Genomic DNA, 116163 nt, shown 5'->3' with positions numbered 1-116163 from the left:
AGCTGGTACTTGTTAAAGTACCATACATTTACATTCTGTTTCCAATTTGCCCTTTCCACCCTCTTTAGCACACAGGATCCCTGAGCCCAGTCATTTTTGACTACTCACCAGACACTCCTTCTTAAAGAGGGTGGTCTGTAGATACTGAGGAACCTGCAGGCCACAGAGGTTTATACTACCCTTACAGCATGTTATTTCTGGAGGGTGCTTTTGAAAGAATTTCCATTTTTTTATTGTTATCATTATGGAATAATACATGGTGATTATTTATTCCTATTTCCTCCAAAGGAGAAAAGGAAAAATAGCTTATGATCTGGCTCTAATCAATACTATTTTGATCAACCATAATCCCACATAGTATATCTATCCTTTTAACTAGTTTTCTTTTTTCATTGACTGCACCATGAATGCATTTCATATTCTTGAAGTCTCAATTTAACTCTTCTTCTACTGAATATTTTTAATGTCTTTTATGTCTGGTTACATACTCTGAGGATACAAGACAATTTATTTAAATAAGTCTCCTTTACTGGATAAGTTTTCCTCCCAAATTTTCTTACTATCAGAATCAGACCTTAGGTCAAAACCATTTGTAAAAAAAAATTTTCCCAAATTTCTTAAAACTGAATCTAACCAGGCATTTAGCTTTTTTTAATTGATTTTTTAAAAATAAATGACAGCAGAATGCATTACAATTACAATTCTTGTTACACATATAGAGCACAACTTTTCATATCTCTGTTTGTATATAAAATATGTTCACACCAATTCATACATGCACTTTGGATAATGATGTCCATCACATTCCACCATCCTTGCTAACCCTCTGCCCACTTCCTTCGCCTCCCAAGGCATTTAGCTTTAACTGCTCATTCTCAGGAAGTGAAACTATCTGAAAAATACAAGGCATTTTAGAGAACAGCTCACCTAGTTTTTTCAACAAGTAAGTGGCACAGAAAAAAAATGAGGGAAGTCACTGTTCCCTATGAAAAGAAACATTTTTTTAAAAAATCCAAGTAAAATATATGAGTCTTGTTTGGGTTATTTATTTGAATTAAAGAGTTATAAAAAGATATCTGGGGTGGGGGCACAGAGAAATTCAAACAGGAACCAGTATTAAAGAATTATCATTACTTTTATTATGTGCAATGATGGTGATTATGTAAAAACGTGTCCTTACATTTTTGATATACGTACAGAAAAACTTAATAAATAAATGGTCTTTGTTGCTTTAAAAATACCTATTTTCTTTAAAATAATAAGAACATATTATCATAAAAGAAAAATAGTTGAATCAAATTTAGTAACCATTTTCTAGTTAAGTCTAAATTTAGATTGCGAGTTCTACAAAACTCTTGTCATTTTAATGGCCTCTATTTTACCTATGCTTCAAAAAAATTATTTAACTCTTTTATCAAAGAAAATATTCAATACAAATAAAGGTAGAAAAAATATTAAATGAACTCCCCTTGTTCCATTCCCTAGGCTCAACAAATATTAATTCATGGTCAGTGTTTCCTCTTCTATATCACCTCCCACTTTCCCACCTCCAAATTATCGAAAATAAATCCCACACCTGACACTCCATACACACATACTTTAGCATATATCTCTAAACAATAAGTTTTTTAAACATAATCAAAATACCATTATCCTACTTAAAATCATTCAACAGTAATTCCTTAGTACCCCTGAATAAGCAATAACTGTTTAAATTTCCCTAATTGTGTTTGATGGTCAATCTCTGGTGTCAGCTTGATGGGATTAAGGTTATACCTAGATAACTGGTAAGCACTATTTCTGGGAGTGTCTCTGAAGATGTTTCTGCAGGAGGTTGACAAATCAGTGGACCAAGTTGGGAAGGTCTGCCTTCAATGTGGGGGTGCACCTTCCAATCAAGTAGGCATCCAGACAAAGGCAGAGGAAAGGCAAATTGGCTTTCTGTCTCCTAGAGATGGGGCACCCTTCTTCTCCTAGCCTTGAACATCAGAACTGCAGGTTTTCCAGCAGCCTTCGGACTCTCTAGGATTTGCATCTGCAGCTCCATGGGTTCTTAAGGTTTTAGCCTCAGAGAATTGCTGCACCAGCCTCCCTGGTTCTGGTTCATTTAGACCTGGAGAGCCACATTGCAGGTTTCTCTGGTTCTCCAGCTTAAAATGACCAATGATGGGACTTCTCAGCCTCTATAATCATGTGGTCCACTTCTAATAAATTCTCAGCCATGTCTCTCTCTCTCTCTCTCCGTATCTCTATATCAAAATCAATCAATCAATCTATTATCTATTCCCTATTTGTTCTCTCTGGAGAGACTGAATACAGTTTTGTATTTTTGCTTAGATTTTTATAATTTGCCTGAATCAGGATCAAATAAAAAGAGTATATTCCAATATACTTTTAAATTTTTATTTTAATTTTTTGACAAATTTCTTATAATCATCATGTACATTGTGATGCTTTATATATTCAGTGTAAAATGATTGAATCAAGTTAATTAACATATTACCTTAAATACTTCTCATCTGTTCCTCTCATTTAACTGAGACCCTATGCCCTTGACCAGCATCTTCCTCTCTCCTCCATCCACAACCTCTGGTAACCACCTTTATGTGCTCTGCTCCTATGACTTCAGTTGCTTTCATTTTCATGTAGATGTGAGCCCATGTGGCATATGTCTTTCTACACCTGGCTGATTTCACCCATCCTCTAGGTTTACCCATCTTGTCACAGGCTACTTAAAACCAATAGTAACATTCCATTGTGTATATATGCCACATCATTCATCAGTTGATGGACCCTTAGATTGATACCATATCTTGGCTATTGGGAATAATACACAGATGAACAAGAGAGTGCAGATATTTATTTGAGATACTTATTTTAAGTACTTTGGATATGTACCCAGAAGTAGCATTGCAAGAGCATATGCTAATTATTCTATTTTTAGTTTTTGGAGGTATTTCCATAGAGTCTCCCATAATGGCTGTATTAATTCACATTTCTACCCACAGTGTACCAAGAATTCCCTTTCTCCACATCCTCACCAATACTTGTTATTTTCCTACTTTTTGATACTGGCCATTGTGATACTTATGAAATGATAGCTCACTGTAGCCTTCATTTGTATTTCCCTTATGATTAATGATGTTGAGGATTTTTTAATGCATCTGTTGACCTTCTGAATGTCTTCTTTGAGAAATGTCTGTTCAGTTTCATTCTTTTCCCATTTTTTAACCAGGATATACTTGCACATATTTTTCTTCCTGTCTATATGTCATATCTTCATTCTGTTAACTACTTCTTTTGCTATGGAGAAATTTTTTAGTTGGATGCAATCCCTTTGGTCTATTGTTGATTTTCAATCTGTGCTTTTGGGGTCAAATGCAAAAAATCATTGTAATGTAGTTTTCCTCATGATCTTGTAGTACTTCTGAGGTAGGATAGAAGAAATTAGGATAGATAGAAAAGAGACTAACAGCAAAGTGAAATCTCCACAACTATTCTCACCTTTACTCCCCAAGCCCATTTTCCTCCAGACAAAAATTCTTTTTTTTTGTTTTGTTTTGTTTTTGGTTCAGAGGATTGAACTCAGAGGCCTTAAACACTGAGCTACATCCCCAGCATCCCCCACACACCCTTCCCGGCTTTTTTTTGTTGTTGTTGTTGTATTTTATTCAGAGACAGGGTCTTACAGAGTCACTTAGGGCCTTGCAAAGTTGAGGCTGGTTTTGAACTCAAGATCCTCCTGCCTCAGCTTCCCAAGCTGCTGGGATGACAGGTGTGTGCCAGCTTCTGACATAAATTCTTAAAAAGCCTTCAGTGTTATCGTACTGAGAGTCTGGTTCATTAATGCCTACATGCGTTGCTAGTTCACATGATGTATTTCCATGAGACTCAGTAAGGCCAAGGGAAAGCACTGTTGGAGACTTATGATGTGGGCATCTTCCAAACATTATCTGTTGACCAAATGAAATCAACTTAGAGATCCTGAAAGAGCCAGACCACGGTGACCTGCCCTGTGCTCCAAGATGAAGAGAACTGAGCCCTCCAGGCAGTTGACACCCCCAACATACACATGCTTCTTATGTTCATTATTTACAAAGTTCCTTTAAAAAGAACCCAAGACTCCAAAACTGTGTCACTCTTCAGCACCCACACGCCTGCTGTGAGTGTGGATCAGGCTCTATCGCTCTCCTCCCTGAATAAATTTTCTTACCTTCCCTAATAAATCTTTGATTGTGCCTCTTTTGCCAGGTCCTGAAATTCTCTGGTAAGTCAAAAACCTGCCAGGGGTGATTGAGGCCCCTTTTTCCTTCTGGGGAACCTCCTCAGATCCCTGTCTGGTGACAGTTTTAACTTCAGGCCTTACATTTAAGTCTTTAATCCATTTTTATCTGATGTTTACAATAGGTTTTTTATGACGGTTAATCCATTGTTTCTCCGCCATCTTTTTTTTTTTTCTTTCTTTCAATTTTTGCTAAAAGATCAGGTTGGCATTACATAGTGGTTTCCACAGTCTGGATTTTGCTGATTTCATCCCCACAGGGCTATTTAACATGCTCCTCTTCTCCCGATATTTCCTATAAATTGATCCAAATCTTCAGGTTTGACCAGATTCAAATTTGGTGTTGGGTCTATTAGGGGATGTGAATTTCCATCAGAAGTCACATAACGCCTGCTCATCTCTCTTTTGTGGTACGAACCATAATGATCATTACCTACACCCTTTGAAATGTTTGAAATTTTTCATTAGGTAAAATCCAAAAATAAATTTAACATGTTTATTGACAGAAAATGCAAATGGGGTAAAAGGTAACCCTAATATTCACTGATAGGAAAATAACTGAGATGCATTCTTACATGAAAAGAACAAGTTTAGAAACAGATTAGTTCCATTTATGATTACAATCATGTGTCTGACAATACATACATAAGAATATGAGTGCATGGAACAAAATCTTTAGGCAAGTGGTAGGCAGGTGTTTGAACAGGAAAAGATTTTTAGTGTGAACATACTTTATATACAAACAGAGATCTGAAAAATTGTGTTTTATATGTGTAATAAGAATTGTGATGCATTCCACTGTCATGTATTTAAAAAATAAAAGCAATTTAAAAATAAATAAAAAGAAGATTTTTAAAAACTTCTCTATTTCTATATTGCTTGAATGTTTCATAAAGAGAATGTATTTATGTGTATTAGCTAAAATAGTAAGTAAATCATACTTTAAAAATAAGTACATCCCCTACTATCCCCCCTCCCCTCTCCTCCCATCTTCCCTCTCTACCTCATGGTAGCAGAATACAACACTCACTAATAAGCCATTATGTAAAAACGTGAGTGTGTAACCGATGTGATTCTGCAATTTGTATTTGGGGTAAAAATGGGAGTTCATAACCCAATTGAGTCAAATGTATGAAAGATGATATATCATGAGCTTTGTAATGTTTTGAACAACCAATAAAACAAATTTAAAAAAGATAAGTACATAACTACCACCTTAAAAATATTTTCATTCCTGAATATTTATGTTTACTTATGATTACTTTCCTTAAATGCCTGGAAAAAAATTACTATGTTGATTGGAATATGTAACTACATAAGGTCCAATACTTTTTTTGGAAATCACATCAGCTCATTCTTTCACTAGCAGCATAAGATGGTTTCCCCAATTCTTCTAGTCACTCTTTCTTGACTCAAAATATGTTAAAACCTTCAACTTTGAGCATGCCACCATGGAGTGGCCTCATTTCTTTTTTTTTAATTTTTTTTATTTTTTTATTGGCTGTTCACAACATTACAAAGCTCTTGACATATCATATTTCATACATTAGATTGAAGTGGGTTATGAACTCCCAATTTTACCCCAAATGCAGATTGCAGAATCACGTCGGTTACACATCCACAATTTTACATAATGCCCTATTAGTAATTGTTGTATTCTGCTACCTTTCCTATCCCCTACTATTCCCCCTCCCCTTCCCTCACATCTTCTCTCTCTACCCCATCTACTGTAATTCATTTCTCTCCTTGTTTATTTTCCCATTCCCCTCACAACCTCTTATATGTAATTTTGTATAGCAATGGGGGTCTCCCTTCATTTCCATGCAGTTTCCCTTTTCTCTCCCTTTCCCTCCCATCTCATGTCTCTGTTTAAAGTTAATCTTTTCTTCCTGCTCTTCCTCCCTGCTCTGTTCATAGTTGCTCTCATTATATCAAAGAAGACATTTGGTATTTGTTTTTTAGGGATTGGCTAGCTTCACTAAGCATAATCTGCTCTAGTGCCATCCATTTCCCTGCAAATTCCATGATTTTGTCATTTTTTAGTGCTGCGTAATACTCCATGGTGTACAAATGCCACATTTTTTTAATCCATTCATCCATTGAAGGGCATCTGGGTTGGTTCCACAGTCTAGCTATTGTGAATTGTGCTGCTATGAACATCCATGTAGCAGTGTCCCTGTAGCATGCTCATTTAAGGTCTTCAGGGAATAGTCTGAGAAGGGCAATAGCAGGGTCAAATGGTGGTTCCATTCCCAGCTTTCCCAGGAATCTCCATAATGCTTTCCAAATTGGCTGCACCAATTTGCAGTCCCACCAGCAATGTACAAGTGTACCCTTTTCTCCACATCCTCGCCAGCACTTGTTGTTGTTTGACTTCATAGTGGCTGCCAATCTTACTGGAGTGAGATGGTATCTTAGGGTGGTTTTGATTTGCATTTCTCTGACTGCTAGCAATGGTGAGCATTTTTTCATGTACTTGTTGATTGATTGTATATCCTCCTCTGAGAAGTGTCTGTTCAGGTCCTTGGCCCATTTGTTGATTGGGTTATTTGTTATCTTATTGTCTAATTTTTTGAGTTCTTTGTATACTCTGGATATTAGGGCTCTATCTGAAGTGTGAGGAGTAAAAATTTGTTCCCAGGATGTAGGCTCCCTATTTACCTCTCTTATTGTTTCTCTTGCTGAGAAAAAACTTTTTAGTTTAAGTAAGTCCCATTTGTTGATTCTTGTTATTAACTCTTGTGCTATGGGTGTCCTATTAAGGAATTTGGAGCCCGACCCCACAATATGTAGATCGGAGCCAACTTTTTCTTCTATCAGACGTAGAGTCTCTGATTTGATATCAAGCTCCTTGATACATTTTGAGTTAACTTTTGTGCATGGTGAGAGAAAGGGATTCAGTTTCATTTTGTTGCATATGGATTTCCAGTTTTCCCAACACCATTTGTTGAAGATGCTATCCTTCCTCCATTGCATGCTTTTAGCCCCTTTATCAAATATAAGATAGTTGTAACTTTGTGGATTAGTCTCTGTGTCCTCTATTCTATACCATTGGTCCACCCGCCTGTTTTGGTACCAGTACCATGCTGTTTTTGTCACTATTGCTCTGTAATATAGTTTGAAATCTGGTATCACTATACCACCTGATTCACACTTCCTGCTTAGAATTGCTTTTGCTATTCTGGGTCTTTTATTTTTCCATATGAATTTCATGATTGCTTTATCTATTTCTATAAGAAATGCCATTGGGATTTTGATTAGCATTGCATTAAACCTATAGAGAACTTTTGGTAATATCGCCATTTTGATAATGTTAGTTCTGCCTATCCATGAACAGGGTATATTTTTCCATCTTCTAAGATCTTCTACTTCTCTCTTTAGGGTTCTGTAGTTTTCATTGTATAAATCTTTCACCTCTTTTGTTAGGTTGATTCCCAAGTATTTTATTTTTTTTGAGGATATTGTGAATGGAGTGTTTTTCCTCATTTCCGTTTCAGAAGTTTTGTCGCTGATATACAGAAATGCCTTTGATTTATGCGTGTTGATTTTATATCCTGCCACTTTGCTGAATTCATTTATTACTTCTAGTAGTTTCTTTGTAGACCCTTTTGGGTCTTCTAGGTATAGAATCATGTCATCTGCAAATAGTGATAATTTAAGTTCTTCTTTTCCTATTTTTATGCCTTTAATTTCTTTTGTCTGTCTAATTGCTCTGGCTAGTATTTCAAGGACTAAATTAAATAGAAGTGGTGAGAGAGGGCATCCCTGTCTTGTTCCAGATTTTAGAGGGAATGCCTTCAACTTTTCTCCATTCAGAATGATGCTAGCCTGAGGCTTAGCATAGATAGCTTTTACAATGTCAAGGTAAGTTCCTGTTATCCCTAGTTTTTCTAATGTTTTGAACATAAAGGGATGCTGTACTTTGTCGAATGCTTTCTCTGCGTCTATCGAGATGATCATATGATTCTTATCTTTAAGTCTATTGATGTGGTGAATAACATTTATTGATTTCCGTATATTGAACCATCCTTGCATCCCAGGGATGAATCCTACTTGATCATGGTGCACAATTTTTTTGATGTGTTTTTGTATTCGATTCGCCAGAATTTTATTGAGGATTTTTGCATCTAGGTTCATTAGAGATATTGGTCTGTAGTTTTCTTTCTTTGAGGTGTCTTTGTCTGGTTTCGGAATCAGGGTGATGTAGGCCTCATAGAATGAATTTGGAAGAGCTCCCTCTTTTTCTATTTCCTGAAATAACTTGAAAAGTATTGGTATTAATTCTTCTTTAAAGGTTTTGTAGAACTCCGCTGTATACCCATCCGGTCCTGGGCTTTTCTTGGTTGGTAGTCTTTTGATTGTTTCTTCAATTTCATCCATTGATATTGGTCTGTTCAAATTGTGTATATCCTCCTGACTCAGTCTGGGCAAATCATATGACTTAAGAAATTTATCAATGTCTTCACTATCTGCTATTTTATTGGAATATAGGTTTTCTAAATAATTTCTAATTGTCTTCTGTATTTCTGTAGCATCTGTTGTGATATTGCCTTTTTCATCCCGTATGTTAGTAATTTGAGTTCTCTCTCTTCTTCTCTTCATTAGCATGGCTAAAGGTCTGTCGATCTTATTTATTTTTTCGAAGAACCAACTTTTAGTTTTGTTAATTTTTTCAATAGTTTCTTTTGTTTCAATTTCATTGATTTCCACTCTGATTTTAATTATTTCTTGCCTTCTGCTACATTTGCTGTTGTTTTGCTCTTCCTTTTCTAGGGCTTTGAGATGAAGTGTGAGCTCATTTATTTGTTGGTTTTTTCTTTTTTTTGAGGAATGACCTCTAGCCGATGAATTTCCCTCTTAAAACTGCTTTCATTGTGTCCCATAGATTCCGATATGTTGTGTCTGTATTTTCATTTATCTCTAAGAATTTTTTGATTTCCTCCTTTATGTCTTCTGTAACCCATTGATCATTCAGTAACATATTGTTCATTTTCCATGTGATGTAGGATTTTTCCTTCCTTCTTTTATCATTGATTTCCAGTTTCATTCCATTATGATCAGATAAAATGCATGGTATTATCTCCACCCCTTTATATTTACTGAGGGTTGCCCTATGGCATAATATATGGTCTATTTTTGAGAAGGATCCATGTGCTGCTGAGAAAAAAGTATATCCATTTGATGATGGTTGATATATTCTATATATGTCAGTTAAGTCTAGGTTATTGATTGTGATATTGAGTTCTATAGTTTCTTTATTCAACTTTTGTTTGGAGGATCTGTCCAATGGTGAGAGAGGTGTGTTGAAGTCACCCATAATTATTGTGTTGTGGTCTATTTGATTCTTGAACTTGAGGAGAATTTGTTTTATGAATGTCGCAGCACCATTGTTTGGTGCATAAATATTGATAATTGTTATGTCTTGTTGGTGAATGGTTCCTTTTAACAGTATATAATGTCCTTCCTTATCCCTTTTGATTAACTTAGTCTTGAAGTCGATTTTATTTGATATGAGGATGGCCACCCCTGCTTGCTTACAAGGACCGTGTGCGTGGTATATTTTTTCCCATCCTTTCACCTTCAGCCTGTGTATGTCTTTTCCAATCAGATGTGTCTCCTGGAGGCAGCATATTGTTGGATTTGATTTTTTAATCCATGATACCAGCCTATGTCGCTTTATTGGAGAGTTTAAGCCATTAACATTCAGAGTTACTATTGATATATGGTTTGTACTTCCAGCCATGTTTGATTACTTATCCTTTTTTAAAAAAATTTAGTTTGTTTCTCCATGAATATCTTTCCCCTAGCCCTCTGTCTTTACCGAGGCACTTCCCACTGATGGTTTTGGTTATTGTTTTTCATTTCTTCCTCGTGTAGTGTTTTGCTCAAAATGCTTTGCAATGCTGGTTTTCTGGCTGCAAATTCTTTTAACTTTTGTTTATCATGAAAGTTTTTTATTTCGTTGTCATACCTGAAGCTTAACTTTGCTGGATACAGAATTCTTGGTTGGCATCCATTGTCTTTCAGTGTTTGAAATACATTGTTCCATGACCTTGCTTTCAGCGTCTCTGATGAAAAATCCGTTGTTAACCTTATTGGTTTACTCCTGAATGTAATCTGCCTCCTTTCTCTTGTAGCTTTTAATATCTTCTCTTTGTTCTGTATATTGGATATCTTCATAACAACGTGTCTTGGCATTGGTCTACTGTGATTTTGTGTGCTCGGTGTCCTTTATGCATCTTCAAATTGAATATCTGTTTCCTATTTTATTTCTGGAAAGTTTTCTGTAATTATTTCATTCAGCAGGTTACTCATTCCCTTGGTTTGAATCTCTGTACCTTCTTCTATCCCGATGACTCGTACGTTTGGTTTTTTTATGTTATTCCATAACTCTTGGATGTTTTTCTCGTGATTTTTTTACCAGCCTTTCTGAGTTGGCTAGACTCTTTTCAAGATGATATATTTTGGCTTCATTATCTGACGTTCTGGCTTCTACTTGCTCCACTCTGTTAGTGATACTCTCAATTGAGTTTTTAATTTGGTTTGTCGTTTCCTTCATTTCTAGAATTATTGTTTGATTATTTTTTATAATCTCTATCTCCTGATAAAGATGCTTAACTTCTTCTTTTATCTGTTTATGTAATTCATTCTCAATGTGTTCTTTCGCTGCTTGAATTTGCTGTCTCGTATCCTCTTTAAAGTTCCATTCCATCTGTCTAAGGTGTTTCTTGAGTTCTTTATATGACCATTTTTCTGATGGCTCTAGGTCCTCCTGAATATTTAGGCTGTCCTGCATTGTTTGTACTCCTTTTCTTCCTTGCTTTTTTAAGATGCTCATGTTACTTCTTGTTCTGTTTGACTGCTGAGTTACTGTTTACTCCTATAAATTTATTTGATGCTTGGGAGGAAAGGTATTAGAAGGGAAGGGAAGAAGTCACTAAAGAGAATGAGAGTAAGCAGGTAGAATTCAAGGAAGGGGGAATAAGAAAATTGAAAAGAAATGAAAAGACAAAAGAAGAAAAAAAATAGGAAATAAAAAAAGAAAAGAAAATTTAAAAAAAATAATAATTAAAAAAATTAAAATTAAAATTAAAAGAAAAAATTTTAAAAAAATTGAAAAAAAAATTTAAAAAACAAGAAAAATGAAGATAAAAGAAAAAACCCAAATCAAAAAAAAGAGAAAAAAAAACTAATAAATGCAGTCTTAGAGTTTGATTAACTTCTCTTCCAGTAGGTGGCGCTGTGCCCACCAGGCCAAGTTTCTCCTGTCAATACGCGGGAACCAATCACTGTGCAGCAGCTCCTCCCAGACTGGGCGAGTCTCCAATCCTGAGTGCCTAGGGCCTCCTCTTTTGTCTAGTCACTTCCCACTTTTCCTCTAGCCAGGCCCCTCTCACGGGTGACGCTCACCACAATACTGGCTACAAGCCAGGTCTGCTGCTCCCGGGAGCCCTGTTTTCATGAACGACTGGGCACACTCTTCCAGTTTGCCATTCCCTCAGACCCTAAGTTTGTAGAGCTTGGGGCTGAGAATGCTCAGCGAATTTTACTTGCCCTCCGGTAGCCACACCCACGATAGCTGGTGCAAGAGACCTCAGTTGTTAGCACTGGTGGGAGCGGTAGCCGGAGTTCCGCACTGCGGGTCCCCCGCCACCTCTGATTTCCTCGGTCTGGCTATCGCGCTCACGGGAGAGCTGGGAGGGGCCCTTACGGGAGAGCTGGGAGGGGCCCTTAATGCTGCAGTCTTGGCTGGGCACAGAATCACGAGCCACCACACAGCTTTGTAGATTCAAACAGCAAATCTTTATTCCCGAACTCACACCGGCCTCCACACACGTTCTGGGGCAATCCCCGTTCTCCTGCCACCCAAATCACCTACTCCACGAGGCTTCCTTTCCCAAAAATCCTCTCTGAATCTCAGGAGAACTCAATGGGAGCTCAGGCAGCAGGAACGCCCTAATTCCAGCAGCAATAATCCTCAACATCGAACTTCCCTAAAATCCAAGGTCTTAAACTGGGAACGCCTTAAACTTGTCTTAAACCGGGAACGCCCTAAACCCAAGGATTGGGATACTTCCTCAAACTGCAGGATACACCCTAATCCTGGATCCACCCTCGTCCTTGGGCAGGGTCACCTAACATGTAATGTCAACAGCGAAATTAACATGGGGTACGCTGGCAAGGAAATTTCCTACTTGGTAATGGCCCTCAGCATCTCCCCCCTTCTGATTAATTAAACAACAAGCAATGTGGCTTAAGGACCGTGCCTGGTAGGTTGTCCAATTCAACATATGGTTCTTACCCGTCATGGGAAAACTGACCTTTAGGCGTCAGCCTCCTGTCTTAGGTTGAATCCACTGCAATCAGATCAACCCGTCACTGACTACCGGTCCAGCATTCAGCCAAGCTTGTGGAAAGGCCTATGCACCAGTGGGGGGGTGAGGTTTCTTGCCTCACCTCTGTTGGCCCCCAAATATCCTTGGTGCCAGTGGGGGGGTGAGGTTCTTGCCTCACCTCTGTTGGCCCCCAAATTTTAGACCATCACTAGTAGAAGGGAGGAGGATACAGAAATGCCACGACACCAAGCCAATTGACGGCTCCTTTGGAAAAATTGCGTCACTGGTGACACCATCAGCAAAGATATGCCAGCATTACCACAATTAACATGGGGTGCGCTGGCAAGGAAATTGCATCACTGGTGACACCATCAGCAAAGATATGCCAGCAGTACCACAATTCGCTGCATCAGATGATATTTCACAATGCATGCAACTGATATATAGTCCAGGCAAGTTCTGCAGGCAGTTCAAATCGGAGGAGTCTATCAATATGTCCATTTCCTCCCAAAGTAAATCGAGTCCTTGATTGAGCATTACTTGTTGAGTTAATTTCATTGATGCATCAGTTTATGCAGTTTACTGTGATGACTATCATAGAAGCTGTAGTTTGGTTTTATCTTAGTCTTCACCGGCACTGGGATGGAGATGGGAATTCTGGCAATGATGCTAAAGAGACATTATCCTGAACAGAATTATTAAATATAATGAAAAGGAAAGGTGAAAGTAAACTAACAGATCTGTTAACCTCCTTAAAAAACAATCCTTAACAGCTGTTTACCTAATTTAAATTAGTAAACAAAAGATCTGTTAACCACCATTAAAAACAATCATTAACAGCTGTTTACCTAATTAAAATTAAAGCATTTAAATCACGTGAATAAAAAAAAAATTTGGATCCATTATTTCATGAGCGCTCCTCAAATATGAAATATGGACATACACACATACAGACATACAACACAAAACAGAAATGTGCACACATAACATACAACACATAAGACAATAAAGGCCTTGTAGTTTTACCTAGGTGAAATCTCCATTGCAATGTTTAAAAACTCCACAGTCAAAAAATAAAACACAGTCAAAAAATAAAACTTATCAGAAAAACATTAACCTAGGTTTGTATGAGCTCAAAAATAAAATAGAACTTTACAATGTGGGAAAAATGCAATAATAAAATAGATATTGAAAAAAGCACCATGGTTAATCACTGTCGCAGATGTAAGAATAGCCAAGCTGGAGCTCTGGATATCAGCTGTTATGGATTTGAGTCAAATCATCTTCTTTTTCTGTAGAAATTGCTTTAGTTAATCTCTCTGGAATCCAAATCGGCTGCTGTTCTCCCTGCGGAAAAACACAGACGGAACCCCGATTCCAGACAATAACTGGATCAGGACCTTTCCATTGTCCTGTTAGAACATCTTTCCAAAGTACCTTAGGCTTATGTACATTTTTCGGATACATATGTCTTTCCGCAGCACTAAGTCCTGATGAATCCAAATTTAAAAAGTTTAGAGTAAAAAGGGTTATTTTATCTTTGGGGGGTATATACCCCTATAAGACCCTTTTAAATTTAAGTCATTCAAAAGCATTCTGCCTTAGTTTTTAGAATTACTTTAGTCCTATCAATTTTTTGATGTGGTTTTAAACCATAGTTGTCTTAGCCTCTTGCATTTTCTATCTGAAATACCTTTACTTGACATTTTCAAACATTTTCTATCTTATTTCTATCTTCTAGTTTTCTTCTAAGGTTTTTATATTTACCCTTAGTTGCTTTTTTTTCTCCTAGTTTTCTTTTGTTTCCTATTTTGTGGGTATAAAATTCTAGTCTTTCTACGTCTTTTTTATCTTCCTATCTTTTTTATCTTTCTACATCTCCTCTTTTTTACCTTTCTGTACTTCTGTTTTTAAAGTTTTCCTCTTCAAATTTTTAATCTTCTTTATCTAAATATCTTTTATCTTATTCCCATTTTCATGGGTTTTTTTTTTCCATCATGAAGGCATCTTAACCACCTTCAATTTAACCCTTTAAAGCCTTTTGCAACTTATTTAGACATTTTACAACTTTTTACTTTACCACACAAAGATTATCTCATCTCCCTCTTTATAGTTTAATAACTAAGTAATACTTTAATGAGTAAAGCAATCTTTTTTCCGCCATGAAGGTATCTCGACCACCTTCAATTTAACCTTTTAAAGCCTTCCAATTATCATCTATACTGTACTTTTCAATGTACTTTTTCACCACCTACAGCTTCACTCTTTTAAATGAGGCTTAGATTCTGTTTAAATCGCTTAAATGTTAGTTTACATGGCTGCCCTTCAACCAAAGGCCTTTTTTTTTCCTCCATTAAGAAGCTTTGTCTCAATCTGCCATGTACAAATACCTTTTTCTTCTTTCTTCCTTTCTCAAGCTTTTAAGTTAAGTCTAGTTTCCTCAAAATCTTTTTAAATGGCATTTTACAACTTTTTACTTTACCACACAGAGATTATCTCATCTAGAAACATTTATTTTTCCTTTAACCTTTTATATTAAAATATATTTCCACATCTTGAATCTTTTTATATCTCTTTTTTAACCATTAACCCTTTTTATAAATTCACATTCTGAAACAACCCTTATAAAATTTTTGAATTTAGACAAATTACTCCACTTTAATAAGATGAAATACTTTCATGTTTTTTAAGGTACTATAATATTGTAATTGAAACCCAACTGAAACTTCTTATACTCTTTGTATATAAATTACACATGATAGAATCTTAAGACTTAGTAACCTTGTTTCAGCAAAGACACAGACCAAAGCAATATTAAACTTTTTTCCATTTACCAATTTATGAAAACACACATAATGTTTAAATATATTACCTTATGGAACTTAATAAGTAAAGAGTACTTGATTTCATATTTGTGGTTGATATTTTAACACTTTAGCTTTGTAAATTAATCAGATGTCTGTAAAAACCAAGATCTTCGACAAGTATAGTAAACAGAACTAGGCATCTCTTTCTTGTTGAAGAAAAATCCTTCTACAGGATACCATGATGGTCCCATTGATAGACTTAATAACTCGTCTTTAAAAAGCCATGGGCTACATTTTTGTATTGTATCAACATATGTCCTAGCTGTTCTTGGTCTCACTGGGGTGCCTCCTTTCTCTAACAATTTCTCTTCCTCAGAGGCGAACAACTTCAAACCTCGAGTCAACCATTTTCCCCAGTTTGCCTGATAAAGTTCTAGGAACAGGCAACTTGAAATAAAAACAAAATAAATCAAAACAAGAACACATTGTTTTTTGATATGGTCACCCATTTTTTTTTTGCTCTCCTTCAGGAGCGAGCAAATTCACTTACCCCCAAGTTTCAGACGCTCCGCGTAGGGCCACCAAAAAGCTCTCTGAATCTCCCGAGAACTCAATGGGAGCTCAGGCAGCAGGAACGCCCTAATTCCAGCAGCAATAATCCTCAACATCGAACTTCCCTAAAATCCAAGGTCTTAAACTGGGAACGCCTTAAACTTGTCTTAAACCGGGAATGCCCTAAACCCAAGGATTGGGATACTTCCTCAAACTGCAGGATACACCCTAATCCTGGATCCACCCTCGTCCTTGGGCAGGGTCACCTAACATGCAATGTCAACAGCGAAATTAACATGGGGTACGCTGGCAAGGAAATTTCCTGTGTGGAGAGGGAAGGCTAGGGAATTACACACCTGTAGCCACAGGTTTCAATGAAGTTATCTCCTCCGCCACAGTCTGATGACGTCAGTTCTCTGCCATGGTGGTATCTCTTGCAAATGGCAACAGTTCATTTCCCTTTGCCGGGTGACCAATGCAATGGGTGGGTCCTTACTGTCTCTCCCAAGCCCTGTTTCAAACCTGTGGCCACTACCTATGAAGGCTCGGTTGGCATTTACCTCCGTAGGAACAGAAGGGCCGACCAGTTGCTTCAGCCGGATGGATTAGTGCTGAGTCACAGCTGTTTGTCTGCAGGAAGCAGGCGAAGGGGAGCTTGAATTCAGCCGATCCGGGCTCAGTGTGTGTTCTGAGAGGCCCAGACTGTTCGCCCCAGATCCATGTCAGCTCAGCATTGCCTAGTGATCCTGTGCAAACAGAATTTAGATTGTTTATGACTCCCTATGCCTGCACAGCTGAAGAGGTCAGAGACTTGATCTCTCCGCGCCCGCCTCCATGTTCGGAGTAGCCTCATTTCCACTAGGTCCTCTGTCTTACAGCCAAAAGTCTCAGTATGGCTGAGTGATATGTCAATCTTCTGCCTCACCCATCACCCCACAGAAGCAGGTAGTGTGTCCAGTGTCCAGCAGAAGTGGATGGAAATCAGAGTTCTAACATTTATATGGAAGGGGAAAAAATAGAAAGAACAGATAAAGTAATCTTAAGCAAAAAAAGAATAAAACTAGAAGTCTCACTATTTCTAGTCTCAAGACATATGACAGGGCTATAGTAATCAAGACTGCACAGTACTGGCCTAAAAAACTCACACAAAGACCAATGAAACAAAATAGAGATTCCAGAAATAATTCTATGCATCTACAGCCAAGTGATGGTCAGAACAGTGTCCAAAACCATACATTGGGGGCAGAGATTGCAGCTCAGTAGTAGAGTGCTTGCCTAGCACAAATGAGGCACTGGGTTTGATCCTGAGCACTACAAAGAAATTAATTAATTAATTAATTAATTAAAGATATTGTGTCCATTTACAAAAACATACATTGGAGAAAGGACAGCCTTTTCAGGAATGGTGCTAGGAAAACTGGATATGTATATACCAAAGATTAAAGCTTGATCCCTATTTCTTCCATGTTAATTAAAATAAATTTAAAATAGATGTAAGATCTGAAACTATGAAACCACTAGAAGAAAACATAGAGGAAACATCTCAAGATATTGGTATAGGCAATGGTTTTTAGGTAAGACCTTTAAAGGCACATACAACAAAAGACCTTTAAAGGCACATACAACAAAATGGGACTGAATAAAGCTAAGAAGTTTCTATGAAGCTAATAAAACAATCAACAGTAGAAAGAGACCACCTGCAGAATGGGAGGAACTCTTTGCAAGTTATTCATTTGACAAAGGATCAATATCCAGAAAATATAAGAAACTCACAAACCTAAAAACACAAACAAAATTAGAAAATTGGTCAATGATCTGAAAGACATTCTCAAAAGAAGAAACACAAATGACTAACAAGTATAAGAAAAAATGTTCAACATCTTTAGCCACCCGAAAAATGCAAGTCAAAACCATCATGACTCATCACATCACCTCAGTTAAAATGGCAATTATCAGAAAAGGAAAATATAATAATGGTGAGAGCAAAAAAAAAAAAAAAGGAAACACACACTGTTAGTAGGAATGTAAATTAGTATAGTCATTCATGGAGATTCCTTAAAAGGCTAAAAATAGATCAAGCATACAATCTTGCTAGCCCACTTCTGGGTATGTACCCAGAGGAAATGAAATCAGTATATCAAAGAGATATTTGTAGTCCTTTATTTATTTCAGCACTAAAAACGATAGACAATATAATCTACCTAGTTGTTTATATATATATATATATATATATATATATATATATATATACACACACACACACACACACAGATATATGTATTTGTTTATTATGTATGTGTATAGATATATGTATGCACATATATATTCATTCAGTGAAATATTATTTAACTATAAAAGTAAATGGAATTTTATATTTTCAGCAAACTTCATAGAAGCAGAGGACACTATGTTAAGTGACAGGAACCAGATACAGAAAGACAAATACTGCATTTTCTTTGTATATATGTGGAAGCTAAAAAAAAAAGTCAATCTAAAAGAACAATAGTAATTACCAGAGGCTGGGAAAGGTAGTGAGGAAATACAATAGGGGAAGGCTGGATCGTGGAAACCAGAACAGATAGAAGGATTACATTCCAGCGCTCTCCAGCCCAGTAGAGTAAAAATCGTTCACAAGAACCTACTGTATATTTTATAAAGAAATAGAAGAAGGGAGCTCAAAGGCTCCAAACATAAAGAAGTAATAAGGAAATGGAAATGCTAATTAGCCTGCTTTGATCAAATACACACTATATACATGTATTGAAATATCACACTGTACTCCTTAAATATGTACAACTCTGCATGTTAATTAAAAAGAAAATAAAGTAGGAGCAAGTAAATAGAAATTATAAACACATATCAAATGGAAATAGTGGAATTGAAAAATACAATAACTGAAATAAAAGCTTGATGAGTAGACTTCTACTAGAGTGATTTTAAGGGATAGACATTAACTTGAGGACAGAGTAATAGAACTGGCTCAACCTGAACATTAGGGAAAAAAACATACTGAGAAAAAAAAGAGTGTTTTGGCAACCCAAGGGACTAAAATGAAAGAGGAAACACTCGTTTTATTGGAGTTTCAGAAGGAGAAGAGAGAAAAGAGTGGGACTAAAATAATGGAAAGAAATAACAACTAGAATGTCAAATTAGGCAAAAGACTTAAATGTGCAGATTTAACAAGCTGTGGAGACCTCAAGATTTCATGTGAGGCCCATCATTGTGACACACACCTGTAACACAGCAGCTTGGTGGTGAGACAGGAGGATTGCAGGTTTGAAGCCAGCCTCAGCTACTTAGAGAGGCTGTAAGCAACTAGTGGACCCTGTCTCTAAATAAAAAGAGCTGGGGTTGTGGCTCAATGTGGTTAAGCCCCCTTGGGCTCAATCCCCATACCAATAAAATAAAATAAAATTGCTGTAGGAAACCAAAAGTTTATTTCACACCCATAAAAAGAAAGAAATCATGCATTATTTATAAGGGATATACCAATCAGAGTAAGAGCAAATTTCTCATCTGACACAAAAGAGGCCAAAGGAAATGGTACATATTTTCAAGTGGTAAAAGAACAATGAAAGAAAAATCTTATATCTAGCAAATACTTTTCAGGAATGACAGGGAAATAAAGACATTCTCAGAGGAAGGAAAACTAAGAAAATTTGTTGACAGCAGGCCTACCCCAAAAGGATGGCCAAAGGAAGTTCTCCTAACAAAAAAAGAAATGATAAAATAAAGAAAGGAGTCCTGGAACATTAAAAATGAAGAGAGAAGGTGGTAAGCAAAACTAAGGGGAAGTAAAGCAGGCTTCTATTCTCACGTTTTCTTTTTTTTCAAATTTAAAATATTTTAAATTGTTTTATTTTTATTTACATGTAATAATTGCACACATCACAATTGTTGAGGCTTAATGTAATATTTCAAATCATGCATGTGTCATGCACTGATCAAATCCAGCCTCCCTTTTTCTACTCTCCTCATTCCCCAGACTCTAGCCGTCACTCTTCTACACACAGGGCAACATTTTTAGCCTCCACATATGAGAGAGAACATACAGGACTTGTCTGTGTTGGGCTTATTTCACTTAACAAAATATCCTTCGCTTTGTCCACTTTCAGTAAATGACATACTCTTAATTTTTCTTAACAAATTTTATGGTTGAAGTAAATTACGGTAATGATAATGAGATTCTTAATGTAATAGAGGAAATATTTAAGATGATATATTATAAATGGGGGAAAGCAAAGGCAGGTTAGGTTTCCATACTTGACTCAAATTGATAAAATAACAATACCAGTAGACTGTGATAAATTACATATGTGTAAAACAGAGAAACTACCAGAAAAGCTATACAAAAATATAGACTTTGAAACATGAGAACAGAGAGATCAAACATATTTCTAAATAAATTCAAATAATTACAGGAAGGCAGGAAAAAATACAAACAAAAGAAAAAAACAGAAGAAACAGAAAGCAAAATAAAACTGCATACTTTAAATCATAATGTAGCAACAATTATATTAAATAGAAATGGTCTATATACATGACTTAAGAAACAGATTGTCAGAGTGAATTTTTTCAAAGAAGTTCCAACTTTGGCTATCTATACTTCAAATATAAAGATTAAATGCAGGTTAAAAATAAAAATTAAAAGGCAGTAAAACCTACCAAACACTAATCATAAATTTAAAAAAACATAACTTGGCCAGGTACTATGGTGCTTGCATGTAATCCCAGCCACTGGGGAAGCTGAAGCAGGAGGATCATGGGTTCAAAGCCAGCCTCAGCAAGTTAGCAAGGCCCTAAGAATATAGCAAGACCCTGTCTCTAAATAAAATATAAAAAGGACTGGGGATGTGGCTCAGGAGTTACCGCCCCAGGTTCAATCTCTGGTACTAACCGCCCCCCTTCAAGAAAAACCCCATGAATTGCTGTATTAATATTAGATAAAGTAGACTTCAGAGCAAAGAATAGTACCATAGATGGAAAAGGACACTGATATGAATAAAAGTGTTCAACCCACAAATACACATGGCAATTCTAAATTAGTATGATTCAAACAACACAGCTGTAAAATCTGTGAAGCAAAAACTGTCAAAAATGACAGAAATACAAAAAGAAACACAGTCATAGTTGGAGCCTTCAACATCCCTCTCTCAACCACTTAAATAGCTGGACAGGACAGTTCAGCAACACTACCAGCCAACAGGATCCACTTGACATTTGTAAAATGTGTTACAGCCGAACTCATATTCTCTTCTGTGACAACAGGATGTGTGCTAAGGTAGAGCACATCCTGGGCCATAAAACAGCCTCAAATAATCTTGAAGAGCTGAAATTACAGTGTTAGACCACAATGGGATCAGACTATGAATCAATAACGGAAGGATAATGGAAAACCCTCCAAACACTTGGAGTCTAAGTCCAGAATTTAACCCATCTATCAAAAAGAAAGCTTCAAGGAATTTTTAAAAATGAAATGATTTGAATGAAAATTGTTTCAATGAGACAAAGTGAGGTTTATTGAACTATGTGAATACAAAAGAGGAAAATTTTCAAATCAGTACTTTAGTCTCTTACCTAAAGAATATTTCTTTTAAATGAGCAAAAGAAACCAAAGAAAGCAAAAGAAACCTAAGACAAAAGAAGAAAGAACACAATAAAGATGAGAGCATAAATCAATAAAACTGATAACAGAAAAACAATCCGCGAATAATGAAACAAGGAAATGCTTCTTTGAAAATGACAAGAAAATGAACCAACTTGCAGCCAGCCAGACAGAAAAGTCATATATAACCAATATTACAAATGAGACAAGAATATCACTACGACCCCTGCAGACATCGAAAGAATAAGAACCACTTCACGAAGAAATTTGACAATTTAGATGAAATGATTCAATGCTTCAAAAAACGCAAACTATTACAATTTATCCAAAATGAAACAGATTATCTACCTCGCCCTTTAAACTGGATGCTGTAGCGCAGGCCTGTAATCCCAGCTGCTCAGGAGGTTGAGGCAGAAGGATGGCAAGTTCAAGACCAGCCCCAGCAACTTAGCAAGCCCTTGTCTCAAAATAAAAATGACTGGAGATGTGGCTCAGTGGCAAAGTGCCTCTGGGTTTAATCTCCAGTACCAAATAAAAAAAAGAAAAAGAAATAAATAAACAGCCCTGTAACTATTATATAGTAAATTAATAACTTTTAAATTTTTTTCCAAAAAAGAAATATCTAAGACTAGAGCGTTTCATTATAGAATTTTACCAGACATTTAAAGATCATCTAACACCAATTCTACATGAGCTCTTGCGGAAAATAAGAAAGGACACTTTCTTAATTTGTCTTTAAAGCTGATAGTACCTTGACACCAAACATAAAAAGAAAAAGAAGAACAAGAAAACAATATAAAAAAGAATACTACACACCAATATCCCTCACTAATATAGATATAAATATTGGAAGGTAGAATTGTTCTAGGAACATAAAACTGATTCAACATTTTATAATCAATCAGTCTAGTCCTGCACGGTAACCAAGAAAAAAACTGATAAAATTCAAAACCCATCCATGAGTAAAACTCTCAGAAAAATAAAAATAGAACTTCCTTAACTTGAGAAAGGACATATAGGAAAAAAATCTATAGCTAGCATCATACTGAAGAGAAATCATAAATATTTTCCCCAAAAACTGGGAAGAAGACAAGGATGTCTACTCTCACTACCCTTATTCAACGTAGAGCTACAAGTTCTACCCAAGTCAATAAGGCAAGAAAAGGAAATGAAAGGCATGTGGATCAAAAAGGAACAAGTAACTCTTCATATTTGCATGTAAAATAATTTTTTGTCTATATAGGAAACTCCCAAGTCTTTAAAAAAAAAATCCTAGAACTACAAAGTGCATTCAGAAACTATGCAAAATAAAAGATAAACATCAAAATAAAATGTAACCATTTCTATATGACCATGAAGGCACTGAAATTGAAAAATATCTATAATACCATTTAACATTATTTTAAAAAGAAATACTTAAATGTAAGTCTAACAAAACGTGTATAGGATCTGCATGCTGAAAACTACAAAATGCTGAGGAAAGTAACTTTAAAGATGATTTAAATAAATGGAGAGACATACTTTGTTCATGAATTGAAAGATTCAACACAGTGAAAATATCAGTTATCCATAAATTGATATGCTGATTTAATGTAATTTTCTTATTAAAATATCAGAAACAAAATTGCTCTAAAATTGTAGGGCGAGACACTGAAACTAGAAGAGCTGAAACAATTTTGGAAAAGTAGAATGAACTTGGAGGAATCATTCTACCCACTTTTAAAACATCTAGCTATGGGCCTCAAGTACCATTCAGTACTGACAGAGGGACAGACTTATCAGTCAAGTGAACTAAAAGAAGATCCCAGATACAGACCCACAAAAATATGCCCAAAAGATTTCAACAAATATACAAACACAATTCAATGAAGGAAAGATAACCTTTTCAAAAAACGGTGCTGGAACATTTGGATATCCATAATCAAAAAGAAAAAAAAAGTCAAATCTCACCCTTTAGACACATATTAAACTTCAGATGGATATGGATTTAAGTTGGTATATAACACAGAACTGTACGACTTTTCAGAAAAAAAAAGGAGAAAATCTGCATCTACTGATCAGCACACTAGTTCTCAAATTAGACATCCAAAGCATGAGCCATTAAAGAAAAATAAATTAAGCTATATTAAAATTAAATTGGGGCTGGTGTTGTGGCTTAATGGCAGAGCACTTGTTTAGCATGGGTGAGGCACTGGGTTCTATCATCAGCACCACCCAAAACCAAATAAATAAAAAATAAAGGTTAGTGTCTTTTAAAAAAAATTAAAATTTTTTTCTCTGTGAAAAACCCATTAAAAGGAAGAGATGATAAGCTACATACCGAGCTAAAAATAATTGGTAACCATATATTCAAGGACTAATACCTAGAAAATATAAAGAAGCCTCAAAACTTAACAGTAAAAATAAAACACAACTAGAAAATGGACCAAAAAAAAGCACCAGGAAGATATATGAATGGCAAACAAGCGCATGAAAAGATGTTTAACCTTGTTGATTAATAGGGAAATACAAATTAAAACCACAATAAGCCCAAAGGGTAGCTCATGCCTGAAATCCCAGGGACTCAGGAGGCTAAGGAAGAGAGGCTGAGGAACAAGGATCTCAAGTTCAAGGTCAGCCTTAGCAATTTCTGGAGGCCCTAAGCAACTCAGCAAGACCCTATCTCAAAATTAAAAAAAAATAAAAAATAAAAAAATAAAAATTAAAAGTGCTGGGGATGTGGCTAAGTGGTTAAGCACCTCTGGGTTCAATCACCTGGTACCAAAAAAAAAAAAAAAAAAAAAAAACACAATGAGGCAGTACTACATACATCAAATTGGCTGAAATTTGAAAAGTTAACACCGAATGCTGACAAACACCCAGAGACGTCAGCTCACCAGAATTGCTGGCATATGGGGAATGCCAATGCTAGAACCACTCGGGAAAATATTTTGGCAGTTTCTTGAAAATTGACACAGAGGTAGAACCAAAATCAATGGTTAAGTAACAAAGTAAGTTATAGATGAATATGCATCTCATTTTAAAAAACACAACACAAAATAAAATTTGTATTGTGGGGGTATTTATATTTGCGTTACTTAGAAAAAAGTTGTCGGAGTATGCACGGTAACTGTGCCTGGTGGTTACATCTCCCTTACAGAATGAGAAGGGAGACAGGAAACAGGGTCTCCAGCTCTGGGGTGTGGTTAGAGGCAGCCCCTACAACAGATCACTCTGGGGAGGCAGGTTCACCCTGTGCTGTTCTGAAAGGTAGCCACTAGCTTCCTGTGGCTGTTGAACACTTGAACTGGGCTAGCATAACTGAGGGTTTCAATTTTTAATCAATTCTTTTAACATAATATTTGAGAACCAGACACAGTGGCATGTGACTATAATAAAAACCAAGCCCAGCCTTGGATAATTTAGCAAGACTCTGTCTTAAAATATAAAGGACTAGGAGTATAGCCCCTGGGTTCAATCTCTAGTACCAAAAAATAACAATAACAATGGCAATAATAATCATCATTTTGAAAAGTTAGCTAGTGGCTAACTTAGTGAACTGCACAGCTCTAAAATCAAAATGAATGTATCCACATCCTGTTTCCTCCCCTTTCATATTGTTTAAACAACAGTACATTTCTGAAAGCTTCAATTTCTTCAGCTATCCACCTGGGATGGTATCAGTTTTCTACTGCTAAGATTTTTATGCAATTTGTTTAGAACTATACTTCAATATTGATAACATAATAAGTTCTCCTTTATGTAATGCTTTGTGTATTATTTGATTTTTTCACAGTAAACACATATTTCATGATTTTTGTAAAATGCATTTTTTGAAAACTAACCTTTACTAGCTTGGTAGAGACTTTCCTCCACAGATAGAAAAACATACTAACTTAAACCCCATTTTCCCTTCTACCTTCTTTACCCTCTCGTCAGGTAAGGCTGACGTTATTAAACAGGTAGTATAAAGTCTGAAAGGGCAGAGATTGAGTGTTTCTAAGAAGTCTGAGACTTCCCTGGCTTCAGCCTACATTTCCCAGTTAACTTCATTGACTCCCACTGAAAGCAAGCCCTGAGGCTCTGCTGGAAGATCCCCTGCCCACACCCCAGGTCACTTCTTTCCTTGAGCTACTTTCCTCTCCTTTCCCCCTTTGTTCGACCTTTTAGAACTTCTACAGCCCATGCCTTCATGGAGCTTAGAGTGGTGGGGGAGAAAGAAAATATAAGCTATCAAATTAATTTTTGTGATGAATAAATGAAACAAAGATGTATAGATATCAACATAGATTAAAGTTGGTGGGAAAAAAATTGATCAGAGAAGGTCTTTCTGAGAAAGTGACCGTGATGGTTGATTTTATGTATCAACTTGTCTGGGTGACAAAGTGCCCACAGAGCTGGTTAAACATCATCTCTGGGTGTATCTGTGAGGGTGTTTCCAGAGGAGCCTGGCATTGGATTAGTGAACCCAGGAAAGCAGATGACCCTACTGTGGAGAGCAGGGTGTGCTCTGCTCTGAGTCGCTCCATGATGTAGAGAACAGCAGTTTGCAGGTTGTATCTAAATCTGTGTTAGTCCATTTTGTTACACAGTAGTTTGCCACAAGCTACTCCATTTTGAGTTTAAGGGCTGAGGTAGAATGACTCCACACTTTGTTTATGCAGGTAAGCAAACACCATCTGCCTAGCATAACCTTAAAGCATAAACTGATAAATAAATTAATTGTGCTAATAAGAATGACCACCAGTGAACTTATTAGTCAGAAACACATGGATGTATATGAATATCAAACTAAATAACAGAAAACCAGAACCATAAGCTTAGAGATCACACCAGACCACCAAGTGATGCAACTTCCAGACTGGACACCCATAAAAAGACAGGTCAAGACCAGACACAGTGGCACCCTGACCACATCACCTGGTCTCTCATCATGAGCCTTGACCAGAAAAATTGCCACACAGATGAACCTTTGAGTCTCTGTCCTCCGTCTTTAGCAGAGTGTGGTTTCTCCTACCCATGATAAAACCATGCAAGTCCCACTCCAAGCTGACACTATGAGACTGCCATCCATCCAGACTTTGGCTCTGAACAAGTTCTTCAGCTGGTTCCAAATCTTATCTGACCACCTACAGTGACTATTTACATTTATGTCTGCTTTCTGCCTCTGCTTAGAGTTCAGCCTTCTAAATCCCTAGGACAACCTTACTGCTTTGCCTTTCTGATATATATTCCATGTTCTTTCCCACCTTAGTGTCTTTAAAATATATACACATATCACACGCATATATATTTCAGACTTGATTTGTGTGACTTGAGCATTACAGATATCAGAAATTAAGATTGGAATAAAAGACCTGTGACTACCCAGTTTATGACTACCAGGTGACCCACAATTACTCAGTGAACTATACCACTGATGAAAGTGGTATAGCCTGTGAATGTTTTGTTACTCAATAAACTCTGACATTGCAGAAAGACACAAATGCACTTGGTCCACGTTAATGACGCAGCTTGCGCCACAGTGTGGGTGGACCTCAGACAATCTGTGAAGGACTGAACAGAAAAGGGGCAGGTTGCATTAACTTGGTCTGACTACATGAACTAGGACATCAACCTTCTGCCCTCCTAGTTCTCAAGTCTTCAGACCCAGACTGCAATCTCTACCATCAGCCTACCAGTTCTCAGGCTGCACATTACCCCATTGGTTCTCCTAGGTCTTCATCTTGCAAAGCAGCATATTGAGTGATCCTCAGGCTCTACAGTTGTGTGAGTCAACACCTTTCACTAATCTCCTCTTGGATAGGTAGATAGACCAGGGAGAGAGAGAGAGAGAGAAAGAGAGAGAGAGAGAGAGAGAGAGAGAGAGAGAGAGAGAGAGAGAGAGATTACAAACAAATATCACTATCTACATATAGGTAGTTTTCTATTGGTTCTTTTTCTCAGGAGGACCCAGACTAAATATGGTAACATTTAAACTGAAAAAGGGAGGTGTTGGCTATGCAGTGAGCTAAAGTCAAGGTCTCCAGATGGAGAAGATAGGGTATAAAATTCAAAGACGTTAAGATGGGAAGGAACATGGAATTTCCTAGAAATATAAAGGCTGATGTGATGAGAAAATGAGTAGGCAAGAAGTGGTGTGTGTCAGGATGGAAGGACTACCAGAGGAGAGCCAGAGGAAGAAGTGGGAGTTAATGTCAAGGGCTAGAGTTTCACTGGGAGGCTCACCTGGAAAGACTACACCACTCATCTGCAGGGATGTTGGCAGAATTCAGCTCCCTGTGAGCTGTCAGATGAGGGCCTCAGCACTTTGCTGGCTGTCATAGTTCTTTGCTGTGTAGTTTTCTCCTATGATGGCTTACTTCATCAAAACCATACAAGGGAGAGTCAACAGAGAAGCTTCTAGCAAGACAGAGGGTGCATTTTCATTTGCTATGTTCTGTTGGTTAGAAACAAATCATGAGGCTGACTCACACTCATAAGAAGGGAGCTTCACAAGGATGTAAATGCCAGGAGTGTGGACCAGTGGTGCCACCAGAGAGTCTTCCCACTCCAAGTTCCAAAGAAGTAGGCTATCTTTAATCTACCACAGGGGTTAAATTAAAGACTAAAGGAGAAATTACAAGTATTTACATATTAAATAATATGTAATGAGAGCCAACAATGTGCCTCCCCCCCCCCCCGGGGCATTAAAGGAGGTTCAAGACAAATGGGGATAAATAAAACCCAGTGTCTGCCCCCAAAACAATCACAGGCCAACAGGAAAGAAAGACTGTTACAGAAATCACAGTTTGATAAATGCAAGAATGAAGACACAATCTACAGAAAGGCACGAGAGAACAACACAGAGAAGACTATCAGAAAAAGTTGAAACTTGAGCAAGGTATGGAAAGGTGAATGGGAAATGAGTTAAGCAAGGTAAGGTGTGGAACCAGGAAGTGAAAAGGAGCAAGAGTGAGAAACAGCATCAAGCATTGACAGGAAGATAAGCCATTGGCTTATTTGAAAGATAAGGTGGAGGAAACAGGGAGGACCGGACCGGGTGGGGTGGGGGGAGGGACATGACAGTGACCTGCAAGTAGGTATAATGGGGCCACATGAAGATCCATTGCTTCTTTAGGTAATAGGTGTGTGTGTGGGGGGGGGGGGGGTGTGTGCAGACGTCTAAGCAAGAGAGAAATGTGGCACATTCTGTACTTTAAGCATGTCTCTGCAGTGACTGTGTGGAGAATGAACAGGAGGGAAACAAGGGAAGAGTGGCCAAGGGGGGCCACTGCAGGAACCTATCCAAGTTAACCAAGGCCTGGACTGAGAGAACACCTGTGGGAAGAGAAGATGTGGATAGATTAAAGCTATCCAGGGTCATAATCAACAGGCTGTATGCATTGCTTATAAGGGATGATGACAGAGCTTTGCATGAGAATGAAGCAAAAGATGACAGTCCTAGAAGCATCTGTTTTTTTATTCAGAAGCTATTTGGACAAGTAAGGCTATAAGTTTCTAAATTCAAATCTAGAAACACAAGCCTCCAGCTCCCTGTGAAACATACAGGGGAAATTTCCCAGCCAGAATTTCATGACTTTGAATTTCATGTATTTGAAGCTCAAGAGAGAGATCTGACTGCTATAGAGGTTGGGAGATCTCCAGAGAATGGGGAGAAAATGTTAAGGAAGAACAGGAAGTAGATTGAGTTCTAGGGCACCTGGACATTTAAGGAGATCCAGCTACAGACTCTAAGAACAAATGCAGAATCAGAAAGAAAACCAAGAAAAGTGGGGCCACTCCTTGAAATAAAAGGGAAGAGAGATTTGTAAGAAGAATGGTTTTGCTGGTGGGGTAAAGTGCTATAAAGAGGTCAAGCATAACAAGGATTGAAAAATAGCCCCTGCACTTACACTGAACCTTCACTTAATGGCCTCATAGGATCATGGACTCTTATCAGCTACAGTAGTTCCCCCTTATCCACAGGTCCACTGTCCATGGTTTCAGTTACCTGAGGTCAACCACAGTCTGGAAATTTTAAATGAAATTCTCCAGGAATAAATAATTCATAAGTGTTGAGTTGCATGCTCTTCTGAGTAGCATGATGAAGTCTCTCACGGCCCAGTACATTCAGCCTGGAATGTGAGTCATCATTTTTGTCCAGCATACCCACTCTCTACACACTGCCGCTTTGCAGCTATCCGGGTTATTGAATTGACTATTTCAGAATTGCAGATCTTATATATAAATTCAGTACTATCCTTCATTTTAAGCATCCATTAGAGTTCTTATAATTTATCCTTTATGCCAGGCATGGTGGCACAGGCCTGTAATCTCATTGACTCATAATTCAGGTGAATTACAAGTTTGAATGCAGCCAGGCAATGTTGTGACACCCTTAGCAATTTACTGTGATTCTGTATTCAAATAAAAATAAACATCACTGTGGATGTATTTCAGTGGTAAAGTCATCCTGTGTTTAATCTCCATTTCAAAAAAAAAAAAAAAAGAAAAAGAAAAAAGAAAAAGAGTGAATCCAATGTTTAAATAGTGTGATAAGAAGGAACTTTCCCCAACTTGGTTTTTAAAATCTAAAACAAAAGCAAGAAAAGAAAAAAAAAACCTACATCTAATACTGTACTTAATGATGTGAAACTCAGTACTTTTTTTTTTTTACTAAGGAACAAGGAATAAATATCTACTTTCAACACTCTTTTTCAGCATCATATTGAAAGTCCTATAGAAAAGAGAAATAAGTCCAATAAGACAAGAGAAAGAAATAAAAGGTATAAAGATAAGGAAATAAAAAATAAAATGGTCTTTGTTCACATGTAACATGATTGTCTGCAGAAATTCCAAAGAATTTCTGGAAATGAATAGCTTAATAGTACAGTCCCTGCCTGGTATGCACAAGGCCCTAAGTTTAATCCCCAGAACTGAGAAAAAAAGAAAAGAAAAAAAGAGAAAGAAAGAAAATCCCAAAGAACTGAAGAAAAGCAAACAAAAAAACTCTACTACTAGAATTAATAAATAATTGTAGCAAAGTTGTAGGATATAAGATTAGTACCCAAATTCTATTACCTTCCTATGTGTCAGCAATGAAAAATTAGAATTGGATGTTAAAAACCATGCTATGTCCATTGGTACCAAAAGCATGAAATATTCTCATACAAGTCTAACAAAACATGTTCATGATCTATGTGAAGAAAACTTAAAAATGATTTTAAAATGAAAGAACTAAAAAAATGAAAAGATATTCCATGTTCATGGATAGCAAGATTCAACATTGCTAAGATGCCAGTTCTTCCCAAACTAATCTACAGATTCATTGCAATTCTAATCAAAACTCCAGCAATTTATTTTGTGAAAATCAGCAAACTGATTCTAAAATTATATGGAGAAGCAAAATATCTAGAGTAGCAAAAATAATATTAAGAGAAAACGGCAATGAGGATGAACATTACCTAACTTAGAGACTTTCCATAAAGCTACAGTAACCAAGATAGCATGTTACTGTTATGATCATAGACAAAGAGATATGTTTAACAGAAGAGAGATCTCAGAAATGGACCCATATATGCATAGTCAACTCATCTTTGAAAAAAACAGCAAAAGCAACACAATGGAGGAAAGGGAGTTTTAACAAATGCAGCTGAATCCACAGGACATCTACATATAAAAGAATAAACATAGACACATATCTTACACCCCTCATAAAAACTAACTCAAAACAAATCATTGCCTTAAGTATAAAGTGCCAAACTTCAAAACTCCTAGAAGATAAGAGATTATTGAGATAATCATGGGTTTGCTGATGACTGTTTAGATACAACACTGAAGACATAATCCATGAAAGAAAAAGAAATGACAATTTTGGGGAGGATTCATAAAAAATAAAAAACTTCTGCTCTGCAAAAGATGCTATCCAGAGAACAAGAAGGACTGGGACCTGAAACAGAACAAGATACATTCCATGCTTTTATAATTATGTCAAAATGGATTCTACTGTCATGTAAACTAAAAAGAACCAATGAGAGAGAGAGAGAGAGAGAGAGAGAGAGAGAGAGAGAGAGAGAGGATAAGAAGGTGCCCGAGCTCTGTGGTGCATGCCTGTAATCCCAGTGGCTCAGGAAGTGAGGCAGGATGATCCCAAGTTCAAGGCCAGCCTCAGCAACTTAATGAGCCCTAAGCAATTTAACAAGATCCTGTCTCAAAGTAAAAACAATAAAATAAAAGAGGCTGTGGATGTGACTCATCAGATGACAGATCAATCTGAATTCAATCCCAGTGCCAGGAAGGAAGGAAGGAAGGAGGGAGGGAAGAGGGAGGGAGGGAGGGAGGGAGGGAGGAAGGAAGGAAGGAAGGAAAGAAGGAAGGAAGGAAAAGTAGGAGGGATGGAGGGAAAAATACCTAGCACCATGGCACAAGTGCAAATGTAGAAATAGTGAAAAAGGGCTGGGGATGTGGTTTGGTGGTTGAATGCCCCTAGGTTCAATTCCTGGTACTAAAAACAAAAGATGGAGGGAGTATTGAGAGAGAACAAGAAAGTAATAAAGAGAGAGAGAACAAGAAAGCAAGTTACAGTTAGAGACTGGGAGAAAATATCTTCAATCAACACACCTGATAAAATATCCAAAGAACTCTTAAAACTCAGTAATAAGCTAATAGTCGATTTTAGAATGACCAAGAAATCTAAATAAATATCTAAATAAACTCCTCTACTAGAATCTATACAGATGGCAACAAAAGCATAGGAAAACATGATGAGCATCATATTCTGGGGAAATCAGCAAGGAGATACCATTGCATACCTATTAGAGTGGCTAAAATCCAACACCAACTGCTGGTGAGGACATGAAACAACAGGAACTCATATTCATTGCTGGTGGGAATGAAAAATGATTCGGGAACTTTGGAGGAGAATTTGGCAGTTTTATATGAAACTAAACATTTTCTTTCTCATTTGCCGCAGTCTGGCTGGGCACAAAATAACCGAGCCACCACAAAAGCCTTGTAGATTCAAACAGCAACTCTTTATTCCTGAACTCTCACCGGCACTCTACCCACACTACCTGGGAAATAATACACTCCCTCCACCGGGCTCTGCATACCAATTCTCTCAGAACCCCGCAAGAACTGGGCTGCAGCACTCATTGACAGCCATCACACTCCTTGATACTTACCCAGTTGGTTGAAAACTTAACATCTCACAAAAGCCTGCACGTGAATATTTATAGTAGCTTGATTCATCATTGCCAAACCTTGGAAGCCACCGAGATGTTCCTCCATAGGAGAATGAATAAACAGTGGCACACTCAGACCATGGAAAATCATTCAGCAATAAAAATAAATGAGTAATGAAGCAACAAAAAGAAACAGAGGAACTTTAAATGCATATGAAAATATCTTCAATCAACATAGCTGATAAAATATCCAAAGAACTCTTAAATTGATAAGTGAAAGAAGCTGATCTGGAAGGGCTATATAGTAGAGGATGCCTACTAAATGACTTCCTGGAGAAGGTGAAACTGTGGCAACAGATCAGGTATTTGTGGAGAGGGAGAGATGGCTTGGCAGAGCACAGGTGGTTTTTTGGGCAGTGAAACTACTCTGTGCAAAACTTGTGTTGGATACATGTCATGGCACATTTGTCCAAACCAATAGAACATACAACACCAAGAGTAAACTCTAATGTGAATATAGACTTTAATTGGCAATGATGTGTCAATGTTAGTTCATTAATTCTAACCAGTGTGCCACACTGATAGAAATACTGATGATGTGGAAGGATGTGTGTGTGTGTGTGTGTGTGTGTGTGTGTGTGTGTGTGTGTGTTGGATGGGGAGGGTAGTCATATGAGAACTCTGTACTTTCCGCTCAATTTTGCTGTAAACCTAAAACTGATATAAAAAAAAAGAAAAAAAAATCCAGAGTCTATTAAAAAAATGTGCGAATCAGTCATCATCAAAATATTTTTAGGCCCACGCAGGTGCAGGGACCACCAGATAGAGGAAGCTTCATCTCAGCAATCCACAGTATAAAACAGAGGTTACCTTCGAGCATTTCCTTCCAAGCCAACAGGGACTTTCTTCTTTGCTTATTCTTCTGGTTTGTGGGTGAAACATTGTGTTCTTAGAAGGTTCAAGGACAAGTCAGCAGAACAGCTGTGGATCAGCTTCCTGGGAAGCCTTGCTAACGCCTCGAAGCGTTTAGACTCTTATTCCCTGGCTGCCCGCGATATAATGCAGTTGCCATAGGACACATCTGAAGTCACCTGGCTCCGAGCCCTTGGGATTGTTCACCTGTCCTAGCCCACTGTTGGTATTTTCCTGGTTTTTTCTTTTCTTTTCTTTTCTTTACGTTCTTCCGGAACACTTGACATATAGAATATGAAAACACGCCGTCATCCTCCCTCTCCAAGTTCTCGAGGTCAGTGGTTCTCAGCCTGAGCTACACACAAAAATCAATTAAATTATAACACCTGCCCCTTCATCCTGAGATTCTAATTTTTTTTTCAGTACTGGATATTGAACCCAGAGGCACGCTACCACTTAGCTACATTCCCAGCCATTTTTAATATTTTGAAAGAGGGTCTTGCTAAGTTGCCAAGACAGGCCTCAAATTTGTGATCCTCCTGCCTCAGCCTCCTGAGTAATTTAGACCATAGGCATGGGCCGCTGCTCTTGACTCTGAGATTTTGGTTCAGCTCATCTGGGCATGGGTAGTTTTCCAACCTACCCAGGTAATTAATGTTCAGTCAAGGCTTCAAATTATGGGCCTTGAAGAGACCTTGAGGTTCACTAAGACTTCTGCACTCATATCAGTCAAATAAACTTATCAGACATTTGTAAAGATCCTCTTCTTGGCTTCTTCCCATCCCTAGCATACCCTAGAAGGTTCTAGGACACCTTCTTATTGTCAATTTATTCACTAGTTTTCATAGAAATATATGTAACACTAAGTATAAAAAGGGTGCTCAGAAAATATGGTCACCTCCCTCAGAATATAAAATGCATCATTAACCTAAACATCTCAAATATGAGGAACTATGTTACAGGGTCACCATTTATGAATTTCATTTATACAACACAAAGGTCCCGGATCAGACTCTATATATAACCTCTGTCCTGACTCAGGGCTGTGTCAGCCAGAAAAGATAGGGGTCTCTTTATCATTCATCCAAGGATACCACACAGGCCGGATGACCCTGTTCTTATGTCGAGGGATCCAGCAAGGCACTAACACCACACCTGACATTGTGGGAGTCTGACCCCAGGGAGCAGGAAAGGTGAGCTCAGGGTATGTGCTGATGGGCTTGTATAGAGCTGGGAGATTTACCCAATGGGGAGCAGTTGCAGGGTATAGTCAGATCTTGGCTTTTATATCAATGACATTGGTGGTATTGTAAAGGAAGATCTCAGAAGACTGGGGAAGGGCACAGTGGCCACCAAGACTCCAAGTAAGTATTGGAAAGGCCCTCAGTGTACTTGAGAGTCGCTGAGGGAATCTTAAAATTAAGATTCCTGGGAGCTCAGGAGTAGTAACAACAGTGGTCTCTTGGTCACCCAGGAGAGATCAGCCCTAGGACCTCAGGCAGATATCAAAATCCACAGATGATCAGATACCTTATATAAAGTACCATCCTATTTGTAAATCCTCTTGCATAATTTAAATCATCTCTAGATTACTTATAATACCTAATACAATGGAAATGCTCCTAAATAGTTGTTACACTATATTGTTCAAAGAACAATGGAATGAAAGTCTGTACATGTTCAGTACAGAAGGAATTTTTTTTCCAAACATTTTTGACCCACCATTGGTTTAATCTGAAGAGGCAGAGCCCACAGGAGTGGAGGGCCAACCTTATCTGAGTCTTTTTCCTGCAGCCTCACATATACTTTGCTCGTATACTACATCAAGGCTGCCAAGGCCACCTTATTTTTTAATCATTAACTGCCGTGGGCAAACCAAGGGCTCTGCATGTATATTTTCCTCACAAATATGATGTGATCAAAAGTCAAAAAAGGACATAATGTCTTGGGAGGACGTATATCCTACAACCTCCCCAAACTGTTCACAATCAAGTGACAAAAGAAGACATTGATCAGGGAGATTGAATGACAAACTGCCATTTCTTTCCTTCCAGGAAGCCCTATGAACCTAGACAAAGCATGAAACCTATGATAATCAGGATGTTAATGCTTCCCCTACAATTCTACAAGTGTTTTCCTATACTTAAGGGAATCTGAGTGAAGTCTTTTCTTTGGCCTCAAAAGTGTCATTATAATATCCATGCAGTCCAAAATATAATTTTTGCATTCATTTACTAAATTTTACTTCTGAAATACATAGCAATGAAGAATCATTTTATGTTCTTCTTTCAATATATGCTGTCACCAAGGCTGAATATTTTTGTTGAAATGAAAAATAATCGCTAAGAGCTTATCTCCTGTCATTTAAACAAACAAAACTTAGGTCCCACCTGTCTTACTAAATCAGAATCTGTTTTAACAAGCTCCCAGCTGATCTCATTTATTGCTCCTGGATCTCAGGTGTCCACATAACCTTTGTCATATTCACTTTATCCTCCACAATTATTCACTCAAATTCCTTTAGATTATTTAACTCTAAAATTTTAGTCATTCTAAACAGCAACCATTAAATCATGGGTTTGATGAATTTCTTAAAAATGTACAGTAAGGGCTGGGATTGTGGCTCAGTGGAAGAGTACTTGCCTAGAATGTGTGGGTACTGGGTTTCATTCTCAGCACTGCATATAAATAAATAAATACATTTTTAAAAATACACATTAAAATATGTAACTATTTCTGAAAATCCACTTATAGATCACCTAAGGTTCCTGCAACACTCCCCTGGCCCCCAAACTGACTACTGCCTCTCAAAGTTTCAAGGTTAGTAATCAAAACAGAGTACCTTAGAGAATGGGAGAAAAACTCTAACCACCAGGACTTCAGACAGAGCACAAATCTCCAGGATAGACAAAGAACTCAAAAAACTTAACACCAAAAAATAAAAATAATAACCCAATCAATAATAAATGGGCTAAGGAACTGAACAGACACTTCATGGAGGCAGAATAACAAATGGTCAAAAAATATATGAAAAAATGTTCAACATCTCTAGCAATTAGATAAATTCAAATCAAAACTACACTAAGATTTCATCTCACTCCAGTCAGAATGGCAATTATCAAGAATACAAGTACCAATAAATGTTGATGAGGATGTGGGGGAAAAGGTTCACTTACATTGCTGGTGGGACTGCAAATTAGTGCAACCACTCTGAAAAACAGTATAGAGATTCCTTAGAATACTTGGAATGAATCCACCATTTGATGGCGCAGTCTGGCTGGGCACAAATCACCGAGCCGCCACAAAGCACTTGTATGTTCAAACAGGAAACTTTATTGCCTGAACTCCAACAGCACTCCACGCACACACCCCCACCCTCCAACTCTCCCTAACGCCACCCACGCGGCCCCTCTAGGGCACACCACTCCACCGGAACTCCCTTCCCCGGAACTTCACCAACACGAACTCCCCAGGAAAACCCCGTGAGAACTCCAAAGTAGCAGGCGCCCCAAGGCGGACAGCAGGGGTCTATATACAATTGAATCAATCCAGCATCATCTTAAAAGCTCGCCTCTCAACCATTACTTCTAGAAAAATGCCAGGGGCCATTCCAACTTGGCTGTAGCTCTCAACAATTTGACCCAGTTATCTCACTCCTTGGTTTATACCCAAAGGACTTAAAATCAGCATACTACAGTGCTGTAGCCACATCAATGTTTATAGTAACACAATTCACAATGGCCAATCTATGAAACCAACCTAGGTGCCCTACAAATGGATTTTTTTTTAAATGTGGCATATACATACAACAGCATAGGACTCAGCCATAAAGAAAAATGAAATTATGGCATTTGCCAGTAAATAGATGGAACTGGACACTATCTTGCTAAGTGAAATAAGCCAATCCCCAAAACCAAAGGCAGAATGTTCTGATATACGGATGCTAACCCACAATCAGTGAGGGGAAGAACAGAAATTCATTGGATTCGACAAAAGGGAATGAACAGAAGGGAGGAGGGATGGGAACAGGAAAGACAGTAAAATGAATCGGACATAACCTTCCTATCCTAATATGTGAATACATGAGCAGTGTAACTCCATGTTATACACAACCAAAATAATGGGATCCTAATTGGAACAAGTCATACTTATTCTATGTATGTATAATACGTCAAAATATACTCTACTGTCATGTATATCTAGGAAGAACAATTTTTTTTTTAAAAAGTTGCAAGTTTGGGAAGTTTACTCAGCTGCTGCTAGGTCCAGTGCAATAAAGGACAAACTTTGCTAACCCTTCTTTTTCCAGGACCCCTTTTCTTAGGCCTAGGGCCATCATTCAGCCCTAAGGGAAGACTGTGGCTGCAAAATGTATCCTTCCCCTCTGCCCTTGTCCTACCTGCCCCCTCTTACACCCAAACCATGCTGGATTTTTTTTCTCAGAGGGCTAACCCTGAACTTAGAGTCACTGACTCTTCTTAGGGATAGCAGGTTTAACCTTCAATATGCTGAAGTGATTTGTTTTCCAAGATTCTGCTCAAACAGATGTGTTCATGGGCCCCAATTTCATCCAGCTTCACTTTCTCTCATTTTCTCTCTATTCTATGGCTTTGCTGCAGCCATTACTTGTATTTTGGTTCTTGGAACACGGCTTCCCCTCTCATATTACATAAGCTTCTTCCTGACCCAGGCCCTTTTCACTTGGTAGATTCCTTCCAGCAGATGTTCATGTGACTGTGCTGCCCACACCTTGTTTTGGTTTCACCTCAAATGTCACTTCTTTCCCCAAGGCAGCCTGATGGGGCTAACAGTGCATCGAGTACCCCAACCCCCCATCCCTACCAGATGCCTTCTGTCATGGCAGTTTCCATCTGGGCTGGTGTTGGCCCTCAGGAGACATTTCCAGTTGTCACAACCAGAAGGTGTGACTGGCATCTAAATGGGTAGCTAAGGGATGATGGTGAACATCTCAAAACATACAGGACACCCCTGCAACAAAGTTTTCTGACCCCAAATGCCATTAAGAAGCCAGTCTCTATCACAATTTTTTCTTTTGCCTTAGCACTAATGATTAATAGGAATGGTGGATTTTATGTTTCTTCCCTGATTGATCTCAACTTCATCAGAACTGGAATTCCAGAATGGTCTCTGTTATATCTCCAGAATAGCACCCGGTACCAAATTTTGACACTTTGGTCATGTCCCAGCAAGGTGAAGATTCCTAGCCCAACCTAAAAGATGAGTCTGAGAAAATGACAAGCCAGTTTTCAAAAACAGCAAACAAATCTTATTTATTAATGAATGCACATACAACCACGAGGAGTCCCCCGCTTTCATGTGTTCACAGAATCACCCCATCTTTACAGCTATCAGTGAATGAACGGTTATGCTATTTCTTAAAGATGTGCAAATGTTCCTAAGTTTGAATACACAGTCTTAATCATAGCCACATCCTCTTCCTTCAGGACAGATTATAGGTAATGGAACCTCAATTGTATCTTGAAGGATAAAAACAAAATTCAAGATGATCTATAAGGTTGATAATTTATTTACAGAAAAAAAGTCATAATAATGAAATTTCTCCCCTTTCTTCTTTGTTACCATCCTCCATCCCAGTTATTGACAATTTTTTCTGTAGTATAAGGTAATAATTAAACTATTCAACATTAACTATTTCAAAAAGAAACATTGTTTTTTAAAGAGATATCATAGAACAAGAGATTTATGAATATATTATAATTACCAAGCATGCATGCTAGCCCTGCTATTACTACAAAATCTTCTAGGAGAAAATTATGCATTCTTTAGTGTTTTTGCCTTTTCAAAGACTTCTCCCTCCCCCCTCCCTTTTTGCTACTGGGGATTGAACCTAGGGGCAGTTAACCCACTGAGCCATATTCCCAACCCTTTTTTATATTTTATTAGAAACAGGGTCTCACTGAGTTGCTTAAGTCCTCAATAAATTGCTGAGGCTAGCTTTGAACTCAAGGTCCTCCTGCCTCAGCCTCCCAAGATGCTGGGATTACAGGCATGCACAACCACACCCAGCTTCAAAGATTTCTTACAAGTAACATTACATTAGAATTACCACTAAACACCAAGTTAGGTATGGAGAAGATTATACCTAATAGGTGAAAAAGCTGAGCATAAAGAACAAGTTATCCTAATGTCATCTAGTGTCACTGATAAAAAGATTAGAAATCAAGTCTTATTCTTAATCTTGTGTACTGATGGGCTTCCACTCACTTCCCAAGTAATTTGTTTCACACAATTCTACTAGATACTGAGCTTGTGTGTTCAAACAAGTTTTGGAAATGCAAGATTAAACAGTACACTAGATTCCCAGATCTTTTAGCATGGATAATAAATCTCCAGGACAATGTGGAGACTAGAGCAGACATCATAAACTCAAAGCCCTACAGAAAACAGGCAAGAATCAAAAGTGAGTGAGCCAGAGAGCAGCACCCTGAGGGTAGAGCCCCAGCTAAGGGACCCCTGGACCACTTAAGCATGCAGCCCAGACTGGAGGCCCTGGGTTCCATCCCCAGAATGTGCAAACAAAGCAAAATAAACAAAACCAAAAGAGTACTGTCTACTTGACAAGCTTTCCCAATGATACTACAAATCTAGATTCTGATTTCAAAGCCACAAATTAATGCATGTTGCCTCAGATTCAAGAAAAAGAATCTGAGGCAAGAAAGAAAAGAAAACATTCTAGTTGGAACATAATACATTTTTAGACTTTACCAGGCTGACTCCATCTGGCAAACCCAGAATAGAATGTATACAGATCTCATTTGCCCACAGAACCCTCACTCAGAAGACCTCGTGATTTCCTAGAACTCTGCAGAACAGTGTGAAAATGTGGTCTTTGACAGCACGCTCCCAGACCACTACGGCATGAGTAGCTCTGAACCCCAGCCATGATTTCAGGCTCAAATTGAAATTGAAATTAATATACAACCCTATTAAGTGTTCATGTGGAATTTTTTTCTGACAATTCCAGCCCTTGCACATTTACATTTCTAAATAATCACATGAGTGACCGAAGACTGAAGATTCCTTACAATACACCTCTCTTTAACTCGTGGCAAAACCAAAGTGTCATGGAATTACCAGAAAAAGAAAAAAGGCCTTGGAATTAATTAGAGAAGAAAAAGACCCTACAACTTTCAGCTTTCTGAAATAACTTTAAATATAAAGGTGGTCTGGAAATCATTTAGAAATATAGAATTTTAGAAGACACTAATGATAATTTTAAGCATTATTAGACTTGCAATAGAGAAGGCAGACAGTTCTTTTTCCTACTCCCTCATTTTTCCCCTTCATTTCTGACCCTCCTCATTCTGAAAATTAGTTCAGAGAGCCTGTTGGTTGTCTACAAAAATGCCTAGCATCAGCTGGGAGCAGTGGCACAGGCCTATAATCCCAGTGACTGAGGAGGCTGAGGCAGGAGGATCACAAGTTCAAAGCCAGCCCCAACAACTGAGACAGGCCCTGAGCAATTCAGCAAGACCCTGTCTCAAAGTAAAAAAATAAAATAAAAATAGCTAGGGGTGTGGCTCAGTGACAAAGCACCCCAGGGTTCAATTCGAATACCAGAAATAAAGGAAGGAAGGAAGGGAGGGAGGAAGGGAGGGAGGGAGGAAGGAAGGAAGGAAGGAAGGAAGGAAAGAAGAGAGGGAGGGAGGGAAAAAATTTGCCTAGCACCATGGCACAAGTGCAAGTAGAAGTAGCATAAATGTACGGAACCCCAAGGTAAATGGTTTTCTTCCCCTGGAGTCTACTTGGTCCACACTTCCTACTGCAGGTCTTCGTGGCTAAAATATCCATCCTGATCCACAGATCAGTCCATTCACTCATCACATTTTCAGAGCCAGGAGAAAACATATATTCCTAAGGTAGTGAAATTACACCCATTTCTATGTCCCCATGGGGGAAATAAAAACCTGCAGTCCCTCATGAATCGAACTTAGGAAACATAAGAAAGGTAACGTTTGGAGTTACAATATAACAATAAGAGGTAATCATGAAAGGCTTCCAAAGGAAGTCTTCAGTTGAATTTTTTTTTGATTCTTAAAAACTGTTCCTCTTTTTTTTTCCTGACAGTTTTGGACAAATTTCCCTTCCTGTATCACTAATCAATTTTTTAATGGATACAAGAATGATGGGGAGGGGGTCTAAAGAAAATACAGAATTCTAAATTGTTCATGGGTGAAAGAATGTTCTACAATGCCTGGAAAAACTGAGCTAGTTTTAGTATAAAAATTAGAATGCTGTTAATGAGTTTGTACAGAGCTTTGAGCTAGAGAGTCACTCTATCTGATGTGGTTGACATGTTGGAATGCCAGGTGAAATGATGGAGAAAAGTGTTCCTGGAGTTTAAAAGGAGGCAGACATGGTGATATCCGGTCACTATCTTCTGCAGTCATGGACTTAAAACCCCAAGAGTGCCCCTGGGTCTTATTCCATGACATAAAGATTATCCTCAATGATGTACACGTTGTCTTCTGCTCGGGGTCGCGCATTTGCTTCACTTTGCAGGACTCCAATTTGAGGACCAGTCAATGAAGCCATGCTGCAGAAAGCATTGAAGAATAACATGAGTAAGGAAAAAGAAGATCACTTCTAAGGAAGGAGCAGCACTTGTATTTATGATCCAGCGAGATTGGATATTTGAGAATCTAAGAGCCCCGTTCACACAAACTATAAAACGAATTGTACCTTCTGGAAATGAGAAAGTGTTGCCCTGAAGATTAAGTTACAGGAGAGTATATAAACAACCTAAGAACTATTTAAAAAATATATATACTGGTGTCCTTCAGGGTATCATATAATAGAATACAATAATGGGAAAGGTAAAAAGACAGATATCTGACACACACGGAACTGAGATACTAAATAAAGATGCATAATTTTTTTAATGTGGCTAAGAACTGGTTGACTGGTGTGTTTACAACCGTGGATTGTGACCTTCTATAAAAGGTTATTTAACTGCTTAGTGATCTATACCCTGGAAGATATAGAAAAGTCTTGGATGTAATGGAATAGTACTGTTTTACTAATGTGTACCAGATCATGGTGTCAGAAAACCTTACTGTGATTGATGATCAAATTTCAAAATCAGGGGTTGATTGCTTTTTTTTTTATTGTTGGTCGTTCAAAACATTACATAGTTCTTAATATATCATATTTCAGTTTGATTCAAGTGGGTTATGAACTCCCATTTTTACCCCGTATACAGATTGCTGTATCACATCAGTTACACTTCCATTGATTTACATTCTAGTGTCTGATGTATTCTGCTGTCTATCCTATTCTCTACTATCCCCCCTCCCCTCCCCTCCCCTCCCCTCCCCTTTTCTCTCTCTACCCCCTCTACTGTAAATCATTACTTCCACTTGTATTATTCTTCTCTTACCCCTCATTTCCTCTTATATGTAATTTTGTAAAACCCTGAGGATCACCTTCCATTTCCATGCGATTTCCCTTCTCACTCCCTTTCCCTCCCACCTCTCATCCCTGTTTAATGTTAATCTTCTTCTCAAGCTCTTTGTCCCTACCCTGTCCTTGGTTACTCCCCTTATATCAAAGCAGTCATTTGGCATTTGTTTTTTAAGGATTGGCTAGCTTCACTTAGCATAATCTGCTCTAATGCCATCCATTTCCCTCCAAATTCTATGATTTTGTCATTTTTTAATGCAGAGTAATACTCCATTGTGTATAAATGCCACATTTTTTTATCCATTCATCTATTGAAGCGCATCTAGGTTGGTTCCACAATCTTGCTATCATGAATTGTGCTGCTGTAAACATCGATGTAGCAGTGTCCCTGTAGTATGCTCTTATTAAGTCTTTAGGGAATAGACCGAGAAGGGGAATAGCTGGGTCAAATGGTGGTTCCATTCCCAGCTTTCCAAGAAATCTCCATACCGCTTTCCAAATTGGCTGCACCAATTTGCAGTCTCACCAACAATGAACAAGTGTACCCTTTTCCCCGCATCCTTGACAGCACTTGTTGTTGTTGGACTTCATAGTGGCTGCCAATCTTACTGGAGTGAGATGGTATCTTAGGGTGGTTTTGATTTGCATTTCTCTGACTGCTAGCAATGGTGAGCATTTTTTCATGTACTTATTGATTGATTGTATGTCCTCCTCTGAGAAGTGTCTGTTCAGGTCCTTGGCCCATTTGTTGATTGGGTTATTTGTTATCTTATTGTCTAATTTTTTGAGTTCTTTGTATACTCTGGATATTAGGGCTCTATCTGAAGTGTGTGGAGTAAAGATTTGTTCCCAGGATGTAGGCTCCCTATTCACCTCTCTTATTGTTTCTTTTGCTGAGAAAAAACTTTTTAGTTTGAGTAAGTCCCATTTGTTGATTCTAGTTGTTAACTCTTGCGCTATGGGTGTCCTATTGAGGAATTTGGAGCCCGACCCCACAGTATGTAGATCATAGCCAACTTTTTCTTCTATCCTACGCCGTGTCTCTGATTTAATATCAAGCTCCTTGATCCATTTTGAGTTAACTTTTGTGCATGGCGAGAGGGTTGATTGCTTTTATCACGCCTATGCTCACACACACCAAGTGCACAAAAGGGCAGACAATGGAAAGGAAGGCTGTAATTTTTTGGAGAGAACTGCTGGTGTTCCGTGTGCCTGCCTTTCACATGAGTGCCAGGAGATGCTTTAGTATGACTACTTGGAGAGTCTACTCTAGTATACCTCCCGCTATGTGGGGTACCCACAGTGGATGGATGTTTGAGTCTCATAGAAATCAAGGAGGTACAAACCAGGGAAGAAACAGATTTAACACCCGTTAGGGATTTGATGTGGCTGGCATTTTGTAATCTGTATACAGTGACAGTTTCTACTACTGAAAATGTGGAACCTGAATCTTCATTCATCCCCAGATGAAGAACAAGCCCCCATTGATATATTTAAAGCAACATGAGAAGGCGCGGGGTATAGCTCAGTGGTAGAGGGCTCACCTAGCATGTGCAAGACCCTGGGTTTCATTCCCAACACTACAAAAAAATTAAATTTATTTTTAAAAAATGAGATAAAACCTCTCTATGGTCCTTAAAATGGCTTAGTTACAGATCTATGAAAACAGTTTAGGTGTCAATAAGCTCAAATGAGTCAGTGTGATTGAAACACCAAAAAGAAAATGTCATGAGAAATCTCACATTGAAATGTGTACTTTTTTATATTTTACATTTAAATAATGTTTTTTTCTTTATGATTTAATGCAAAAAGTGAACCTCTTTAAAAAAAGATAACTGTAGAATATTCTTAAGAATAGAAAACAAATAGCTAAAAGGATACAATGTTCCATGACTTTTCACCAATAAGAAGCATTTCCTTTTCCTTTTTTGAAGCAGTTGGTGAAAACTATTTATGAGCCTGGGTCCCTGAGATTGAGTCCTTTATGTACTGTGCAGTGTGACCTTGGATGTCCCTCCATATTTCTGAACCTGTTTTTCTAATCTGTAAAATGAGGCTAATAATACTGCCTACCTCATAGGTTTATGGCGGTGAAGGGCATGATTGAAATAATAAAAGCCAGCCTGTCCTGGGCAATTGCAATGTGCTGGACCCTGTCCAAGGCACGGTCTAGGGATTGCCATGTCATTAACTCAGACACGGGTGAGTCTGCGTAAGCCTCCGATGAAGGAGAACTAGGAATAATGGAGGGCAGCCCAAGAGGCATGGATACTGAGTCAAAGAATGTCCTTGCTCAGAGCCATGCTGAAGGGAATGAAGCAGGCTATTTGGCTTCACTGGGGGCAGGGGACTGCCCGCCACAGATGCACTAGAGGGGATCTAAGCTTTAACTGGGCAGCAGGGAGGACAGACAGAAAGAGCTTCACAAATAGAGTAAACTCCAGTGCCCTCAGGGGTAAAGGAGTGGAGCAGGCTGCATGTGGGGGGAGCTGTGGTCAGAGCCTTTGCCCATCCCGCCCCTTCAGCCAGGAATATCCTCCTCCAAATCATCTGCTCCCTTGGGCTCAATCAAAAGTTCATCTCCCTGCTCTGTTGTCCTTGGTGTTTGTCTGCAGGCATGAAAAGGGCCTTGTTTATTTATTTTTCTCTGTTTTGTTCATCAACTTGTAATATAATAGGTGCTCAATCAATGCTCAATAAAAGGTTGAATAAAGTGAAAGAGTGAATCAACACAACTCTTTCAATATACAGCTCTGTCAAGCAATTCATTTCTTTTCACCTAAGAGAGTAGGATTGAGGTGCCCCCTCTGTACAGGTCCTGCCACAACTGTACGGAAATACAGAAAGCCAAAAATGTCACTGCAAGGTATGGGTAACGACAGAGGTGCTCACTAAACTAGAATTTCAGGATCCAAGTTGTTGAATGGATAGTTTAGAAGAGTGGAGAGGAATTTCTCTTTATTTTTCACTCCAGTAAGGACATCAAAAGATATCTACCCCAAACCTTTCAAGCTTACCTTAGTGGCTGCATCTTCTTTCTGAAGAAGAAATACTCTAAATAGGGGAGGAAGATGGGTTGAACATATTAGTAAAAGAGTCCATGATATCTTCTTGCAATCAAGTCTATTGTTTTGTTGTGACTTGAGCCCTTCCCCCATGACTTCAGCAATTCCTTCCTGTGTCCCCACTCGAGTCTACAGGACCCAGGCACACTCTTTATTGCTCAGTGTCTCATTTTCAGTAATGTCTGGGATGTTCACCTACATATGCTGACTTGCTATAATGGAATTACTAAATTATCTTTCATTTTAAAAAATGAGCCAGGCATGATGGTGTACACCTGGCTCAGGAGACTGAGTCAGAGGGACCACAAGTTCCAGGCCAGCCTCAGAAACTTAATGAGGTCCTCAACAACTTAGCAAGACCCTCTATCAAAATAAAAAATGAAAAAGGCTGGGGATGTGGCTCAGTGCTTAAGCACCTCTGGGTTCAGTCCTCAGTACCAAAAAAAAAATTTTTTCTTTTAATTTAAAAACCTGAAAAAGCCTGTGACTTTTTTAATAAGCTACTAGAAAACAGGCATAAACCAGGTTTGTCCTAGGCTACCTAGGACATAAGATCCCATCTGAGAGGTCAACTCTTATCAGAGACTTTTATCAAATTTTATACTCCCCAGTAATCCATCTCCTTAAGAGAGATTAAGTAATTGTTTTTGTTAAAGAGGGGAATATATTTAAGGTATTTTACCTAATTTCCAAATAATCATTTTGACTAACCAAGTTCTAAATTATCAGGTAGAAATTTCCTTAAATTTAACAAGTATAATCAGTTTTCAGTTTTCTGCCCAGACCCATGGAGTAGATTGGTAATGAGTTCATGGATAATGTTGTACAAAATAGATGACTGAGATTCTTTCATGAGGGGCAGGTTACACTGAGAAACACAGCAGACACACACACACACACACACACACACACACACACACACCTCACAAAAGGGGCATGAAGCCCTGGGTGACTGCTTCTTGAAGACCTTTGTTCTAATCCTATTCTGCAAATAGTTCCCCCTCCATGCTTCATGTACTAAATAAGTATTCTGGTGTCATCAACAATATCACCCCACGGGGTCAAAAAAACAGATTTTGAAGGGAGGAGAGAGGACACTGTGTGTGTTACAATGGCCTGTCACCTCCAAATCTCAAAACTATGCAGCACATTCTTATTTCTGTTTTGTTTTTTTCTTTCTTTCTTTCTCTTTTTTAGTACTGGGGATTTAACCCAGGGATGCTTAACCACTTAGCAATATCCCCAGCCCTTTTTATTTACTTATTTTATTTTGAGATAGGGTCTCACTAAGTTGTGTCGGGCCTTGCTAGGTTGCTGAGGCTGGCCTCAAATTTTCAATCCTTCTGTTTCAGCCTCCATAGCCATTGGGATTACAGGCGTACACCACCACACCTGGCAACTCTTATTTCTTAGTATTTAATTTCTTTTATGGAGAACTGATATTGAATTTTTCTCTTCAGGGAACCAATAATTTAAAAACAAAGAACAAAGTTAAGAAACAATGATATGAAGCAAAACTTCCACTAAGTAAGCTCCATGAGATTTACAGAGATTTATGGCAAAAAAAAAAAAAAAAAGATCTTTTCTAAGTAAATAGTAACAGCCATGGACTTACCATATGCCAGAAATCATTCCCAGCACAACCCTTGAGGAAGAGGCACTACCACGTGTGTTTTACAGATGAGCATTTGGGGACTCAGGGAAGTCATGTGATTCCAATCACATGCCCCACGGAGTCACTTAAGTGCAGACAGTGTCTGTAGAACCCTTTCTCTAGTCATTGGGAACAACCTGGAAATGACTTACTTTTGATAATTATGACAATCAAAACAGCAAGCAACACCAAGGTGGAAATTGTGATTCCAACGTAGAGTCCGCCATTGGTCATCCCTGGGCTCTGTGCTGGGAAGACCTGCTAAGGAAACAGCAGCAGACTGAAAGAGTCTCCCTGAGAATGATGAATAGAAGGCAGTTGTTTGCATATGTTGCCACCCCCCATCCATTGGCACCAGAAACTACTTCTAGAAATTGAGAACAAGACCCAAGAATCTCAGTGAAATTCTGTGATGACCTGAAATTCAAAATGTGCTTTAGGACAACAGAAATCTTTGTCAACATTCAAACTGTTTGCTTAAAGCAGGTTTGTGTATAATGTATGCAAACTATGTATGTTTCAAAAGTCAATAGGCTATTTCCATAAATGCATGGTCCTATGATATAAGAAAGAAAATAAACAGTTTTGTTCATATGTAAGTTGACTTGATCTGATGTTATACAATGTGCTTGATTTTTTAATTTGATCTTTTACTGTAGTCTGTATTTTTTTAAATGTAATTCAAGAATCTATGTTATGATAAAGACTTGGAAAGTAGCCCTGCTCACAAACATGACCCTGAGTAACACTTTAGTAATCAGGTGGAATCGGGTAGGAATTGTGTTTAAATCTCCTAGTGCAGATCATAAGGGGATGTTAATCCTGAAAGAACCCTGAAACATGCCAGGTATCATATTAGGCATGATAGTTTATCTCTAATTCCAAGGAGAGTCCATTGGATAGTGAAAGTGAAGGATCAGAGAAACAGATCAAGTGTTTTCCCGTGTAAGAGGTTAACCTCTGAAGTAGAATCCCTACTCTTCTACTTAGTTTCTGTGGACAAGTTATTTAGTCTCTCTGAACCTCTATTTGCATATTTAATAGAGTTTATAGTAAGTTCACAGCTGTTACTATTTACTTATAAAAGATCTTTTTTGTCATAAATCTCTGTAAGTCTCATGGAGCTTACATTTTAGTGGAATTTTTGCTTTTTGCATATTTAATAGGGTTCTTGGGTAAGGTGCTATTAGGTATTTCTTGGTGAACCCTATAAAGGATATAGAGGAAAGTAACTGAGTCATCATGGCTTAGAAGAGACCTAGAAAATATATGGGAGGGAAAGAATATGCTGTTATAAGGAGGAAAAGGGATAGGCAGTTGGAGAATGGAGGTCAAGGAAGCAGGCTTTGCTTTCATTACATTTTTTGATTATATGACATAAATATTGCATGTTTGTTTTAGAATACTCAGCTAAGCATAAAAAAGAAAACTAAACTCAACCAATATCTAATATCGAGAAACAAGTACTATTACCAGTTTGCTTTATGGATTCTTTTCAAGTTTTGTCTCTCCAGGGTCTTTTCTGAACAGGAACAATTACTATATTACATATATAATTATATCTATATAAAAGTTATCTTACACAGCACAGGCACTGATCAGTCTGATGAACATAGATAGAATCTGTATGTTTTGGCTAGCTACCTATATCTTGACATGTTTATTCAAAGCACAAAAAAATTCACATTTTTGCTACTGTTGATCTTGAACATCTTGAACATGCTTCTAAATTGCTTCTACTTGCTGCTACATATACCCGTTCTGGAATAACTAAGGTCACTCATCATTCGGTGTTTTATTTTTTAACATAGCTATAAGTCTGATCATTTAGCAACACAACAAAAATTCATATAATGGTAGTTCTGATATCTCTCCAATACCTACAGATTCTATCTACCTTCATCAGACCAATCAGGGCCTGTGTGGTATAATTTCTAAAATATCACTCCTATGTAGTCTTTTTTTTTTTTTTTTTGGCAGGGCATACTGGGGATTGAACTCAGGGACACTCAACCACTGAGCCACATCCCCAGATCTATTTTGTATTTTATTTAGAGACAGGGTCTCACTGAGTTTTAGCACCTCGCTTTTTGCTGAGGCTGGCTTTGAACTTGCAATCCTCCTGCCTCGGCCTTCCAAGCTGCTGTGTAGTCTTATTGTCACTAAGGTATACAGCATGAGATCATTTGGTCCCACAATAAACAATTCCACCCTTCCAGAGCTTTTTGAAGTTCTCTTTCAATGACTGTGTGTGTCCTTTCTCACAATTCACTATCAGAAGGACTGTTCTCTGCCCTCAGACTCTTTATTTGTTGCCTCTGAACTACTTGCACGTACTAAAACAAAGGCTGTTTCAGGAGGCAAAAGAAAAGACCTGATTGATAAGTTTGTCTAACTTCTTTGGAAAGACAAAAAAAAAAAACAAAAAAAAAACGATAAGTATCATGAGACTAGGGCTCCTCTGATTTTTCTTGTGTTCACTGCAGAAAAAGTATGAGAATACCCTACAGAATCAAAATTAAGACCTTAATACCTTAAATGAATCATCATATGAGAAGGGATATGTGCAGAAAAAAATTCACAGGGGCCTAAGAATTTCCACATAGAATGGACCCTGTGTGGGAAAAGGACATTAGTGGGTCTGTTCTTGGGCAGGACTCTTGCTTACTTTGTGTTTCTGTTTGGGAGGGCCTCTGCTCCATTCCATTCCAAATAAAACCCTTCATGGTATGTTAACATGCTTCCCTTGAATTAGTTCATTGCTTTTTGTCCTAATTTTTGACCACAGTTAAGTTTGTGTGGTGTGTGTATGTGTGCATGCATGTGCATTATTTAGTAAAATATCACCTAACAAACTGACACACCTCAATGAACTATTCAATTTAAAGCATCCTATTTAAGATTCCAATTCTTTTCTTCCTTCTCTCCAACTTTTTTTAAGGAGAGAAAAATCAACCTATGGCAACTCTTACAGAACTAGTCTTTAGATGCAACTTTGCTTCCAGGAAGACAGACAAGTGAGCCTGATTAATAAAACAGGGAGGAATATGCTTACAGTCTCATTGTTTTGCCAAAGGCCATCTGAAGACTGTGTCATGGTGCTGTTCCCATCTGTTTAACAAGAAGGAAAAATTAATTAGAATTACAAAAATATTGGATTTTCACTGAAGAAACTATATATATATTTGCACTGCCTTCTGGCAATGAATGGAAAGTTGAATAATTATACCACTAAATGCTGCTGGCCTCCCAAGAGTCCGGCCAAGCTATTAACATTTTAAAACCTTATCCTATGAGGTCATGGTTCCTAACCTTTCTATCATGGACTCTTTGACAATGGAATCCTCTTTTAAAAATTTTGTTGTTGTTGTTGTAGATGGACACAATACCTTTATTTTATTTTTATTTATGTGGTGCTGAGGATCAAACCCAGTGCCCCACACATGCAAGGCAAACACTTTACCACTGAACCATAACCCCAGCCCTGGACTCCTTTTTTTTATGGGGAGAAATATATGAACACAAAGTTTTACAATTTCATAGGAATCAGAAAAGTTCATTCATGCAACCAGACTAGATCACACTTGAAGATAATCAATATTTGCATGCTGCTAAGAAACTGCAGATGAGCACCCAGAGGCCACCTGTGCACCTTAGGCTAGAACAGCCCTATTCAGAATGCACTTTAGAGGCTGGGGTTGTAGCTCAGTGGTAGTGTGCTTGCCTCACACATGTGAAGTACTGGGTTAGCCCCAGCACCACATAAAAACAAATAAATGAAATAAAGGTATTGGGTTCATCTACAACTAAAAAAATATATCATGATGGGTAAAACAAGATGCATGCAATTCTCAAGTTATATGCCAATGTATTTAGATGTTGGTCCAGAAGCACATTAGAAAATATTTGCTATTATCAGCCGCAAGACCAATGCACAATCTACTATTTAAGGGATGGGATTTTGTATGATAAGATATATTGACTCTGATGTTTTGAACATTCAAATTTTCCAAGTGTTTTTGGAACATTTAGTTTATAAGAGAATAAATCATTTTGTCCTTTGTTGGCATCTATAGGTCAAATACAGAAGTGTTTCTCCTGAGTATCTACCATATACTAAGCATTTCACATCCTAACCAGTTCTTTAGTCCTATTCTATGGGTGCTGTAACAGATGGACTGGTGAAACATGCTTCCAGCTTTAGCAAATGACATGAGCCTCTGCTTAGTGAGCACCCCACACGTTGCACTCTCACCAAAGGCAAACACTGAGGTCTATGCAATTCCCTAAGAATATATAGCCCCAGCAGGAATAAAATCAGATGAATCCTTTCCCTCCACCAAATATTTACATTACTATGTTTACACAGAATCAAAGGCAATATCTAGTTTAGACAGATCTAGAGTCTAGGCTCTGTGACTTATTATCACCTTCAGAATAAACCTGGGTGAAGTAATAAAAATATCATGAACTTGAATTAGATAAAAGTGTTTATTCAATGCTTACAATGTTCATTAGAAATGTGACCTTGATAATCAGAGCCCTTTGCAAACACACATAGGCACATATACATGTATGAATATGCATATGTGTGTAAATCTATATATAAATGCCCATGTGTGTATATGTACACAAATATACAGATGTTTCTAGCCAGCATCCATTTAAACTATAAGCTATTAAAAGTATATATTTAATTTGGTATAATTAAATTAGATGATGCATGTAAAGTACTTAACACTATGTTGGAAAATATCTGTTTTATCATCATCATCATCATCATCATCATCATCACCATTGTTGTAGGACAATGGAGCAAAGGGTGGAGGTGAGACCATGCAATGCCCCCACATCCTTTGCTGTTGTCATCCAGTGAGGAATGGCTGTGGGCATGCAGCTAGTCACTGGTGGCTGAACTGGGAACTGTGTGTCTCCAAAGCAGAACTATAAGTCTCCCTATTCTGCTTTGAAACAATTCAATGAGATAATGCGTAAGCTTCCTGGCACACATCTTTTGAAGGTGGGTGGCTGGCATATGACAACCTAAATCCCTTCCAGACCTAACATTCTTTGCTTCTGTGGAGGTTTAATCGGCTGAGGGTTGACATGGACACAGTGAGGACTTGGCAGTCACACAAATCCTAGGGACACAGCTGTTCAGGTGTCTGTTTCATTCTGGAAGACTCTACCTTGACCAGGTTTTGGTGACATGATATTTTAGAGAATGATTCCCCATTCCTACCTTTTTCCTCCCCACATACTCAAAGATGGGGTGCAGCTGCTCCCACTGCTGTTACCTTGTGTTTCTATCTATTTTCATTTTGTTTTTGTGCCTGGAAATAGTTTCCACTAAGGACTCCACTTTCCAAACCAAATGTCACCATTATCTAATCCCTACTGAATGTGTCCCTGTGTGAATTTCACGGCAGGTCCATTTTAAATTAACCAGTTTCCAGGAATACTTGGCAAAAGGGAGGCCATAAGGGGGTGAGGGCCCACAGATTGCAACCACTGAGTAGAATGAGTCACACACACACACATGGAGTCCTGCAAAGCTTGACCTTGGTGGTTACAGCACAGGTACAAGGACACCTAAGCCAGCTCTGAATCACAAAGAGGTTCTGTATGCCATGTGCTCTACACTTGAGCACTGTGGGTAACAAAGAGCATTAGCTGAGAAAGATGACAGGCTTCTGTGTCACCTTTCCTCATCAAGAAAAGACAGATTGACTCCATATTTCTAGAGAGTGGAGATTTTATGGGGCCTGACCAGGCTCTGGGCAATAAGGCAGAATGTTCAGAGAGAGAAGCAGGATCTCAGCGTGACATACATCCTTGGAGCTGTTTTGGTCCATTTGGGCTGCCATAACAAAATGCCCCAGACACATTAGTTGACAAAAGAAATAAACAGGTCACAGTTTTAAAGGCCAGGAAGTGCAGGATGAAGTTCATCACTTCCTCAGAGACAGTGTCTTTTGTGAGTCCCCAAGTGAAGAAAGGGCAAATTAGCACCTGCCGCAGTCTTGGCTGGGCACAGAATCACGAGCCACTCAAGCAGGAACAAAACTTTATTTTGAAAAAGCCGCCAACACTCTCAGCGCCAGCAAGCAAAAAACCGGTCCTCCCACGCGGGCTCGTGATTCTGTGCCCAGCCAAGACTGCGGCAAGCACCCTCAGGCTTCTTGATAAAGGAACCAATCTCATTCATGAGGGCAGGGCCCTAGTCACCTCCCAGATGCCCCACCTCTAAATGCTATTGCAGTGAGGATTAGATATCCATATTTAAATTTGTGGGGGGACATAAACATGTAGACCGCAGTACCACCTCTGAATGCCCATGTAAATACAAGTTTGCCAAGGTAGCTAGGATCCCCCAGGTTGTACTTAGGAGGAAACTTGGAGGAAACAACATGGATGGACATTTTGGTGTAGACACCAGGGTGCTTGGATTTAATTGTTTTTAAGGCCCTGACCCAAGAGATCAAGCCCAGTAATGAGATTGGAGTCAAGCCCAGTAATGAGATTGGATGATTTGACTTAGGAAAATTGAGTCATATGTATGTAGATATTTCCAAATCATACATGTTGCCTGTACTGGTCTTATGGATTCAGGATGTCCCAAGTAATAGTAGTAGCTGCCATTGTGTCTATCACTTAACCCCTGTGTAACCATGTCCCAGGCCCTTCATCTCATTTAATCTTCCTAAGGATTCTATAAGATCAGCAGCATTACATCCATTCACATGTAATAAAACAGATTCAGAGAGAGTGGCCCTCCTCAGCCCTCATGTCAGAACTGTCTTACTCCAGAGTGAGTGCTCTCCCTGTCAATGGTTATCAAGATTCGGATACTCCCGGGGGTTCAGGGGAGAGAATGTACTTACCTGTTGGGCAATAGTAGAGTGGTAAGCTGGCAGAGGATGTCCTTGTTTCCTGCAGGGTCTCAGTCTGGGTCTCTGCAGCCTGAGTTGTAGAAGGTGAAGTAGCTACTAGAACGAAAACAACAGAAGAACCATGTTCCATTTGTGGAGGGAAATTTGCACCCCGAACAAAAGTAAAGACAAAAACAACAAAACTGAAATTAGAAATTACCACCAACTTCCTACAGTTCCCTCACCTAGCTTTCCTCAGGAAAAATGGCTCCCACCTACCCACTTCCAGCCATTCTAACTCCTCTTAGAGATTTACTCAAAGATGGCCTTCAGGCTTGCCTAGCACATGTGAGGCACTGGGTTTGAGCCTCAGCACCACATAAAAATAAACAAATAAAGGTATTGTGTCCACCTACAACTAAAAACAAGACAAAAACTATTTTAAAAATCATCTAAATAAAATTCTAGATAGTTTTAACAATAGACAGAATTATTTCCCTTTCTATTCTTCTAGTCGTTTATACTTCCTTTAAATAAAGAGTCTACAACAGCACATCTTACACAGGATACCCAGTTAAGTTTCATTTTATTAATACGAGTGACATTTCACTTTCAGGGAACAGGGCCTGGGAGTTTCCACTAACCTGCCCAAGTCTCTTCACTATGATGTCACTCTGGATTTCCTGACCCTCTTTAAGTACCAGATTGCCCACACATTTTTCTGGACAGATGCACATATTGACCAACAGGTACAAAATTTAATTCACTGAGTTCTCTTCAAGACGACAAGATTGCACAATATCTTGGCCTAGCTAATGATTTGCAACCCTAAAAGCAGAGTTTCAGATAGACCCTGATCCCCTCTCCTTCTGCACTTGCATTCTAACCATTCCTTTGGTAAGAGTGATTTCCTGTGTTATCTGACTCATCTTCCATTTCTCCTCAGAACTTTATTGAACCCAAGGCATTGTGAATGCTATGCAAGCATCTATCATTCATGTCTCACCAGAAAGCTGATACTGGGAACTCTCTAATACAAAGCTATTTCCTTTTCCTTTTCTGAAATCTTTCCTTTCTTCCCTATTAAACAGCTCACCTGATATGCAGGCTTGGTCCCCTAGCTCTTTATAAGACGTTTACGTGACTCCCTTAGAACACCACAGAATCTTGGAGCCAATTAGTGGTAGTGGCTGACCAAGAATTCCTGACCCTGGGCTTTCCTACCTGCTGCTCAGTGGTCTTCTGCATTGGCTTCCCCAATGCAGTCTTGAAAATTTTATGTTTCAACATTCTCTTTCTCGTGTTCTGACCTGTTTTCTTGTTTGTTTCTAATGCCCAAACCTCTAAGAGCATTTGGCTCTTTAGGGACTAAATTAACCAGAACAGCACGAGAGAAGCAGATGGTCATTCTTAACCCAATTTAATTCTGTGCAAGAAATCTCCTGAGTTTAATTTTTTCCTCCAAGTTTGGGTCTTTGTGGCAGTTTTCATTTCTCTTACAACCTTATTTTCAGTTCTTCCATGAATATTTTAGGCAACTAGCTTATGCACCGAGAGACACGGATATAAAACAAAGTGTCCCTGTGTAAGATTAGCTAGGGTGCTCACCTCCCTCCTGGACTGTGAAGATCAACTTTGAACCCAAACTCTTTAGGAAACTATCAGGATAAGATTAAGACTCTACTAATACCACACCCCAGGAGGTTCATGGAGCTTTAAATGAAGCCAGTAACTTTTCCATGTTTTCCAAACCAAGTCCACAAATCCACCCACCTTAGCAAGCACAAACTATGTATTACAAAGTTAAATCAATGTTGAGAAAGTCCAAGAAATTCTCCAGTGTGTTCAATTGCCTGCAACAAACCTATTTTTCTTACAAATTTTTATGGCTCAAAAATGCCAGTTATAACCTAACATCCTCTCTTCCAAACTCAGCTCATAGCCCAATCCTTCAGATCCCTCTTGGTTAGATACGTAGTTTAATGGGAGTCTAGGGAAATCAAGATGTTCCATCAGATTGCTCTCACTAAGAGGCTGTGACATTTAGGTTACTCCTTAGAATCCAGAGTCACCTTAAGGGGTCAAAGTGCTTCAGGGGGCTTTGAGAATCTCTTCTAAAGGTTATCTTTTTAATCCTGGAAATAGAAGACTTGAGCTTAAATGAGTCTGTGGGACACGTTTCCCTCCCCTGTAAATCATTTTCTATTTTGTATTCAATCTAAACTTATCTGTGTTGAATTTGAAGTATGGACAATGTGACATGAATTGAGAGCATGACATCCCTGAGGTCCTTAAATATAATGCTCACTTATTAAATAAGTAGCACTTTTGTGATTTCCACACTATATCAATAAATTAAAGGGTCCTTGAAGCAAAGCAGTGTAAGACACTGACTGCCCCCCAAAAGACAGGGTAGCTTTATAAAGCCATTATCATTTAGAATGTCAAAACAAGAAAATTCACTCAAACATAAAGCTCAGTGTTCCTGATAGAAGGCACCATCCAGCTGTTAAAAGTACCGGCCCCAAATTCAAATGAATAGAGATTGAACCCTAACTCAACTACTTTCTATCTTTATGATTTTCAATCATGAACATTTGGGGGGGGGCGGATACTGGGAATTGAACTCAGGGGTGAGCCACATCCCCAGCCTTATTTTGTATTTTATTTAGAGATAGAGTCTCACTGAGTTTCTTAGCACCTTGCTTTTGCTGAGGCTGGCCTTGAACTCTGGATCCTCCTGCCTCAGTCTCCAGAGCCACCAGGATTACAGACCTGCACCACCACACTCCGCCCAACCATGAACTTTTTGATTCTGTGTCTCAGCTCCCATAACTATAAGACAGGGTTGAATCACACCTATAATAGATATAACCTTCCTGAGAAATGAATGACAGAACATTGCAAAGCATGCAGCACAGTGCCTGGCGAACAGGAAACAGAAAACATCAACTTGGTTGAAATATTATTCTCAACTACAGGGCCCAACTTCAGAAATGAGTTCTGAATCCAAAGAGTGTAACTCTTGGCCTCTGGAATTCCCCATGTTTTCATTGTAAATGGATACTCAGCTGAACCAGATCCACACCATCCCCATTGGGTAGGTTGGATCAGTGCTCCAAATAATTTTTTGGCTAATAATGAATCATTTTAGAATTTTGCCGCAGTCCGGCTACAGCAAAATAACCGGGGGGTGTTTACACACCTTAACAGAATTTTATAAAAAGCAATAACTGCCCTCACTCTTCAAATGCTTATACATACCCAACATAAATGCTTAAACATACCCAACATTCAGGTAACTTGAGAAGAGGGTAGGATCACAGACCAAAGGAAGCCCATGTTGGGAGCCAGTTAAGAACCCTCACCCTCGATTGTACTTCTGTCTTGACACAATGCAGAGTATGGCCTGTAGCCTCTCATTAGAATGTCTAGGGTTCCAAACCTCATCTGTTTTACCTGGTTTGTGGTTCTGTGTGTGTGCTGGCGTTGAAGAAGCAGAGGTATAGACCCTAGGTGTCATAGGAACACTTGTGTCTCTGGCTGGAGTTAGAAATCAACATGAAAACAATGATTAATCAAACAGTAGGAAAGCAAGCACCCCATTCAAAAACTGTCCCCTTGCACACAAATGGGAAATGGTCTCTAGGCAGAATTCTCTGTCCTGAGTGCTAGTTCTTTGCCATAAGCCAAAAGGAAGCAGCAGCATTGAAAAGATTGGGGAGGTAAGGACAGATATTTCACATTTACAATGAAGCAATTTTTAAAAGACCAGTCATGCATATCATTCATTATGCGTCCTTATAAATGACTCTGTGAGACAGGGAAGGTGTCTAGAGCCTGTACCTGTTGGGACACACGACTAAACCAGTCAGGGACACTCCAGGGGGAACATGGGCTGACATAAAATAATCACATAGAGACAGAGAAATACCTTTTCCTTTGGGTTCTGTAATGGCTCCTCTGACCCAGCTCCCACAAAGGAGGCAAGGCAGGCAAGAAAGAGAGCGAGGAGCACGTGCTGAACCCTTTATTGGGGAGAAGCCATTCAAATGAGGCAAGGGGTCAGGGTTAAGGCTAGCTTCATGATACCTTGCTATCAGCAGGTTGACTGACATCTAGGAAGGCCACGCCCATCTCATGTGCTGTGTGGGGATCATAGGCAGAGCAACAGAAAGATGTTTACATTCCTTGTCCAAAGAGAGGGGCAACGTTGGCTCAGTCCACCCCATGCACTCAGTGATCATAATTCACACACAGCCTATGGCTGGCTTGCCACATCTACATTCTCATCACTCAAGTCTAAGGGGCACTCAGTGCCTATGTGGCAGCTCCTGGTATGTACCATTCCTTGCCCTCTTGGTGATAAGTGACTTAAACAGTAGTTCTCAAGCCCACTGTGTTTATCAAATAGTGGCCCATTCTGTCCATCCTGAGCGTAGATGCCCCAAGGGCTTACATCTTAACTCAGGGCTAAATCACACTCATCTGCTATGCTAAAACACCTGCCACGACTTGTAGAAAGGAATTGTATATCTGGTTACAAGGTGAACCAGACTTTCTAAGGTTGCTTCCCATCTAAGAGATACGGGTTGAATATCCCTTATCCAAAATGTTTGAGAAGTATTTCAGAGTTTAGATTTTTTTTTAAATTTCAGAATATTTGCATATACATAATTAGATATTTTAGGAATGAGACACAAATCTACATATAAAAGCATTTATGTTTCACATACATTTTAAACATATTGCCTGAAGGTAAGTTTCCATAATGCTTTCATTAATGCTGTTTCGTACTGCAGAATTTTCCACTTGTAGGTAGTACCATGACTATGTTAAAACTTTCAGATTTTGGCATTTTGGATTAGGGATGCTCAACCCATTATTTAGAAATTGAAGTCAGCAAACTTTTACTATAAGGGACCACATAGTAAATGTTTTAGGTTTGGGAACCTAAAATATATGGTTTCAGTAGCAACTACTCAACCCTATCAATTTGCAAGCCACCACTGACAATGTATAAATGAATGTGTGTGGCTGTTCCAATAAAACTTTATTTATAAAAACAGTTGGTGGGCCAATTATATAATCCGGTTTGGCCCTGGAGCTATAGTTTGCTGATTTAACCTAAAGCAGAGCTGTAGGCTTGAACACCATCCACTTTCCATCCCTTCACAGTTTAAAATCTAATCTCTGAGGGAAAAAAAAAAGAATACATGCAAAAAGCTGATCAAAGGATGGGGAGGAGAAACTCTAATCAACTCATGAACTTTTCTTGCTTAGGGTATATTCCTCAGTAAGAAACTGGGAAACTACAAGGGTAGAAAGAGCTGGTGAGAAGCCCTTGGAGAGTTAAAGAGGAAGCTTAGAATTTTAAAAGCACAAAAACACTTAAGCAAAGAATTGGCTATTAGAGATTGTCACTTTGGCTCAGTTATGGACTCATGTTCTGACTGAACCAAACATTATTGTAAACATCTACCTATTAAAGAATTTCTAAACACTATAAAAGCCTCCTGCTAATTTTATTCTATGCTGGTTTTTTTTAAAATTCAGCCAGGCCAATAATTTCACAACCTCAAGAAGGTCGCAATCATAACCCTATTATTTCTTCTCCGCAAGCTGCCTCTCCACATCTTCCTACAGCACACTGTATCACCAGCTTCTTTTGGCTTCCTTAAATTGCCTCCCAGGCATAGTTTCTCCAGAGTCAGCTATTTATTCCAATAGAATTGACCACATCTTGCTTGCCTCTATAAGACAAACAAACCAAGTCCCAAAGCTGAGGGATTGCAAAATAAAGTTCCCCTTAATTTAAAACAAAGGCAGGGCAGGGAGGGCTTTGAGGCTGTAGATCAGTGGCAGAGTGCTTGCCTAGCATGTGCAGGGACCTGGGTTCAATCTCAAATGCCTCAATAAATAAAATAAAATGAGAGCAAGAGAGACAGTTTATTGAGGCCACAGGTATTAGATTCGAGTGTCAAAATAAGACCTTAGTAGAAGGAGATTCATTAGGAAACAACACCAGAAACCAGGAAATCCTCAAGAATCTACTCCTTTCATCAAATAGTGAGAAAAGAAGAAAAATATAATGTTCCCAGAGTTTTGGATTTCATGAACTTCTTATGAGCAACTGGTTAATAGGCATTGGGTTGCAAAAGCTTTCATATAAGGTCATCTTAATTTTTAAAGGGGGGTTTTGTGATATGATATGATATCCAAGGTAGGGCAAGGAAAGTGTTAGAATTATATGCCTAAACAATATTTATATGTGTGTATATACATATGTTTTCCATACATATAAATGTCATATATAAATAATTTATATTTAAAGTATTATAGCAATTTATATATAGCTGTTTATATATAAATTATATAAATAATTTTATATCTATAAAAATTTATATATGTAAATGTTCAATAAGATTGAGTTGACAGCTGTTAAAACCAGATGTTGTATGTCTACACAGCAGTACCTTATATTACTCATTTTTGAGCTTTGAAATCCTTGGTGATTTTAAAATGTGAAGAATGAACATTTTAACATTCTTCTAAGACAATATTTCAGGGGAAAAAAGGGACAGTTTTTAAAGTTGAATAGATTCAGCTTGATAAAACTATTCATTATGTTTCACTATGGAAGAATAATGCGAGAAAGCATGTCTGAAGGAGGCTTTAGGAGGTTGTCTGCTCATTCTAGCCTTTGGCCTTGAATCAAGGTTGTTCGAAGGACTTCATCTACGCAAATAAGTTATTCTGTTTCTCAAGAGCAAGTATTTGTCAGCAAACAGGATTATATGAACCTTTTATTTCCCTATTAAAGGAAAACAGAAATTATTACCAAACAAAAAACTCAGTTAACTTCCAGGAAAAGATCAAAGGAAACAAAACAAGCTTACCTGGTTTAATCTCCAAGGATAAGGTGAGTTTCATATCATTAAACCACCCGCTATGCTCAATTCGACAACAATACAGGCCACTATCAGTCTTAGCTGCATTCTCTATGGTCAAAGACACATTCCCTTGCAAAAGGTTCCCCTCCAGCTTATAACGCCTGTGTTTCTGGAAGGTGACTTGAGATCCATCAGTCCAGATGAGTTCATTTGAGCATTTAGATGTAGGACATGCCCCTCGGCCCCAGCACATGGATGTGACTCCACTGGCCACTGAGTAGCTACAGGGAATAATGACCGGATGACCCACCACTCCACTCACTTGAGTATAAGAAACCACAGCATCTGAAACACAGGGAGCAGAAACTGAGAATGAGGCCTTGATATTTTCCTAAAATATTTTTTTCACTTTTTGATTTATTTATTCTCATGTTTCTTTTTACAGTTTGTTTTGTAGGCATGGCTTTATAGATTGATTTTGAAATTTTGATGCTATAAACAGTTTTTAGCATATTCTTCAAATAAATGTTTTGTTTAATACATATATTTGTAGACAATACAATTTATTTGCACTGGGTGATTTTCAAGCTCTTCCTCATTATTACCATTGTAAGTAACGTGACAAAATCTTTCTATTAAACTTTTACTGAATTTAAGTTCCCTGGGGGCATAATTTCTAAGAGAGAAATGACCAGGATAAAGGGAAGGAATATTTTCATCTTTTGGTGAAGATGGCCAAATTGCTTTCAATTTTTTTAACCAAATGATACTCAAGTATTGCATATATGTATTTTACCCTGTGTTCACCAGGTACCTGCATATTATAGATTTTTAAATAGGCAATGTAAACTTGTGGCTTTTAAAAATGAAAATAACACCAAGGATATTGACGCCTAGAGAAAAGTCTCCTTCCCACTCTAGTGCCTCAGTTCTTTCTTCCAAGAAAGTTCTTGTACCCATTGAAATACATTTAAAAAAAAAAAGAATTAATTCTATTGCACTTAAATTTCAATATTTTAATTTTCATGGCCTTTGAAAACTGTTATTGCAGATGAAATCACCTCCTCACTACTCCACTTCTCCTACACAAAAGCAGGACTGAAGTTTATTTGAAACATTATTGGCTTGAGGGCTGAAGTCTAATAGACTCTTCAGAAATTGATTTTTGGAAAACGGGTTTACAATATTTCCAGGTGCTGCTGAGTTTTACATGAGTGTTAGGATCAATCCAAAAGGCTTTTAAGCAGGGATCTTGTCATCAGTTGATGACAGCCCAGCAACTAAGCAAGGCTTACTAACACAAGGCAGCCACAGAATTGGAAAATATTTAAATGAGAACTAATTTGAGATTTACTAACTAACATGCAGGACCAGGCTGTGAGTAGGAAATTTTCTGAGAGAAAAAAAAAATGATCATTATTATATAAAATAAGAGTATATTTCTCACTGAATTTTTTTTAGTTGTTGATGAACCTTTAGTTTTTTTATGTATTCATATGCCATGCTGAGAATAAAACCCAGTGTCTCACACATACTAGGCAAGCAGTCTACCACTGAGCTACAACCCAGCCCTGAAACTCTCTTGATTTTGCCTAATGATTTTTACAAATATAGCACATGATGTCATAATTAGTTTATAGAAGTATATAATTTTAAAAAAGAACTTTCTCCCATAATCCCACCCTCCAGGATTAGTCTTTAAAATTTAGGAAATGTTTATTCAAAACTTTCGCCCTGTGTACAGAAAGCTTTGAATTAAAATATTTTATTTGTGTGTGTTTTTTTTTTAATTTGTTTATGGTATGGGGAATAGAACTTGCAGTGCTTTCCCACTGAGCTATATCCTCAGTCTTCTTTATGTTTTTATTTTGAGACAGGAGCTAGCCATGTTGCTGAGGATCTCCCTAAATTGCTGAAGCTGGCCTTGAATGTGTGATCCTCCTGCCTCTGTCTCCCAAATCAATGGGATTACAGGCATGAGCCACAAGCAAGTATTTATTTTTAAATGAAATAAGTGAACATTGTTTAAAAACTCCAAAAGTCAAAAAAGGAAGTAATGACAGGCCAACTCTCCCTTCTACCCCATCCCCACCTCCTCTGCCCAGCCCCCCCCACACCCCAGGGTAATTACTATTTCTTACACACATTTGGCTATGCATATACATCTACCGCCCCTCTTTTTGTTCAAGCACAAATGGCAGCATGTGAAATATGGTTCTGCATCTTGTCCTGCTCACTTAGCAATCGATTTTGTAATTGATAGTCGTTAAGCAATTTCTTTGGAGTAAGATTTCATCCTGGTTCTGCTCATCAGATAACCCATAACCATCTAAGAAACTGCAAAGAACAACTATCTTCCTTCACCATACCAAGTACCCACCCAACCCCCCAGTCCACCTGCCCACTTACCTATTAGAAGCAGTATGAGGCTTAACACAACAACTTCAAGGTGCATTATGATGTTCTGATGGAAAATGAGAAAACAGACTGGTTGACTGTGGCCCCCACCAGATAGGATCGGAACAGGTCTTACTCTCAGAATGAAACTTCTCCTTTTGCCCTGACTGTGAATCACGTGAGCCTCCTCTGCTGGAGATGAGAGAAGGCCACATGTAATGGCTTCAGGGCTCCCTTAGCTCCCAAGAGGGCTCTGCTCCTATTCCTAATGGATAGGGAAAGTTGTCCTCCAAAACAATCTCTTATCTCCTAGCTCTTTCCCCCACATACAGCCTCAGTCTAACTCCTGATCCTGACACGGGACATGAGGCAGTAAAAAAAAGCAACACTGAAAGCAGAGATCAAGTGTGACTCAATGGCACAACTTGAGCAAAGACCAGCCTTCCAATGGCAGAAATGGCCTTGTCCTCTAGTGGACACAGGGCTGTTCTTAATCAGTGGTCACTGAGGGATGGTCCACTAGCACGATGAAATCAATAAAAATGTGAGGCACTGGGCCTAACCATTCCTGGAACCCGACATTATGACTCAGGCTACATCTTACTAAGCCATCCAGAGAAAACTTCAAGAAGTACTGGGCTTGGATCTGAGCTGTGCCACTCGCAAATCTGGGTAAGCAAAGCTAACTGAACTCCACTTATAAAATAACACTAAAATTACTTACTCTGTCTCTCAGAAAGGAATGGGTAGATAAGCAAAAAGACCTGTGGTCGAACTTTGAAAACTAACCTAAACGGTGCACTAATAACATTAGCTAAAGCTTTGGAGAATCTGCTGTAGAGCAGACCCTTTGCCAAGCACCCACATACAAGCATTCAATCCTCACAAAGCCCAAAAGGCAGCTGCTTTTAACCCCATCTGTGGAGGAGGAAGCTCAGGTTTGGGGTGGTTGATGTGCTTGGATTTCAGATTTCTGGCTTCTGACTTTGACTCTTAATCATTAAACCACAGAAACACAAGCAAGCCTGCCTAGTACTTGATTAACTCCTCTTCCGGGCTAAAGCTTCAGTAACTTCCTCCCAGGGAGACAGGGGTGCTATACTTCCAGCCTCCTTGCAGCCCACAACTGGTTTCATGGAGACATGGAAGGGCTTGGCATACTGAGGCCCTGGGTCCCTCACTGCCCAAGAGTGGGAAGCGCTGACTTTGCAGTCTCTCCTTGGGAGAGATCTGAAGCCTGATGCTACAAACCAGTGGCCCAAAGACTCTATCTGTCCTGCAGGGTGTTTTCCATGACAGTGTTTAAAAGTTCATGTCTTCTATTCCTCCCATGCTCGCAACTCTAGATAGGGCAGAGGGGTGGGAGGGGAAGGGAGGGGGCAGGGGATTAGCAATGATGGTGGAATGTGAAGGACATCATTATCCAAAGTACATGTAAGAAGACATAAGTTGGTGTGAACATACTTTATATACAGAGATACGAAAAATTGTGCTCTATATGTGTAAAAAGAATTGTAATACATTCTGTCATGTATTTAAAAAATAAAATCAATTAAATATTTTTAAAAATAAAAATAAAAAAGCTGTTGGTAGCCAAGTATTAAAATAAATAAATAAAAGTTCATTTCTTCATTCAAAACTAAGATTAAGATTTCACATTCAGAGTCCACATTAGACTCAGTGTTTTTTTACTTTTTTTTTTTTTAATAAATCAGATAGCCACATAAGAGCTATACTACTCTCTGCCCTTAGAGTCCTCTGGCTTGTCTCAGCCCCACATTGCAGGATGTCTCATGGGGCCTTCATGGACTATTGTTTGAAATTCTCTTCCAGAAAACGAAGGGATTGAATCATGATCTTTAGCCCCTTCCTGATTTCCAAAGGAAACCTCCAGGCTCTTTAATTCAACTGAGCAACAAGATGAGTTCTACCAAGGCTTGAGCACATTTATTTATTTATTTATTTATTTAAAGAGAGAGAGAATTTTTTAATATTTATTTTCTAGTTCTCGGCGGACACAACATCTTTGTTGGTATGTGGTGCTGAGGATCGAACCCGGGCCGTACACATGCCAGGTGAGCACGCTACCGCTTGAGCCACATCCCCAGCCCATTGAGCACATTTCTGAGGACTTGCTATCCTTCTATTTTCCTTTTCTTATACACTGATTTAACAAAATGTAATGATATTCACTTTTCTGATCATCTTTCTGTTCTCCACCTTTTATGAAGAACACTGCTGACCCCATCTTGCCCACCAGAGGGAGGAGAAGCGATGCTGAAATTGGCTCACTCAGAATGAAATCCTGCCTTGTTTATTTGGGAGGCAAAATATTCCATGACTAGTTTTACCGTATTCAAAGATAATAAATGAGCCGACTTTTTGAAGAGCTTAATCCCGGTCTATGAGTCATTACTATTACACCAAAGCTAAGGGAGCATGACTTAATACTAAGGATGCAAAAATCCAGGATTGTACAATCAGTCGGAGACACAGGTAAGTAAGCAACTAACTAATGAAGTCAGGCAGAGTGAGATAAATGGTAAATGTATAATCAGACCGTGTCATCTCCCACTTATGGAACCCCTCCCATAGTTCTCTCAGGAAGAAAACAAAAAATCCTAACTCCTTACTCAGATTTTTATAAAGTCCTAGTAATCTGGTCCTTCCTATTGCTCAAATATCTTCTTCTTCTACCATGCTGTCCCCTGCCACCTGACCTCAGCCACTTGGACTTTCTTTCACATTTATCTCTGCATTAGGGCTTTTCTGCTAAGGTTCTGCCTCACTCCTTCTTTCAGCCCACCCATTTCGCATTTTCTTTTTGCCTTGTGAACCTGGTTAAATGTCACCTCTTTAGACATTTCTTCTCCTCCACTCTCAATCTAAAGTAGCCAACCAGCCCCTCTGTCTATTATTACACTATTTCAATCCTCTGGGAATCAGCTGGGTATAGTGGCTCATGCCTGTAACTCCAGTGACTCAAGAGGCTGAGGCAGGAGGATTGCAAGTTTGAGACCAATTTCAGCAATGTAGCAAGGCTCTGAGCAACTTCGTGAGATCCTGTCTCAAAATAAAAAAATAAAAAGGGCTGGGGATGTAGTTCAGTGGTAAAGCACCCCTGGGATCAATCATCAGTACCAAAAATAAATAAATAAATATTCTTTTTGAAAAATTTTCATTTACTTTGATTTTGATTAAGATTTTAGTTATTACACAGAGCTACACTGTTGGGCAGCACCCAACTCTAAACTATAAACTTCTTTAAGGCAATTTAAATATTGATTGAATATAAATAAATGGAAGTCCAAGTCATGGGGAGAGATGATTCATTTTGGCAAGGGTAGAGGGAGAAGGGGGTGAGAGAAAATTCCTTAAAAAGTGTCATGTGAGATTAAAAGTTGAAGAAAAACAAGAAGGGGTGGAAGGTGCTTGAAGAGGAGGAAATAAGGAAGGAAAGTCAAGACAAGGATGTGGGACCTCAGCTCTGAGATGTTAAATAGTTATACAATTCCACAGTATTCAGTTCTGGGGATTGAACTCTAGGGCTTTTCACATGCTAGGCAAAAAATGTTTTACCATTGTCCTGCACCCCAGCCCTTTATACTTTATTGTGAAACAGAGTCTTTATAAATTGCCAGGCTAACCTTTAAATTGCATTCCTCCTGCCTTAGCCTCCTGAGTAGCTAAGGGTTTTGTTTGTTTGTTTGTTTTGTTTGTTTTGGTACCAGGCATTGAACCCAGGCGTGCTTAATCACTGAGCAACATCCCAGCACCCACCCCCCCTTTTTTAATTTTTTGAGACAGGTTCTCGCTAAGTTGCTCAAAGCTTCACTAAGTTACTGAGGCTGGTCTTGAACTTGTGATACTCCTGCCTTAGCCTCCTGAGCTGCAGGGATTACAGGTGTGCATCACTGTGCCTGGTAGACTTACCCCTTAACCCAGCTCCACAACTAGGGAATCATTACAGCCACCCACTATCCTCATTCCCATCACTCTATACCAAACCTGGAGAGCCTAGAATCCTACAGTTCCCCTCACTGTTGCCTCGATACCTCCCACAGCCCTCTTCCCACCCCACCCAATGCCCTGACCTGGCGATTTTCCTTTTCTTATACACTGATTTAACAAAAATATAATGATATTCATTTTTCAGATCATAAATATAGATATAAAAATCACAAATTATACATGTTTATCGTGGATAATAAGAATATAACATAATACAACATAATATATATAATAATATGAAATAATGCAATATAAAAATATAATATAATGATAATGGCTAATAAAAATATAACTAAAAATGTACTCAGACAACAAATATGGACTATTCTGTAATTTACTGACATTATTCTATTAATTTGGGGTATACCAATGAACCAAAGACCTCTGTGTGGTGTATTTTAAATTTAACTTAGAAGATAAATGTATAAATTTATAAAAATAACAAAAGTATCATTTATTAGTATATTTGCAAAGTGATGAATGCTAATATAAAAAAAAAGAAGAAGAAGAAGAAGAAGGAGGAGGAGAAGGAGGAGGAGGAGGAGGAGGAGGAGGAGGAGGAGGAGAAGAGAGCCAAGGCTCAGGGAGGTTAACAGCTTGCTCACCGTCACATGAGTGTGTGAGTGCAGGCGGCCAGCTCTCAGGCATGAGTGAGCAGGTGAGAAGAGGGAAAAGAAACAGTGAGGTAAGGAAGCTAGGGAGGCAGAGCTGGAGAGAGGGTCGGGTTTGAACATGGTTTCCACTTCCACTGAGAAGGTTCTATTAAACGAGGCCAAAGAACAGAGTCAGTCACTCCAGAAAGAACTTTCTGTGAAAAGGGAAGTAGGAGAGCACCAGCCCTGTGGCAGGAGAGGGCCTGTGTGTTGGGAGAGGCCAGTGAGCCCCCGACCAGAGTGAAGCAGACCGCATAATGCTGAGGAGCAAGTGGGGAGGGGAAGACAGACACGGGGGCTCATGAGGCCTTGTCTGAGGACTCTCCTTTTCATGAGGACTCTCCACATGAAAGGAAAAGAGTGTCCTGCAGGTGACAGGATCTCACTTCCTTTGAGCAGGATTCTGTGGCCACTTGGTTGAGAAGCAGAGAAGCCCCAAGCCCCGGGGTGTCTGCTGTAGGGATTCAGAAAGGAAGGGATAGCAGGAGGGGACAAAAGAACCTCTGGCACTCAGGTGCTGTGTGTTCAGAAGGTTCAACAAACACCTCTCTGAGGGATTTGAGAAGAGGAGGAGCTTGGAGGTGACTTCAAGGGATTTGGGCCTAAGCTGTGGAAAGACAAGAGGTGCCACCAAGAGGGGAACTCTGGATCACAGGCATTCTGGGAAAGAGTCTGGGTTGAGTTGGAGGTATCTTCTAGACCCAAGTGGAGATTGCTGAAATTCAGGGGGGAGGTCTGGGTTAAAGATATACATTAGGATCACTGGCTTAGAAATGGCATTTGAAGTCAGTCACAGTGGCACACATTTGTAATCCTAGCTACTTTGGAGGCTGAGGCAGGAGAAGTAATAGTTCAAGGCCAGCCTCAGCAACGAATGTGTTTCAAAATAAAAAATAAAAAGGGGCTAGGGATGTGGTTCAGTGGTAAACTTCAATTACCATGGTGGGGGAGGGGGCAGGCCACAGGCCAAAAATAAAAAAAAATAAAAATAACAGTATTTCAAAGCCATGAGCCTGAATTGGATGCGCAAAGGAGCACCTGTGGCCAAGCATTAAGCCCTGGGGCCTTCTGCCAGGAAAAGGAAGAAGAACCAACATAAGACTGGAGGCGGACTAAGAAAGGAAACAGGAAAAAGTAAAAGGAAGTCAAAAGAAGCAAATGCACCTGGCAAATATCACAAAACAGAAGTTGCAGCAGCAGGAGTTGAGATATTCCCGTAGCACGGAGCCACCTGGAGATTACCAGTGACCTGAGTGTGTTACTGAGAATTTTACTTCAAAAAAAAATTTTTTTTTACTTCGGTTAAAAAAATAGAATAAAATCAGGAGATAATTGGAAACGGTGAATGCTTTCAAGGAGTTTTACAAAATGAAGCAAAAATGAAGGAAGGTAAGTTGGAGAGTACGGTAAGAGAGATATTTCTTAGTGAGAAAAATAACAGTATATATGTATGATCTGGAAATGATCTAGAGAAGGAAGAAAAAATGATTAAAGAAAGGGAAATTTTGCTGAGCAATGGAGGAAAGGAATCTAGTGCCTGTTAGAGGGTTTGGTTTAGATCCCACTGCCTATCGCATCAGAGATAGGAATTTGGGAATAAAGGGAAAGATATAGAGTCTCAGGAGTGCCTACAAAACCCTGAAATGCAGGATACACCCATGAACAATTGCAGCTCCTCAGGGAGGTACCCTTGGGCCACACCCTTGACCCCATGCCCTTGTAACAAGAGAACAATGCACAAGTGCAGGGAAACTGGTGTGGAACTGTGTGATTCCACTTTTACTCCAACCCCAGTAACCATCCTTCTGTACATATCAACACCCCCAATGACAGGATACTGTCTCTCCCTCTGGAAATGGTGGTGTTCTCCTCTTAATCGTTATTCCTTGCTTTACCCCAAAAGCTTCTCTTCTCTTGAGGTGGCTCCCAATCTCCCTTGACTATGTACCTACTTTCCTAAATAAACCTTTGTCTAATGCCTTTGACTGGACATTGCTAAAATCCAGTTTCCATCCCATATGTCAAGAACCCCCGCTGGCCCTGAGTCAAGTTCCCTCAGCTCTCTGGGGGCTCCTTGGACCCTTCTTCAGAAACACATATTCTCACATGACAGTCTCACGGGTGCATGCTCTCAGTGGGTATGTCTATGGAAGCTCTGGGTTGATGGCTTCCTTGGTGAAGTTAGAACTTCATCAAAAGCTCACAATGACAATGGAAAAGAGATCTGAGAAAAGCTTTCTGAGAGTGGATGCACTAAGGTCGAATGTGCAACCCTCGTAGAGCACCTGGGTGGCACTGTAATTAAGGGGCCAAGAAGGGGAACCCAGTCCAAGAGGACCAAGTTCTCCAGCTCTCTGCAGCTGCAGGCCCTGGGGGAGATAACTATTTTCAATCTTCTCAGGCATTTCTCTAAATATCTCCCCTACCCTAACATCATTCAAGGGTTTCCCACTACCTTGGAGGCAAACTCCAATCCAAGATGCTGACCTTCCCTAGCAGGCCACACCCTTCCACTCCACTCCTCGAACCACCTGAAACAAACCAAAACGCTTGTGCCTACTCCCATTGAACTTTGTCAGTTTGTCACCAAAAGCTTGGTCCTTGTCCCCAGTGTCAAGCCAATAATAAGGATACAGTTTTGAGAAAAAGGAAAAAAGAAAAAGAAGGCTTGTTGCTTTGCTAGCAAAGAAGAAACACAGGGACTCCTGTCCCAGAAGCTGTGATTCTTCCCATCAGGAGGAACAGGGGGTTTTAAAAAAGTGAGTCAAAGGGTACATTCCAGGTGCCCGCTGTTGGAGCTGTAATCCACTTGTTAATTGGGGAGATAACCATTCCTGAGATCTTCTAATACCTTTCCCAAAGTATGGATTACTTCCTTCTTCTATGGTGGGTGGGTGCTCAAGGACAGATAACTGTCCAAAATGGGGAATGAAGGTAATCCTGTGTCCCCTGATATTAGGAAGGAACAGGGAGAGAGCAAGAGAAAGAAACACGTCCATTTTAAAAATTAGTTGCAGTCGCAGAACAGCCAGGGATATATGCAAAGCATAAAGTGGACCCCTGTTACAACTTCAGTGGTTTCTACCATAAACCTGCAAAAGTCAGTAGCCAACATCAGGCTCCTTTTCGCCCAACATAACACTGGAAAATGAGTTATTTTTTACAAATATTTTACAAATCACAAAAGTCAATGAACAAAACTGCTAATATGACTATGCCCTCTATTCATAAAATACTGTTTCCATATCATGTAATGTTATAAAATACCTACATATACTGACCTAAGTAATATAGCTTAATCCAAAGGTTCCATACGACAGGTTTCTTCCTCCCTATTTCTCATGCTAAGCTTGTTCACAAAAAGCTCCAGTAATTCAGCTATATAAGCCTATTATTCTGTTTAAATGAGACTCTCTCAGACAGGCACAGTGGGACATGGTTGTCATCCCAGCAGCTCTGGAAGGCGGCTCAGGCAGGAGGATTGCAAGCCAGCCTCAGCAATTCAGTGAGGCCCTGTCTCAAAATTAAAAAATAAAAAGGTCTGGGGATGTGGCTCCTTGGTTAAGCATCCCTGGGTTCGATTCTTGGTACTAAATAATGATAAATATCAATATCTCCCCCAAATCCAAAGAGCTCCATTTTATGTACACTTCCCCTATTCTACCAACTCAGTCCTCATGGGCCTAGTGTCCTAATCCCATGTAACACCGAGAAAGTCCAAGCCATGGTGTTCAGGCTTTGTCTTTAGAGTGAGTTTGCAGAGGGCTCCACTCACCGATGAGTCAGCAGACAGGTCCTCCCACAACCTTTCCTTCTGGTGGTTGCTCCTCCAAAGGTTTTCATAGATAAAGACAGCTTCTCCTGATTCCACTCCTTATCTCTTGGCCACACCTTTAAATAAGAGCACCGGGAAGTGTGTTTGAAAACAGAGTCTCTTCAATCAGCCAATCTTTGACCCACTTGCTAACTTAAACACATTCTAGGGAAATATTAGTGGACTAGAATAGTATCTGTTTTCTGCTGGGCTGTTTGTTTTCTTCTGTTTTTGTTTTTTTTTTTAAATTAATGATCTCCCTGTTTCCATAATTCCTTAGAATTATTCATACAGCACCCAGTGAGGGGTTTATCTTTGTTTTTGTGGTACTGGGGATTGAACCCAGGAGTGCTCTGTTACTGAGATACATCCCTAGCTCTTTTTTTTTTTATTTTTTATTTTGAGACGAGGTCTCACTATGTTGCTGAAACTAACCTGGAATTTGCGATCCTCTTCCCTCAGCTTCCTGAGTAGCTGGGATTATAAGTGTGCACCACCAGACTCTGCTGGGCTATTTAAAAAGATTCGGCAAAGATCAAAATTTTAAATCAGAATCTAAGTCTGAAAAATCACACAGACTTTGAGATGGTGGTGCATGAAGCGCCTTTAAACACCTGGGCCAACCCTCTCAATGTGCAGATGAATAAACAAATCAAAAAAGAGGAACAGCATCAAGGACCTGTCCACGTCAGTGGGGCAGATGCAGAAGTGAAAGCCGGTTTTAACTACCTCTGCTCCACTGTTCTGCCATTCAACATGTTATTTTAATAAATGTTTATTGATCAACCCAGGCTAAGTAACAATAGAACATTCTATGCAAAAAAAAAAAAAAAAAAAAAAAAAAAACTACTATCTCTCCCCTAGGAAGTTTAGGAAAATAAACTGACATCTTCAAAAATCAGTACCACACCCGGCATAGTGGCACACACATGTAATCCCAGAAGCTCCGGAGGCAGAGACAGGAGGATCACAAGTTCAAAGCCAGCCTCAGCAAAAGTGAGGGGCTAAGCAATTCAATGAGACCCTGTCTCTAAATAAAATACAAAATAGGGTTGGGGATGTGACTCAGTGGTTGAGTGCCCCTGGGTTCAATCCCCGGTACCAAAAAAAAAAAAAAAGAAGAAGAAGCACACCAGGTCCCAGTGTGATTTATATACACCCTTCAGATGTCACTAACATTGAGAGGACCAGGGTTCTGAAGTTGTATACAAGGATGTTAGGAGTGACCAGTTCCTGTCCAGGCCGCTAGAAGGCACTACCTTGTGTACTACAGAATGTTTCCTTAGAGAATTAAGAGATTGTGGGGCCTCCTCAGCCCTGGAACCAAAACCATGTGCACTGTCCACTTGAAGACATTGAAGATAACATCACATTTGTTTCTGGATTAAGATGTTCACTTTTAACCAGCGTGCCCTGCTGCATTATCATCATATGCAGATAAGACATTTCCTCCTTATCCATCTTTGGAAGAAAATGGGTCAAAGAGATTTAATAGCATTAGGATTTTACTACATAAGTTTAGGATAGTTTTTTAAAAAAAATATTATTTACTTATTTTGATAAGGAGGATTGAGCCCAAGGGGCACTTTAACACTGAGTTATGTCCCCAGCTCTTTTTTATTTTGAGATAGGGCCTCACTAAATTGCTGAGGGTCTCATCAGTTGCTGAGGCTGCTCAAACTTGTAATTCTCCTGACTCAGCCTCCAGAGTGCTGGGATTCCAGTGTTGGGATACCATGGTGCTAGGCTAGGATAGTTTTTTAAAGGACATTCAAAGAGTACACTCCCAAACCAAGACCTGGGCACCAAGCTGAGTTGCAGCCACTTGTGAGATGTGCACTGTTCTGTCAAAACCCTCATTAAAGCCTTGGGATGGTGGTGGCATTGTTTTTAATACTTGAAGTTACTGCTCTCTATCTCCTGGGCCCTTTCCCCTTCTCTGGTTTTGTTTTTGTTGTTTTTCCCTGTGTACCTTCTTCATTATACTACTAGTGTAGAGTGAATCCTACTCTCAAAACCAAGATCCCAGTCCTGGTTTACCGTCACATCCTACTGCCGACCTTGACCTTAACCCATCCAGGTCCTCATTTCTTCCAATGAAAAGGAAAGCAGACAGGAAAACACTGCTATAATCTTTAAAATTCACTTTTTATTACCAGAGAAAATGGATAAAATAATTAAAGTATAACAGGAAAAAATAAAGAAAGAAAAAAGTGAAAGTCTTTCCCAACCTTTTGTCCCAATGATATAACAATATTAATTTTGGATTATTTGGTATATTCTTTTTTGTTGTTTTTCTTTTCTTTTTCTTTTCTTTTTTTCCCCATATTAGGAATGGACACAGGGTCTCACATGTGCTAGGTGAGTACTCTACCACTGCATTACATTCCCAGACCCTTTTTAAATTTGGAGACAGGGTCTTGCCAAGGCACCAAAGCTGGCCTTGACTTCACAGTTCCCCTGACTCACGGCAGTGGAATTACCGGCATGCAACCACTGTGCTTGGTCTCCCATAATTTTAAGGCCAAAACAAACAAAAAAAAATCAATTACATACACTTAGTCTAGAACTACTTTTCCTTTTGCTTAATCGCAGAGCATTATCAGAGGACAAGTAGCATCAGTGTCATGAGAGCAGAGTTGTTTTTGTTATGTTTGTTGTTGTTGTTGTTGGTATCAGGGATTGAACTCAGGGGCTCTGAACCACATCCCCAGCCCTTTTTTGCATTTTATTTAGAGACAGGGTCTCACTGAGTTGCTTAGGGCCTTACTAAGTTGCTGAGACTGACTTTGAACTTGTGATCCTCCTGTCTCAGTTTCCCAAGTAGCTGGGATTACAGTGTGCCGCTGCCACCTGCTGAGAGCAGAGTTTTGACTGCTTCAGTCACTGCTGTTCTAGATATCACAACAATGCCTGCCCAAGAGTAGTTGCTAATAAATGTTCACTGAATGGACAAATGGACATGAATTCTCCTTCCTATCAGACTAAGTGACATTTCATGAGGCCAGGGATTTGCCTTTTTTGGTCCCCCTCCATGATCCCAGCACCAAACACAGTGCCAGAACATAGTAACCACTTAATAAGTATTTGTTGAATTAACCAAAAACCTCAATGAGACTTCCTAGTTTGTGTTAACTGTACCATCTAATCAACAATTTTTCTATTGATATAGAAAATCTCTTATGAATATCCTTGCAGTAATCATATTTGTATAATATTCTTGTTTAAAGATTTTTATAGGATAGGAATATTGTTGGGGAGAAACCATTGATCTGGTCCAAATGTGTTCTCATGTTCTTTCTCACTAGAATTTCATGATTTTTAAAAAACACTTGTGTTTAATTTGTCAGCCTGTATGAGAACTGCTGCCTACAATATTAATTTTGCAAAATGATCTCTCTTACATATCAGCTATAGAAAGCCAGTGCTCTCCAAATCTCTTTATGTATAGCCAAAATACCATCTAATTCACACAATAAGACTGCCAGAAAGACTTGTAAAAACAAACAGGCTGCCTGCATGCTCAGTGACCAACATCTTCTCTGTTCAGTCCAGTAGCAATTTCCTCCTTAGAAAAAGTGGAGGAGTGATTTTCAGTCAGCAACACGTCCATATTGTTGATTCACCCCTCCCCACACACACATACCCAGTATTGGGTATTGAATATAGGGGAATTCTATCGCTGAGCTACACCCAGCCTTTTAATTTTTTGACACAGGGTCTCACCAAGTTGCCCTGGCTGCCCTTGAACTTGTGATTCTCTTGCCTCAGCCTCCAGAATCAGGGATGACAGACATATTTCACATTCTTTATGTGCTAAGGAAGGCAGAAAGAGAAAAACATAAAAGAGTAAGAAGATCCTGAATAGAAAGAGGATATTGAGAAACAAAGGCCACTTTGGCCAGATAAGAACAGATATGGAATATTTGTGAATTCTTCGAGAAGTTACAGACTTGTGCTCTGTCTGCGCTCTGCAATGGAAAGTCTCTCCAGAAAGTTCCCTTTCTGCATTCTGAAGTTATTTAGCAAGTTTCAGAGTCAGGCAAGAGCCTGGAAGGCAACAATAAACAAGACAAGGATAGTCTCTGTTATCTTGGAATTTAAGTTCAGGGACCATTGTCTTTCCATTAAGGGGTCTGATGCTGACAAGACAGATTGCTGGAAGCCTTTGCCTCCTTTTCACCAGGAAACAGAATCTGTGTCTCAGTCACTAGTTCTTCTTCTGTGAAAATACAGCTCCAATTCTCTCCATGAATGGAGAAGTTGGGCAGAGATATTTCCCTTTGAGAGTGCAACAAGCAAAACTTGGCCACACACACACACACTCCTCTTTTCCCCATGTTCTCCAGCCACACCACAGGCCTGCTGAGTTGTCTTCTTAACTGAGGCAGAGGTGAGCACTTACCATTGGACAGGCAACATTCAAAAAAGCATAAACTCAGAGGGAAACTTCAAGATCATTCCTTTCTTTTTAATTTATTTTTTAGTTATAATTGGACACAATACCTTTATTTTTATGTGGTGCTGAGGATCGAACCCAGCACCTTGCACATGCTAGGTGATCACTCTACTGCTTAGCCACAGCCCCAGCCCCTCCTTTCATATCTTAAGCTTTTTTTTTTCTTTTCTTTCTTCTTTTTCTTTTTTTTTCAACCTTTTTATTTTTTATTTTGAGATAGTATCTCCATAAGTCACGTAGGGCCTTGCCAAGTTGCTGAAGCTGGCCTCCAACTTGGAATCCTCTTGCCTCAATCTCCCAAGTTGCTGGGATTACAGGTATGTACCACAACATTTGGCTTATTGTACCTTTTTAAGGATTACAGACCTCCATGAAAATCAGTGCCCTTTTAGACTATCTGTACCGGAGAAGAAAAGCACATGTCTCGACACACAGTATACTCTACATTCTCAGGAGCTTCACAGTCACATCATAAGCCTGAATTTCTTGGAAAGATTTCATATCAAGAATCCCTAATGTGCATAAAAGTACATTTGAAGTCTAATGCCCATGATTGGCAGTCTCTGGGTTAGATACCCCTGTTAGCTGGGATACAGAGGTAATGATGTACAGCAAAGGTCACAGTTGAACCCCAATGTGAGCTAATTATCTCCAGAAAATAGGAACACTCTTCTTGGTGCTCCTGGACAGAAACTGTAAAACCAGTTAGCTGACATGTCTCAGTTTTGAAAAAAAAAAAAAAAAACAACACCAAGGTCAAAAATGAAGGTGCTGGATTCAATGGCATAAAAAGGTGAGAACCCAGAGGTGATCAGTATTGCTGCTCACTGCTGATATAGCAGTAGTCCTCATTCGGGTCCTCCATCTCATATATGTTTTCCTCAATGATGTAGATGTTCTCCTCTGAGCGCATCCTGTCTGCTGCTGCATTTGCCAACCCTGAGGGACGGGGGTTGGCCAGCGTGATGAGACTGTGAAAAGAAAAGTGTTGTGGTTGATTTAAGCATTCTACAGGCAACATGGGACGAGGTTAAAAGATTAGGTTTTAAACTGGGTGTGGAGACATGCACCTGTAATCCCCGCAGCTCAGGAGGCTGAAGACAGGAGGATCGTGAGTTCAAAGCCAGCCTCAGCAATGGCAACTCAGTGATACCCTGTCTCTAAATAAAATACAAAATAGGGCTGGGGATGTGGCTCAGTGTCCAGGTTCCCCTGAGTTCAATTTCTGATATACCAATAATAATAATAATAATAATAATAAGATTAGGCTTTGCTGAAGAGACATGTATGATCTTTGATTGGATGTCGACTGGGGGAAAAGCCATAAAATAATTCGGGGACTATCTGAGAAAATCTGAATTAACCTCATTTTTCTTAAATAGAAAAACTGCATATCCTTATTCTTAGTGGTCAAAGGCTGAAATGTTTAGGTGAAGTGTCAAGATGTCTACAACTTCCTTACAAATAGCTCAGAAAAATCACTGTGCATATCGAGAAATGGACAAAGCCAGAATGTGCAGCATGCCACATGTGAATTCAGGTGGAGGTTCTGTTGTTCCTTGCACTGTCATTCCAATTTTTCTGTGAGCTTGAACAATTTCAAAAGGAAAAATAAATGGAAACAATTATGTTGTAGATCCAATCAGACTAGAGTTCAAATTCTCTGATACATGCTAGCTTTAAGATTTGCATAAATCTTTTTTGTTGTTGTTGTTTTGGTTTTGGTGGTGGTTGTTGTTTGAGTACCAGGGATTGAACCCAGGGGCTATCAACTACTGAACCACATTCCCAGCCCTTTCCATATATATATTTTTTTAATTTTGTGACAGGGTCCCACTAAGTTGCTTAGAGCCTCACTAAATTGCTAAGGCTGGCCTTGAACTTGCAATCCTTCTGCCTCAGCCTCCTGAGTTGCTAGAATTACAGGCGTACACTATGTTTTGTTTACATTCAAGAAATAATTAGTATGTTACACACTGTTCTATGTGACTAGAGAGATAGAATTGAATGGAACACAAAAATCCCATAGAGGTTAAGTGTTAGTAAACTTTGTGTTTTAGTATCCTTGTCTGTAATATGGAAATAATGTGAGACCTGCCTCACAGGTCAACCGTGAAAAATACTAATTTATTCCATCATTAATATTGATTGTTAATAGGATCAGGCACTGTTCTGGGGATACAGTCATTAATATGGCAGACAAGTTCCTAATTTTCTGTGGAGTTTACAATTTGTAGGCAGGGATGAACATTAATCATATAATTTCACAAATGATGAATTAATTCCTATCAATGTTACCTCTGAATAATAATCATATTTCCCAATTTCTGCTTTAATGAAGAACACTAATCATTGAATATTTTACTTGTTACTTTATTTGACTTTTTATTACATGTTATTTTGTCTTTATAATATACCACATTTATCTTAGTCTAAAATGATCAGTGATTTAGATAGTATTTAATGGACAGTCATTTGTTTCTCAAAATACATTACATTCTTGTAATGCACCAAATGTTACTAAAACTGGAAAACCTGATAAGGGTGTGACCTATGTCGATCAGGAATGGATGGTGTAAACAGTAAGGAATGATGATGAAGACAGGGACCTGAATTAACTCTCAGCCCTGACTACACAACAGAACCACCCGGAGAGCTTTCAGAGAAACACCTGCTCAGTCCTCATCATCAAAATTCCAATTCAGTTGCTACAGGGCTGGTCCTGCATCAGTTGGCTTAAGTGCCTATACATCATCAGCTGAAAAGCCTGAGTGGGGCTATAAAAACCCTGAAAACAGATTGGTTTTCCTGTTCACTTTGGTTACCTCAGTGTCCAGCCCTGACCCCCCTGGATATAGTAAGTGCTCAATAAGTTGAGGTTTCAGATCACTGAAAAAAAAATCCCCATTAATACAGAGATAAATAAGCATTTCTTAATAATAGGGAGATAAATTCTATACCTTAACATTAGAACTAAGGAAGCTAGATGGACCAGGGAGCAAACAGAGCAGCATGTTGAATTTGCATTTCATAATTAGACTTCAGGCAAAAGAAATACAAGCTTAGACCCCCAAAACTCCAGGCCAAACCTTCTCAGGGCAAAAATCAAAGCTATATTAGGGTAGGGGGCCGCTCAGATTCTCCTTCTCCCATTCCTATTCTTACCTTGAATTCTGTAACTTCTTTTTCCTATGAGAATACCCTAGGTAAAAAGGAAAGTAAAATGAATAAATGTGTTTAGGTAAAATAAATAAGAAATAAAATGGGCTCACTGTGGGTAATTGTTGTTTAGGGAAATCTGGTCTCTGCTTAGAAGAAACTAAATCAAACTCCCCAAGTGTATCTTAGTTTATTCTATGTACTATGCTAGAAAATAAAGAAGATGCATTTTCTTATTTAACAAATACCACGAGGCCTCTTCTAAGTGTCTGGCAATTTGCTAGGCATGGTTGACACAAAGGTGAATTGTGAGTCCTAACTTCATGAAGCTTGCATGAGAGAAACAAGAAAAAAGAAAAGAAACCAGATAGGGTAGAAGGAAAAGAAAAGAGTAAGTAAGTAGAAAAACGAAATAATTTCAAAGTGTGATGTATGAGAGAAATCAAAACCACACTGAAACAGAGAATAGGGCAACACTCTCAGAAACTATCATTAAGTTCAGCTCTGAAAGAAAAGAATGAGTCAGCTGTGTCAAAGGCCACGGGGAGCCTTCCAAGAAGAGAGAAGCCCTAGGAAAGATCTTGGTGATTCTCTGAAACCAAAAAGTGGCTAAGAGAACGAACGGCCCCAGGTGAAGGCTGAGGAGTAAGCTGTGGCTAGGGGCCACAGGACTTTTCCATCGTGATAAGGAGTTAGGGTTTTATTTTAAGACCTATAGGAAATCACTGAAGGACAGAGATATGGTCTGTTTGGGTGTTAATATCACTGTCAGCTATGTGGAGGAAGGAGGGAGAGGAACAAAGAAATGGGAAGAAAGTAGAGATGGCAGTGCCTTATAGTAAGGTGGTGGCCAAGACATGCAGAATGAGGGATTTTAAATATATTTTGGAGAAAGACTCCAGGAACTGAAGTTGGACTGCATCTTAAGAGGTAGGAATGGGAGCAGGATGACTTCTGCATTTCTGGCTTAAACAACCAGACAGACAATGGTAAAATATGATGGAGAAGACCAGAGAAGGAAGGTCGAATAATATAGAATTGGAAGCTCCATTTTGGACATGTTAAATGTGTGAAATATCCAAGTGGAGCTATTGACTGGGCAATTAGACAAGGAATAGCTACACTTCAAGAGCTGACAAGAGTCAGGCATGGCAGCTCATGCCTATAATCCCAGCTACTCAGGAGGCTGAGGAAGGAGGATCACAAGTTCAAGCCTCAGCAACTTAGGGAGACCCTGTCTCAAAATAAAAAATAAAAAGGGCTGGGATGGGGTTGGGGTTGTGGCTCAGTGGCAGAGCACTTGCCTAGCACATGTGAGGCACTGGGTTCAATCCTCAGCAACACATAAAAATAAATGAATAAATTTTTTTAAAAAGGGCTGGGATGTCTCTCAGTGGTAGAGCACCCCTGGGTTCATTAATTCACAGCACTGAAAAAAAAAAGTCTTCTTAATTAATTATATGCAGAAAAGATACTAGAATCAGCCTGCCTGAATTTAAATCCCAGCTCTGAAACTTGCTAATGGTGATGATGATAAAATGTATGTGAAACATTTGACATAGGACCTGCCTGACATGTGGTAATCACTGAATAATTATAAGCTATTATTATTGTGAGGGTTTAGAAATATAGTGGGTATTTAGCCTACCTAATCACCTTTAGGTACAAAGTTTTATATATATAAATTGTAATTATTGGAAAACCTATACACACACACACACACACACACACACACATATTTGTACTGGGGATTCAACCCAGGGGCACTTTACCACTGAGCCACATCCCCAGCCCTTTTTATTTTCAATTTTGAGACAGGCTCTCACTAAGTTGTTTAGGGTCTCCCTAAGTTGCTGAGGCTGGCCTCCAATCCTCCTGCTTCAGCCTCTGGAGTTGCTGGGATTACAGGCGTGAGCTACCATGCCCAGCACAAAGTCATATTTCTATCTCGGTTTGTTCTCATTCCAACATTTCCAGTTCCTATTGGAGGGAAAGACAAACCATGTCCAACAACTTACATTTGAGAATTAAAGCACTAAAGATAAGCGTAACAGCCAACACAGCAGAGATTCCTACTCCAATATAGAGGCCTCTTCTGGTGGTTGCTCCAAAGCTTTGGAACTCATCAGCAAATGTGGATATCTGCTATGCAAACACAAAACAGGATTTAAGATGCAAATGTTCAGAAATTAGCTGTGTACTCAGCCAATACCAAGATTTGGAGTCAGACCATCCCTTTCACAGCATCACAGTATGGAAGGGACTTTAAAACTACCCCTGATCTGTCTCCTTTTAGACAAGCCTCAAACCACGAAAGAAATGGATTAGTTTAATTATTGGAGTTAACAAAGAAATGGAGTATTCTCTTCTGTACTGTGGTTGTAGAAAGAGCTCTTAATAAATGAATCTCTTCCCACACTCCAAAAAAATGGGCTTTTGAGTGGAGTACTGTTCTTTTAGCATACCCTGTGTCCCCCCAGAGAGTTTCAGAGTGGTCCACATTGGATGCCTTGCAGTGAAACCCCTATTTTCCCAGAAATAATGTGACAAAAGAACCAGGACTTGGCAATCAAACAGGGCTGGATTCAAATCTCAGTGTTAACTGAACTTCCAGAATTATTGGAAAACCTAAGTTTATATAACATAAAATGCTTAGCACAGGGCCTGACACATGATAAATGTTCAATCAATGGTAGACATTATTGCTACTTCTCTAATTAATTTGTTTTTATGATAATCGAGAGACATAAAAAATCCTCCTATTTCAAAAATTTCAGTCCATGTCTTCCTTTAAAACCAGTAGTAGTGAGGACTTTTAAAACAATTGGGGAAGAGTTAAACCTTTCATTTATTCAATAAACATGTACACATTTATTCAATGCACATTATTTCTGCAGCAGCTGGACTGTGCCTGCAAAGTATTGTGCAGTAAGCACTGTGGTCACACAGAGGTCCTCAAAAGGCAGTCATTGATTGCAAAGAGGGAGGGACAAAAACGGGATGCTGAGGGCCAGATGTGAACATACAGGTAGGAGATTCAGTCAAAGCAACACAGACTCCCAGATGTGCCCTCAAAGAATTTTTAAGTCACCATTACAAGCTTGATTTCTTGTGATTTTTCTTTCACTCTGGAAATGTGGAGAACACTAAAACTATGGTAAAATCAAGTATTACTTTATGCTTAAATGACATAAATTCTTGGCTTTGAATATTCTGGATTGATGTTCTGTCAATATAAATGAACAAATTTCAGAATCAACCTTTTGCTTGGGATATAAGGGAAGCAAGAAGAAATGCATTGGAAGAAGCTGGAAAGTCTTAGAAACTTCCACAGTGGTAACAATTGTAAAATTTGAGAAGAGGGACAACACGCTAATGTTTCTTCTTTTTGGTTTGTCATCATCAACACATTACAGACAAGGAATCTGAAGCTAAGGGGGGGGGGGGTAAGCCTCCTCCATCCCAAGGAAATGGTAGGTGTGAAGATGTCTAAAGCCAGATTTTCTTTATGTAGTTGAGATTGTTAGCACGCACACACAAAAATTACTTACTGTTTGATTTTTATCATGGAAGGTCCCCAGGGTCTGTGTCTCCACTACACAAGCACAAACACACACAAATGAGGGAAGACAGTCAATAGTTAAAAATTTTTTTATATCAGAAAAAGCTGAATGATGTCTATAACCCTACTTAAAACTAATTCTTCCCCATCCTCTTCACAACAACTAATTGAGAGACAACAGAATTTACTGATTGCTTACAAATCAACTTCAGGATGACCATGGGCATTCATCTAGATAATGAACCCTACTACTTCTATTTCCTGAAATAAAGATTTTTGTCAGGAAGACTTATATTGAATATGGAGCTTGTTTTTATCCACAGGGCTTTAGTGGCTTCTACAAAAATTCAATAGCAAAGATGACAGTCATTATATTCTAATTAGACTTTGAAAGAAATGAAAAAAATCCATTTTCTAGAAAAAGTTTAACATTTATTCATTAGGAGGGAGACAGAGTATTCGGTTACCTTCAAATGAAAATAAGAGCTCTAGCTACAATTTACCAGGACCCAGGCATTGTGCCAAACTCTTAATGAAGTATCTCACTTAGCATTCGAAATAAGGATCCTAAAGTGTCAGGACTGTTAGTCCCCTTAGACAGATGAAGCTACTGAGGATTAGGGAAGTTAAGTGACTTTCCAAGGTCACAGAGTTTAGTGAATGATAGAAATGACCTTCCAATTTAGGTCCACTTGGTTTCAAGCATACATTCTCTACCATCTACCCTCACAACTTCAAAGACCACACTGCTCAGCTGTCAACTCACCATCTTTCCTTTTGATTGATTTGTTTATTTCTTTTATCTGATTAAGTAGTCAAGGAATAATGTATAACTCTGTGCCAGGTTTAGGGGAGAGCAGCAAACCTGAGGGAACTGACCCTGATGTATTTTTTAAATATTTTGTTAGTTTTGTCAATGGACTTTATTTTATTTATTTATATGCAGTGCTGAGAATCAAACCCAGTACCTCACACATGCTAGGCAAGCACTTTACCATGGAGCCACAAACCCAGGCCCGAGACCCTGATCTTGTGGACACTGTATTCTAAACACAAATTGTTTGTCAGCTTTGGGAAAACAAAGCATGCTTCCTCATTTTTATGACTAAGTCAGAGACTCTTAAACTCCTTAAACACCATGGCTGTCTCCTGGAAACCTTGAAGTCTAAACCCTTTAAGATGCATATCAGGTTCAACTAAATAATAGTTTAGCAGACTATGATTTCAATATTATAAAGGTATACTCTCGTCCTAAAATTATTTAAGAAACAGATATGAAAAAGATTATGTTTTGCCTATTACCTGAAAGGAATTTAGCAAACTAAAGTATAAAAACCACAATGGAACTGCTAAGTAAACATGAATCTTAACCACATGCAAGATTTTCAAATGGAAATCCAGTTTCTGCTTCCCTATAATTTTGGCTGTTGGCCTAACTGTTAAGACTGACTGCTTCTTCTTCTTCTTCTTTTTTAACTTCATTTGCTATGACAATGATCTATAAAATGGATGGAGCACATTGAGTTATCAGAGCCTATTTTCACAGATTTGCCCATCAGCCAAGGTGGGGGGAACAGTTGGAAGAAGTTGCAGTGTTTCTTTCTGGAGAACCCAAGAGGTGGGTGGGTTGCAGGCAGAGAGAACATCAAAGTGTATAAATGCAGTGGTCCCTATCTGCTCAGCACTGTCTGTGTGCCAGACGTGGTGCTTAGCACTATTAAAGCCACAATCCCATTTAGTGCTCACCACAACAGGTATGTAAGAGTATTTTCCCCATTTTTTCAGATGAAGAGACTGAGTCTTAGAGAAGTACTTTACCTATGATCACAGAAGTACTTTACCTATGAGAAATCTGGAATTCAAACTAGTCTTCCCAGAGCTGAGGTCTCACCCATGACCCAGTCCCACCTCCTTTAGGAAGAAGGGAGAGGACACCTGTCCTGTGTTCAGGTGGGTTTAGCACATTCCACAGCCCTGGGAACCCTGGCTTTTTAAGGCTTCACTCCACTTTATATTGAACACATTAAAAGCAACCACATCACATTAAACAAAAATCATAGACTACCTATGAATTGACTCACCTTGATTAATTGACATAATGTTACATATAGGCAAGTTGTTAGATGTTCATTAACTTCACTTTTAGTTTTGTTTTCCTGTTTTGGAGCAATTGCCTTGGGGGGGGGGGCGGTGTTATTGTTGGTTTGTTTATTCAACTATTTTCTTAATTCAGGCTCTTGAAAAGCTCAGCAATTCAATCTAGGTAAAGTCCCTATATTCTCTGATGTAAGAGATGGCCCCTTTGTTGTTGTCTTGGAGGGGAGTAACTAACAAGCAAAATCTAAGGGGAAGGGGACTTCAGTTCATGGTATAGGCAAGGAAGTGAACTCCCTATTCCCTGTATGCCTGCATGTGTGATATACAGCAGGTACCTACTCAGTGGGATATTGGAAGATGCATGGAAGCACAGGGTGGAAAAGTGGAACTAAATGATCCCTGACGTCCCATCTAGGTCTGTATTTGTAAGTTCTTTAAAATAAAACAATGGCACATGATAAACACCTGTATGATTGATTAGCCCACAATGTGGATGATCATCTGTTCCTGCCGTATTTAATTTCCTCACTAATCACAAAAGAGATGAAGGCTTCCAGTCACTAGAGAACAACCAAAGCCTGAACCTTTAAGGACATGAAGTTAATCACTATAATGATAATAATAAATAATATTTAAATGAATTCTTTAGGCCAGGTACTATGCTGTATTTACACATACATTATCCTGTTTACTCTTATTATTATTTTTAGTTGTAGTTAGACACAATACCTTAATTTTATTTATTTATTTTTATGTGGTACTGAGGATCAAACGCAGTGCCTCACATGTGCTAGGCAAGTGCTCTACCACTGAGCCCCACCCTCAGCCCCTACTGTTTATTATTTATAGTACCTTTTGAAGTAGACACTGGTATTGCCCTCCTTGTAGAGATGAGAAAATTGAGATTCAGAGAGGTGGGAAACTTTACAGAGCTCATAAGAAGAGCTGGATTTTGTACCCATTCTACTTGTCACTGAAGTAATTAACCATAATCTCAATCTTCCTTCTGAAATTATTCATGGCAATAGCTAACCTATATTGAGTACGTACTATAATCAGTACTGAAACTAAGCATTTTAGATACATTTTCTGACTTAAAACTCTTAAGGCATGACTTATATGGTTTATAACATTATGAGGTGACACTTCCCTATTTTTAACCTCAATTTACAGAAAAAAAAAAAAAGAGCTTCATAGAATTTGAGAGAGACAAAGACTCGGACCAGGAATCATAGTATTAACATCCTTGATCAAGGTGACCTGAAGTCTGTGTTCTGTCCTACCTTCTCTTCTGAAGTACCTTGGTGAACTAGCTAAAGAATTAATCTGAGGAAGCTGATGGGCTGTATTCCAGCTAGAGAGAAGTCTAAAAGTCATCTAATCTAAGAGTCCCTGAACACGGATTGGGGCGAATACATGCAGAAATATCACTGGTCCAAGAATAAATCAGAAAATAATGAGGATGATGTAATGAGTTTTTCCATTAAGTTAGATTTACTTAATATTTAAATAAAATAAAATAATTTTATTAATTGTTTAAAAGTTAAAGTAAAATAAGATCAAGAGACAATTTTTTTTAATGAAATAATGGCAATAGATACTTTTCTTTCCTTATTTGGCAAATATATAGATCACCAAAATTCTTTCTTAGCATGGGTGGGGAACTTCACTGGGTCATGGAATCTAAAAGTCTCCAAACTCATTCCTTGAACAGAAGAGGAAGTTAATGTCCTGAGAAGTGAAAGAACTTGGCCCAGGTCACTTAGCTAGTGTGTAGATAATCCAGAATCTGAACTCAGGATGTCTTCACTATCACCTTCACCTCAAACACTATTTCAGGTGCAGAAAAATATCCATGCCTCATCCTTTGAGCTCAATCACCAGCTAAAGGCTTCCTCCTGTGCCCCATGTATTACCTGAGCCATGTCCCTCGGTGGTAAGCATCCTTGGAAGAACTGTAGTAACATCTCTCTGGGCAGTTGGAGCTGGGTTGTCCTTGGCTAATGTCAGAAACCAACATTAAGGATGAGACTTCTCTGAGTGCAGAGAGCTTGTTTCAGAGAATCAAAGGAGCAGCAGAAAAAATGTGAAAGACAATGAATGAAGACAGACACAACCTCAGCTTCCAAACCAAGCTGAACTCCTTCATTGAGGGAGAACACACACTTCAAACTTTTGACAGAGGTAAGAGGCAGTCATCATTGTGACAGTCTAAATATTAATGGAACTAAGAATCACACAAGTGGCCATACCCAAGGCTTTGCATAAAATATTATCCATTCAGTTGCCTATATGTAAGTATTATTATCATATTTTACAGAGGAGGTCACAGAGTTCAAATAACTTTTCTAAGATTATGCAATTAGTACGATGCAGAGTTGGATTGGAACCTGGCCCCATTCAGTCACAAAGTATGTGCCCTATAAATCTTAAAACATACAAGAACCTGTACCCCTCCCCTAACACACATGCAAAGTCCAGTGGTTCACATCCTGGTTGTATCTGGGGTAGAATCCATGAAAAGCTGATGTTCAGGATTCCATCTCCAGAAATGCTGATTTCTCTGTTTGTGGGTGAGGCCCAAGCATTGTAGTGGTTAAAAAGATCTCTGCAGATGATTTTCTTGTTGTTTTTGTACCAGGGAGAGAACCCAGGGGTGCTTAACCACATCCCAAGCCCTTTTATTTTTGTATTTTGACACAGGGTCTCACTAAGTTGCTTACGTCCTCATTAAGTTGCTGAGGCAAATCTCAAACTTGAAATCTTCCTGCCTCAGCCTCCCAAGTCAGTAGGATTACAGACATGTGCCATACCCTAGCTTTTCCAGGTGACTCTAATGAGCAGTTAGGGTATCTAATCACTAAACTAGGCTGTCTTCCAGTTCTGTAGATACCATCCAGAACATTCAAAATATATTGGAGGGTGTTAAACATTGCTGGAAATCACAGGTAGGGCTTATAAAACTTTAGGTCATCAGGGTCCATCCCCAGAACTATAATTAGGGGACTCAGAGGTAGTAAAAAAATCAATGTTTATTGTGATTAAGATGTGAATCTTAGGCATAGAGAAGGCATGCAAAGATTCCACTCACCTGGTTTGATGATCAACTCCACATTTAGTTTGTAATCATTCATTGGTCCTACAAACTGGATCCGACAACAATAGGTCCCACTGTCAGCTGGAGTCACATTCACTATGGTCAGGGACACATCACCTTTGTGGAAATTCCCCTTTAGCTGGTATCTGCTGGATTTCTGATCTTTCACATTCGTTTCATCAGTGCTGAGCACCAAATCCTTACATCCAAATACAGGACAGGACTCCTTGCCCCAGCACACAGGCACAAGACTCTCTGAAGAGATGGGTTTGTAGCTGCAGGGCAAACTGGCATCCTGACCCACCTCGACTATGTATTCCCCTTCCGAAGACCCTGAAGAAAGAGGGAAGGAGAGCAAGTTTATTTAGTTTATTTTAGGAATACAGCAAACAAAGCTCTATAGAATGCAAAGGAGAACATGGCTGATGCCCCCTTTGGAGGATGGTTCACTATGCTAATATTTGAGCAGCCACAGAATCACCAGGAAGCCTTGTGAAAACATGAATGGGGGACTCCACCACTGCAGTTCCTGGCACAGTTGGTTTGTGGTGGAGTCTGAGAACATGTATTTCTAACAGTTTCCAGGTATCGTGGGTCCTTGACCCTTCCTATCAGAACCACCACTTTGAGAACTAGGAGAAAATTGTGGACAGTTCTGTGAACATGAGAAGACACAGCTGTTGGAATGGACGAACAGAAAATCTCATTGTCAGTCAGGAACTACTTACTCATCAACCAAGGGTGGCTATCCAAACACAAATCTCTCTTTTTTTCAAAAGGCCCAGGGGCACAATAAATAGCTTTGGCCAAATAAGAAGCTTGTATATTTGAAGCCACTCACAGGTTGTTTTGAGGTTTTAAACTAATTCCTTTTACAGTACACACACATTTATAGGTTAAGACCTTCAAACAGTATAAAAAGTGCATCAGAAGTCTGACTTCCTCCCCCACCTTTTTCCCATTTCCCAGTTCTCCTCCCTAGAGCCCACATTAAGAAATGGCTAGATATGCCCTCTCCTTCCCAATGCATACACACAAAGAGGAGCCTGCCATACATTATGCTGACCCCTTGGTATTTTCAAAAGCATTGTGATTGAGAATCATTCTATACCGGTATATTCAGTCAGGCTTACTGTGTGTATCATGAAATATCACATTTATTTACCTACTCCTCCACAGGTGGACATTTAGGTGGCTTCCAAACTTGTACCTCAACAAATGATGTTGTGAGGACCACCTTGCATCTCTTGCTATCTTGCCCTCCGTCCAGCATCATTCTCCAACTGTAAATACCCACACCACACTTACTTGTAAGTAGCAGCAGCAGCAGCAATAACAGGATACCATTAAAAGAAAGATGTGAAAACATGGGCTCTTCAGAGGAAGAGTCAGAGGATGACTCTGTTTAGGCACAGTTTGAACTCTCCAGATGAACTAAGTGTTTCCTCCAACTGTCTCTTTCCTCCACAATCACATGAATGGAAGCTACTTCTGCTGATTGCCAGACCACACTTGAGGGTGTCTGACTGCCAATGATGTCTGTACTGACGCTGCTAAATCTTCAAAAGAAGCCCCAGTTGTTTGTCATACCACACCCCACATGTCCTGTGAACATGATGATGTTTGTCCTGGTGCCTCAACAAAGAGGAAGCAATATTTCAGAGGAACAAAAGTGTTAGTCATAGCCAGTAGAAAGAACCCTCATCTTATTACTTAGGTTAAGTAGGTCCGAAATGGACAGCGTGCAAGTTGGGCTGGTTAACGGGGAATATAAGATACAGTCAGACGGTTCATGCATTCATTCAGTCAGTGCTCATAAAGCAGGTTCTCTATGCAGGCACTGAACTAGGAGCTGGAGAACAGAACAATGGAAGGCAACTTCCTTATCCTCACATCCATAGGCAACTGCCAATATGATCATGACCCAGTTCTTGTCCTTGTTCTAACACAAATTCGTTCATGTCCTATACCTTGTTGAATCTGAGTTTCCTCACTTAGAAATTTATAAAATGAATAGGTGATATATGCACAGCTCTCCACTCTAATAGTCTGACTTCGACCTTCAAACTTTCAAACCCTGCCTTTTACCCTCTCGGTAATGCTTTTTTTTTTTTTAATTATTTTATTGTTGGTTGTTCAAAACATTACATAGTTCTTATTATACTATATTTCACAGATTGATTCAAGTGGGTTATGAACTCCCATTTTTACCCCGTATACAGATTGCTGTGTCACATCAGTTACATTTCCATTGATTTACAAATTGCCTTTCTAGTGACTGATGTATTCTGCTGTCTATCCCATTCTCCACTGTCCCCTCTCCCCTCCCCTCCCCTCCCCTCCCCTACTCTCTCTCCATCCCCTCTACTATAAATCGTTTCTTCCACTTATATAATTTTTCTCCTACTCCTCCTTTCCTCTTATATGTAATTGTGTATAACCCAATGCTTTTTTACTCCCTGACTTTGGATGGAATTGAGGAGACCGGAGTATTCTATTCCATCTCATGAACACAAGGTACTCTCACTCTCGGGGGGCTTCTGGCATGAACTGCCAGAAAATGTTGTGTTCCAGCCACACGGTTCATTCCTGAGGCAATACCAGCCCCACGTGCCCTCAGCCCTGGGAGAGTGACTTTTATCTGGATACCTTAAAACCCAAAGCTTCTTTACAAAAGGGAAGTGAGCTTACAGACTGAGTGGTTTCTGAAAACACAGTTGGCCTTCCTCTGTGTCTTGCCTTCCTGAATTTCCTTGTCACCTGGATGCCATTAAATTCATTTAATAGAAACATTCAACTTGTTCCGTATATGTACTTAAATAGCATAATAGAGTGGTAGTTGATCATAGTTAATTGCCTCATTTCACACACAAGGAAACTGAGACTCAAGAAAAATTATTTGCCCAAAGGCATGTGATTTGTAATTTAGAATAGGAACACAAGTCTCCTAAGCCCCAGACTTTTCCACGTTTGCATCACATTGCATGAATTTAACATTTGTCCTAAATATGCCTGCCCACGTAGTTTACAACAGCCAGAAAACATCCATGTTTAAGCATAGGGCAGGGTGGATAATACATGGGGCTGGGGTGACATATGCACTAGCAGCATGACCTTGGGCAAGGCTTTTAAATGTGTCAGCTCTCAGCTTTTGATTCCTTCTTATAAGAAATAAGTTTTGTTGCTTATGACTCTATTTTCTATCCATCTCTACAATCGCCATTGAGATCACCTTTATAAAACATTAACAGTTTATTATTTTATTAAAGTCTAGGCATGAAGGCATCTAGAGACCTACTCTAATCCCTTCTCTTTGTGTGTAGAGGCCTGTTCCTGAAAATGTTCACACTCATTCAGTTTTGATTTCTTGGTGATTTTTTTTTCTTTTCCTTGAAGCTTGTTTTATTTGCTTTTTTACCTATTTTTGCAGTGCTAGGGATGGAACCCAGGGCTCCGTGCATTCTAGGCAAGCACTCAATCACTGAGCTACAACCCCAGCTGGATTTTTTAACAGACACAATTATATGACATCATGATCAAACTATTATATTTAGTCAACAGTATGGGTGCAAGGAAAAAAATCATCATTAAAGCCCTTGTTCAAATGCTTTACACTTTCCACAAAACAAAAAGAAAATAACCTGTTATACAATTAGTCATAATACAGTCCTCAAGGTTTTTTACCCGAACACATGACTATTGTCTAAAATATGACTTATTTGCAACAGCCAGGCCTGCCACTACTGTGCCTAGCTGAGTTATTTCTTTTTCAATTGTTTGAAAAACAATCTAAATCTTCAGTCACAGGGGACTGAACGTGGGAGTGCTCTCCTACTAAACTATCTCCCTGGCCCTTTTTATTTTATTTTGAAACAGGTTGGCCTTGAACTTGCAATCCTCCTGCCCCAGTCTCCCAAGTACCTGAGGTTACAGGCAGAATTTTCCTTCCTTTTTAAGCCTGAAATTGGGTCACATTTCTGCTTTCAGTAGGTAAACTCTTGGGTTGCTTCCACCTTTCAACTATTGCAAATAATCTTGCTATGAATATAAGTGTACAAATAACCTACACTGCATCTTTTAATTCTTTGTCAGTCCTGAGAATTGAACCCAAGGCCTTGAGGATGCCAGGTAAGTGAGCTGCAACCCCCGCACCACCCCTTTTAAGTAAAAATTTTTTTTTTCTTTAGCACTAGAGATTGAATCCAGGAGCACTCTATTTCTGAGCTATATCCCCAGGTTTTTGTTGTTGTTGTTGTTGTTTGTTTTGTTTTGTTTTGTGTGTGTGTGTGTGTCTTTGTTTTGTTTTGTTTACTTTTTATGTTGAGATCAGTCTTGCTACATTGACCAGGCTGACCTCAAAACTGCAATTCTCCTGCCTCTGGCTCCTGAATCACTGGGATTGCAGGTATGCTCTACTGCACTGGGCTGTTATTTAAATTTTGAACAGTGTTTAAGTAATGGTTAGTCTGTTTTCTGTTACTCGAGGCTAGGTAACTTATAAAGAAAAGAGGTTTCTCTAGCTCCCAGTTCTGGAGGTTCAAGGGCATGACATCAGCATTGGCTCAGCTCCAATGAGGACATCATGGAGGATGCATCACAATGGTGGGAAAGTGTGAAAGAGGGAGACATCAAATGCCAGACAGGAAGCCAAAAACCAGGTGAGGGGCCAACCTTGCTCTTTTTACAACAATCCCTCTCAAGAACTAACTCAGGGCCTCATGAGAACTACCTCAATCCCTTTTGTGGGGGACAATCCCTGCCACCTCCTCAATTCCCAATAGGCCCCAACCCTTTAAGGCTCATGGTCTCCATACTGGGGATCACATTTACCTATACAAACAACCTCCAAACAATAGCAGGTAATACTTATGAATGCAAACATTTAAAGTAATACAAAAAGCTTATGTTAAGAAGGCTGTTCCCACCCCTCCTTACATACCCCATTTCTCCTTCTACCCTTTAGGGGGGTTCCACTTTCATAAATCCATGGAAATATACAAAATAACCCATGAAACATACAAAAAATGAAATATATATTCTTAACCTTTTCTATTATGAAACAGTATGCCACATACAAGGTTTAGCACTTTGTATTTTCTTTTTGCTATTTTATCTGCTAAAGTATTTTAAAACAAACCATAGACATGTTATTTCACCTTTACAGACTTTCATGTGCATCTTCTTTAAAAATAATGGAAATTCTGCTGCACAATCATACTACCATAATCATACAAAACAAATAAAATTAAGAATGAAGATTTACTTCATTTCTGCACCTCATATTACAGTCCATAGTCACATTTATTAATATATAATTAATAATTATATAAAATTATAATTATACAATAAATTATAATAATTAATGTGTATGATATAAGTATATAATTTATATTTATATATAATTAATCTCCCCAATTAATTATAAAGTGCTCTTATTCCATTGACTTTCTTAAATCCAGGCCCAATGTCCCCACATTGCAGTTTGTTGGTGTGGCTCTAAGTCCCTCTCAGTCTGAATTCTCTTTATTCCCTCTGCCACTGACTGGGTATACAAGCCAGCTGTCTTGGGAAACATTTCACATTCTGGGTTTTTCTCGTTCCTTGTGTGTCATTTACATTGCTCCTCTTTTCTTTGTATTTCTGGCAATCAAAATTAAGCTCTAAAAGTTTAGTTAGATTCAGGCTTAACTTTTGGTCCCAAGATACTTCACAGTCCGTCACAATTTCCAAATTGCCCCACAATTAGAGATACCAAAGATGGTCAGCTTGCAACTTTTCTTTTCAACTTTATATTCTGAATGTCTTTGCATTTCAGCTCTGAAAACATGTCATTCTTTATTACAGCTACATAGATTTTCATCTGTAGATGAAAATATTGGATGAAAATAACAAAGTTTATTTGTTGTCCTCAGATGGACATTTCATGTCCCAGTTTCTCCATTTGCAAAGGTCAACATAAAAGACACATCCAAAGATTATAATTCTTTAATTATATACAACATATTTTGATTTTTAAAAGCACACATCAGATGTATTTTGTATTGAAATAAATTAGCTTCTAAATTAGTTCAGAAAGTTGTGTCATACATTTTCTTAAGGACAGGTTGTAGAGTGTTTGCTATAATTATGTAAATGGATAGATATTCTTCTAGAGGTCAAGTTTGTGTTTTTGGTTTCCTCTTTAATCATCAAAAAAAGTGGCAGTATATCTCTGACTTCTAAAACAGCCTTCACAATCCAAATGGAAAGATTAGAATTAGGCATAAAGAGAATTATACAATAATAGATAACTAAGGGGTCACTTTACAAAATTCATAAAGTTGAAGTTTCAGAATTTTACCCAGGTCAGGAGACAGGAGAACAGGGAGTGATATGAAAGAAATTGCCTGGAAAAGCTGGCTCCCTATATGATGGGAAAGTGCAGAAAAGCAGACATTGGGATATGGGGGAGCAGCCACAGTGACACTAAAGGCAGGCTCCCTCGAAGTGCTTGAGTTGAATTGATAATGCTTTCTTATTTATTTCATAGAATATCAATTAGATTACATTAATCTCAGACACAGAGGCTGGATTTTAAGGGTAAAATTTAAGTTAAACAATTGTAACCTAGATCTTCTGACTCCCAATTATGACTATCCAATTTAATCTCCCTTTAAAAGTGCTTTTTAACTTGTGTTTGTACAGTACTTAAAAACTTTATTTTCTTATATAAGTCACATTTACTGAAGAATATTCTGAAAGATAAGAATTTAAAAAAATACAAAGGCCATGATCATGGTACCATGAAATTACATCTTCCACCATAATGAGTCTGTCTCAGATGTTTTCTGTAGTTTTTATTAATGTCAATACATCCTACTGGCACATAACCAGAAAATAATCCTCACTCCTGGACAACTGTGACTATCATGAACATACATGGGATCTAAGAGAAGATTTTAAAACATTTCTTTGCATTCACCATTAAATCCTTTGTCAGTTCAAGAACCATACCTCGGATGGAAGTACTTTCTTCGTGTGACTTGGTCTGCTCATTTTTTTAAGTTACTTTCAACACTTGTCCCACTGCCAGTTCCCAGCACTGAGAGAGCTATTTCAGACCACCTACATCTTGGACAAACCTGGAGGGAGTATTTCAGGATCTTCAAGACTACACATGTACCCAGGCAAATTTCTCGTTTGCTATTAACTACTTCTCAAAACATGTCTTTGTATGTTCTTACATTGATTTTGCTGTCCTTTTGCCAACAACGTTTCATCACCAAAGATCCAATATTTCATTTATGCAGGAAATGACATAAGACCCAACTAGAACTCTCTTAAATGTGGATTTACTAACTGGTATTATGGAAAACATCAAATTTAGGCAAGACTTGAGTCAGTCTTGAAATGAACCCCACTGAAATCATCAATAGCATAGTTTCTGACTGAAGTTAACACTTGGTGGTCTCCAGTGTAGAGTTCTAATAATTCAGATCTATACAGGGTGTTATGTTTTGGATCTGGAATGTTCCCCAAAGACTTGTGTACTTGAAGGCTTGGTCCCCAGTGCAGCAATGTCCAGGAGTGGGGCTTTTAGGAAATGATTGCACCATGAAGGCTCTGACCTCTTCAGTGAATTAATACAGCTGATAGATTAATAATTTGAATGGATTGTGGAAGCTGGAAATTGTAAATTTTAAGAAGATAGAGACTAGTTGGAGGAAGTAAGAAAGTAAAAAAACTTTAATCAAGAGGAAGTAAAAAAACTCTCATCAAAGAAAGGCTCAGAACCAGATGTCCTCACTGCAGAATTCCACCAAACATCTAAAAAACTAATACCAATTCTGCTTAAGTTATTCCAACAAATAATAGGAAGAAAGGAATTCTTCCAAATACATTCTATGAGACCAAAATTACACTGATACTAAAACCAGATAAATAAATAACAACAACAAAAAACTATAGGCCAATATCATTGATGAAAATATATGCAAAAATCCTCAACAAAATACTGGTAAACCAAATCCTATGGCACATTAAAAAGATTTTTTACTGGGCACAGTGATGCACACCTGTAATCCCAGTGCTCAGGAGGCTGAGGCAAGAGGATCACAAGTTCAAAGCCAGCCTCAGCAAAAGCAAGGTACTAAGCAACTCAGTGAGACCTTGTCTCTAAAAAAAAAAAAAAAAAAAAAAAAAAAAAAAAAATAGAAAATAGGGCTGAGAATGAGTTCAGTTGTTGAGTGCCCCTGAGTTCAATCCCTGGTACCCCCCCCAAAAAATATTTTTTTCCACAATCAAGTACTATTAATACAAAAGATTCAAGCATGGTTCAATATATATAAAACAGTAAATGTGGTACACCAAATCAACTAAATAAAAGACAAAAACAATATTGTCACCTTAATATATAAAGAAAAGAAATTTGATAAAATTTAATATCCCTTTGTAAAAAACAAAAATAGTTCAACAAATTATGTGTAAAAAGAACATACCTCAATGTAATAAAGGTAATTTATAGTGAATTAACAGCTAAATTACACTGAATGGGCTAAAACTAAAGCTTTATTTCTAAGATTTGAAACAAGACAAAGATACCCACTTTCTTTTTTTCTTTTCTTTTCTTTCTTTTTTTTTTTTTTTTTTTTTTTGATACTAGGAATTGAACCCAAGGGTGCTTAAACACTTAGCCACATCCCTAACCCTTTTTAAATTTTTTTTATTTTGAGACAGGAGTTCATTAAGTTCCTGGTTCACTTTCACCATTTTTTTCAACATAGTTCTGGAAGTCCTAGGCAGAGCAATAAGAGAAAGAAACAAAGCTCAGCAAAATTAGAAAAGAATTCATGTTTGCAGATTTTATGATCCCCCAACACTCCTCTAAAAAAACTAGTGTAACTAATAAATAAATTCAGCAAAGCTGTAGGATACAAAATCAACATACAAAAAATCAGTAGCATTACTATAGGCCAATAGAGAATTATCTGAGCTAGAAATCCCATTTGCAATAGTTAAAAAAAAACACTAAAATATCTAGAAATAAATTTAACCACAGAGGTGAAAGATCTCTACAAAGGACATTATAAATCATTTTAGAAATCATTGCATTAGTGAAAGAAATTGAGGACAAAAAAATGGGAAGACATCCCATGTTCATCATGGAGTGAAAGAATTAATGTTGTAAACATGTTCTTACTAACTAAAGTGATTTACACATTCAATGCAAACTATATCAATATATCAATGACATTCATCACAGAATTTAAAAGAAAAAAATTCTAAAATTTAAATGGAGCCTTCCTCCCCCCAAAAACCCCTTAATAGCTGAAGCCATCTTGAACATAAAGAACAAAGTAGGAGGTATTACATTGCCTGATATCAAAACATGGTTTGGCATAAAAAATAGACACACAGACCAAGAGAACAGACTAAAGGGTTAGAAACAACTCACACACCTACATCCAATTGATTTTTCACAAAAGTGTTCTGAACACACATTAGTGAAATGACAATCTTTAAAATAAATGGTACTAAGAAAATTGGGTATTCATATGCAGAAGAATTAAACTAGACCCCTATCTCTCACCAGCTACAAAAAAATCCACTAAAAATGGATTTATAAAAAGCAGGGGAAATGCTTCAGGATATTGAATGGGCAAGGATATTTTTTGAACAAGACCCGAAAGCACAAAAAACAAAAGCAAAAATAGGCAAGTGGGATTACATCAAACTAACACAGTGAAGAGAAAACCTTCACAGAATGGAAGAAGATATTTATAAGCTATACATCTGACAAGGGGTTAATATTCAGCATTTATAAGGGACTCCAAAAATTCAATAACATAAATAAATAAATAGCCTGATTTAAAAATGGGCCATAGATCTAAATAGACATTTGTCAAACAAAAACATACAAATGGCCAGAAAAATGAAAAAAATGTTCAACATCACTAATCATTAGGGAAATGCAAATGAAAACCACAAGAAGACACTACCTCAAAATGGATGTTTTTGATAATACCAAAGATATCAAGTGCTAGTGAGGATGTGGAAAGAGGGGAATCCTTGCACACTGTGGGTGGGAATGTAAATTAGTATAGTCATTATGGAAATAGTACAGAGGTTCCTCAAAATTTAAAGTAGAATACCATATGATCCAACAATTCCACTATTGGGTGTGTGTGTGTGTGTGTGTGTGTGTGTGTGTGTATGTATGTATGTGTGTGTATATATATATATATATATATATATATATATATATATATCCCCAAAGGAAATGAAATAAGTATGTTGAAGAGATATCTACACTCATGTATTTATTGCAACTCTATTCATTATTAATAGCCGAAAAGTGGAAATGACCTAAATAACTTTCAATGGATGAATGAATAAAGAAAAGTTGGTATATTCACATAATGGGTGCTATTCATGATCTCACTCATACGTGGGATGGAAAAACATCAACGGAAGAAATTGCAAGTAGAATGGTGGTTTCCATGAGCTAGAGAAAGGACAGAGGAAGATGGGATGGAGAGAGGTCGACCAATGGGCATTACATTACAGATAGACAGGATTAAGAAGTTCTGTGTCCCCTTGCATGGCAGGATGACTAAAGATGATGATAATATATTGTGTCTTTCAAAATATTAAAAGAAAGGATTTTTAATGTTTTTATTATCAAGAAACAATGTTTGAGAGATATGTTTAATGTATATATGTTAAAACATCATACATGGTACCCTGTAAATATGTATAATTTTTGTTTTTATGGATAAGCTAAAATAAATTTAAATAAAAATCATTTTTAAAATTGTGATGCACTTAAAGAGAAATGAATGCTGGGTGGCAAAACAAACCTCTACTAGAGAGCCCTCCACCTGGAAAGGATTGGGACAAAGAAAGGGAAAAGAATTCTGCCCCTCCAAATAAGCATGGGTCTTCTGATGGGTTGGGGGTGGAGAGAAAACGACGATATTTTACCAAAGCAGTGTTTTTTTAACTTACAAGGTCATGTCCTTCACGACACTGAGGAGATGATAAAGAATTCTTATATTCTATAGAGAGGTTTTGTATTTAGTAACTATGGATGGACTCCAGAGAGGTTAAGTTTGAGGTCACACTCAGGCAAGTGCAAGAGCCAGCTTAGAGCCTTCTCCGGGCTCTTTGCCTCATTACACCAGAAAACAATGGCCCCGTGAACAGGAGTTAGCATTCTGAGACATCACGTTTAACTGGGAAGAAAGTTCTAAGGAGAAATTCATGCTGCTTCTTCCTGAGTACCCGAATATCTTCAGTGTAGAGGAAACAGGATGAGGTGTGGAAATAAGACCCCCAGTGACAAAACCGGAAAAAAAAATGGTAGAGGAATCCACAGCTGAGAAAAGTCTTATGAGCGATGAGTCACCACGATGGCCAATGCTATCTGCTTTGTCATCTGGTAAATGAAGGTCCCACCACCTCTTATAGAGGTTCTGCTAATGGGGGAGCAGGATGGGGGTCTCTCACCCTTAACATGTTCTCCAGTGTGGAAACGCTCCTTTCTGTTTATTTATTATTCATCTTACTACAGGTTCAGCTAGTTAAGGAAGCAGTCTTCAGTTCTTCTTTCTCATCAGTCCCAATGAGGTCCCTTTTCTTGTTTCATTCTCATTTTATTATTTTCCTCCTTTATCCCTGACCCACATTCTCATTTTTCTCTGCTCATAGTATCCACTTTACAAGATAATGTTTAGCAGATTTTCAAGGTGCTTATTGCAGCTTACATTCCTACTGGCAGTGAGAACCCTTCTGATGTTCCACATCTTTGCCAATATGGGTCGTATCAGACTCTGTAATTGTTCCCAGTACAATGGGTAATGATGATGTCACAATATGGCTTTAAAGCTAATAGAAAATTTAATAGAGATAGAACATTGCATAAACATAAATTTATAGATTATTAATACTTACTGAACAAACACACAAATAACCAGGACTCAAATATAAAACATTGTCACTCTGCAGAAGTTCCTTTGGGCCCCTCCACCAGCACTCCAAGCACATGTGTCCCTTCCTAATCACTACCCTGCACACATAGAGACAGTTATTATCCTTAATTTTGCAGTAATAGTCTCTTTGTCTTTCTGTTATAATTTTGCCACCTATGTATGGATCTCAAAATTATAGGTATAGGTTTTCTTGGTTTTAAAGATTATAGGAACAAATTCATATTGACTGTGGTGGGTTTTTTTGAGGAGTGAATTTGTGAGATCCACTTCTGCTGCTGTGAGTCCCTGTAGTTTATTTATTTTTGTTACTTAATACTTTTCCTGGGCATGCATACACCTCAAATTGTTTGTTCAATCTCTTTTAGATGGACATTTCATTTCCCATTTCAGTTATCATAAACACTGCCATCTGAGCACTCTCATAAGTAAATCATGGTATACATATATGAGAGTCTCTGGACTATATTTCCAAGAGTAGAATGTTTTATAAACAAAAGAAAAGATGCATAACTCGTTGATGACTAAGGCAATGAAAATTAAAGATAATGAGATTCTATCATATTTTTTTTTTGTAATGGGGGTCTAGCCCAAGGATGCTTTACCACTGAGATACATAGGCAAGAGGGTAGAAATATCTTGAATCTTGTTAGATGCTTAATTCCCAAGACTCCCACCAGATTCCCAGTCTCTCTCTCTCTCCTTCTCTCTCTCTCTCTCTCTCTCTCTCTCTCTCTCTCTCTCTCACACACACACACACACACACACACACACACACACATACAAAATGTATTTTTTCAAAAAAGGCTTTCTGATTCATTGTTACATATTCGTATTCTCTTACTTTGTATTGTCATGAAACCTAAATATTGCCCAAGTTGGTTTTTTTTATTTGGGGGTTTTTTGTTTGTTTTTTTGTCAAACTGGTAAAGATATGATAGCATCAGCCAGGTATGGTGGCACGCACCTGTAAATTCCAGAGACTCTGAAGGCTGAAGCTGGAGAATCGAAAGTTCAAGGCCAGCCTCAGCACCTTAGCAAGATCCTCACTACCAGGTGAGAATCTGTCCCAGAATAAAAAAATAAAAAATAAAAAGGTTTGGGGGTAGGAATGTATCTCATTGGTAAAGCATCCTTGGGTTATATCTCCAGTACCGACCCCACCCCTAAAATAGTGTAATAGCATCTCAGTGTCTTTTTAATATTCATTGCCCTCATTATTAACACGTTAAGCATCTTTTTCTTTTGTTTATAAAACATTTTAATTTAGAGGGACGAACAAATGTTTGTTTAAGTCTTTTGTCCATTTTTATTTTGGGTTTCTATGTTTTTCATATTGATTTATACAGATAGTTTATATATTTTAGGTACTAGTTCCATAATGGTTTAATCTGTTATAAATGTTTTCCCCACTTTGTGAATGTTCATTTTATGTTTTATGCAATTTCTTAATTTTAATTAAGTAAATTTGACCAATCTTTTCTTTCATGGATAATATGTTTTGTATTTTCTTTAATAATTTCTTCTCTTTCCTAAAGATTTTTAAATTACATTAGTTTCAAAAACAACATTAGTTTCAAAAATTATAGCTTTGTCTTTCATACTTAGGTCTTTAATTCTACTGGAATTGATTTTTCACACATTCTATTCCAGCCTTATTTATTGAAAATTCCAGCATTTTCCCATGACTTGTGTTTCTTTTTTTGTCATTTCTTATTTTTAAATTGGTGTATTATAATCATACCTAATAGTGGAATTCATTGTTACAAATTCATACATGCACATGCTACAATAATATGATTTGGTCAATATCATTCCCCAGTATTTCCCCTTTCCTACTACTTTGTAATATCATCTCTTGTTATATTTCAAACTAATGGGAGGGAGTGAAGGAGGGAAAGAGGAAGCATTGGGGACTGAAATGGAACAATATAATTTCCACACATGTATGTTATGTCAAAATGAACCCCAATATTACTTAGGACTATAATATGCTAAAAAAAATTTAAAAATTATACAGACATAGATTTGTTTCCTGGCTTTCTGTTCTATGCAATAGTGTATTTGTCTATCCTTCTGCCAGGGTACTATCTTGTTTAATTAGAGTAGCAATATGATAGATGTTGATATCTGAGAAGAAATATCATTCCCTTTATCCTTTTTCAAGGGTAATCTGGCTGAGTCCTTTTTTAAAAATATTGTTTTTAATTTTTTTAAATATTGTTTTTAGTTGTAGTTGGACACAATACCTTTATTTTATTTATTTATTTTTATGTGGTGCTGAGGATTGAACCCAGCATCTTGAACATGCTAGGCGAGCACTCTACCGCTGAGCCATAGCCCCAGTCCCACTGAACTCCTATTTATTTTAGAATCAGCTTATCATATTTAAAATAACCTGGTGGAAATTTTCTAACCTTACATTAAATCTACAGATCAATTCAGGGAAAATTTAACATCTTTACAATGTTGAGCATCCTTATATTTATATTTTCTTTAAAACTTCTTAATAAAATTTAAAATTTTCTCCATAAAAGTCTTCAACTTATTTCTAGATTTATATCTGGGTGTTTCATATTTTTTATGTTATTTTACATAGTAGCTTTGTTTAATTTTTTCGTTTCTGTTTGTTCATGGTATATTAAAATAAAATTTATTTTGAGTATTGATTTTTCTTAGCAACCAATAAACATTTAATAATAAATTATCTGTACATTACATTAAAATTTCCTCTGGCAATTATTTTCTACAAATAATGACAGTTTAGTTTCTTCTTTTCCAATCTTTTTTTTTTTTCTCTTTTAACCATGCTGGTTAGGGAATCTAGTACATGTTTAATAGCAGGCATCCTTATTTTATTCCTGTTCTCAAAGAAAAAGTTTTAGGTTTTCATCTTGGTTATAATTCATGCTGTAGATTTTTGTGGAGATACCATTTATTATATTAAGAAAATTCTATTCCTAATGTTCTAAGACAGTTTTTTTTTCTTTTTTATGGATGGATGCTAAATTTTATGTTTTTTGCACATCTGTTAAGATTATTTTTTCTTCTTTAATCTATTATTTTAGTAGATTACATTAAGTACTCCTTTGTAATTCTTGAGATTACAAACATTGACCATAAAATATTATCTTTTTATTTTATTTTTACATATGACTAGGTTCAGTTTGCTAATATTTTGTTTATACTATTAGCCTAATAAAGATAGTTGGGAAATACTTCCTAGTTTTTTGTGCTGAGTCTGTATAAGATTAGAACAATTTTTATTTTGTGTGTGATATGTGTGCGTGTGTATGCAATATTTGACACACTTGCCAGTAAAGCTATTTGAACATGAATTTCTCTTTGTGAGAAAATTTGACTACTGATTTGTTTTGTTTTTGGTACTGGGGATTGAACCCAGGGGCACTTAACTGCTGAGCCACATCCCCAGTCCTTTTCTGGTCTCATTGGATTGCTTAGGGCCTCAGTGAGTTGCTGAGACTGGCTTTGAACTCACAATCCTCCAGCCTCAGCCTCCTGAGCCACTAGGATTACAAGTATGAGGCCCAGCCTGATTCCTTGTTTTAATCATTAGGAAAACTATTCAGGTTATCTATTCTTAATAGTACTGATAATTTTTCTAAGAACTAGTCTACTTTCTTTAAGTTTCCAAACGTATTGGGATAAAGTTATCTATAATATTTTCTTCTTTTTAAAACTGTTTCTTCTATTTATAGTAATGCTTCTTTTACATTTCTGCTATTATTTTTGCTTTCCTCTTTTTTCCTTCATCGCTCTCCCTTGTCAGTAGCAGTGACTCAGAGCTCCACTTAAGTCTCCTGGGTATCCTCACAGTCCTTTCAAAATCAGACTTCTTTACAGATGATTAGCAGGTCTGAGACCTTACTATGTTATATGCTTGGGGGCAAATGAGTTTTAGAAGGAATCAGGTGGAACTTCTCTTTCATTCTTAGCATTACACTATGAGTATAATTACCAGTTAAGGAAACTCAGTTTCCACGGAGGTTAGTATGCCAAATCAAAGCTACATAGCTGAAAAATAGGAAGCCCAAATTCTAGCATTCTGTGGTGTTTTCCACTATGATTTCATGGCTACCAACTAGGCATCTAAAGATTTAAATTAATTCTGACATTAACTACTAAGGGTTAGGGTAACTAATATTAGGGTGTCATAAGCAGTGCCCCTGGGCTTCATTTTAGTCTCCTAGAAAACTGGCTACAGCTTCTTAAACCTGACAGAAGAGTGCCACTCACTGGTAACCTCATCACATTGCAATTTGAAACCAAAATGTCAATAGTAAGCAAAAGACCAGTGAAAATACAGTATACTTGTATCGAGACATCACAATACACCCCGTAAATATATATGATTATTTGCCAATTAAAAATAAAACTTTAAGAAGGGCTAGTAAGGAAGTTATTAACTGATTTTCAATAGCTTTCCAAGTACTGTTCCAGGAACTATGTTAAGTGCTTTGTAGCCATTCTCATTTGATTCTTAGAACAATCCACAGGGCCTAACATATTTACTAACTGGACTGTTACCAAAATAGTTGACTGATTCCTGACTTAGATTAGGAAGATTAGAACTATAAGGACAGCATATCTTTAAGATACAGAAGTCTGAGAATAAGACATGAATTCTTTAATATACAAGAAGGGAACTCATAAATTCCACTTAAAATGTTTCTCTTTCAGTTTGGTATCATGTCATATTTACAAATTTGATCGTTACGGTTAACATATTGGATTCCACTCTTGGTTTCTCTACTTATTTACCTATGATTTAGTAGCAGTGTGATGAAACAAGAGAGGTAAATTAAAATGGAGGGTGACTACCTAGGCTTTGAAACAGCAATACTTTCTTTCTGTTTCTGTGACTTTGGGTAAATTACACAACCTTTCTGAGCCTCCACTTCTTCATCTGTAAAATAAGTGTTAAAAAATAATAGTTATTTCATTGTGTTGACTGGGGGATAATAAAAACTCAGTATGTAAATGATTAGAATAGTGTTACCAATGTGCTACATGAATGTTTGCAATTAATTTTTCATCAGATTTAGAATATATACTCTCCCTTGGCTTTCTACATGCTGTGCCTTTGCCCTCCAACTGCCTCACTTGTTTCTCTAGCTCCACCTTTTCCCTTACAATATTGCAGCCAAAATGGCCTTTCTTTTTTAATTCCTGAAACTTCCATTCAATATTTCTTATTGGTTCTTTTTAGTTATATATAATATTAGGATTCACTGACATAATTAAAAAGCATAGAATATAATTTATTCTAATTCAGTCCCCAGTACTTCCTCTTTCCTTTCTTTCCCCTCCTCCCTCCCCTATGATCTCATCCCTCTACAGATTTTTCTATTTATAGTTGTTTTTTTTAATTAGTGTCTTATGGATATACATGAGGGCATGACAGCAAGATTCACTGTGGTATATTGGCAAGGATGTGGGGAAAAAGGTCTACTCATACATTTTTGGTGGGACAGCAAACTAATCATCTTCAAAACTTAACTCATTTGTTTTATTATCTTTTATTTTTCTTTCCCTTCCCCACTCATCCAATACTAGTATTAGGCATATACAGGACAATAATAAATATTCATCAAATGAATACAGAGAATGAATGAATAATCAGGGGGAAATCACTCTCAGTTGGGGGGGGAACCACTCTCACGACAGATATTTGTACAATTTGTTTATTTTTGCTGTTTTAGTCAGTGTTTTTTGCTTCTGTGACTAAAAAACCTGACAAGAACAATTTTAAGAAAAGTTTATTTGGGGGCTCACAGTTTCAGAGGTCTGTCCACAGATAGCTGGCTCCATTCCTTGGGGCCTGGGATGAAGCAGATCATGGTGTAAGTGTGCAGCTGGGAAAGCAACTGGGGACATGGCATCAAGAAAGCTCCACTCAAAAGCATACCCCCAGGGTCCCACCTCCTTTGGCCACACCCTACTCACCTACAGTTACCAGTTAATCCCTATCAGGGGATTAACACACTGATGAAGTTAAGGATCTCATATCCTAATCATTTCACCTCTAAACCCTCTTGCATTGTGTCACACATGACCTTTGTGGGGACACCTAATATCTAAATCATAACATGCCATCAAAGTTTACATGTGCTTACTTTGTAGTGAATATGTACCAGTATCATCAGTATTATCCCTTCCTTTATCTGAGAAACAGACTGCTTCTTCCATACGTGGACATTAGTGGGGACTGTTAAATCCTTACAGGATTTGGGTCTCAACACATTGACTTAGCTAAAATCAGATATGCAATCCCCTAATTCTTCATGCCTAGTTAACTAGCCTCTATTCAATCAACCTCTTTAAAGACAGGCAACTCCAAGTGACAGACACAGAAGTACAGAAAGAATGGTTCAACATGTGGGGTTTCTTTTTGGTGGCTGGAATCCAGGGTTTTGCCCATGCTAGGAAAGCATTCTACTACTGGGCTGCATCCTGTCCCATTTTATTTTATTTACTTTTTGAGATGCCTGGAATTAAACCTAGGATCTCTTACTTGTTAGGCAAGCACTGTACCACTGAGCTACATCCCTAAACCCCTTTTGAGACAGGGTCTAAGAGTTAATGTCAGGTCCTGTGTATTGCAAAATAAGATCCTCCAGAGTTGTAAAGATTACCCATGGTATTTTAACTCCTCAATCCCCTCCCCATGCACATATTCAACTAGCTGTTGTAATTCATAATGATGATTCCCTGCATTTTATATACAAGAATTTCAGAAGTAGCCAAAAACTGGTTTTGTACCTCAGTGCAAGACCCTCCCCCTCAAGGTCATTAAGACAAAATTTTCTTTGGAGAGTTGTTCAATTGCTAGAAAATTTTCATCTTGCTTCCTAACTAGGGGATCAGAGGATATGCCTCACTTTGATTAAAGCTTAAGAGACCTAAAGTGTGTTATCTGCAGTCTCTGGTGCCCAAAGGTCTATATCAAATACATATCAGAAAGTAGCTACCTAATAAAGAAGTGTCTACTTGAAAATCCTACAAAGCTGGTTTATGAAGGCAAAGGTAGTATATTTCTCAGACAATTGCCTGTACATTTTTTAAAAATTTATTTAGTTATAGATGAACACACAGTATATTTATTTTTATTTGGTGCTGAGGATCGAACCCAGTGCCTCACACATACGAGGGCAAGCACTTTCCCACTGAGCTACAGCCCCAACCCACCTGTACATTTTAAACCGAACTTTTCCAGCTCCAAGGCCAGCCAATGAAACCTTGGTGTAGCAAATCCTCTGCTACGTGAAACTCACTAAAGGAAGAGTCAAAAGTGGACATTAGGAAAATTGCATTATCTTTCTATCTTGTGCATCAGAATCACATGGAAGGCTTGTTAAAAAAACAGAGTACAGGATGCTACCCCTATAGTTTCTGGTTCAGAAGATCTGGAGTGGGGATGATACTTAGAAAGCTCAGTTCTTTTCCCCAATGCCCATACAGTAACAAGGACAAGATTTTAAGTAAAGGGAAGAAGTAGTTTTATTGCTTTGCTAGCAAAGGAGAAACAGAAAATTCCCTTCCCACAGGCTTTGGTTCTATCAAGGGGAAATGGTGGGCTTTTAATGAGGGGATACAAAGGCTACACTCAGGTCATAACTCATAATTGCAGACTTGAGAGCCATTTCTCAGTCCCACTGATGCCAGCCCTGAAATCTGGTATCTTTAATTCTTATGGTCATGAGCAGAACACACAACTTCAGCCTAGGACAGGAAGAAAGTTATCTTGCTTTCCTATGGTTAGCAAAGGGGAGAGGGAGAGGAGTGGGGGAAAGTATCAGTTTAAAAATAAATCGCAGTGGCAGAGTAGCAAGGGTTAGCCAAAGCATGAAGTGGACTTGTTACAGGGCTAAGAATTTTCATCTCTAAAAAGTTCTTGATGAGGTGAATCTGTAGGTCCAGGACCACATTTTGGGAGGTATTGGCCTATATTACAAAAATGCCAGGCAGGCATCCTCAGATATCAGGCTGCCTCTCCACCTTGGTGGAAGAAGGGTAGGGTGAAAGGAGAAAAAAATACAGAAATAAAATCTTAAAACAAATTTATTTCTTGCTCACAAAAAATTGAATTAGGTGGGAAAGATGTGGGAGTTAATGAAAGGAAAAACTAGTTCTCACAATCATTCAAAGTCCAAACTGACAATCTTTGCCATCTTCAAATGGCTTCCAGTCTAGTTATCTTGAGTATGCCCATCTAAATACAGATGGTAGGAAAAGGAGGACCACACAAGAAATTTTAACAGGACTCACCTGGATTCCTACTGTCCAGAACTTAGTTACATAGTTTCCACATAGATGCATGGCCCTGAATGGGTAAATGTGGTCCCTTGCTGGGCAGCCATATCTAAGTAATCTCAAAAATAAGTAAACATTTTTGACAGACATCTAGCAGTCTCTGCCAGCAAACCCTTTTTCCATTGCAGGCTTCCAGCCTTAAGCAAGCCTGAGCTCAGATTTAAAGGAAATGGGTACTTAACTACATAGACATCTTAATTACTAAAATGAATGCATGCAACTAAAATAAGAAAGGGCTGGCCACAATGGCACATGCCTGTAATTCCAGAAGCTCAGGAGGCCAAAGGCAAGAGGATTTTAAGTTCAATGCCAGCCTCAGCAATTTAGCAAGACTCTGTCTCAAAATAAAACATAAAAAGGGCTGGGGATGTGGCTCAATGGTTAAGAGCCCCTGGGTTCAACCCCCAGTACAAAAAAATAGAAAAGAAAGGACTTACTGATTAAATAATTGGAAAAATAACACAACTTATAAAATCCCCACCTCAACATTCCATGCAGGTTAGGGAGAAGAAGCTGAGATAGTGAGTCTACAGGAAAAGGTATGAGAAAAAGTTCCGTTTTTTAATTCTACTGGGTTCCTTTTTCAACATGCTTTTTGGAGATTAAGTCTAAACACTTTGTACTTTCATTATTCAAGCATATGATAAAATTGTTTTTCAAGGATGACAGCTTGCTAGTATTAAGAATATCTTCAAAATTTTACTGCAACTCCAAAAATCAGAATATCCCACAAACAGCAAACACTTTGCATTTTAAGGTGATTATTTTTAATACAGGCGTACTCATTCACCTACGCTTGTTACACAGTGAAATTCTGCCTATGGCATCCCATCATTGAAAAACTGGAGTCAAGAAAAACAAATTCCTTTATATTTTAGTTATACATGTTTTAAGACTGTCCAAAAGAGAGGAATATATGATGCTATTTAACAAAATAAAAAAAGAAGAAAAATACCCTTCACGGTCTTTCATTCATCTCGTCAATTAGAACACACAAAGCAGCATCTTTCTCTATAATCTGGTCCCTTCTATGAACTGAATTTTCTCTTTGCTGTTCATTCTGTCCAGTACAATTATTGCTATCATCAGCATCCATTGGCTCAGTTTTTACTCTCATTCCTGCTTCAGAATGAGGTAAATCATCAGGCAAGGAAGCCAAACAATTTTGAATCATCTCAATTACTCGTTCCAGGTGCTTCTGAAACCTCTCAGCTGTTTCAAGCCGTTGACGTTTCTGGACCTCCATCATGACTCTCAAGGTCTCTCTTGCTTGATGGGGTCGATATTCATTTATAAGATGATGCACATGTACAAATAGCAGTTTAAGATCTTCTAGCTTCTCTTCCCGTTTTATACTCCCAGGGCTCCTTATCAAGATATCTAAAAGGTCCAAGAAATTAATAAGGATAGACATATTGAGTTTTCTCAGTTCCTTCTTGTGATCAAACTGCATAGGATGAAGGCGTTCAATGCCCTGACTTTCCAAAGGGCGGATGATAAGGTCATCACACTGGAACTGGTTGCCAAACATCATATAACTGTCTTTAATTGGAGGAGGTGGCTTGGGAGCTAAGCCCTCCTGAATATTTTCATCTGTATATTCCTTGATGTACTGCATCGGAGGTGGTGGAAGTGCACTCACTTGTTGTGGTTCACCCATTGTGAAAGACCAAGAACCTACAGAAACAGACCAAAGATTTAGAATAGAGCTACAAATCAAACCTGTCAATACATTAGTAAATGTAGAATAATATTTTTGGTACCAGGGATTGAACATAGGGGGCACTTAACCACTGAGTCACATCCCCAGCCCATTTTTTATATTTTATTTAGAGATCCAGGTCTCAGTGAGTTACTTAGGGCCTCTCTAAGTTGTTGAGGCTGGCTTTGAACCCCCAATCTTCCTGTCTCAGCTTCCCAAGCTGCTGGAATTATAGGGTGGAGGCAGAATATTTTCTTCCTTCTTCTGACTTTGGTGTGTCCTTAGTTTATTAACATTTACAATAAGCAAAGGATACTGTTTTTTTCTAATTAAGCATTATATCATCAACCATGCACACATGCTCTTTCTTTCCTTAATACTTCCATCAGCATTAAAAAATATTGCAGCATCTTTTTATCTACAAAGAAAATCTGGATTCCAAACCCCTCATTAGTTACCCTCCATTTCTCTACTCTTTTTCCACCAACAAAGTACACATGCTGTCTCCCATTGTTATCACAATCGCTTTTGTTTTCTATTATAGATTCGATTTCCAAAAGCAATACTAATAAACAGTTTGACACATTAACATTGCTAAATGTCAGACTCTTGATGTTATCCAAGGTTCTTGGAGTAAATGATAACCCAATTTTATATCCTACTGTACCCCACAATTTTATATGGCCACGTCAACTTTTTTACTTAAATTTCAACGTCAAACTCAAGCTAAGTAACTTTTTAGGTCACAATAACCTCTTAATAACTTACTCATTCCACTTTAAGGGTAGGTATACCATCTAATAAGATTCCCAAGTGCTCTTTTAGACTAATCTTATCAAATTCAAGATAAAGCATCCTCTAAGATTAAGTAGGGCAAGTAACGTACTAGTAACAGTGCTGTTCTTGGAATTTGTGGGAAACTGACAGTAACTGTGAAGCAGCTCTAGGTTTCCACCAAACCAGAGTGGAGCAGAGAATATTGCCAGAATCAAGGGTGCAACAGTCATGAACAATATGAGTTACCAACTCAATATGACTATACCAACACACAATGCATTTCTTTACCAGTACATACTTCCCCTCTTTTCTCAGCTTCTCTGACCTCAACATTCATGTTTTCCTCCTATGTTCCTGGCCACCCAGTTGCCTCTCTCTCTCCTTCTCTATCCAAACTTTAATATAAAACTTTAATCTCTACCAAAACTCTTCTCACAGCTATCAAGATTTCAAACATTCTATTATTCCATAGATATTAGAATATTCCCCCTGGCACATGCCTGTAATCCCAGTGACTTGGGATGCTGAGACAGGAGGATTCCAAGTTCAAGACCAGCTTCAGTAACTTAACCAGGCCCTAAGCAACTTAGTGAGACCCTGTCTCAAAAAATAAAAAGAGCTGGAGATCTGACTCAGTCATAAAGCAACTCTGGGGTCAATACCTAGTACCAAAAAAAAAAAAAAAAAAAAAAAAAAAAAACAGATCTTAGAATTTCTCCTATGTAGTAGGCTCTGGATTTCAGTAACAGGTCCCAGTCTTCTCTTAGTTTTTCAGGGTAGTCATTCCAAATTCATAGCAGGAAGGCCTATTAATCCTCACAGTAAAAGCCACATCAATTATGATCACTGCATAATTCCTTTAGGTTCTTATGCCACTACCACCCAAGAAACTATGGGGAAATTCACCCAGACAACTAATGAAAAAGGATTCACACATTTAATCTGGCAGTACCAAAATTTTAAATGCTGATATTCTTTGAATCAATAATTCCATTTTTAGAAATTAATCCCATAAAAATCCTGCTACAAGCACACAAAGACGTTTAATGCAGCATTGTCTGAATAGAGTAGAAAAATTGGAAATAATCTATTCCTTCATTGATATGATGGCTGAATAAAAATGTCTACATAACCATTAAGAAAACATGGATAGAAGGTTGTTTATGAAAACATGTATCATTTCAACTGTTCATAATACGGTTTACTTGCAAACAGTTATAACTGACTTTTCCAACTTAATTCAGATTTACAGAAAAGCTGTATTCTAAATGTCTTGCGAGTGGGGGGGGGGGGGTATAGAGATCCAACTCATGGCCTTTCCAAGATAGGCAAGCACTGTACACACTAAACTATAACCCCCCCCCCTTTTTTTTTTGGTACCAGGGATTGAACTCAGGAGCACTTAACCACTGATTCACAGTGGTTATTTTTTTTATTTTGAGACAGGTCTTGCTAAATTACTTAGTGCCTCACTAAATTGTTGAGGCTGGCCCAAACTTGCAATTCTACCGTCTCAGACCCCTGAATATCTGGGATTATAGGCCAGGGCCACTGCCTATACATCTTAACATTTCCACTCACTTGCTTTACTGGTTTCTCATCTTTTTATACCCAAACACTAAAACAAGAATGTTCTCTTATAACCAGAGTACAATAACCAAAGCCACACAATTACTGAACTGGTTTTTAAAATTTTAGGGCTGGGGTTGTAGCTCAGTGGAAAAGTGCTGCCTAACATGTGTGAGGCACTGGGTTTGATCCTCAGCACCACATTAAAAAAAAAAAAAATTAACAAATAAAATAAAAGCATTCTATCCATCTACAACTACAAAAAACACACAATTTAGACAGCCCAAATTTTACCACTCAAACCTTTTTAGGTTGGGAGTTCTGTGCTTCCTTACAAATGTGCATCATTGCAGTTATCACTGGAAGGGCCAAATATAAGACGAGTACCATCATTAATGTAATCTTTACAACAATTCTTCCAGTTAAAAACTATTACCAAGTTCATTTTAGAGATGAGGATCCCAAGTCTTAATGTAGGTAAGTGTTTACATCAGATCAAAAGGCCAGTAAATGGTACAATGAGAATTCTTAATCCCAGGTCCTTTCAACTCCAAAGTACAAACTCTTGTGGCAGGGGAGGGAACAAGGGCATGGGACTGTCTGAACCATACAAGTACTTCACATATTACTGAAACTAAGTCCCACCCCCCACCCCTAGGGTGATGCCTCAAGCCTATAATCCTAGTGACTTAGGAGGCTGAAGCAGGAGGTTCGGTTAAATTTGAGGAGTCTGGAGAAATTAGCCCAGGCCCTAAGCAATTTAACGAAACTGAGTCTCATAATATAAAACAGGTGGGAGCGAGGAAATGGTCCTGTGGTTACGTGCTTTTGGGTCCCGTCCCCAGTACAAAAAAAACTTTAAAAAAAAATAATTTTTCTCTATCACCTCTTTAGAGTGAACTGTTCAAAGCCCATGGAGATGTTATTTTAGTAAAACCAGCAACAACTAATCGGTTCTCAGACTCAAACCTAGTGCTTGCTGGGGGAATCTTCATCAAAAAAAGAAAAGTTTTTTTCTCCAAGGTCCCACCCTTGGAGATTTGATTAACTATCTACTGCGAAAGGGACCCCCTCGGTATGTCATTTTGTCGTTGTCTGCAATGGGGCGTGACCCCAGGCCAGGGATGCTCCAGCACTGGGCCACATCCCCAGTTACTTTGAGACCGGGTCTCCCCTAAATTGCCCAACCTGGCCTAGAACTTGCTCCCCTCCTGCCTCCGCCTCCCGAGTTGCTGGGATTACCGGGTGCACCACCAAAGCCCAGCTCTGCAGGTCGATTTTAAAACCTCGCGGGATGAATCTGAGGGTCAGTTTGGGGCTCCACCCCTCCGCAGCCACCCCCATTAACTCGGCTCGTTTCACAACTGCTCCCAGGAGGAGGGACGGCCATGGTCATTCTCATTGTACAGGCCGTAAAAGAGGGCAAGTGACTCGCCAAGGCCACACGGCTGAGAATCAGTGGCTGGGGATCCGAGCCCGAGCCTCCCCGCCTGGATTCGGGCTCGTTGGCCCGGGGGCCGAGAGCACCTTCGCCGGGCTGCCCACCCAGAGCCTCAGAGCTGCGGGGAGGACATGCTTTCGCAACGCGTGAGGAAAGCGAGGCAGCGCCTCCGAGGCCGAAGTTAGCCAGGTCTACCGGGACCCATCCCGGCCTAGAAGAAGCGGCGGGGTCCGGAAGGAAAACCGCAAGAAGACCGAAGGCCCACGCCATTGCCGCCCACTCACCTCAGCTCTCGGTTTACCCAAGCAGCCGCCTCCGCCACCGCAGCCGAAATCCGACTTCCGGTCTCCTTCTCAGGAAGAAGGCGCTGATGCTGTCCTTTGATTGGCTGCAAGAACTGTCCTTTAATGGAGTCCCTAGTCCCGCCCCCGACATTGCTTGCTACTGCGTCTGCGCATTGCCCACTGCCCCCGTCATCTCCGCTTCGCGTCGCCCAGCTGTGCTCTGTGTTTGGCAAGGTAGAAACCTGCCAGGTGTGGGGAGTATTTCTTTGTGCTTTCGTCAGCAAAAGTAGTATTTCCTTTTTTTTTTTCCGCCTTTGAAATTTAGCACTTAAAATTAAGACATTCGTTTGATTTACATAGAAAATATAAAGACAAGTATTTTAAAAAAAAATTGTAACGCTAACCCACTGTCAAAAGTAATGTTTAAAAAATGAAATTGGACTGTGTGTGAGATATATACTCATAGATATATTTATCTGACCGATCTATAGGTAGATAAATACTGGTACTAGAAGTATATGTGAACCTGATTGGGAACCAGTAATATTTTCTAAATCTCCGTTTCTATTTTTTTACTATTATTTTTAGTGGTAGATGGACACAATGCCTTTTTTGTTGTTGTTGTTTTTATGTGGTGTTGAGGATCGAACCCAGTGCCTCACACGTGCTAGGCAAGCTCTGTACCACAAAGCTACAGCCTCAGCCCTGAATCTCCATTTCTTGACTATCCATTAACTTTTATTTTCATTTAGGAATTCAGGGATCCCTTTTATATTTCCAGCCCACAAATTACCAAGTGAAAAACAACAACAAAAAAAAAAACTGGTGTAAATGTTTCTTTGGGGGCTTATTTTTATGAGAAGTATGTCACAAATTTCTGAATTTGTGGAAGTCAAAGCATGTTACACATAAACAATAAAATTGTTAATTCTGATAAAAGTGATCAACTATATCTCTTTAGAAATAAGATTCTTTGGTTTTGTTTTTTTTAAAGCTTATTATGAAGAATTCCAAGTGTAAGCAGAAGTAGAGCATAAAGAATACTCATCACCCAACTTCAGTTATCTGCCCATCTTCCTCATTTCATTTTTGTTTCAGCCTGATTTTCTAAAAGGTTAGGACATTTTTTCATATAACCATAGAATCATTCTTATTTTAAAATAAATTAATAATTCTTCTTTATTATCAGCTATCACATTTGTATTTGCATTTCAGTTATCTCAGGTTCCAAAGAAGTTCTATGTGTTTCAATTAGCTAATGTGTCTTTTAATTAC

General features: G+C 38.5%; 3 protein-coding genes across 6 annotated transcripts; all 3 read right to left on the bottom strand.

The window, feature by feature from the left end:
- Window positions 1-38954: 38954 nt before the first annotated feature.
- Window positions 38955-72483, bottom strand: HAVCR1 (hepatitis A virus cellular receptor 1). Of its 3 annotated transcripts, XM_081295848.1 has the most exons (9): window positions 72403-72483; window positions 63976-64030; window positions 61573-61911; window positions 58133-58216; window positions 54686-54790; window positions 50857-50912; window positions 47954-48062; window positions 46100-46136; window positions 38955-42216 (listed from the first exon to the last, which is right to left on the bottom strand). In XM_081295848.1, the coding sequence occupies exons 2-9, from the start codon at window positions 64019-64021 to the stop codon at window positions 42102-42104; spliced, it is 891 nt and encodes a 296-aa protein (XP_081151974.1). In that variant the 5' UTR covers window positions 64022-64030; window positions 72403-72483; the 3' UTR covers window positions 38955-42101. The 3 variants fall into 3 exon arrangements, with proteins under 3 accessions (XP_081151974.1, XP_081151975.1, XP_081151976.1); XM_081295849.1 differs by lacking the exon at window positions 58133-58216 and having other exon boundaries at window positions 63976-64152; window positions 72403-72441; XM_081295850.1 differs by lacking the exon at window positions 58133-58216 and having other exon boundaries at window positions 54686-54787; window positions 63976-64152; window positions 72403-72441.
- A 4427-nt stretch (window positions 72484-76910) lies between these two features.
- Window positions 76911-90391, bottom strand: HAVCR2 (hepatitis A virus cellular receptor 2). 2 transcript variants are annotated; one of them, XM_081299282.1, is made up of 7 exons: window positions 90124-90391; window positions 88810-89148; window positions 87635-87718; window positions 83611-83654; window positions 82078-82204; window positions 80066-80102; window positions 76911-77871 (listed from the first exon to the last, which is right to left on the bottom strand). In XM_081299282.1, the coding sequence occupies exons 1-7, from the start codon at window positions 90182-90184 to the stop codon at window positions 77712-77714; spliced, it is 852 nt and encodes a 283-aa protein (XP_081155408.1). In that variant the 5' UTR covers window positions 90185-90391; the 3' UTR covers window positions 76911-77711. The 2 variants fall into 2 exon arrangements, with proteins under 2 accessions (XP_081155408.1, XP_081155409.1); XM_081299283.1 differs by having other exon boundaries at window positions 82078-82201.
- A 16045-nt stretch (window positions 90392-106436) lies between these two features.
- Window positions 106437-114990, bottom strand: MED7 (mediator complex subunit 7). Its single transcript, XM_081285364.1, has 2 exons — window positions 114889-114990; window positions 106437-110792 (listed from the first exon to the last, which is right to left on the bottom strand). Exon 2 carries the CDS (start codon window positions 110773-110775, stop codon window positions 110074-110076), a length of 702 nt encoding a protein of 233 aa, XP_081141490.1. The 5' UTR covers window positions 110776-110792; window positions 114889-114990; the 3' UTR covers window positions 106437-110073.
- Between the last annotated feature and the right edge of the window lie 1173 nt (window positions 114991-116163).

The sequence above is a fragment of the Spermophilus citellus genome (genome assembly GCF_964194105.1).
Source record: "Spermophilus citellus genome assembly, chromosome: 1".
NCBI lineage: Eukaryota > Metazoa > Chordata > Mammalia > Rodentia > Sciuridae > Spermophilus > Spermophilus citellus.
Note: the sequence above shows the minus strand (reverse complement) of the source record. Positions and strands in the feature narration are given on the sequence as shown.

Bases quoted from the DNA above. Each gene is read 5' to 3' on its own strand.
- HAVCR1 (XM_081295848.1), bottom strand. From the start codon at position 64,021: ATGCACCTTGAAGTTGTTGTGTTAAGCCTCATACTGCTTCTAATAG. The intron at 61,912-63,975 runs GTAAGTGGGCAG...CCTGTGTTTCAG, and splicing joins CCTCATACTGCTTCTAATAG to ATGCTGTGGTTTCTTATACT. The intron at 48,063-50,856 runs GTAAGCATATTC...CTGTTTCCTTAG, and splicing joins TTTGGCAAAACAATGAGACT to CAGGTCTTCCCAGCACAGAG.
- MED7 (XM_081285364.1), bottom strand. From the start codon at position 110,775: ATGGGTGAACCACAACAAGTGAGTGCACTTCCACCACCTCCGATGCAG.
- HAVCR2 (XM_081299282.1), bottom strand. From the start codon at position 90,184: ATGTTTTCACATCTTTCTTTTAATGGTATCCTGTTATTGCTGCTGCTG. The intron at 87,719-88,809 runs GTGAGTGGAATC...TTCTGACATTAG, and splicing joins GGAGTTGATCATCAAACCAG to CCAAGGACAACCCAGCTCCA. The intron at 77,872-80,065 runs GTAAGAATAGGA...TTCTTTTCACAG, and splicing joins AAGAAGTTACAGAATTCAAG to TCTCATCACGCTGGCCAACC.